Source organism: Oncorhynchus kisutch, linkage group LG28 (assembly GCF_002021735.2).
Source record: "Oncorhynchus kisutch isolate 150728-3 linkage group LG28, Okis_V2, whole genome shotgun sequence".
In the NCBI taxonomy this organism is placed as follows: Eukaryota; Metazoa; Chordata; class Actinopteri; order Salmoniformes; family Salmonidae; genus Oncorhynchus; species Oncorhynchus kisutch.
This window is the reverse complement of record NC_034201.2, coordinates 18,044,037-18,163,994: the sequence shown is the minus strand read 5'-3', so window position 1 is coordinate 18,163,994 and position 119,958 is coordinate 18,044,037. Positions and strand designations below refer to the sequence as shown.

General features: G+C 43.2%; 5 protein-coding genes across 7 annotated transcripts; 2 read left to right on the top strand and 3 right to left on the bottom strand.

Annotated features, from left to right (window-relative positions):
* The first annotated feature begins 42,776 nt into the window (after positions 1–42,776).
* Positions 42,777–45,507, top strand: LOC109875663 (uncharacterized). 2 transcript variants are annotated; one of them, XR_002252845.2, is made up of 6 exons: positions 42,777–43,106; positions 43,260–43,358; positions 43,646–43,684; positions 44,001–44,186; positions 44,363–44,452; positions 44,561–45,507. XR_002252845.2 is itself a non-coding variant. In XM_020468076.2 (6 exons), the coding sequence occupies exons 1-6, from the start codon at positions 42,968–42,970 to the stop codon at positions 44,699–44,701; spliced, it is 651 nt and encodes a 216-aa protein (XP_020323665.1). In that variant the 5' UTR covers positions 42,785–42,967; the 3' UTR covers positions 44,702–45,507. The 2 variants fall into 2 exon arrangements, 1 of the variants encoding a protein (XP_020323665.1); XM_020468076.2 differs by having other exon boundaries at positions 42,785–43,106; positions 44,044–44,186.
* A 2,893-nt stretch (positions 45,508–48,400) lies between these two features.
* On the bottom strand, positions 48,401–62,256 carry LOC109875632 (insulin receptor substrate 1-B-like). Its single transcript, XM_020468020.2, has 3 exons — positions 61,688–62,256; positions 56,748–60,029; positions 48,401–50,619 (listed from the first exon to the last, which is right to left on the bottom strand). Exons 1-3 carry the CDS (start codon positions 62,046–62,048, stop codon positions 50,612–50,614), a joined length of 3,651 nt encoding a protein of 1,216 aa, XP_020323609.1. The 5' UTR covers positions 62,049–62,256; the 3' UTR covers positions 48,401–50,611.
* A 4,543-nt stretch (positions 62,257–66,799) lies between these two features.
* On the top strand, positions 66,800–70,401 carry LOC109875671 (zinc finger protein 354C). Of its 2 annotated transcripts, XM_020468089.2 has the most exons (4): positions 66,801–67,071; positions 67,861–67,873; positions 67,984–68,343; positions 68,575–70,401. In XM_020468089.2, the coding sequence occupies exons 3-4, from the start codon at positions 68,010–68,012 to the stop codon at positions 69,153–69,155; spliced, it is 915 nt and encodes a 304-aa protein (XP_020323678.1). In that variant the 5' UTR covers positions 66,801–67,071; positions 67,861–67,873; positions 67,984–68,009; the 3' UTR covers positions 69,156–70,401. The 2 variants fall into 2 exon arrangements, with proteins under 2 accessions (XP_020323676.1, XP_020323678.1); XM_020468087.2 differs by having other exon boundaries at positions 66,800–67,873.
* An 8,341-nt stretch (positions 70,402–78,742) lies between these two features.
* Positions 78,743–87,154, bottom strand: LOC109875664 (uncharacterized). The gene is made up of 4 exons (XM_020468078.2): positions 87,019–87,154; positions 86,846–86,914; positions 79,687–80,664; positions 78,743–79,571 (listed from the first exon to the last, which is right to left on the bottom strand). Exons 3-4 carry the CDS (start codon positions 80,653–80,655, stop codon positions 79,560–79,562), a joined length of 981 nt encoding a protein of 326 aa, XP_020323667.1. The 5' UTR covers positions 80,656–80,664; positions 86,846–86,914; positions 87,019–87,154; the 3' UTR covers positions 78,743–79,559.
* A 2,073-nt stretch (positions 87,155–89,227) lies between these two features.
* On the bottom strand, positions 89,228–119,421 carry LOC109875631 (retinal guanylyl cyclase 2-like). The gene is made up of 19 exons (XM_020468019.2): positions 118,499–119,421; positions 117,222–117,520; positions 116,447–116,816; positions 116,250–116,328; positions 116,007–116,121; positions 115,486–115,605; positions 115,163–115,246; positions 114,864–115,040; positions 114,614–114,770; positions 114,009–114,158; positions 113,714–113,862; positions 96,147–96,310; positions 95,741–95,933; positions 95,375–95,549; positions 94,395–94,493; positions 93,535–93,629; positions 93,283–93,368; positions 92,492–92,584; positions 89,228–92,188 (listed from the first exon to the last, which is right to left on the bottom strand). The coding sequence occupies exons 1-18, from the start codon at positions 119,307–119,309 to the stop codon at positions 92,500–92,502; spliced, it is 3,408 nt and encodes a 1,135-aa protein (XP_020323608.1). The 5' UTR covers positions 119,310–119,421; the 3' UTR covers positions 89,228–92,188; positions 92,492–92,499.
* Positions 119,422–119,958: the final 537 nt, after the last annotated feature.

The window sequence follows — 119,958 nt, the reverse complement described above, 5'->3', positions numbered from 1 at the left end:
ACAACCACACACATACAGTATACACTCAACCCTAACAACCCACACACATACAGTATACACCTCAACCCTAACAACCACACACATACAGTATACACCTCAACCCTAACAACCACACACATACAGTATACACCTCAACCTAACAACACACATACATATACACCTCAACCCTAACAACCACCACATAGAGTATACACCTCAAACCCTAACAACCACACACATACAGTATACACCTCAACCCTAACAACCACACACATACAGTATACACCTCAACCCTAACAACCACACACATACAGTATACACCTCAACCCTGACAACCACACACATACAGTATACACCTCAACCCTAACAACCACACACATACAGTATACACCTCAACCCTGACAACCACACACATACAGTATACACCTCAACCCTAACAACCACACACATACAGTATACACCTCAACCCTGACAACCACACACATACAGTATACACCTCAACCCTGACAACCACACACATACAGTATACACCTCAACCCTGACAACCACACACATACAGTATACACCTCAACCCTGACAACCACACACATATACACCTCAACCCTAACAACCACACACATACAGTATACACCTCAACCCTAACAACCACACACATACAGTATACACCTCAACCCTAACAACCACACACATACAGTATACACCTCAACCCTGACAACCACACACATACAGTATACACCTCAACCCTGACAACCACACACATATACACCTCAACCCTAACAACCACACACATACAGTATACACCTCAACCCTAACAACCACACACATACAGTATACACCTCAACCCTGAAAACCACACACATATACACCTCAACCCTAACAACCACACACATACAGTATACACCTCAACCCTAACAACCACACACATACAGTATACACCTCAACCCTGACAACCACACACATATACACCTCAACCCTAGCAACCACACACATATACACCTCAACCCTGACAACACACATATACACCTCAACCTCAACTCAAATTGGATGCAGTCTATCACAGTGCAATCCGTTTTATCACCAAAGCCCCATATACTACCCAACATTGCGACCTGTACGCTCTCGTTGGCTGGCCCTCGCTTCATACTCGTCGCCAAACCCACTGGCTCCATGTCATCTACAAGACCCTGCTAGGTAAAGTCCCCCCTTATCTCAGCTCGCTGGTCACCATAGCATCTCCCACCTGTAGCACACGCTCCAGCAGGTATATCTCTCTAGTCACCCCCAAAACCAATTCTTTCTTTGGCCGCCTCTCCTTCCAGTTCTCTGCTGCCAATGACTGGAACGAACTACAAAAATCTCTGAAACTGGAAACACTTATCTACCTCACTAGCTTTAAGCACCAACTGTCAGAGCAGCTCACAGATTACTGCACCTGTACATAGCCCACCTATAATTTAGCCCAAACAACTACCTCTTTCCCAACTGTATTTAATTTTTATTTATTTATTTATTTTGCTCCTTTGCACCCCATTATTTTTATTTCTACTTTGCACATTCTTCCATTGCAAAACTACCATTCCAGTATTTTACTTGCTATATTGTATTTACTTTGCCATCATGGCCTTTTTTGCCTTTACCTCCCTTCTCACCTCATTTGCTCACATTGTATATAGACTTGTTTATACTGCATTATTGACTGTATGTTTGTTTTTACTCCATGTGTAACTCTGTGTCGTTTTATCTGTCGAACTGCTTTGCTTTATCTTGGCCAGGTCGCAATTGTAAATGAGAACTTGTTCTCAACTTGCCTACCTGGTTAAATAAAGGTGAAATAAAATAAAATAAAGAAATAAAACCCTGACAACCACACAGATTACACCTCAACCCTAACAACCACACACATATACACCTCAACCTTGACAACCACACACATATACACCTCAACCCTAACAACCACACACATATACACCTCAACCCTGACAACCACACACATATACACCTCAACCTTGACAACCACACACATATACACCTCAACCCTAACAACCACACACATATACACCTCAACCCTGACAACCACACACATATACACCTCAACTCTGACAACCACACACATATACACCTCAACCCTGACAACACACATATACACCTCAACCCTGACAACCACACACATATACACCTCAACCCTAGCAACCACACACATATACACCTCAACCCTGACAACACGCATATACACCTCAACCCTAACAACCACACACATATACACCTCAACCCTGACAACCACACACATATACACCTCAACTCTGACAACCACACACATATACACCTCAACCCTGACAACACACATATACACCTCAACCCTGACAACCACACACATATACACCTCAACCCTAGCAACCACACACATATACACCTCAACCCTGACAACACGCATATACACCTCAACCCTGACAACCCACACATATACACCTCAACCCTAACAACCACACACATATACACCTCAACCCTGACAACCACACACATATACACCTCAACTCTGACAACCACACACATATACACCTCAACCCTGACAACACACATATACACCTCAACCCTGACAACCACACACATATACACCTCAACCCTAGCAACCACACACATATACACCTCAACCCTGACAACACGCATATACACCTCAACCCTAACAACCACACACATATACACCTCAACCCTGACAACCACACACATATACACCTCAACTCTGACAACCACACACATATACACCTCAACCCTGACAACACACATATACACCTCAACCCTGACAACCACACACATATACACCTCAACCCTAGCAACCACACACATATACACCTCAACCCTGACAACACGCATATACACCTCAACCCTGACAACCACACAGATTACACCTCAACCCTAACAACCACACACATATACACCTCAACCTTGACAACCACAGACATATACACCTCGACCCTAACAACCACACACGTATACACCTCAACCCTGACAACCACACACATATACACCTCAACTCTGACAACCACACACATATACACCTCAACCCTGACAACCAAACATAGATTCACCTCAACCTTAACAACCACACACACACACAGATATATGTTTATCTACTTATATTAGCTGACAGTGAACCTCAATGTTACCACATGGCTGCACTGTTGTATATGTGCATTCCTGAATTGGAGTGCTGTTGTGCATGTGTCTAATATTAATTGTGTGTTACTGTCAATGAGGGGTCTACCCCTCTAGAACCCTCTCCCCGCCAGGGCTATAGGCCCGCCATAAGACCTGCTCAGTCTCAGCCCACTGCGGTCAGTTCGCGGGCCCACAGATCCGTAGGCCAAGGTGCGCCCTATCCCTTAAACATTAATAACTTCCCACCTTCCCTGATTGTTCATATGAATTATTAAACATCAGATCATTATCAATAATTCAAAAACCTTTTCTTCTCTTTTGGGTTCATTTATTGGAACAATGGCTGTTTTTCTCTTGTGTGGAAGTGTGTTGGGCCTCTCTCACCCTCTCTCTCTCTCTCTCTCCCTCTCTCTCTCTCTCTCTCTCTCTCTCTCTCTCTCTCTCTCTCTCTTCTCTCTCTCTCTCTCTGTCCCACTGTCTGTCTTTCTCTCTATCTAGTGGTGTATGTGGGTGCCTCTCCCCCCCTCTCTCTCTCCCTCCCTCTTTCTCTCTCTTGCTCTCTATCTATCTCTCTCCCTCCCTCTCTCTCTCTCTCTCTCCCCCTCCCTCTTTCTCTTTCTTGCTCTCTATCTATCTATCTATCTATCTATCTATCTATCTATCTATCTATCTATCTATCTATCTATCTATCTATCTATCTATCTATCTATCTATCTATCTATCTATCTATCTATCTATCTATCTATCTATCTCTCTCTCTCTCTCTCTCTCTCTCTCTCTCTCTCTCTCTCTCTCTCCCTCTCTCTCTCTCTCTCTCTCTCTCTCTCTCTCTCTCTCTCTCTCTCTCTCTCTCTCTCTCTCTCTCTCTCTCTCTCTCTCTATCTATCTCTACCTCTCTCTCACTGTCTCTGTCTCGGTCTCTCTCTCTCTCTCTCTCTCTCTCTCTCTCTCTCTATCTATCTCTACCTCTCTCTCACTGTCTCTGTCTCTCTCTCTCTCTCTCTCTCTCTCTCTCTCTATCTCTACCTCTCTCTCACTGTCTCTGTCTCAGTCTCTCTCTCTCTCATCTTCCTAAAACATGATTAATACTTGATGGTGCTACGATAGCAATCCCTTGTAACACTGGCACTTCTGAGAGATTCCCCTGTGTGTGTGTGTGTGTGTGTGTGTGTGTGTGTGTGTGTGTGTGTGTGTGTGTGTGTGTGTGTGTGTGTGTGTGTGTGTGTGTGTGTGTGTGAGCATGTGTGTGTGTGAGCATGTGTGTGTGTGAGCATGTGTGTGTGTGGCTCTATGTTACTTTCTTTATCTGTTGCTCAGGTATGTGATCAATGACAGACACCGCTTGTGCTGCTACATCAACTCCTCCGAGTTCTTGAACCAACAATTCCCTTTTAACTTTCATGTCCTGTAGATCAATCAAGATGTAGGCAATCAAACTCAGTCGAATAGGATATTGTTCCCAAAAAACGTACATATAGTAACTTACAGAAAGTGTCATCTTCATTTCAGTCGCATAGAGATGACCCCACACCTTCAGAACCAGAATCAGAACCTACATAAAGTAAACATCTGACCTGCAATTATTGTAATGAGATGTTGTGGTTCTATCTGTTGTTTTAGTGTTCACTCTTTCTCTTGAATATAGTAATGTAGTGACACAGGCACACACACACACACACACACACACACACACACACACACACACACACACACACACACACACACACACACACACACACACACACACACACACACACACACACACACACGCAGTCTTCCTTTTTGATCATGAAATATGAACACACACAGAGCGAGAACAGCTAAAACGGTTGACTATGTGAAGTCACCCTTTTCTTAGCGAGTCCCCTGCCAGTTTGAAGCCTTTGAGGAGACTCATCCATATTACATTACCTTTACTATAGACTGTGATCTATCTTCATAGAGATATAAATGAAGGAGAGAAGGAGAGAAGGAAAGAGAGCGAGGAAGGTAGCTGTGTACTGTAAAAACATACAGTATCTATGGTAAAAGGGCAAGGGAGATAAAAACTACAACTACATTTAGACATTTAGTGACACACCCCTCTCTTTCTGACTCATCCGACCTCTCTCCCTCTATTTTTCTCTGCCCCCTCTCTCTCTCTCCATCTCTCTGCTCTCCTCCTCCTCTTCCCCTGTCCCTTTGCATTAAGAGCAGCCTGGGGGCATGCAAGGCAGAGAGGGGTTTGTGTGTGTGTGCCTGTGTGTGTGTGTGCGCCTGTATGTGTGTGTGAGACAGCGTAGAAGGAGGGGGGTCCAATAAGAGTTGTCATTTAAATAAGTGTTTGCGGATTGAGCGAGGGGGGGGGGGGGGTTCGAAAAAAAAGAGAGAGGGAGGAGAGAGGGGCTCTTTAGTGGCTCTGTGATCCGAGGCACCAGTCCACAGCTGGTGCAGCAGCAGGCTGCCCTGCTCAGCCATATGTTGCCTGGGCTGCTCCAATTATCCTCCCTGGAGCAGGGCCCCCTCTCCCACTTTCTCCCCCAGCCCTCCCAGCCCTCCCTCCCCTAGCCTAGCCCCTGTCCCTGATCTGCCATGCAGCCTGTGTGGGTCCACCACCGGGGTCGGCTACTGTTTCACTGCCCAGGCTCTCACTGCTGTCACTTACTTAGCAAGCTACCAGCCTCCCATGACCTGGCTCCCTTTTTCTCACTGTACTTTTCTGTTTCTGTCCTCTCTCATTCTCACACAGACACACACACACACACACACACACACACACACACACACACACACACACACACACACACACACACACACACACACACACACACACACACACACACACACACACACACACACACACACACACACACTCTCTCTATCTCTCCATACACCCTCTTTACTAATCCAACAGTATTTTTGATTTCTGCCCCCTTTTTCTTTGTCTTTCTTTTCTGACTCACAAAATCCTTCTCTGTCTTTCTCTCCTTCCCCTCTCTCTCTCTCCCCTAACCCCACTCCCCCCCATCCCCTTCAGTGGCCTGCCTGACCCCCTAACTGCCACCTATTGATTGTCTTTGTCTGTATTTGTATAATGCCATAAGTTAAGTCCTTCAGTCAGCATTCTACATAGTCTGAACACCAAATGAATACACTGGATGACAATGATTGTCACCCCAGAGCCCTGGCCACAGGGAATAGGATAAATGACTACCAGTTAGTCCTCATCATCTATTAATAGAAGAAATGTATAATACAGAGTAACGGGAACCCTTCCTTTTCACCCAATTCAAAGCTGGTATTTTAAATCAGTTTTAACACATTTTATTTACTGTAGAAATCACTGCTATGATACATAACTTCTTCCTGGGGGTGAAAGGATGGTTTCTGTGCCACAGTAGGGTTATAGGGTGACAGTATGTTACACACACTCATACTGTAGGTCCCGTATGAAGTCAGACAGACAAAAGGGGGGAGTAGCTGATGCTCAGTTTCTGGGTCCAGTGTCTCACGTTTCCTCCTCGGATGAGCTCAGGATACAGTGGCCACTGTTTGTTTGTTTTGGATCCAATAGTGATGGATAGGTCTAATTACAGATGTGAGAGGAGAGGAAGACTAGAGTAGAATAAAGGAGAAGAGAGAAGAAGAGAACGTAGAAAGAGAAGAGAGGAGAGGTGAATCTGACACTAAATGCACACATACACACACATCACCTGTTCCTCTTATGACATGTCTCTCAGGCAACAGCACCCCCCAACAGCAACTCTGTTTACTAAACTTTAACCCAGGAAGGGAGGTGTGTTGTTTTGTGTGTGTGTGTGTGTGTGTGTGTGTGTGTGAGAGTGAGAAATTGAGTATTGAATATTGAAAACTGAAATTGAATATTTACACATGTGTCAGGGAAGGCAGGATTGCTGGGCAAGTGCATAAATTGTGCAGTATTTATAAGTCATAATAAGAGTCTGGTAGCAGCAGCAGTTGTATGTGTGTGTGTGTGTGTGTGTGTGTGTGTGTGTGTGTGTGTGTGTGTGTGTGTGTGTGTGTGTGTGTGTAATAATAGAAAGTGTAAACAACAACATGCATGCAGATACGTTCAGAGCGAGAGACACAGAGATACAAAGAAACATAAAACGTAGAGAACAAGTGACGGAAAGAGGGGGGAAAAGAAAAGTGAGGAGAGATGATGTACTGCTGTAGTCCCTAGTGTGTCTGACCTTAGGATCTCCCTGCTCCTCCATCTTGAGTTACAGCCATGTGGAGCCTTATGAACTCTGACCCTGTGATGAACTTGGGCTCTCAAGGACACAGCAATACCAAGGTCACATCCACAGTGTGTACAATACCAATAACTTACTCAGTACTTATGGATAGTTTATCTGAGTGTTGTTTTTGTATGGTCTTTCTTTTGAAGCCACTGCTGTCTCTACGCTTGTAATGAAATGCTCAATTTAATCCAAATACAGTATGTCACTCCTGGATATATTATAATCACTTTAGTATTATAGACTTTTCCGTTTCTTATACAACTGTCAACACACATTGTTCTCTAATCATCTGTAACAGAACACATCCCTCCACTGCCTGCAGCCTACAGTGTCAGCCACCCTTTCCTTCACCAGACCAAACCACCTGCTTCAAACTCACACTCCCCAGTAACCTTCCACCCCTTTACTGTTCTCCAGTGTACTCCACTGTCCTAACACACACACACACACACACACACACACACACACACACACACACACACACACACACACACACACACACACACACACACACACACACACACACACACACACACACACACACACAAAGATAAACACACACAGATAACCGTATGTGTACAGGCTGTGTTTGTTGTTGTTATTTACCACTTCTCCTAATTCCTCTCCTGAATCTCATTGGACAGTGAAATAGGAAGTGAACTGAGTCTAAAGCTCATAAATCATTAAGCAGGGTTTGTTTTGCCACATGAATGTAAATAATGAATAATTAATATATAAAGATTGCCTCGCATATCAAATAAATGTAATTTCCCCACCACAATGAAAATGAACTAACAGAATGGGGAGAAAATTAGACCAGAGGTGTATAAATGACACTGACAGGGAAAAGAGAGTGAGAGAGAAGAAGATAAAAGAAAGAAAAGAGAGCAGAGAGAAGAGGGTTAATTACAGTTTTTTCCAACTGCTTACACACAAAATCTTTTCATGTCACACGATTTTTGAAACCTCTCACTCAAAGTGCAAAACTACACACCAAATATCCAAAACCATAAGCTATTTCTCAGCATTTGAGTCAGTTGTCAATTGCATAAAACACTTTTTTCAAAACACTACACACAATTATCTACCTAAAACACAAAATTCGAACAGGAAGTGACTTGCTTTCCTTTTCCAAACACAGCCAATCAAAATGCTACACTTATTCACCAGGTCACACACACAATCCTCACATGTGCAAACACTAATAGCTTAACTGATCACTAACCAATCACTGCTTTACTGTAGTATAGGCCTATAAATAGGTCAAAGGTCAGATTACCTGTTTTGAACAATGGATGCCAACAATGGACAGAGAGCAAGAGGAGTAGGAGGGAGAGGAAGAGGACGAGTGCAAAGAAGAGAAGGAAGGAGAGCCATCTCTGATGAGATTAGGGCAAAACTTGCTGATCATGTGATCAACCACGGTTTGACCATGAGAGACTGAGAGTCCAGCCCAACTTGAGTCGATTTACAGTGGCGTCCATAATTCGAACCTTCAGAAATGAGACTGAAATGAAACTATCTAATTACTATTTTAGCATTACAGCAATGTACTGTAAAATACGTACGACTGCATAGTATTGCATAAACATTTGTAACTCTAAGCCATCCATTTACTGCACTGCATTGAATGAATGAGGTTGGTTATCATGCTGTACTACATTTTTTTGTACATTGTTTACAGTTCCTATGCTGAACACATACTGTGTTTGAATTCTGTACAGAGTGGAAAGGCAAAGACATCATGGAGGACGAGGACGCTTGTTTACAGATGTACAAGAGACTGCAATTATAAATATGGTCTATGTGGGGACATAGAGGTTGCCTCTGTCCAAGGTTGGATACGCCATGCTAGGGGATACTTCCCTCAATGTTTGGCAAGAGAAAATGTATCCTGTGATGTAGACGAAGAAGTATTGTGGCCAGACTCAGGCCGGAGAAGAGATGAAGCGTAGCTTAGAACTGGTGATTCCCCCCACCCCCCCTTACCAGTTCCTGGACTGACCCCCCGGGACCCCACACACACAAATTGTGTTCTTTACTGTATTCTAAAGAATATAATTTTGGTTTGCATATGTTTATGGTTTTGTTGTATGCTACTGTATACAACAGTAATGTTTGGCCTAATAAATATTTTCTGTTTCTACATTGCATTGGTGTTGACAGTGTACTTGTTACCCCGCTCAGCAGATTACTTTCACTGTAGAACATTGTATTGAAATATAGATATAAGCCTATGAAAGACCAAAGAGCTTTAGATTTAGAACAACAGTGTTTACATGGTATATCCAAAAATGTACTATTATGAAAGCAGTGTTTGCCATTTGATGTAAATGCTTCATTCTGACATGTGTTCATGGCATTTTGAATGCAGTGTTACATTTTGAAGGAGATGTGAGGCATTTTGCATTTTGTGTGTGCAGTTTTGGGAATTGTGTGTATAGTTTTGAAAAAAAGGAGACAGTTTTGAAAACTTGTGTAAGCAGTTGGAAAAAACTGTAAGTTCTAACGAGGTGTTCATTAGCATCAGGTAGCAGTGATGAGGTGAGGATGTGTATTCTCTCTCTCTCTCTCTCTCTCTCTCTCTTTCTCTCTCTCTCTCTCTCTCTCTCTCATCACACCCACACACACTCTCTCTAGCTAAGTCTCCCTTTTTCATTGCCTTAAAAAAAAGTACCCATCAAATCAACATTTGTTCTGTAAAAGTTCCCAGAACATTGGTTAGGTTGCGGCAAATGTTCTAGTAATGCAAAAACTGTCCAGTCCTGCTGTCCAGTCATGCTGTCCAGTCATGCTGTCCAGTCATGCTGTCCAGTCAAGCTGTCCAGTCATGCTGTCCAGTCATGCTGTCCAGTCCTGCTGTCCAGTCCTGCTGTCCAGTCATGCTGTCCAGTCATGCTGTCCAGTCAAGCAAATAACTGTCGGTCTCAAATTGGCCGTTAATTAACATAAACACATTTAGCATCTCCTGGCTTCCACACAGAGCCTTCAAGCCACTGATGCAGATCTTTGGAATATCTACAATTTAAAAAGTTTAATAAATCCATGTAATAAAGCCTACACCTTCACAATAAATCCTTTATTTATTTATTTTCAAAACTGTTAAACTATTGTCTTTCTCTCTCTTTGAGTGAAATACTCATTCTCTGCAGTGCTAGCTAGCTGTAGCATATGCTTTCAGTACTAGATTAAATCTCTGATCCTTGGATTGGGTGGACATGTCAGTTCTGCAAGAGCTCTGATAGGTTGGAGGACGTCCTCCGGAAGTTGTCATAATTACTCTCTATGGAAGGGGGTGAGAACCATAAGCCTCCTAGAGTGCTGTTGAGGGTACTGTAGACCTTCATTGAAAAACAGTGTTTTTTGGTGGTGTGAATATATTCTGTATAGTTTTATCTAAAAATGATAACTTTTTCTGAAATTCACTGAGTAGGATGGTCCCCCTACTCTGAGAAGCCTCCACTGGCTAATAAAAGCCTCTCTCTGGGCAAGAAGAGTAAAGAACTGCTGTTGCCTCCTCGCTGTAGAATCCTACCGCATGGTCAACCTCACAGGTTCCCAGAACGTTTCATTAGATTGTGGGAACAGTCTGGTGAGAACATTGTGTTGACTTCACACAATCTATTTTTCCAAAACATGTCCCGTTACATTTTAGTCATTTTCCAGACGCTCTTATCCAGAGCGACTTACAGATCTGTGCAACAAGAATATTATTGCAACATCCCAGATAACTCCCATAACCAAATGAAATGTTCTGGGTACCTTTAAAGACCAGGTGTTCTGTCAGCATTCTTACAACATTAAGGGGATGTTTTGTGCTCCCTGATATGAACCATATCTGAATGTCAGCACAACTGGACAGTTTTCTTTGTTATGAGACCATTTGACACAACGCAACAAATGTTCTGAGAACTTGCACAGAACCAATTTTGGTTTGTGGGGAAAACATTACTGCTACATTGTGCTATTACATGACCTAAAAACCTGAGAACTTTGGGGGAATGTTATGTGGTGGCTGTTACAGATGTTCGTGCACATGTTTTAGTGAATGTTAGGAGAAAATTACAAGGATATTTAATGGAAAAAAATATGTTATTAAAAACATTCTTTGAATGTTTTGGGGATGTTGTCATCCTAATGTTAAATAAAACCCTATCAAGAACTTGGTCATCTTAGCTAATGTTCGGAGAATATTCCTGTTTTGCTGGGTGTATTGATAATAATACATTCAAAATCTATTTCTAGCTATTCTTTACCTTTTCTATTAAACTGATCCTTGCTTTTGTTGAACCAGTGAGACCCCACCAGTCTCTCTCACTTTCCACCTCTGGAAGCAGATCAGTAGTATATAGTAGGCCTACCCAGCCAGGTCACCTGTGATACAAGTCCATATTCGACTTCCCCATCCATGTCTGAGGACTTCAGGAGATGACGTGGAAACCGGCCACTAGGGGCAACAGTGAGCGTTGTTCCCTTCAAGTAGGTTTCGGTTTCCCCAGGGCGTTGTGGACAGGGATGGAGGGTGGGCATAAGCATCTGCCTCTGATTTCAAAGTTGCAATTTCGAATCCAGAAATAGAAAGTTGTTTTGATATTTCTGTTTTAAGCCTATCCCAAACCTTTACCCTAACCTTAACCATTTGGAGTTAATACCTAACAATAAGACTTTGGAGTTAATGCCTGAACTGAACCCTTAATGACTAAATTTAACTTTAAACACTTAAATAAACTTTAACCTTAACTTAAGGATCGAACCCTTTAAAAAAAAAAAATCACCTAAAATGACATACTCAAATCTAACTGCCTGTAGCTCAGGCCCTGAAGCAAGGATATGCATTGTCTTGCATAGGAAACACTTTGAAGTTTGTGTAAATATGAAAGGAATGTAGAAGAATAACACATTAGATCTGGTAAAAGATAATACAAAGAAAAAAACATCTGTTTTTTTGTATTTTTTTTGTACCATTATCTTTGAAATGCAAGAGAAAGGCCTTAATGTATTATTCCAGCCCAGGTGCAATTTAGATATTGGCAACTAGATGGCATCAGTGTATGTGCAAAGTTTTAGTGTGATCCAATGAACCATTGCATTTCTGTTCAAAATGTTGTATCAAGACTGCCCAAATGTGTCTAATTTGTTTATTCATAACTTTTCATGTTCAAAACTGTGAACTCTCCTCAAACAATTGCATGGTATTATTTCACTGAAATAGCTGCTGTAAATTGGACAGTGCAGTTAGATAAACAAGAATTTAAGCTTTCTGCCAATATCAGATATGTCTATGTCCTGGGAGATGTTCTTGTTACTTACAACCTCATGCTAAACGCATTAGCCTACGCTAGCTCAACCATCCCGTAGGGGACCCACCAACCCTGAAGAAGTTTTAAACCCAGAAACATGGATTTTGACGTGAGACTGTGAGAGCTGGTTGCAGCACCAGGGGCTGGTTATGCCATTCAGCCCCACTCTGGAGCAGTAAAACACTGGGTGTCCCCTGGTCCTGTACATGGTCCCCTGGGTCTCAGATGGCCACACAACACTAACACATTTACTGTCCTCGTTTGTTCACAAATTGGCCAAGAGATAGGGTGATATGGAACATGAGCCACCACCACATGCTGCTACAAACATTGCTGTTATTTAGAAAATAATTATTCCATGGCTGTTTTTTTAATACATGAGATGGATATGTTCAGTGGTGTAGTAAAAATACTTGAAAGTACTAGTTGTCATTTTTGGGGTATCTGTAACTTACTTTAATATTTATATTTTTGACAGCTTTTGGTTTTACTTCACTACATTCCTAAAGAAAATGATGTACTTTTTACTGTATACATTTTCCCTGACACCCAAAAGTACTTGTTAGATTATGAATGCTTAGCAGGGCAGGAAAATTGTCTCATTCACACACTTATCAAGACAATATCCCTGGTCATCCCTACTGCCTCTGATCTGGAGGACTCACTAAACACATGCTAAATTTGCACATTTGTAAATGATGTCTGAGTGTTGGAGTGTGCCCCTGGCTATCCGTAAATTAAATAAAAACAAGAAAATTATGCCGTCTGGTTTGCATCACATAAGAAATGTGAAAATATTTATACTTTTACCTTCACTTTTGTATAGTTTAGTAATTACATTTACTTTTTATACTTAAATATATTTCAAATGAAATACTTTTAGACTTTTACTCAAGTAGTATTTCACTGGATGACTTCAATTTGACTTGAGTCATCTTCTATTAAGGTATGAACTGTATACTTTTACTCAAGTACGGAAATTGGGTACTTTTTCCACCACTGGATGTGGTAGACCATTATTGAATTGTATATTACTTTGTGTTTTACTTTCATTTTCTTGTGGGAATGTCATAGCAAACAGGGTTAGAGTCAAAGTCAAATGTGGCCAGCATGTCTTTCTCCCACATTGTACACATATTCTGCCTATTTCTAAAAACAACATACCAACAAAAAACTAGAAGTGATCCCTAGAAGTATTGAACAATGCTTCTACACCTGCATTGCTTGCTGTTTGAGGTTTTAGGCTGGGTTTCTGTACAGCACTTTGAGATATCAGCTGATGTACGAAGGGCTATATAAATACATTTGATTTGATTTGATTTTGATTGATTTGATTTGAACAGTAGTTAACTATTTCCCCCAATATGTTGTCACACTGAGCAGTCCACTGATACCCTTTCTAATCTTTCTAATCTAATCCCTCTCTCTCTCTCTCTCCATTTTCCTCTCCATGATCCCTCCATCTCTGTCTCCTGAGACTAATATGAGAGTGTGGCACGGACCGTCTTAAATAGGGACTAAGAGGATGCTTCAGGCTGTCAACACACCACTATTGACCTCTGCTGTGCTGAGGGGATGACTCTGTGTGTAGGGCTGCATGGGGATGTGGAGGGGTTTAAGCTAAATGAGGATTTCCTCATCGTTTATTAGGAAAGTAGGCAGGCACTCCCCTTGATACCTTGAAGGCCGTCTTCATCACCCGCTGGAGGGCCTTGCGGTTGCTTCCTGAAGTCAACAATCAACTCCTTTGTTTTGCTGACGTTGAGGGAGAGGTTTTTGTCCTGTCACCACAATGCCAGTTCACTTACTTCCCCTCTATAGACTGACTCCTCGTTGTTTATCCGGCCTCCAAATCGTGGTGTCGTTAGCAAAGTTGATGATGGAGTTGCAAAGCCACACGTTCATGGGTGAAGAGGAAGTACAGCAGAGGGCTGAGGACACACCCCCTGGGAAGCCCCTGTGTTAAGAGTCAGTGTGGAGGAGGTGTGGTTGCCAGTCCTCACAGCCTGTGGTCTGCCCATCAGGAGGTCCAGGACCCAGTTGCAGAGGGTGGTGTCCAGACCCAGGGCTCTGAGCTTGGTGTCGAGCTTGGATGGAACAATAGTGTTGAATGCTAAACTAGCCAATGAACAGCATTCTCACATAGGTGTTCCTCTTTTCCAGATGTGTTACGGCCGTGTGAATAGCGATGGAAATGGTATCTTCCGTGTATCTACTGGAGCGGTAAGGAAATTGGAGTGGGTCCAGTGTGCCTGGTATGCTGACCTTGATGTGGGCCATGACCTGCCTCTGGAAGCATTTCATGATGACCGAGGTGAGTGCGATGCGGCATGTCACCTTGTTTTTCTTGGGCTCTGGGACGATGGTGGTCTCCTTGAAGCAGGTGGGGACTATGGCCTGGGAGAGCGAAAGCACCTGGTCATCCAGAGTAGCATGAGTCTCCCTGGATGACTCAGTATTGTCTGCCTCGAAGCGAACATAGAATGTGTTAAGTTCAGCTAGGAGGGAGGCTTTGGTGGTCACCACAGAGACGGATTTGCCTTTGTAGTCTTGATGGTTTGTTGTCCTTGCCACATGCGTCATGAGTCTGAGTTGTGAAATATCAATTCAAGTTGAAGCCTGTACTGTCTTTTTTCTTTCATAATAGATTTGCGGAGCTCGTACCTGCTTGCCTTGTATGGGTCACCCACCACCGAGTCAACGGGCTTCATTCTGCTGACATTGAATGCTGCATTACAGGCTCTCAGCATGCTACGGATATCTCCGTTCGTCCAGGGTTTTTGGTTGGGGTATGTCAGGATTGTTATTGTGGGTGGGTGTGTGTACCTGTGTAAATGTTCAGTATTTGTGCTTTATAGTTTTTTTTTGTTGTTGTTGTTTTTTACAGTGTAGCACCTGGCAGCACTCATTTTTATTGACTGTACCTGGGCTCTCTTGGGTATGTGAGACAGTTGGTAGAGAGTGTGTGCGTTTGCGTGTGCATGCGTGTGCGTGTGTAACTCAGGGGAAAGAAAGCTACTTACTCACACACACACACATGCACACACGCGCGCACACACACACAAGCATACACACACTTCCTGGGTTGGCTGCTCTGACGGAGACAGCCGCTAATGGGTTAATTTAATTCCAGCAGGCAGGGCACTCCGTCTTGTTGGGAACAATTAGCGGGGAATGGAGTGGTGAATATTTCATGAAGAGCAAGGTAGAAAAAGAAAACAGAGGATGAAAGAAAAAAAGCTTATTCCACTTAGCAGAGCGCAATGAGGGAGCAACCTCACCCACCCTGCTGTCTTCCCCTGCCTCACTCACTCTCTCCACAGCTCTCTCTGCCTTTCTATAGTCCCTTACCAAACCTGCCCCTTGCCTCTGTCGTTCAGAACAAGCAATGTACTGCATATTTTTATTTACTTTTACCTTTATTTAACTAGGCAACAAATTCTTATTTTCAGTAATGGCCTAGGAACAGTGGGTTAACTGCCTTGTTCAGGGGCAGAACGACAGGTTTTTACCTTGTCAGCTCAGGGATTCAATCTTGCAACCTTTCAGTTACTAGTCCAACACTCTAACCTCTAGGCTACCTGCCGCCATATGTGTACTCTACACGCTTGTGTCTTTGTGGTGTCTACGTACTTGTGTGTGCTATGCACATACGTTGTGTGTTAACCTTACATCCCTCACCCACTGAGACTCACTCAGAGCTCACACAGAGAGACTATATAATAGATAGACTATACAGTGCTTGTTGATTGACAGGTGCTGTTGGTCAGTAGAGGCTCAGTATAGCCTGTGGCCTGAGGTGACTGACTATAATACAATACACTACAGTTACTAGCTTCTATCTGTCAGTCAAACTGTCCTCCCAGACCCCAGAGAGGAGAAAAACAAACACAACTCGTTAATTGATTTATTGATCATTACCAGCCAATCAAATGGTTGAATTATTAATAAAATAATGAAGGATACTGTATGTAGATAAACCAAAACAGTTATGTAGTGTAATGGCTTTGATTGGGGACACCCAACACTTATATGTTGTCATGGCAATAATGGGAGCGTTAGTCATACTATTGAGGAGGATATTGATTGGCTGTCTGACAGCTTTAGTGTTCAGCCCATAATCTTCTCCTGCTGGTCTGGACTAGTCAGGGAAGGGCTTTGCAGGGGTTAACTCATGAATGTCACTGTGTAGCAGATTGTTTTGGGGCAGTTGTTATGCTTGGTTGTCCATACACAGCAAGAAGCAATGACCTTAGTGTAGCACCTTGGATGAATTTGGTATTTGAGGTCAGTGTTGTCTGAGGTCGGTAGGAAGTGTGATGTCTGTAACATCTTTAAATCCATAACACAGGGTTAGTAATCTAGTGCTCTCTAAGAACGCTCCTTTACCCTATTCTCCTGTGTATTCTCCCTCAAATGAAGTGCAGGGATATAATGCACCATATTGATATTTGACAGACAGTACTTCAATAATGAAAAACAACAACAGTAGAAAATGACCCAGTGTGTCTATCCCTTTTGCAGACTCTATATGATCCATACATCAACAGACCATCTCACAGCCAGGTGCATTAATGCCTTTTGTTCATATCAGCAGTTCAGAGACCATTAAGAAGAGAGAAGAGCATTGATAGAACTGTGAAGCCTGTTGGATCAGACAGTAACTGATGACAAGCTGCTCCTATAGCAGAAGTCTCTACAGAACTACAACACATCCAATAACGTACAGATGTAATTTAAGCCAGTTTGCTACAACAGGAACAGAATCCTGCAGCAACTGGAAATGTGAATTATTATGTGTATTATAATTCATGTAAATTTTTTTGCAGGGGTTGATACACTCTTTGTTGGGGCAAATCAAATTAAGATCATACATTTTTATTGATTCAACAAATCCTAACAATGAAATTAGTTATTCGAGTAGCGGTAAAACTCAGATTATTGTGATATGATTTCACAAGAGCAAATCATTTGAAACAAAAAAGTGTTGAAAGTGTTATTATACTCACAGTGCAGGTTAACAATGTTATTTGATAAATATTTTAAACTGACACACACACACACACACACACACACACACACACACACACACACACACACACTGACACGCACGCACACACACACACGCATGCACGCACACACACACACACACACACACACACACACACACACACACACACACACACACACACACACACACACACACACACACACACACACACACACACACACACACTCTCTATCTCTCCATACACCCTCTTTACTAATCCAACAGTATTTTTGATTTCTGCCCCCTTTTTCTTTGTCTTTCTTTTCTGACTCACAAAATCCTTCTCTGTCTTTCTTTCCTTCCCCTCTCTTTCTCTCCTTCCCCTCTCTTTCTCTCTCTCTCTGAAAGTGTTATTATACTCACAGTGCAGGTTAACAATGTTATTTGATAAATATTTTAAACTGACACACACACACACACACACACACACACACACACACACACACACACACACACACACACACACACACACACACACACACACACACACACACACACACACACACACACACACACACACACACACACACACACACACACACACAGAGTGGCTGTATGTTTACAGACAGACAGGGGAGCAGGATGAATAAGTGATAGCACTGATGTATAATGGATGCTCTTTGTTCCTTACACATTCTCACAATCAAGAGGCCATTCCACAGGCCAAGAGGCCTGGATGCTGCCTCGGTCCTGGGTGGGTTCATTGTAGACCTGCTGTGTGTCTCTCTGTCCAGGCCTTTCAGAGTTGATAAAGGTATAATTGCCACAGTATGTGGGATTGAAAACACCTGTACAATTGTCAGACAAAGGTACAGTCGAAACCAGCGTTGTTTGGCAATATGTTTAGCCTAACAGCATGGAGTCATTCACCCCAGCAATACCAGCAAGATGCAGATTATCAGTGATTTTTATGTTCCCAGACACACAGAGGGAAAAAGATATCATGAATGAAAGAGGGATCCAGTGAAAGAGAGACGGGAATAAAACATCCCCTTAGGGATGAAACAAGGGAGAAAGGGGGAGGTGATGATGACTATCTCTGGTTTTATAGGTGTGCTCATATAACTCCTCCTCTCCTCTTCCTCCCGCCCCCACCCCCCACCCCTCCAAGCATGCCATATGATGGGCGATGGGGTGTCTCTCCCAGGCCTTTAGTGGTGTGGAGCTGCTGCGTCAGCTGGGAGGCCTGGCTGGGAGGCCTGGCTGTGGGCTGTGCGTGGTCATGCTGTAGCCCAGCTCAGGGTTTTGTCGGCTGGGCAGAGAGGCTGAGAGGGCTGGGCCCTGCCCTACCAATTACCAGCTTAGCCTATATTCATTACAGCTCACCCCCACTGACGGGACACAATGGGCCTAGGGTCAGCTGCTACTCTGTGTGGTACTCCGTGTTTGTGCTGCTGTGCTTTTAGCTTGATCAACAAAGTCTGTATAGTCAGGTTTCATTCACTATTTCCCTTTGTGTCTGTTTCTCTCTCTCATTGATCCTCTGTCTTGTCTGTCTTTCTGTCTTGTCTGTCTGTCTTGTCTGTCTGTTTTTTTTTAAGAATGTGAAATGTCAGAATAATAGTAGAGAGAATTATTTATTTCAACTTTTCTTTCTTTCATCACATTCCCAGTGGGTCAGAAGTTTACACACACTCAATTAGTATTTGGTAGAATTGCCTTTAAATTGTTTAACTTGGGTCAAACGTTTCGGGTAGCCTTCCATAAGTTTCCCACAATAAGTGGGTGAATTTTGGCCCATTCCTCCTGACAGAGCTGGTAACTGAGCCAGGTTTGTAGGCCTCCTTGCTCGCACACGCTTTTTCAGTTCTGCCCACACATTTTCTATGGGATTGAGGTCAGGGCTTTGTGATGGCCACTCCAATACCTTGACTTTGTTGTCCTTAAGCCATTTTACCACAACTTTGGAAGTATGCTTGGGGTCATTGTCCATTTGGAAGACACATTTGCGACCAAGCTTTAACTTCCTGACTGACGTCTTGAGATGTTGCTTCAATATATCCACATAATTTTCCTTGCTCATGATGCCATCTATTTTGTGAAGTGCACCAATCCCTCCTGCAGCAAAGCACCCCCACAACATGATGCTGCCACCCCCGTGCTTCACGGTAGGGATGGTGTTCTTCGTCTTGCAAGCGTCCCCCTTTTTCCTCCAAACATAACGATGGTCATTATGGCTAAACAGTTCTATTTTTGTTTCATCAAACCAGAGGACGTTTCTCCAAAAAGTACAATCTTTGTCCCCATGCGCAGTTGCAAACCGTAGTCTGTCTTTTTTATGGCGGTTTTGGAGCAGTGGCTTCTTCCTTGCCGAGCGGCCTTTCAGATAATGTCGATATCGGAATCGTTTTACTGTGGATATAGATACTTTTGTAACTGTTTCCTCCAGCATCTTCACAAGGTCCTTTGCTGTTGTTCTGGGATTGATTTGCACTTTTTGCACCAAAGTACGTGGTGTTTATACTTGCATACTATTTTTTGTACAGATGAACATGGTACCTTCAGGCGTTTGGAAATTTCTACCAAGGATGAACCAGACTTGTGGAGGTCCACAATTTTTTTCTGAGGTCTTGGCTGTGTCACGTTCTGACCTTAGTTCTTTTGTTATGTCTTTGTTTTAGTATGGTCAGGGCTTGAGTTGGGTGGGTTGTCTATGTTAGTTTTTCTATGATTTGCTATTTCTGTGTTTGGCCTGGTATGGTTCTCAATCAGAGGCAGCTGTCAATCGTTGTCCCTGATTGAGAACCATACTTAGGTAGCCTGTTTTCTATTGTGTTTCGTAGGTGATTATTTTCTGTTTAGTGTGTGTTGCACCTGACGGAGCTGTTTCGTTTGTTCTCTTTTGTTACTTTGTATTTAGTGTTCAGTTTATTAAAAGGATGAACACTTACCACGCTGCGCATTGGTCTGACATTTCTTACTCCTCATCAGAGGAAGACGACGAACGTTACAGGCTGATTTCTTTTGATTTCCCCATGATGTCAAGCAAAGAGGCACTGAGTTTGAATGTAGGCCTTGAAATACATCCACAGATGCACCTCGAATTGACTGACTCAAATGAAGTCAATTAGCCTATGAAAAGCTTCTAAAGCCATGTCATCATTTTCCAGAATTTTCCAAGCTGTTTAAAGGCACAGTCAACTTAGTGTATGTAAACTTCTGACCCACTGGAATTGTGAGACAGTGAATTATAAGTGAAATAATCTGTCTGTAAACAATTGTTGGAAAAATGATTTGTGTCATGCACAAAGTAGATGTCCTAACCAACTTGCCAAAACTATAGCTTGTTAACAAGACATTTGTGGAGTGGTTGAAAAATGAGTTTTAATGACTCCAACCTAAGTGTATGTAATCTTCCGACTTCAACTGTATATATTTCTCATTCCCTCTCATCAACATTTTTCCTCCTCTCTCTATGTCTGGTAATTAACTCCAATGCCTGTATGTTTGTAAATGGGAGGTGACGGGAGTTCAAGTGGGAAGACGGGGTGGAGGGAGTGTTCAAGGGGTGTGTCGGCTGGAGAACAAGGCTTGTCTATGAATCTCTGTGGTGACCCCTAACCCTGGGGCCCCTCTCCCAATGTGCCTGATTGGAGCAGAACAATAGAACCTGCAGGTCAGCCGAGTGTTCTACAAGTGATCCACAGCAAGACATTTGTTATTGGGCCATACGGAAGTGTCTGTACGCCTTAGAGCCAGCCTCACTACACAAACACACACACACACTGCTACACGTGATTACAAATTCCGCCCATTGTTATGGGTAATGCTCCATAGTGCTCTATACTGTTGCTTAGAGTCAATAGACTGTAATTTATCTATATTTCATTGTTCTCTCTTTCGTATTGCTCATTCTCTCTTTCTATCACTCCCTCTCCTTATTTATGTCATATCACTCTCTTTATCTTTCTTTCTTTCACTCCTCAATCTGCCTCTCTCTAATGTAACTTCAGTTTGAGACTCCAACAGGTTGTTTTGGTGTGGAGTGGTGTAGCACGGTGGATTGTGTAAATCCTTTATTTCCCAGTGTGTCTTTGTCTTGGGGCCAGAGGGATCATGTCAGTCCAAACCGTTCAACTCCTCTCTTATCTCCTCTGCATTGTGTGGTGTGTCTGTACCCATTGTTTCCAGCATTCATTTTGTGTGTGTGTGTGTGTGTGTCCTGTCAGGTGTGTGTGTATCATATGACCAACCTTGAGTGTTGGCGGGGGATTTCAAAAGGTGTGTGTGTCCAGCCTGGCGTGTGTGTATCACATGACATGCCTGAGCATTGGCGGGGGAATTGAAAAGGTGTGCGTGTCCTGTGTAACGGCTTTCCTCTTCTGAGGAGGAGTAGCAAGGATCGGACCAATACGCAGCGTGGTAAGTGTCCATGATACTTTAATAATCACTGAACACGACAAAATATAAAAATAACAAATTGAATGAAAACGAAACAGTCCTGAATGGACACAAACAACAAAACAGGAAACAATCACCCACCAAACACAGGTGGGAAAAGGCTACCTAAGTCTGATTCTCAATCAGAGACAACTAACGACACCTGCCTCTGATTGAGAACCATACCAGGCTTAACACAACATAGAAAAACGAACATAGACAACCCACCCAACTCACGCCCTGACCATACTAAAACAAAGACATAACGAAAGAACTAAGGTCAGAACGTGACATCCTGCCTACTTTGTCTTGCATGAGCAGCCTGCAAGTGTGGCGGGGGATTTGAAAAGGTGTGTGTGGGCACTAGGTGATTCCATTGTGATTTGTTAGGTCCCTAAGGGTCCCTAAAGGTGTTGAGTAGGTTCCCCTGTGAGTGAGATAATGCACCATGAATCTACAAAATCTTGACACATCTGTCTCTGACCTGACTCAACACTATTAACAGTATTAATGACCTTACCGTCTCTGACCTGACTCAACACTATTAACAGTATTAATGACACCGTCTCTGACCTGACTCAACACTATTAACAGTATTAATGACCTTACCGTCTCTGACCTGACTCAACAGTATTAATGACCTTACTGTCTCTGACCTGACTCAACACTATTAACAGTATTAATGACACCGTCTCTGACCTGACTCAACACTATTAACAGTATTAATGACCTTACCGTCTCTGACCTGACTCAACACTATTAACAGTATTAATGACACCGTCTCTGACCTGACTCAACACTATTAACAGTATTAATGACCTTACCGTCTCTGACCTGACTCAACAGTATTAATGACCTTACTGTCTCTGACTTGACTCAACACTATTAACAGTATTAATGACCTTACTGTCTCTGACCTGACTCAACACTATTAACAGTATTAATGACACCGTCTCTGACCTGACTCAACACTATTAACAGTATTAATGACCTTACCGTCTCTGACCTGACTCAACACTATTAACAGTATTAATGACACCGTCTCTGACCTGACTCAACACTATTAACAGTATTAATGACCTTACCGTCTCTGACCTGACTCAACAGTATTAATGACCTTACTGTCTCTGACCTGACTCAACACTATTAACAGTATTAATGACCTTACTGTCTCTGACCTGACTCAACACTATTAACAGTATTAATGACACCGTCTCTGACCTGACTCAACACTATTAACAGTATTAATGACCTTACTGTCTCTGACCTGACTCAACACTTTTAACAGTATTAATGACCTTACTGTCTCTGACCTGACTCAACACTATTAACAGTATTAATGACCTTACTGTCTCTGACCTGACTCAACACTATTAACAGTATTAATGACCTTACCGTCTCTGACCTGACTCAACACTATTAACAGTATTAATGACCTTACTGTCTCTGACCTGACTTGAACCTATTAACAGTATTAATGACCTTACTGTCTCTGACCTGACTCAACACTATTAACAGTATTAATGACACCGTCTCTGACCTGACTCAACACTATTAACAGTATTAATGACCTTACCGTCTCTGACCTGACTCAACAGTATTAATGACCTTACTGTCTCTGACTTGACTCAACACTATTAACAGTATTAATGACCTTACTGTCTCTGACCTGACTCAACACTATTAACAGTATTAATGACACCGTCTCTGACCTGACTCAACACTATTAACAGTATTAATGACCTTACTGTCTCTGACCTGACTCAACAGTATTAATGACCTTACTGTCTCTGACCTGACTCAACACTATTAACAGTATTAATGACCTTACTGTCTCTGACCTGACTCAACACTATTAACAGTATTAATGACCTTACTGTCTCTGACCTGACTCAACACTATTAACAGTATTAATGACCTTACCGTCTCTGACCTGACTCAACACTATTAACAGTATTAATGACCTTACCGTCTCTGACCTGACTCAACACTATTAACAGTATTAATGACACCGTCTCTGACCTGACTCAACACTATTAACAGTATTAATGACCTTACCGTCTCTGACCTGACTCAACAGTATTAATGACCTTACTGTCTCTGACCTGACTCAACACTATTAACAGTATTAATGACCTTACTGTCTCTGACCTGACTCAACACTATTAACAGTATTAATGACACCGTCTCTGACCTGACTCAACACTATTAACAGTATTAATGACCTTACCGTCTCTGACCTGACTCAACACTATTAACAGTATTAATGACCTTACCGTCTCTGACCTGACTCAACACTATTAACAGTATTAATGACCTTACTGTCTATGACCTGACTTGAACCTATTAACAGTATTAATGACCTTACTGTCTCTGACCTAACTCAACACTATTAACAGTATTAATGACCTTACCGTCTCTGACCTGACTCAACACTATTAACAGTATTAATGACCTTACTGTCTATGACCTGACTTGAACCTATTAAGAGTATTAATGACCTTACTGTCTCTGCATGTTGTCTGTACTGTCTGTCCATGTCTGTGGAACATCTCCAGTAGACCAACTGACTTTTTCATATTGTTATTTCGTCTACAGTACCCATTCATGAACACACCATATCGTTATTAAATAACATTATTAATATTATAACATTATTAAATAACAGTACTATTTAGTCTACAATACCCATTAGTGAACACACCATATTGTTATTTAGTCTACAATACCCATTAGTGAACACACCATATTGTTATTTAGTCTACAATACCCATTAGTGAACACACCATATTGTTATTTAGTCTACAATACCATTTAGTGAACACACCATATTGTTATTTAGTCTACAATACCATTTAGTGAACACACCATATTGTTATTTAGTCTACAATACCCATTAGTGAACACACCATATTGTTATTTAGTCTACAATACCCATTAGTGAACACACCATATTGTTATTTAGTCTACAATACCCATTAGTGAACACACCATATTGTTATTTAGTCTACAATACCCATTAGTGAACACACCATATTGTTATTTAGTCTACAATACCCATTAGTGAACACACCATATTGTTATTTAGTCTACAATACCATTTAGTGAACACACCATATTGTTATTTAGTCTACAATACCCATTAGTGAACACACCATATTGTTATTTAGTCTACAATACCCATTAGTGAACACACCATATTGTCTATACTAATATCTGCTGCTGCTGTTGTAAATAGATGTAGGATTTTTTTCCATGTTTTGAGCTGGGTCATCTCTAGCACCATAATAACATATTCCATGGAGTATCATGGTGAACCACAAACATTTGCATCAGAATGGTAATTCTGATTATAGTGAAGATGAATAATAGTAGCTGTTCTTTGCTTGTCAATAGCTCTAATTATATGCTGGTTTTAAAGTGAATGCCAATAAAGGAAGCCATTCTAAAGTGTTAGGTGCAGATCATATGTGACCACTATTGACTGACCTGGTAGGGAAATGTCTCTAATGATTCATGCAAAAACCAGTGAAACCTATCTGAAGTGCAACCAAACTGGATGAATAATGGGGCATGAGTCCAACAAACCAAATCAAGGAACACATTTAAAAAAGGACTCTAAAGTTCTGGTATTACACGCCTCCTTGTCTCCTTTCCTTCATCTGTATTGATGTCAACAAATAGTACAGATGAAAGCAGACACGTGGCGTAGCATGCATCCATTTTATTGGCGTCACTTATTCTGGCTAAATCAGATCAGTACACGCAAAACAAAGGAGAAGAAACAAGGAGAGGAAGTCACTTTAGAGTATTGAGATGCACCCAAAGTCTTTCATTGGGAACGATACTTATTGTTCCCATTCCTAAATCCTAGGCGTACCCAGGACAGGGAGTGTGTCTGGGGAGCCTTGTCACCAGGCTATTGGAGTCAGGGATCAGTCGGAAAACAGCTTTGTGTGATTCCCTCCCGATCAATAGCCTGGCTGGGAAAGATGGATGGAGCTCCCCTCTCGTTAGCCTAGCACTGTCGTCTCTGCCCGTCCCTGTCACCACATCACCTGGATCACAGAGCAGGCAATCCCCTGGGACAATCACACACAGACACACATTTGCACCACTTAGATGGTCGTTTGGAGTTCAACACTGGGTTTTATTTGAATTTCACATTGATGGAAAACAAGAAGACGCCAAGCTTTGTTGAGTTGATTTGTGACAGCAATAGCTGTGTCTAAATAACTTGACTGAGCATGTTTACATTTGTTTATATAGTATCTAAAGGACAAACAAACTTGTTCCCGTATTAATTTAAGTACCACATTAAATCACTCTTCCCCAGTTTATGTAAATATATAGTGGCATGTAATATGTACATGTATCAAAAACGCTGGAAAACTCCAATGTAAAACAGTCACTTTTGTGCTCCTAAGAGGATGTGGATGTGCCAATAATAACAAATACAAAAATACAATAAAAAAATAAACAATATATATCATGTTATTTTTGTTTAATAGTTTGTTTAATTAAGTACCTCTTATGTGAAATGATCAGTTGTTGTATCTCTATACTCTGGAATTTAGTCAAATGAGAGAGTTGATAAGATCAGGGATGGCCCTCAACACAGTAACCACAGTCTGCTTTAAAGCTGTCATGGCCACTGCTCCCTGAACAGCCAGACCAGATCTGCATCATTTAGTCACCTACCTGCCTGCCCTTTACCATTTCCTTCCAACACCCCACAGACGCTGATAAAAGACTCAAGCTGACATTCTTTGAAAAGGGCATGAGGGGGGAGGACAGGGGACTAGTATATTGTTTTGCTACAGTCCTTACTGTGACAATAGCACAATCTGTTTCCATTGTGTACCCCTCTTCCTTTCCCCCCTACACACTCTTTCCACCATGCCAACAGCAGGTGTGTGATCATAGGACTTGGAGGGGAGTTTGGGCCCTGGAGCAGAGAGCATAGAGTGGAGGGATGTCCTCTCTGGATGAGCAGCAGAGGGGTCACACACACACACACACTCTCTCTCTCTCTTTCTTTCTTTCTTTCTCTCTATTTCTTTCTTTCTTTCTCTCTCTCTCTCTCTCTCTCTCTTTCTTTCTCTCTTTCTCTCTCTCTTTCTTTCTCTCTTTCTCTCTCTCTCTTTCTTTCTTTCTTTCTCTCTTTCTCTCTCTCTCTCTTTCTTTCTTTCTTTCTCTCTTTCTTTCTTTCTTTCTCTCTTTCTTTCTCTCTTTCTCTCTCTCTCTCTCTTTCTTTCTCTCTTTCTCTCTCTCTCTTTCTTTCTCTCTTTCTCTCTCTCTCTTTCTTTCTTTCTTTCTCTCTTTCTCTCTTTCTCTCTTTCTTTCTCTCTTTCTCTCTTTCTTTCTCTCTTTCTTTCTCTTTCTCTTTCTCTCTTATTTATTTATTTCTGAGTGTTATTGAAGTTGGGTTGATATCAGGGCATGTTCTTCTGTCAGGGGAGGAGTGTTGAGTGTGTAAACCAGTAGGTGGGTTATTACACAACCCATCCCTTCCAGGGGGAACAGTAGTCAATAAAACATCTGCCACCTTCAGAAATCTCCTCTCTCAGCTCCAGCCCAGTTAGTTCTGATATGACCCTGCTCTCTGGTTTCCTAGAAGGCCAACAGTCCCAGACCCAAGCTCATAGCTATCTACCAACAAAGACATGTTCACCACTCCCTTCTTCAGGCTTAAAGGGCCTATGCAGACGTTTTTATCTCAATATCAAATCATTTATGGGTAACAATTAAGCTTGCTGTGATTGTTCTCAATTAAAATGGTCAAAAAGAAACCAAAATAGCTTCTTAGCTTTGCTAGGACTGTCTGGGAGTGGTCTGAGAGAGGGGCCATATTGGAGGAGCCAAACAGGAGCGATGTGTAACCTGAAAACAAGCTGTTATTGGCAGAGAGGAGGGCAAACTCTCTTTGTTATTGATCTATTAACTTATAGTGCCTGGTGATGTCATTTAGTGTAAGAGCTGTTTGAAAAAGTGCATTATCATAACTTACACAATTTCACACTATATTTATAAAACACAGGAAAATATGGGAAAATTATGTTTTTGACTGCACTGCCCATTTAAGGTTTCTTTAAACAATGTCTTAGGGTTTCTGCTAAATCTGTGCCTGGGCTCAAGGTTGGGAGTCTCCGGATAAAGCCATCAGATACTGGCTGACTGACTTGTGTTACCCTCAGACACACACAGACATCATGGTCTCACATCCTGGTTCCTACCTTAACCCTAACCCTACCTTCATGTCGTCATCACTGTTCAACCCCAACCATAGCAATAACCTCTCTTACTCTCACTCCCAGCACCTTAGCACACATGCACTAAACATGCACACAAACACACGTCAACACAAAGGCTCAAACACACACAAACACTCCCATTCACACACATCAATGCTACACGGCCACTTCATGACGGCTGCTACTGGACTGCTATTTATTATTACTTCACAAGCTGTTGCACAATATACATATGTAAATGTCCTACTTGAATTTGTTTGAGTTCCTTCTTGCATTATATTTTTGCTAAATGTTTATCCTATTTCTATTCATTGAACATTTTATTGTTATTACTCTTTTATACACTTAGCCTACTTACTTTCCTATTGTTGTTGTAATGTCGAGTGGTGAACCTGCAAGTAAGCATGTCGTTGCACTGTGTACTCCATTAGCATGTACAGTATATCACAAAATAAACTAACTTGAACCCTAACCCTACACTCTATCTAGGTGCTATCTAGAACCTAAAAGGTTTTTTCGTCTGTCCTCATAAGAGAACCCTTTTGGTTCCAGGTAGAACCCTTTTGGGTTCCATTTAGAACCCTGTGTGGATCTAAAAAGGGTTCTCCTTTGGGGACAGCAAAATAACCCTTTTTGGAGTGTCCACATCATGGTTCATCCCTAACCATAACCCTAACCTTAATTTTTCCTGATTGGCTCCATCTGGGGTGACTCTGGACGGATCCAAAATCAAATCAAATGTATTTATATAGCCCTTCATACATCAGCTGATATCTCAAAGTGCTGTACAGAAACCCAGCCTAAAACCCCAAACCGCAAGCAATGCAGGTGTAGAAGCACGGTGGCTAGGAAAAACTCCCTAGAAAGGCCAAAACCTAGGAAGAAACCTAGAGAGGAACCAGCCTATGTGGGGTGGCCAGTCCTCTTCTGGCTGTGCCGGTGGAGATTATAACAGAACATGGCCAAGATGTTCAAATGTTCATAAATGACCAGCATAGTCGAATAATAATAAGGCAGAACAGTTGAAACTGAAGCAGCAGCACGGTCAGGTGGACTGGGGACAGCAAGGAGTCATCATGTCAGGTAGTCCTGGGGCATAGTCCTAGGGCTCAGGTCCTCCGAGAGAGAGAAAGAAAGAGAGAAGGAGGGAATTAGAGAACGCACACTTAGATTCACACAGGACACCGAATAGGACAAGAGAAGTACTCCAGATATAACAAACTGACCCTAGCCCCCCGACACATAAACTACTGCAACATAAATACTGTAGGCTTAGACAGGAGGGGTCAGGAGACACTGTGGCCCCATCCGAGGACACCCCCAGACAGGGCCAAACAGGAAGGATATAACCCCACCCACTTTGCCAAAGCACAGCCCCCACACCACTAGAGGGATATCTTCAACCACCAACTTACCATCCTGAGACAAGGCTGAGTATGGCCCACAAAGATCTCTGCCATGGCACAACCCAAGGGGGGGCGCCAACCCAGACAGGATGACCACATCAGTGAATCAACCCACTCAGGTGACGCACCCCTACCAGGGACGGCATCCATGATCTCTTGACTGCCCCTGTTCCCAGTATTTATGCTGCAATAGTTTATGTGCTGGGGTTCTACCTGCTTTATCTTATGTGTGGTCTTCGGCATGTTGCCACTAACTCTGTCTTTCTCTCTCTTTGTTCCTACTGCAGCTGCTGAAGACACGACACCCTGATGTGCCTGTCCTAAGTCCACCTGGTCATGCCGCTGATCCCTCCTCACCTGTGACCTCTACCTCCATTGGATCTACACACAGCCTATCCTGTCCATCTTATCCGTTTGAGTCTGATTGCTCTCAATATTTATTTTTCTTTCTAGGGAGTTTTCTTTGCTTCAGCCTGCTCCTTGAGGTTTAGGCCGGGTAACTCTAATGTTGGTGACGTAAAAAGGGCTTTATAAGTAACATTAGATTGACTGATTGATTCATTTTTAGCTGCTGTGTTATTATGACAGTCAATCACCCCTCTCCTTCCCTGATACGTGATCTTCCTGTCTGGGTTGGCGCCTCCCCTTGGGTTGTCCCGGTCGGAGATCTTTGTGGGCTAAACTCAAATCAAATCAAATTTTATTTGTCACATACACATGGTTAGCAGATGTTAATGCGAGTGTAGCGAAATGCTTGTGCTTCAGGTTCCGACAATGCAGTAATAACCAACGAGTAATCTAACCTAACAATTCCACAACTACTACCTTATACACACAAGTGTAAAGGGATAAAGTACATAATATGTACATAAAGATATATGAATGAGTGATGGTACAGAACGGCATAGGCAAGATGCAGTAGATGGTATAGAGTACAGTATGTACATATGAGATGAGTAATGTAGGGTATATAAACATAAAGTGGCATAGTTTAAAATGGCTAGTGATACATGTATTACATAAAGATGGCAAGATGCAGTAGATGATATAGAGTACAGTATATATTCAGTATATATTCGGCCTTGGTGGTTGAAGATATCCCTCTAGTGGTGTGGGGGCTGTGCTTTGGCAAAGTGGGAGGGGTTATATCCTTCCTGTTTGGCCCTGTCCGGGGGTATCATCGGATGGGCCCACAGTGTCTCCTGACCCCTCCTGTCTCAGCCTCCAGTATTTATGCTGCAGTAGTTTGTGTCGGGGGGCTAGGGTCAGTTTGTTAGATCTTACTTCGCCTGTCTATACTATACTACTTCTCCTGTCTTATCCGGTGTCCTGTGGGAATTTAAGTATGCTCTCTCTCATCTAATTCTCTCTTTCTCTCTTTGCTGCTGCTCCAGTTTCAACTGTTCCGCCTGCGTCCATGGAATCCTGACCCGTTCACCGGACGTGCTACCTGTCCCAGACCTGCTGTTTTCAACTCTCTAGAGACAGCAGGAGTGGTAGAGATACTCTTAATGATCGGCTATGAAAAGCCAACTGACATTTACTCCTGAGGTGCTGACTTGTTGCACCCTCGACAACTACTGTGATTATTATTATTTGACCATGCTGGTCATTTATGAACATTTGAACATCTTGGCCATGTTCTGTTATAATCTCTACCCGGCACAGCCAGAAGAGGACTGGCCACCCCTCATAGCCTGGTTCCCCTCTAGGTTTCTTCCTAGGTTTTGGCCTTTCTAGGGAGTTTTTCCTAGCCACCGTGCTTCTATACCTGCATTGCTTGCTGTTTGGGGTTTTAGGCTGGGTTTCTGTACAGCACTTTGAGATATCAGCTGATGTACAAAGGGCTATATAAATACATTTGATTTGATACTCTTTCATTCTCTCTTCTCACTCTCTCTCGCTCTTTCTCTCTTGTTAGTTCTCCCACTGTTCAAGCCCCATCTTGTGTCAACTCTCAGCGGTAGGCGGTTTCTGTATCATATGGCTATAGCGATTTGTGTGTGTGTGTGTGTGTGTTCTGCTTTCCCACCGGAAGCAGAATTTGAATTCAAATAAATTAAACTGAAACAGGAAGCATGAATGTCTCATTCCTTTGACTAATCCTTTACCAAAAGCATCTGCCACTTATTACTGCATAGAATAAACTTACTATTTAAAATATTAGCTTGATTGCAACTCAAACAGTTTTTTCTTCATGAGATTCGTTGGTCCTTCCATTCTGTAGTGTTTGATGCATTCAGGGAAATGTTTTTAATGTTATATTTAATAACATTTAAGTGAGTTGTGAATTAGTATAAACCTACAAAAGGATCATAGAATATTTACAGACTACTGTAATTAAAAAATGCATTCAAGGGGAATGAGCCTCAAATCGAATGTTTCATCCATATTTTTTTACACAGTATTGGTCACCATATGTAAAAAATAAGCATATGTGTAGTGATTTGTAGAATTCATTAGCAATTTGTGTGTGTGTGCGTGTGTTTAACAGTACAATATATCATTTAAATTTCATATTTTTTTTATGCCAGAGGGGGTTATGTCGGGTTATGCTTGTGTCATCAGTTTGATGGCCTGTCATTGGTGGATCACTGAGAGTCCCTCAGCATCTGTGATCTCCTGTGATTGACGGCTATATGGTATAGCGCTGTGTACCTGCTCTGATCCTACCGCAGTGTATTGACAGTGACAGACAGACTGACAGTGTGCTTGCTCTCTTCACTACACACACACACACACACACACACACACACACACACACACACACACACCTGTATATTCTTAAGGCACCAGTAATATCCCAGATAGACAGATCGTTATGTTAATGCTGTGAAAGGAGACTGGTCTCATACAGGCTAATTTGTCATATGGACATGTCCCGGGTGTGTTTTTATCTTCTGCACACACCCCATCCACTGACCCCTGATTTATGTCCTCTGAACTCTACCCCTGATCCCCATAGCCAAAGGAAGTCCTTTGGGGGTGGGGGTGCTGCAGCACCCTCAGCACCCCTACTTCCCGTGGCTCTGCTGATCCCCCTCTTTCTTTCTTTCTCTCTTCTCTATACTCTTCTTTATTTTGGGACCATGATACAAGTGGCTCCTAGTGTTCTCCGCTCGAAGGAGTGAGACTTTAATATTTCATATTTTTCTTCATATAATACGCCTTTCCAATGCCCCGCAGCTAGGAGTGACACAGCGGCACATGGCGCCCTATGAAAAATGTATCCCATCAAGCCGACACTGTGTGGGAATTCCACCGCAGGGAAGGAAGAGGCCAAGAGTTTGATCTCACTCCTCCCGATGAAAAAGTGATGTCTTGTCTTCATATCTCGCTCTACGGCGGAACAGGGTTGTGGTGGAGGGGTTGGAGGAGGGATGTGTTGAAGGGTAGAGGGGTGGAGAAAAGGGCTGTTCAGGTGTAGAGGGTTTCATGTAAAACATGCTGGCTGTACAGTAACAAGGCACTGTTACAGCAAATAAAGGCCCTGCACTGCAGCATTGGGCTGGGTCCCATTCACTGACATGCAGTGCAGGAACACTTCATGAATTGGACCCTGGGTTTTTGTCAGACCATGTGACCTAAACAGGAAAAACTCAAGGCCATATTTATAGCTGGAGAATTGGTACTGAAGTGGTGGTGCTGAACTTTGGAATTCCGATCATGCCGCTGTCCGCTTCAGTGGTGCTGAACCGCCACTTACACTGCATATTTGTTTAACATCAGACCTTTCATTTCTTTGACAAAGCTACCACAGGTACTGATCTAAAGGAACAGGGAAAGTTTGACGAGAGAGAGAGAGAGAGAGAGACTGTGTGTCTCTGAGGTGTACTGAAGAGGGAGTGGTTTGTTGAGGGGATAGAAAGCAGACTAATGGACACTTCCTAATGGCAGCAGGGTGATTAGTACAGGAAAGCCCCAGGACCGATGAACCTATACTCTACTCTGAGCCTAATGAACACTGCCTGACATAGAGCACAAACACACACACACCCGCATAACAACTCTTGCTCATACTGTATATACTCTAATATTGAAAAGAACAGTTCCATTCAATATTCTACTGTTCCATTCAATATTCTACTGTTCCCTTCAAGATTCTACTGTTCCATTCAATATTCTACTGTTCCATTCAATATTCTACTGTTCCATTCAATATTCTACTGTTAAGTTCAATGGTCTACTGTTAAGTTCAATGGTCTACTGTTAAGTTCAATGGTCTACTGTTCCATTCAATATTCTACTGTTAAGTTCAGTGGTCTACTGTTTCGTTCAATAGTCTACAGTTTTGTTCAATATTCTACTTAGATTGATTCATGCAAAAAGATAATCATATCACCCTCAATTGAAAATAACACCTTAAAATATGATATTGAGTCATAGAGATGGACAATCTGACAATGCACAACATACATAAATACATTAGAGTTGACCGATGCATTTATTATCACACTTGATTTGTTTTCCAAATCAGGGCTGAGGAAAGGGCTTTGTTCATTTTATCCTCTCACAACTCAATGTATGTGTGTGTGTGTGTGTGTGTGTGTGTGTGTGTGTGTGTGTGTGTGTGTGTGTGTGTCGTGTGTACATACTGATGTCTTAATTACTGCTTATTATTATGACATTCTGTCCTGAGACTTGGCTCTAGCACAGCTCTCTACGGGGCTTTTCCTCTGTCTTCATTAAGGAGAACATCAGGTGCAAATTTAGCAGAATAACTTGTCCCTAATATAAACATGGCCCTTTGCCAAACACAGTATCTGTGTGTCTATCAATGATGTGTATATAGCTTGGATGACTGACAGGGGGCGCTGTATTGAAGCCACCGTGCAGCCATTTTGGTACTCCTCCAAATAAATGTTTAAAAAAATTGACAAGCTTGCGAGATCTTATATGTGTTGTTCCATGAGATAATATCAATCAGTTAACAAGATATTTATGAAATATGAATATGAATATGAAGATATTTATGAAGTACGTGCTTTATGTACTTTTTTGGTTACATAAATTATTCAAAATTCACAAAAGTGACGTTAGCTGATGAACATTATCTTACAGAACTAAACGTATAAGATCTCCTAAGCCTGTTTACCACAGACCTTATTTTCAGCGTTTATCCAAAAACCCATACAAAAATGACATTCATTTCCCCATAGACTTGTGCTTACAAAAATGCACCATTACTATTGCTCTGTATCGTTGCTTCAATCCAGGGTTTCTGTACATCATCGATCTCTGTCTGCCATCTGGTGGGGAAGGGGAACTGGTGCAGGGAGGACTGTATGGGGAGAGGATATCTTGAACCAGGTCAATGGGAGCAGGTAGGTGTGCACAGGTCCAGTCCTCAAGGGCTGCATTCTACCTATTTTTATCTGCCTTCTAATTAGGGACTGATTTCTGATATGGCTGATGGGAAATCAAGTGTCTTCCTTATTAAAACCCTATGCACCTCCAAACCCCTTCAAACTACCTCTTGAAATAGCTTCTTCGACTGCCACCTTCTGGTGAGAGGTGACTGGTGCATGGAGGACTGCTCATCTAAATAATCTCTTCAAAGTATCCAGACCCCTTCTACAGGATATAGCTACAGTGCCTTCAGAAAGTATTCAGACCCCTTCTACAGGATATAGCTACAGTGCCTTCAGAAAGTATTCAGACCCCTTCTACAGGATATAGCTACAGTGCCTTCAGAAAGTATTCAGACCCCTTCTACAGGATATAGCTACAGTGCCTTCAGAAAGTATTCAGACCCCTTCTACAGGATATAGCTACAGTGCCTTCAGAAAGTATTCAGACCCCTTCTACAGGATATAGCTACAGTGCCTTCAGAAAGTATTCAGACCCCTTCTACAGGATATAGCTACAGTGCCTTCAGAAAGTATTCAGACCCCTTCTACAGGATATAGCTACAGTGCCTTCAGAAAGTATTCAGACCCCTTCTACAGGATATAGCTACAGTGCCTTCAGAAAGTATTCAGACCCCTTCTACAGGATATAGCTACAGTGCCTTCAGAAAGTATTCAGACCCCTTCTACAGGATATAGCTACAGTGCCTTCAGAAAGTATTCAGACCCCTTCTACAGGATATAGCTACAGTGCCTTCAGAAAGTATTCAGACCCCTTCTACAGGATATAGCTACAGTGCCTTCAGAAAGTATTCAGACCCCTTCTACAGGATATAGCTACAGTGCCTTCAGAAAGTATTCAGACCCCTTCTACAGGATATAGCTACAGTGCCTTCAGAAAGTATTCAGACCCCTTCTACAGGATATAGCTACAGTGCCTTCAGAAAGTATTCAGACCCCTTCTACAGGATATAGCTACAGTGCCTTCAGAAAGTATTCAGACCCCTTCTACAGGATATAGCTACAGTGCCTTCAGAAAGTATTCAGACCCCTTCTACAGGATATAGCTACAGTGCCTTCAGAAAGTATTCAGACCCCTTCTACAGGATATAGCTACAGTGCCTTCAGAAAGTATTCAGACCCCTTCTACAGGATATAGCTACAGTGCCTTCAGAAAGTATTCAGACCCCTTCTACAGGATATAGCTACAGTGCCTTCAGAAAGTATTCAGACCCCTTGGCCTTTTCCACATTTTGTTAGGTTACAGCCTTATTCAAAAATGGATTAAATAATCACCCCCCATCAATCCACACACATTACCCCATAAATATAAAGCAAAAACTGTTTTATAGAAGTGTTTGCTCATTTATATTTAAAAAAAAAGTGAAATATCACATTTACATAAGTATCCAGACACTTAAATACTCAGTACTTTGTTAAAGTACCTTTGGCAGCAATTACAGCCTCAAGCTTTCTTCGGTATGACGCTACAAGCTTGACACACCTGTATTTGGGGAGTTTCTCCCATTCTTCTCTGCAGATCTTCTCATGCTCTGTCAGGTTCGATGGGGAGCATTGCTGCACAGCTATTTTCAGGTCTCTCCAGAGATGTTCGATCAGGTTCAAGTCCGGGCTCTGACTGGGCCACTCAATGACTTTGAGACTTGTCCCAAAGCCTTGTCTTGGCTGTATTTCCTAGGGTTGTTGTCCTGCTGGAAGATTAACCTTCGCCCCAGTCTGAGGTCCTGAGCGCTCTAGAGCAGGTTTTCATCAAGGATCTCTCTGTACTTTTCTCCATTCATCTTTGCCCCGATCCTGACTAGTCTCCCAGTCCCTGCCGCTGAAAAACATCCCCACATCATGATGCTGCCACCACCATGCTTCACCGTAAGGATGGCAACAGGTTTCCTCCAGACTTCCTCAACTAGCCTACCTGGTTAAATAAAGGTGAAATAAAAAATAAATTTAAAAAAAGACATGACGCTTGGCATTCAGGTCAAAGAGTTCAATCTTGGTTCCAAACTTCTTCCATTTAAGAATGATGGAGACCACTGTGTTCTTGGGGACCTTCAATGCTGCAGAAATGTTTTGGTATCCTTCCCCAGATCTGTGCCTCGACACAATCCTGTCTCTGAGCTCTACGGACAATTCCTTCGAACTCATGGCTTGGTTTTTGCTGTGGGACCTTATATAGACTGGTGTGTGCCTTTCCAAATCATGTCCAATCAATTGAATTTACAACCGGTGGACTCCAATCAAGTTTAAGAAACATTTCAAGGATGATCAATGGCAACAGGATGCACCTGCACTCAATTGTGTGTCTCATAGCAAAGGGTCTGAATACTTATGTAAATAAGGTATTTCAGTTTTTGTGCTAGTTTTTGGGCTTGTGGGAGGGTTTTGAGGGGTCGTTGTTCTAAAAACTTCTGCTTAACCTGGCAACCCTGGACAAAAGGCAAAAATACCTCATGACAACATATAAAACAGCAACATCAAAATTGAAAACTTAAGGAGGATATGTGCTTTTTGTTACTTGCTTTGTTTGGTTCTCAAGCATTTTATGGAATTTCTTGTAAAACATTGCTTGTAAACAGGGTTGAGATCCTTTAAAATGTCCATTAAATAAGAGAGCGGGTGAAGTCTTCCTCATTAGGTCCTCTTTAGTACTCATCAGGTCCTCTTTAGTACTTAGTACTCTTTAGTCTTCATATTACAACAGTACTCAAGCTGATTCAAATCTATACTGTCGCAAAAGCAAGCAGTGATTTCCTGCTTTCCTGTTATGGGCAGGACCTAACCCTTGTTTATTTCATGCAAAATGGACCCCATAGCCTAACATACACTTAACTAGATATGCGTCTGTACTGTGTGTGTGTGTGTGTGTGGCTCTTAGATTACCAATTAGCTTACCCCTTGGAAGGAGCCCATTCAAACCCATAGCCTCAGAGAAATCTCTCTGGGGACAGACAGTCACAATGTCACCACCACAGCCTAGCCCTCCATCCCTCCACCCCCTATACCTCTCCGCCTCTACTCATCCACCCCTCCACCCCCTCCATTCCTCCAACTCTACTCCTCCACCCCTCCGTCCACCCCACCCCTTCTAGCCCTCCAACTCTACTCCCTTGTCTCTCTTCAGCCACACCACCCTCCCTCTATCCCCTATTGTCTTGTCTCTCTTCAGCCACACTACCCTCCCTCTATCCCCTATTGTCTTGTCTCTCTTCAGCCACACTACCCTCCCTCTATCCCCTATTGTCTTGTCTCTCTTCAGCCACACTACTCTCCCTCTATCCCCTATTGTTTGGGGGCTCATGAGTGGTGCAGTGGTCTAAGGCACTGCATCTCAGTGCTAGGCACATCACTACAGACACCCTGATTCAAATCCAGGCTGTATCACAACTGGCTGTGATCGGGAGTCCCATAGGGCGGTGCACAATTGGCCCAGGGTCTTCTGGGTTTGGCCGGTGTAGGCTGTCATTGTAAATAAGAATTTGTTAACTGACTTACCTAGTTTAAAAAAATGATAAGTCTTGTCTCTCTTCAGCCATACTACCTTCCCTACTCTTGTCCCTCAGAACACTTTTTCCTATTATTCTGTAGCCTCATTCCCTATCACAACCCCTCTCACAACCACTGGGCTACTATGTTTATCACATTATGATACGGTGGGGCAGTGTTCACACCCACATGCCTGTGTTGCCTTATGTTTGTCTTTGAAAATGCATGTGTGTGGTGTTGGAAGTGTTGGTCTGATGTGTGAACAGACCCAGCAAAATGATAATCACACACATGAGTTGAGGTGATTAGGCGGCAGCTTGGCCCCATACTGCACAGATGTGTGTGGGGACGAGGCGCTGTGTATCTGTGTGTGTGTGTGTGTGTGTGTGTGTGTGTGTGTGTGTGTGTGTGTGTGTGTGTGTGTGTGTGTGTGTGTGTGTGTGTGTGTGTGTGTGTGTGTGTGTGTGTGTGCGTGTGAGTGTGTGTGGCAACCCCTTTAGCTCTCTAGGGTGTAGGGGATTAGAAGCAGTCTCTCTGGAGGGGTCATTAGACACCACTGATTATCTAAGAACCCCTGACCCCCTCCATCACCCCCAAAGCCCCCCACGCTAACCCAACACCACCCCCACAGTACCTCATGCTACCCCCCACATCCCCTCATCTCCTTGGGGCCCATGTGGGGGTGGGGTGGGGGCTGCAGAGGTGTGTCATCTGATATGATGAGTACAGGAGTGACCCTATAGACTGCCCTCGGGAGAGTATTCAGATGTTTCTTATTTCATCCATTTTAGAATAAGGCTGTAAAGTAACAACATGTGGAAAACATCAAAGGGTCTGAATACTTTCTGAATGCATTGTATACATAAATCCGACAGGTGAGTTTGAGTGATGAAAGTTGGATGGAAGATCTCAAAATGTCTGTGCGAGAAACACTAGACAAACTTTTTAAAAGAATGTTAGCCTATTTTCTGGCAACTGGGCCTTTATTATGTGTTATTATGTGTTGTTATTAGTTATTATGTGTTATTATTAGTTATTATGTGTTATTATGTGTTGTTATTCGTTATTATGTGTTATTATTAGTTATTATGTGTTATTATTAGTTATTATGTGTTATTATTAGTTATTATGTGTTATTATTAGTTATTATGTGTTATTATTAGTTATTATGTGTTATTATTAGTTATTATGTGTTATTATTAGTTATTATGTGCCAGATGTTAAGACTACAAACTGTTAGAAATGGCCTATTTGCGAGATTGACTTTTTAATTTCAATAGACACTGCTACTGACTAAAATGTGGGTTTATAATTGTAATTAAACTTTGCCATGGTTTGCTGAGCTAGATGCAGGTAGCCTATAGCCACTGATAGGCCAACATCTAGTTTCAGGGAAATGTCCACGATGAAACTGACATTAAATGCAGAGGATGATACATTTGCAATAGAGCTGTGACCATGATCTCAATTGATAATTTTAATTGATAATTGGCGCAGTACATCACTTGGGCCAAGCTTCCTGCCATCCAGGACCTCTATACCAGGCGGTGTCAGAGGAAGGCCCTGAAAATTGTGACACCAGCCATCCCTCGTAGAAGGTTCTCTCTGCTACCGCACGGCAAGCGATACCGGACCGCCAAGTCTAGGTCCAAAAGGCTTCTTAACAGCTTCTACCCCCAAGTCATAAGACTCCTGAACAGCTAATCAAAGGGCTACCCAGACCCCTCTTTTACACTGCTGCTACTCTCTGTTTATTATCTATGCATGGTCACTTCTACTCTACCTACACGCACATATTACCTCAATTACCTCGACTAGCCGGTGGCCCCGCACATTGACTCTGTACCGGTACCCCCTGTGTATAGACTCTGTACCGGTACCCCCTGTGTATAGACTCTGTACCGGTACCCCCTGTGTATAGACTCTGTACCGGTACCCCCTGTGTATAGACTCTGTACCGGTACCCCCTGTGTATAGCCTCCACATTGACTCTGTACCGGTACCCCCTGTGTATAGCCTCCACATTGACTCTGTACAGGTACCCCCTGTATATAGACTCTGTACAGGTACCCCCTGTGTATAGCCTCTGTACCGGTACCCCCTGTGTATAGCCTCTGTACCGGTACCCCCTGTGTATTGACTCTGTACCGGTACCCCCTGTGTATAGACTCTGTACAGGTACCCCCTGTGTATAGACTCTGTACAGGTACCCCCTGTGTATAGACTCTGTACCGGTACCCCCTGTGTATAGACTCTGTACCGGTACCCCCTGTGTATAGACTCTGTACCGGTACCCCCTGTGTATAGACTCTGTACCGGTACCCCCTGTGTATAGACTCTGTACCGGTACCCCCTGTGTATAGACTCTGTACCGGTACCCCCTGTGTATAGCCTCTGTACAGGTACCCCCTGTATATAGACTCTGTACAGGTACCCCCTGTGTATAGCCTCCACATTGACTCTGTACCGGTACCCCCTGTGTATAGCCTCTGTACAGGTACCCCCTGTATATAGACTCTGTACAGGTACCCCCTGTGTATAGCCTCCACATTGACTCTGTACCGGTACCCCCTGTGTATAGCCTCTGTACAGGTACCCCCTGTATATAGACTCTGTACAGGTACCCCCTGTGTATAGACTCTGTACTGGTACCCCCTGTGTATAGACTCTGTACCGGTACCCCCTGTGTATAGACTCTGTACAGGTACCCCCTGTGTATAGCCTCCACATTGACTCTGTACAGGTACCCCCTGTGTATAGACTCTGTACTGGTACCCCCTGTGTATAGACTCTGTACTGGTACCCCCTGTGTATAGACTCTGTACAGGTACCCCCTGTGTATAGACTCTGTACCGGTACCCCCTGTGTATAGCCTCCACATTGACTCTGTACAGGTACCCCCTGTGTATAGCCTCCACATTGACTCTGTACAGGTACCCCCTGTGTATAGCCTCCACATTGACTCTGTACCGGTACCCCCTGTATATAGACTCTGTACCGGTACCCCCTGTATATAGACTCTGTACCGGTACCCCCTGTATATAGACTCTGTACAGGTACCCCCTGTGTATAGCCTCCACATTGACTCTGTACCGGTACCCCCTGTGTATAGCCTCCACATTGACTCTGTACAGGTACCCCCTGTGTATAGCCTCCACATTGACTCTGTACCGGTACCCCCTGTGTATAGCCTCCACATTGACTCTGTACAGGTACCCCCTGTGTATAGCCTCCACATTGACTCTGTACTGGTACCCCCTGTGTATAGACTCTGTACCGGTACCCCCTGTATATAGCCTTGCTTGTTATTTTACTGCTGCTGTTTAATTATTTGTTACTTTAATTTTCTATTTTTTACTTAACACATTTTTTTTATTTTTTATTAAAACTTCTTAAAGCATTGTTGGTTAAGGGCTTGTAAGTAAGTATTTCAATGTAAGGTCTACTACACCTGTTGTATTCAGGGATATGTGACGAATACAATTTGATTTGAATTGAATTAACTAAACTTGGCCATTAATAATTGCATAATAACACAAGGCTACAACAATAGAGTAATATGCTGTTTATTAAATATGTTTGCCAGCTTCAGGTACGCTACACAACTGGCACAAACTGATTTGCGATGAATCCAGTGATATCTTGATTTCAACATATTTATTGTATCAAATAGGAGGTTACAGTAGCCTACAATGGCATATAAATGAATAGTCTATTTGATGGCCAACTGAGGAAAATGTAGCCTATCATTCTCCACATTTAATGTAATTTTCATTGTGGACTTTTTCCCATAACAGAAGCATGCTAGGGAGTTCCATAACTTCCATTTCCAATTTCCACACGCGCAGCGCTCCAGACCCTAGAACTGTGCATGAGTAAAACATTTGACTTTAAACCACTTCTGAGCGAATGTACCTAAAGAGCTCTTGTGCGCCTAATGTCCTTTTGAAATCATTTTGTCGCTGTTATATCAGTTATTGGGCATTAATATGTTTTATGAACATATTAATAAACACACCCCTCCCCCACCATTCACTCACTCACTCACCCAATAACAGCATGCTCACTGCCTGATATATATATAGCATATACGAGAAATGGCATATCGGCTGCGGTGAAATTGAGAAGTATGCCAAAACACGCCACAAATAAATTTTCATCTGCGACATCTTTTTCAAAGTAGACCAATTCGCAGAAGAATCGCGGACATGGCAACTTTGCTTTCGTCACAAGATAGCAAGTGCAAAGAGGAAAAAATTACTCAGTTTTGTGGTTGTGGTCCCGAATGTTGAAAGTAAATTCATGCTTCTGCTTTCTGTGTCAGTTAGGTATTTGACTTAGATTGGGACTCAATGGAGCTGTCTGAAAGGTGCAGCATTCCAATGAATGATTATGAGGATGCTACAGGTTTACAGACCCCAGGTGCAGGGACACCCGGAACAGAAAACATCTACCAGTCTCTTCGGTCTCCAAACATACAGAGACAGGCAAGTGAGTATTTTGTTCATATTTTCTAGTACACTCAAATGAAATCGGTCAGTTGTGACTTTAAATGACTAAATGACTAAGTAGGCCTGCATTACTGATAATCAAGTATTATTGACAAGACAGTATTCATCTAATTGTGTCACTTCTGCATTTCAGAGCCACATAACAGGATGCAATGGAAAACGCCTGTGTTCCGTCTACTCCTCTTCAATGCACTTTTACTGATTAGCATTCTGGTAATTGTTGGAGTTCACTGTAAGTAATTGAATCAACAATATGCACAAACTGAATATTTGATTGATGTGATGATTATTGTGTGAGGTTCTAAAAATGAAGTATAGCTGGGGTTTGGGTGTAAAAGACACGTCTGTCACCAACCACTGTTCCTAACCAAGTGTTCTACTCTTGTAGTTCATACTCTGAAACCTGAATATTATTGGTCGGTTCAAACTATACAGGACCCAAACCTGTTCAACCTATTAGTCGTCTCAGGATTAAATACATCTTTTTAAAAGAGCAGCTTTCTTATTATTTTTTGCTAGATTCCCATTTCACCGGGGCATTGTCATCTAAAAATGGAGGTGGGTGACTTCATATGGCTACTGTGCTGTATAACTTCAATACATCACACAAATGACCTCTATTTAGGAGATCAAGATGAAACACAACATGTGGAATGTTTTGCTGTAGTTTTAGTTGTTTAATTAGAAAGTACTGTGTTCTATTTCATTACCGGCGAATCCTAACTTCCAAGTCACATTTTTACTTAGTCTCTCATTGACATTAATGCATGATGTAAAAAAAAAATTGATTTAACTGGAAGTTAGGATTCACCACGAACATTATATATTCACCACATTTGACGTGGTTACCTTTCACACTGGAATATTTCAACAGCATGAAGGAGCCCTAACTGCCAATACGAGTATGCTTATGTCAGATTTCAGACAGAATGAAGAAGTGTGGCATCTCCATCACAATGGGTTCTATCTATTCTGGCGGAGTGTGGGGGATTGCTTAGCTGCTGATAGCTTCTGTCAGCAGAACAACGCTACTCTGACCACATTGCAGCCACATAACACGGTATGTCAACATGTATACTCTGTCTGTGAAATTGTATATGCTTGCAGTGTAACTATATATATACAGAATACAATTAACTTTCAGTGTCCGGTCATACATTTTCAGTTCAAAAATATTTATACTGAGCTAAAGTTGTAAAATGCATAAAGATTAAACGCATGAGTTTGAATACATAGGTTTGGTTGTTGGCCAGGGCCAGAGGACAGCACCTTTGGGTCCTTGAGCTGAGGGATACGACCGAGGGTTCTGCAGATGGTGCCACAGAGGTTCAGAATAATCCAATCTCTCATAATCCTTTTTGTATTATGTACAGTAATTCATTAAGAAAATGTTTTGTAATAAGTTCATTTGAACCTTTGTTTGATCCTCCTCAGGATGATTCTGAAAATGATGCTGATTGTGCCCTCTTGACTGGTGATCTCACCCAGCCCTCAATGAGCCCAGCCCACATGAAGAGCCAGGGGTGGGTGTGTGAGAGGAAGGCCTCTCCACCACACGTCTCTGGAAATCATTAAGATCGAATGTATTCCATTCAGGAAGGAACCCAGCTTTTTGTCACAATATGAATAGTTTTTTAATTCCTTGAACAATGTCCTTGTTTTAATGACCAAAATGTCTTGCTTAATTTTGGTAGTTAATATGCTTTGATTCTATCCTGCATTTCAGGGCAACCGCTTGTGTCAGTGAACACAAGAGGGTGCTATGTAATTGTAGAGATTCAATAAGGTCTGCAAAGAACATTTTGTTCACAGGAGAACATTAATGAAACATGCACACGTTTTCTTTACATGCAGAAGAAGTCACTGACCTGTAGATAAAACCATAAGCTTGCTAGGCTTCTCATCATCATTCAAATGATGACTGAAGCACTACAAAATGTAGCTGAAACATCTGTTAAAAAAAATAATAGTAATTTAGCTAGGCAAGTCAGTTAAGAACAAATTCTTATTTACAATGACGTCAGCCTACCCCAGCCAATCCCGGATGACGTTAGGCTAATTGTGCGCAGCCCCATGGGACTCCCAATCACGGCTGGATGTGATGCAGCCTGGTTATAAACCACGGACTACAGTGACACCTCTTGCACTGCCTGTGCCTTAGACCGCTGCGCCACTCGGGAGCCCAACACTTCAGATATATTCTCATCTAAAAATGTACTTTTATTTTAGTCCAAACCACAGTAGACTGTATGAAGAAATAACTGTAAATGTTGAGACGTTTACTATAATTAGTTTAGCGAAACACACTTTCCATAAAAATGTATCTTCGTGAAATGTCTTCAGATAGACCTGAGCTGAAACATTAAACAGTCTCAATTATATCTCCTCTTCTTGTTTTTCCTATTGTACAACTTCATCCATAATCACGGTTTTATATTGTATGCTAAATCACATTAAGTTCCACTCAAATAGTGATAGAAGGTTTGGGAAGAAATAGCTGTGTATCTGTGTGTTACAACCACCCTTACATAGTCTTTACCAACACTGTGTATGTTGTGTGGATTCAGAAGCCTCTGATGCCATGAGGTGACATACTGTATGTGTATAAGGTGGAGGAAGGACTGGGACTGTCTGTGTTTAGGGAGACTGGGATTATACACACATACAGCCAAGCAGCACCCCCTTTGTCCCCCAGGCTTAAAGCTCATTTATGCATGATCTGCAAATGTGGTCGGAGGCGCAGTACGGATGGCGTGAGGCAATTGCGGAGGCTCGGGAGGCATGCAGAGGCCAAATTGAGCTCTGTACCGCATCGCTGTGTGCCTCTCACATTTTGTAACAATACGGAGGGCTCCGTGTAGCTCCGCATTGGCATGATTGGTTGATGGTAGGTGGAGGCGGAAGGTCCTGTATGAACACAAACTCACTTTGGTGACAACTTCCTTCACAACAGTTCTGCGCTGCTCGGCAAAGCGCAAGAATAATGAATGCCCTGACCTCTGCAGAGGCCATATCACTGTAAATGCTGCACGGCCAATGCAGACATCGGATTGATCGTGCCTTTTATCCTTCCTTCACGGTGTACTCACTGATGGCTTATTAGAGTCTAGGCCACTTGTCAAACTCATTCCATGGAGGGCTGAGTGTCTGCAGGTTCACTCCTCCCTTACTTGATTGATGAATTAAGGTCACTAATTAGTAAGGAACTCCCCTCGCCTGGTTGTTTAGGTCTTAATTGAAAGGAAAAACCAAACACCGGCAGACACTAGGCCCTCCATGGGAGGAGTTTGACACCCCTGGGCTAGACTGACTGAATGCTTTGTTTGTTTAGGGAATTATATCATCAATTAGATCTGAATAACACTGTCATATATCTAGGAAACAGACATGTGAAACAAAGTTTGTTCATTCCATTTCATTTCTTAGCTTTTCAAAGAAACAAAGTGACATTGTTTACATCACAGGCAATAATCATCAACATTATTCTGTTTTGAACAGAAATCTTTTCCATAACATTTCCAAGAACCTCATGCCCATATCCCTCCCCTGAAGCCTACCCCCTTATACACAGAATTCTGTGCATACTCATAGATCCTTGTCCTTCTCCTCTTTACAATAGAATACATCAGTCAGTCATAGTATTATTAATAGCATTAAAATAAGTACACAGCTCTCTCCAAACAGGAAACATTACCCTGATTGTACTTTAAATACCTTTTTCCCACAACAACAGGTATAACCTTTGATACGGTGAGGGGTCTCAGTATATAAAGTACCAGTCGAAAGTTTGGACACGCCTACTCATTCAAGGGTTTTTCTATATTTGATTTACTATTTTCTACATTGTAGAACAATAGTGAAGACATAAAAACTATGAAATAACACCTATTGAATCATGTAGTAACCATTAAAAAATAAAAAATAAAAATATTACATTTGAGATTCTTCAAAGTAGCCACCCTTTGCCATGATGACAGCTTTGCACACTCTTGGCATTCTCTCAACCAGCTTCATGAGGTTGTCACCTGCAATGCATTTCAATTAAAAGATGTGCCTTGATAAAAGTTAATTTCTTTCCTTCTTAATGCATTTGAGCCAATCAGTTGTGTTGTGACAAGGTAGGGTTGGTATATATTGGTATATATATATTTGGTAAAAGACCAAGTCCATATTATGGCAAGAACAGCTCAGATAAACAAAAAGAAACGACAGTCCATCATTACTTTAAGACATGATGATTAGTCAACACGGAACATTTTAAGAATTTTTAACGTTTCTTCAGGTGCTGTCGCAAAAACCATCAAGCGCTATGATGAAACTGGCTCTCATGAGGACCGCCACAGGAAAGGGAGACCCAGAGTTACCTCTGCTGCAGAGGATAAGTTCATTAGAGTTACCAACCTCAGGAATCTGCAATTAACTGCACCTCAGATTGCAGTCCAAGTAACAGACACATCTCAACATCAACTGTTCAGAGTAGACTGAGTGAATGAGTCCTTCATGGTCTAATTGCTGCAAAGAAACCACTACTAAAAGGACACCAATAATAAGAGGAGACTTGCTTGGGTCAAAAAATACAAGCAATGAACATTAGACTGGTGGAAATCTGTCCACCAGTCCAAATGTGAGATTTTGGTTCCAACCGCCTTGTCTTTGTGAGATGCAGAGTAGGTGAACGGATGATCTCCGCATGTGTGGTTCCCACGGTGAAGCATGGAGGAAGTGGTGTGGGCGTGCTTCACTGGTGACACCATCTGTGATTTATTTAGAATTCAAGGCACACTTAACCAGCATGGCTACCACAGCATTCTGCAGCAATATGCCATCCCATCTGGTTTGTGCTTAGTGGGACTATCATTTGTTTTCAACAGGACAATGATCCAAAACACACCTACAGGCTGTGTAAGGGCTATTTGACCAAGGAGAGTGATGGAGCTGCATCAGATGACCTGGCCTCCACAGTCACACGACCTCAACCCAATTGAGATGGTTTGGGATGAGTTGGACCCGCAGAGGGAAGGACAAGCAGCCAACAAGTGCTCAGAATATGTGGCAACTCCTTCAAGACTGTTGGAAAAGCAATCCAGGTGACTACCTCATGAAGCTGGTTGAGAGAATGCCAAGATTGTGCAAAGCGTTCATCAAGGCAAAGGGTGGCTACTTTGAAGAATCTCAAATTTAAGATATTTTGATTTGTTTAACACTTTTTTGGTTACTACATGATTTCCTATAAGTTATTTCATAGTTTTGATGTCTTCACTATTATTCTACAATGTACAAAATGGTAAAAAATGAATGAGTAGGTGTGTCCAAACTTTTGACAGGTACTGTATGTCTCATTTCTACATCACTTTGTACACGTCTCTGCAGATCACCAAACTAAGAATCTTCAGACTTGTCAGAATTCTGGTTATTCTAGAATGCAAAGCGCCTTTATACAGCTGCTGTGTGGTATTATGTGAGAGTTAATATTGAAAATAATAAGGCATTAAAAGATGGTCTATCGATACCCAGTCCAACAGAAATACTCTTAACTGGACTTGGCCTTGGCCACGGTAGTTAAGTGAACCAAAATGTAGGGGACCTTCTCAGACAACCTTGGGGATTTAAGACCAACTGTCACGTCTGTTCAAATTCTTTAGACATGATTATGAGGTAAGAGAAGCTCATTAATGGAAATCCCCAATTAATAATAATCATTTTAAGAGAATAAAAAAGAAAGGTATATTATAAAAGTCACATCAAGCAATGCCATTGGCCTGTATGGTGAGACAAACTTAAGATCAAAAACAGAGTAAGTCTACCATAGTGAAGTATGAGTAATCCATTGATCTATGGCTGTGTTTACACAGGTAGCCCAATTCTGATGTTTTTTACACTAATTGGTCTTTCGACCGATTACATAAGATCTTTTCACATCAGATTTTTTCATAGTTGATCTGATTGGTCTAAATACCAATTACTGAAAAATAGATTAGAATTGGGCTTCCTGTGTGAACACAGCCTATGTAATACAGGATTTTGGCACTAAAGTTCTCTGCATTAAAGCACAAGATACTGGCAGTAATGGGCTATGTTCAAATGGTTAAAGGGATTTCATAAAACTGAATCACCACATCAAAAATACCACTTGTTTTTTTCTGCAAGAATATCTAACTGGTACGGAAAGGGAAGTGGGATATAAGGGAAGTGGGGACTTAGTGAGAATGAGTGAGGGTAACCGTTAGTGTGTGGACACCAAATAACACAGGCAGCCAGGCACTTGAGTGTCTTTTTCGGATGCACAGAGGACGTAACCTGGTGCCTGATCTGTTTGTGCTGTCTTAAGTTGGCAAGAAAGAACAAACAGATCTCGGACCAGGCTACTGGGGATGTGTGTGTGATATGATTTTCAGTCAATGTGGTTATAAAGCATGTGGGAAAGACATTAATATTATTATTCCATAAATAACAATGACCCTGTTGATCATTGTGGGAGGCCATAACGTGGTCTGGAAATATCTTCAATAACTGATATCCAGCACCACTGTTATCATGCTCTTTCTCTCGCACCTGCACGCACAGCATTCTTTAATCACATTGATCACACATTCAATACCGTTCTCAGCCTGTTAGTGTCATAATATTCTGGCAAACACAAGTAGTAAATGTCACAGCAGTAAATGTGAAGACTATCAACCTCACCTACTCAGCTGAACCACACGGATGACTATTCAAATGTGTGTGTGTGGTTGGCATTATACAGCGCTGGTTTTTGGCTTAGCTCCAGCTGGTACTGGTAGGGTTCAGGCAGGAGAGGAAGCGAGAGCCTTCATTGTGGCTGAAGAGTGAGGCACAGCATAAAGTAAAGAGGCTATTCTTTTAGCACAGTTCAAACACAGTAAGGCAGTTTGATTATGCTTACTATATAACTAAAACTCTGTATCCTGTCATTTTCAACATATTTACAATAATCTTAACACAAAATGACATTTGAGACATAAACATAGTTTTCCCTCTCACAGACCAGTTCCAGATTCCCTGTGTAAAAATGTCTACAAACAAAACATTAGGCACTTTTTTAAAAAGTATAATATATATATAGGTGTATTTTTTTTATGTAGCTTTCATCAACATATGTATACTATATACTTTTTAGTATGTACCTTTCTACTATTTCACATTTGTATAACAATTTCCATAAGATTATGTTAAGGAAAAAAAAAAAAAATGTAATCTTGATTGGCTATATTCTTCTACCTCAGCGAACCCTGTTGTGTTGGTTTGGACCAGTAGTCTTTTGGCACACATTAGTATTGGATAGCAACAACTGGACAGGATGACAAAGAGTTAATGATGATTTGATGGGTTTGCCTTCACCTCTCTTACTCCTCTTCCAGTGAGAAAGGTCAGAAGGTAAACAGACTGTTGCCAACCAATCCCACCATGGTTAGTTAGGACAGTGCTGCTCAACGCCAGGAGCCATGTCCAGACGAAGATGGATCATTAACATTCTGAAAGAAAAGAGGAAATGTAGATGTTAACAAACAAATCCTAACCAAACCGAAAAGGAGAGGTCTGGATCTAGGATTTACACCTTCGTAGCCTAATGGGAAAATCTTTCTCCATCTCGCTCACATATGGCTGTAACTGTAATGTCAATCAATAGAATGTTTTTCTTGTCTTCCTCGCTGTCTGTACACAGGTCATTTAACAATGCCACTAGAATATTGTTCGGTCTGAGAGTGAGCTATACGGAATCCCCCACCCATTTCATTATGTGACATTTTTGAAAGCCGCAACAAATAAATTACATTTCTGTCTTGGATTTAGCATTACAAAAGCATGGGTTTTGAAAGATACACTCACAGATGTAATGTTAATTAATCACTGAAGTAAAGCAGGTTTAGTTAACACACAAATTGCACACAGTACAATAGAACATTCAGGAAGAAAAGAGAATCGTCACAGGGCCACTGTGACGAATGATCTCTTGTGGAAGTGTTGAGGTGGATGTTTGTGGGCATCACTATAGAGTAAGTAGAACGACACAGAAGGATATCAGGGTTCTGCTTGGGAGCAACCAGCTTGGGGATGAGGATTGGAGCCAAACAGGGCAAAGGGGACTAAACACTAAACCCAAACACAAAACAAGGGGCGCTTGGCATGCTGGGGAAGTGTTTCAGTGGTGGCAACAACACAACACATTCCACTCCTGCTACACTAGATATGAGTCAACAAAATAACAACAGCAGACCCGTTATAATGTGATCAAATCAAATAATTATACATTTTGAAAATAACAAAATATTTGTAGAGTCTGAAGAAACCGTTTTTAAACAGGGTAGCCTACGGTCACTCACTACTCATCTACAGCACAAGAAGCACAGACAAAAATACTTCATGAATCCACCTCAGATCAGAGTGATTCTGGTCTGTTCTGCCCACCAGCCACATCTGTCTCCTCCAGCGCTGGAAACTCTCAACACAAGCACTTGTGTAAAGAGCTGAAATAAGGACTTCTCTTTCCTTCTTACCACACTCCTCAAGAGTTCTCAGCACTCTTCTCCCTCTAATTCCTTTTGATTACAAAGTGCAACACGTGGGATATGAACCCAGGTCTCCAACAGGAGCAACCAACATCTTAGACCATTAGACCAAGAGGAAATTCCCTGTTGGCTCGAGGGCAGACACTGATTTTGAAGTTTGCAGGCATAGCTACCTAAACAAGTGACCATGTCCAACTCATGTCCACTACAAAATCATCTGCATTCTGTTAACATAATTCAATATTTCAACATCCACAACTAAATACAAATCATTGAGCCCCAACTATTCATATCTCAATTTGACGGCAGTAAAGAAAATGTCAATGACAATCCATAACCCTCTCTCATTTCCTGCATCATCCTCTATTCCAATGCAGGCTTTGTTCCCTTTAAAAAAACACCTCCAGTCAATGGATCATGTACTCTGGAATCCATCTTTATAAAACATACAAACACAACATCTTACGGTATTTGCCATGTGAAAGCCAAAAGACAACAAGACACCCACACATTAACACAAACACCTGGTGACAGTCCTGGCCCCTCCACCTCCACCCATGTGAAATGGCTCATTACCAGCAGACAAATCAATTAGCTTCGCTCTCAGAACGCCCACTTGTGAAAATGAGAGACTCTCTTTATACAACCCTCAGCCTGGCAGGCAGCTATACAACCCTCAGCCTGGCAGACAGCTATACAACCCTCAGCCTGGAAGACAGCTATACAACCCTCAGCCTAGCAGACAGCTCAACACTTCTTCTCACAGACCGGAATCCAAGCTGCACATCAGACATGGCTGAAAGCTTTAGGGTGAAAACAAGGATCCATAGATCAAGTGTATTTGGCTGGCTGAGTGTTGAATGTTGCACTGAGAGGAGTAACCACTTTATGTTTGGTGATTGTTGTTACCACTCAAGAGCTCTGTGGGCTGTTTAATCACACACTAAAGGATAAGCACCTTGGGGTTGATGAAATGGCTTCATAACAAGGAGGAGATGAAGAAGAGAGTGTGAAAATAGGTTGTGAAGGTGAAAACAGCCTGGGTGGAACAGGGCAATTTGGCAAGGGTGGGTGGCGGCAGAAGGATCAGTATAAAAACAACAACACTTTCAGTGGCATTACTAAGGAAATGAAGCGAATAGGACTTCCTTTGACGTAATCAAAGAACCAAAAATACCTGTCTCCTTTCTCCAGGCTCTGTGACATACTGCACATGCTGCTGACACAGGGCTCAGGAGTCATTATTTGACACACAGTGGGGCAAAAAAAGTATTTAGTCAACCACCAATTGTGCAAGTTCTCCCTCTTAAAAAGATAAGAGAGGCCTGTAATTTTCATCATAGGTACACTTCAATTATGACAGACGAAATGAGAAAAAAAATCCAGAAAATCACATTGTAGGATTTTTAATGAATTTATTTGCAAATTATGGTGGAAAATAAGTATTTGGTCACCTACAAACAAGCAAGATTTCTGGCTCTCACAGACCTGTAACTTCTTCTTTAAGAGGCTCCTCTGTCCTCTACTCGTTCACCTGTTTGAACTTGTTATCAGTATAAAAGACACCTGTCCACAACCTCAAACAGTCACACTCCAAACTCCACTATGGCCAAGACCAAAGAGCTGTCAAAGGACACCAGAAACAACATTGTAGATCTGCACCAGGCTGGGAAGACTGAATCTGCAATAGGTAAGCAGCTTGGTTTGAAGAAATCAACTGTGGGAGCAATTATTAGGAAATGGAAGACATACAAGACCACTGATAATCCCCCTCGATCTGGGGCTCCACGCAAGATCTCACCCCGTGGGGTCAAAATGATCACAAGAATGGTGAGCAAAAATCCCAGAACCACACGGGGACCTAGTGAATGACCTGCAGAGAGCTGTGACCAAAGTAACAAAGCCTACCATCAGTAACACACTATGCTGCCAGGGACTCAAATCCTGCAGTGCCAGACGTGTCCCCCTGCTTAAGCCAGTACATGTCCAGGCCCGTCTGAAGTTTGCTAGAGAGCATTTGGATGATCCAGAAGAAGATTGCGAGAATGTCATGTGGTCAGATGAAACCAAAATATAACTTTTGGGTAAAAACTCAACTCATCGTGTTTGGAGGTCAAAGAATGCTGAGTTGCATCCAAAGAACACCATAACTACTGTGAAGCATGGGGGTGGAAACATCATGCTTTGGGGCTGCTTTTCTGCAAAGGGACCAGGACGACTGATCCGTGTAAAAGAAAGAATGAATGGGGCCATGTATCGTGAGATTTTGAGTGAAAACCTCCTTCCATCAGCAAGGGCATTGAAGATGAAACATGGCTGGGTCTTTCAGCATGACAATGATCCCAAACACACCGCCCGGGCAACAAAGGAGTGGCTTCGTAAGAAGCATTTCAAGGTCCTGGAGTGGCCTAGCCAGTCTCCAGATCTCAACCTCATAGAAAATCTTTGGAGGGAGTTGAAAGTCCGTGTTGCCCAGCAACAGCCCCAAAACATCACTGCTCTAGAGGAGATCTGCATGGAGGAATGGGCCCAAATACCAGCAACAGTATGTGAAAACCTTGTGAAACGTTTTCTGTAAGTCTTCACCTCTGTCATTGCCAACAAAGATTATATAGCAAAGATTATATAGCAAAGATTATATAGCAAAGATTATATAGCAAAGATTATATAGCAAAGATTATATAGCAAAGATTATTATTAAAGTTTATTGAGATAAACTTTTGTTTTTGACCAAATACTAATTTTCCACCATAATTTGCAAATAAATTCATAAAAAATCCTACAATGTGATTTTCTGGATTTTTTTTCCTAATTTTGTCTGTCATAGTTGAAGTGTACCTATGATGAAAATTACAGGCATCTCTCATCTTTTTAAGTGGGAATACTTGCACAATTGGTGGCTGACTAAATACTTTTTTGCCCCACTGTACGCTGACAGCAAACAATCTCTACCACAGGTAATGAAGACCACTGACACTGGTCAGGGCCCAGGGGATGACATGGTTCTACACACAGCCTGCTGACCACCAGACATGTCATAGTTTATGGTTCAACTTCAGTCATCCAGTTCTAAAGGAGGATATCATGTAACCTAACCTGTATTCCACAGTTCTTTAAACACAGCTTACGGTACCTCACCCTAAAGGGTCTCCTTGACCTGAGAAGTAGTCATTAATTAGACCAGCAGTAAACACTCTAGAAAAGGGTGTCCTTGCAACAGTAACAATAGCATTTATAAAGGCAATCACCATGTAAAACAGCTAAGAGGGTAAAGGTTACAACAAAACAAACAGGCAAACTTTTTTTCTGTGTGTACTCCAGAATTAAGAATTCATTAACTGTATTTGGGTAGAATTAAGGGGGAGGTAAATATTGTGTGCATTTCTCTCTCTACCCAATTAAATACCAGTGTAATCCAGAGGTGGTGGGGCCAGGGTAGGCCTTTATCAGGTTGTATAAACTAAAACAGTGCTAGTTTACCACACACAGCATCTGCTGTGTTCTTAGGCTATTAATGCTAATAATTTTACATAATAGTTGGGTGCCAGTGCCACTCCGATCTACTGCAACCCCTATACAATGGAAGCCATGATTTATCCAGCCATCATCGGGCTACATTTTAGCTTTCATAAGCCAGCACAATCCATTGTCTAGAACATCCTGATCTCATAGCATTTCATATTATTATGTACGTAAATCCGTGACTCTCCATTTAATATGCTATGTTACAATTCGTATGATATGTGTTACTTTGTGAATGTCCATCACCCATTTCATATGAGATGTTATGAATTACAATTCGTATTATATGTTACGAATATGCAAAATGTATCATATGTTACAAATTCTAGCTAGCAGGCTAATGTTACCTAGGCTATGGGTTAGGGGTTAGGGTTAAGTTTAGTAGTTAGATTAAAGGGGTTAAAGTTAGGGTTAGGGGAAGGGTTAGTTAAAAGGGTTAAGGTTGGGGGAAGGGTTAGCTAACATGCTAATTAGTTGCAAAGTTGCTAATTAGCTAAAATGATAAAGTTATCCACAATGAGATTTGAACACAACCTTTGGGTTGGTAGACATTTACGTTATTCGCCCACCTATCCACTCCACTTTAGATTTTTCCCTTAAGTAACCATCTGTTTTATGTGACCATATCAAATGTAACATATCATACTAATTTGAGTGTCACGGATTTAAGTTTACTATGTTACGTGTATTCTAGGAGACCAGGCTGCTCAGAGAAGGACAAAAAGGTGACAGGGTTTATTTGAGAAAGGAGTATTTGTGTTACATGCTTCCCTCTGTATAAAAATGACTTTACCCTTGCAAACTCTGATGGTGATATAAGATGCTTTTTCAACTCAAGGGAGGCAGAAGTCATTTTAAGTAAGGATGCCAGCCAACACCTCAACTCTGAGTCTCAACCCTGCAATTTTTTGTATACATTTCTTTACTTCAATTTATTGAGTAAATATTTTCTTAACTCTTATTTTTCTTTCTCATTGTTGGTTAAGGGCTTGTAAGGAAGTAAAGAAGCATTTCACAGTGCAAGTGTAAAATTTGATTTGAAGAAATTGTGTGCAAGAAATTTACTCCATAACAAAGATTTCGGGAACACTTTATCTGACACCCAGCGTCATAACAGAATGCCAAGAGTGTGTAAAGCTGTCTTCAAGGCAAAGGGTGGCTACTTTGAAGAATCTAATATAAATATTTTTGCATTTGTTCAACACTTTTTTGGTTACTACATGATTCCATATGTTATTTCATAGTTTTGATGTCTTCACTATTATTCTACAATGTAGAAAATAGTAAAAATAAAGAAAAATCCTAGAATGAGTAGGTGTGTCTAAACTTTTGACTGGTACTGTATATATATTTTTTTTATTGACCATATTAAATTATCATTGTATTTACGCACACATTGATGTCAGACAATGTACCACAATGCTCTGTTGCTGATGACTGGGATGAATGCAGGAGCAGATTTAAGGAGCAGGACAAGACACCCTCTTTTTGGTCAAATAAATGACTAACATACCAATTAGTGTGTGTTTGAGTGATAACACAGAGAGAGAACAGGTGTTGAGTACCTTTACCTTTTCCATCTTTCCTGCTGCTCTGGTGAAGTGCCCTCAGCTCCTCTGATTTGAAGAAATCAATACTGGCGTAGCCAGGGTTGTTCCCCAAACCAGTAATGTCTCCCATCATGACTCCCCCACCAGCCCCATTGTGGACTGGAGCGAAGATGTTATGGGGGGAAGTGGCTCCCCCCTCCAGTTCATTCTGAGAGCTGTCATTAAAGGTCAGGTCCAGATCAATGTAGTTAAGGCCTTGTTTAGCAGACCCAGAGGACGAAGCATGGGATGCGACTGCATCTGACTGGGCATTCTCCCATGGTGAACCCCTCTCTTTTCCTCCTTGTCGATGAGGTGCTGCTGCTTGGGCACTATCCAAGAACAAGGAGCCTGAGGAGGACAGCTGGAGGGGGAGAGGGGGAGGAGTAATGATGAATGTCTCAGAGCGGTGGCGTCTCCGTCCCAGTTGGTCGCCCCTGCCAACCCTGTCTCTGGCCAGCCTGCTGCTCTGGTTCTGGTCAGGAGATGAGTAGGACCTTGCTGAGGGGAAGTTCAAGCCTGATTCCTGCTCCATTGATGAAGCTTGGGCAGCATGCATGGCGGGCGCTGCAGGGTTAGGCTCTGAAACTATGCTGAAGGCCATCTCTGTATAGTTTGTATATGAAGTGGGTAAGTCTGTTGGCACTGCAGCCCTATGCCCACCTACATTGCCCTCTGCTGCCCTAGGAGAGGGCCTATTACGGGCCACAACTGGGGGCTTGGGGGCAATAGCTGGGGGCGGGCAAAAAGGTGATTTAACAGGGGTCCCAGTGGAGGGGCAAGGGGAGTTTCCCAACCCCAAATCCATGTTGACGTACTCAGTAGAGGCAGCGGAGGTGGCCAGCGGTGCAGAGAAGCTGCGGGGGAGGTTGGTGGAGCCACCGTGGCAAAGGGCTGGACGGTGCCGGGGCCTCTGGGTTCCATGGGTCACTGACAGTCCGTGCTCTGGCCCCCACTGGCCCCCTCTCCTACCCCCCACGTCACCACCCCTGAACACTATGCTGACATACTCCCCAGGGCTCTGAGGCTCTGTGGGGAAGAGGTTCTCCTTAACCCTGGGCAAGGTGTTAGCTTTAGACATGTCCACAGACACACTGAGGGGACGAGGCTTCCTCTGCTGGCCCCCTGGGCCATGCGATACACGTTTCTGCTGATAGGATCCATCCTTAGAGCGTGCTCCCCCGTTCCTGAACCCTGGCCCTGTTCTTGTTAGTCGTAGCCCTCCCCCAGCTGCCACTGACATGGGTCGATCCTCCAGGCTCTCACTGCTAGCTGAGCTGGAAGAGAAGGAGGAAGAGGAGAGGGAGAGTTGACAGCCTCCTGCAGGGCCAACTGTGGCTGTGTCCCTCTTGCTGTAGCCCACTTGTCCACCCCGATTTCCAGCCCTGTCTTGGTCACTATGACCCCCCTCCTTCCTTTTCCCTTGATCCAAGTCATCCTCAAAGCGTGTGGAGAGCGTGTGTTTGTAGGATCGTGGCAGAGAGAAGTAGGAGTAGACCATCTTGTGTTGTAGCGGGTTCTGTTCAGGTTGCGAGGGGGGTGTGCTGCAAGCCGAGCGGATGCTGATAGGAGACATGTTCATGTAGTCACTGCCAGCCCGGCTCTCCATGCTGCCCCGGCTCCCCCATATGGCCATTCCATGCATGTCTGGGGAGCAGCTGCTGTTGGGGGACATGACCATGTAGCCCTCGGAGACAGGCAGACTGATGTGTTGGGGGGGGGACACGCTGCTGTTGGGGGTCATGGCCATGTACTCATCATCAGCCCCAGGCTTGGCGCTGACGTCAGACACGGCCACAGACAGGGAGAGGGAAAAAGGAGGAGCCGTCACTCCAGGTAACATGGACATGTAGCCACTGTCCACTGGTCCCCCTCCTCCTCCTCCCGCCTCTCCTCGGACCACATCAACCCTCACCTGGGTCTCCCCAATGACGGCCCCTGCTTCCAAGTCCCCTGCTGCGAAGCCTCCTGATCCGCGCCGCCGTGACACAAAGGCATCCCTGCTAACACTCCGTGACATGACGGCGTACTCTTGGTCCGTATCCTCCTCTTCCTCCTTCCTACGAGGGGCCAGGCATTCGTGGGCAGTCAGGGGCAGGGAGGCCCTCTTGCTGAGGAGTCTGCGCTCTGCCTCACACACCCTGCTGGAGGAGCGCCGCAGCATCCTGCGGCCCTGAGGACGCTGATGGGACCCAGGGAGGCTCTCTCTCTGGCCCATCACTATGTAGCTGGAAGAGCCCTCTCCATGAGCATTGTGTCCCATTCCACCATTGGACCCTCCAGGTAGACTGGGGACTAGTAGGGAGTGCTCTCCAGGGCTGGAGCCATACTCGTCTGAGGAGCCGTAGTCACTAGGGGAACCCGACACAGATACTCTCTGAGGGACGCGGGTGTAAGAACAGATCGCTACACTTCCCATTGCCCCTCCGACTAGTCCACATTCTGAGCCATGACCAGAGCTGGAGGAGAGGCTTGGGGCTGGGGAGGTGGCTGGGTTGGGGGTGTAGCGGGCCAGGCTGAGAGTGATCTTAGCTGGGGTTGGAGCTCTGGTGGGCTTAGGTCTCAGGGTGGGTGTAGTGGAACAAGATCCGTTCAGGCTGGGACTGGAGCTTGCCCATGCCCCTCTGGCTCCACCTCCACCCTCCTCTGTCCTTCCCCCGATGCTGGCTGTGCGTGCCCTGGGTAACCCGTGGCGTGGCGTTGGTGAAGTGCTGGTGCAGTTGGCCCCACCTGCTCCAGGGGTCTCAGTCCGGGCTCGTCTGCCGAAGCCCACCTGGCTGGGGGGCAGATTGGGGTGGTGGCGGCGGGTGGGGACACTGATGGGGTTGGAGGCGGTGCCCCCGCCGCTTGTAGCACCCACAGACTGAGACTTACTGCGCTGGCGGAACTCCTCACTCAGTGCCTTCATGGCCTCCAGCAGAGTCTCATGCATGTTCTGGGCCACCACCGAGTCCTCCACCTGCATCCAGAACTCCCCAGGCCCCGTCATGGCCGAGCGGCCCACCTCGATGAAGAAGAAGTTCTCCGAGTGGCCGCAGCGACGCACGTTCATCAGTTGTAGGACCACGGCGGCCACGTCAGAGTTGAGCTTGACAAAGTTGACCGTCTTGTCGGTCAGGCACAGACGGTGGATGCCCACTAGGTTTCGGGCCTGGCCAAGCCCTTTAGGCCACACCTTGACCTGCCACACCTCCTTGAAGGTGGGGCCTGGAGGAGAGGGGAGTCCACACTCTCCACCACTACCACAGTCCTCTGGGTTTTTACCTGCAGAAAATCAGGAATGAAGACACATCTCAATAAACAACCAGACAGAAAACTATGCAAATAGATATAGAGACAGAGAAAGCCAGACAAATGTTGGAAATAGAATTGACAATATTCGGAGGAATCATGGGGTAGCACAAGACGAGAGTTGACAGTCAGGAGACAAAAATATTGTATACAATATTCATATATTATCAAGGTTAGAGTGACCGTCAGTTGTAGCACATTCAGCACATTTAGACACTGAACTCTGACTGGTTAAATATGTGACGAGCCTCATCATTCATCCATGCAGGTTCTGTTTCATGAATGCATTCATAATAAACACTCATGTAACAAAAAAACATCCTGCTGCATGATGGTTTAGAGTGTGTGGTGGATTGACATTTGATATTGTGTGAATAAGGCCGTTCTTCAACACTATTTCTATAAAAAAAAAGTATTATAGGGTTGGTACAATAAAGACTGTTAATAATCATGAAAATGATCCATCTTTATAACCTACAACATGTAAATACTCTGTAACTACAGATTATTACAAAAGGTAGCCTAGCGGTTAAGAGCCTTGGGCCAGTAGCCGAAAGGTTGCTGGTTTGAATCCCTGAGCCCACTAGCTGAAAAATATTTCGATGTGCCCTTGAGCAAGGTACTTAACCCAAATGGCTCGAGTAAGAAGAGACAGCTAAATTACTAAAATGTCAAATGTAAATATAAAATACTGACCATTGCATTGTAACTCCAGATGTGTTTCATTTAGCAACATTATTGCTCCCCTGAAGAAACCCACATCTATTCCTAGGTCTACTGTTTCATTTGTGTAAAAGCTTTAGTCTATAGACGTTAATGACATTGGCCTATTTAAAATGTTAAAAAATACCATAACCAGAGATGTAAAATAAAGAAGAAATAATACAAATCATATGCAATAAAATATAGCCACATTATTAATTCCACATTACTACTGAAACGATAGCAGGGTTGGGGTTAGTGTTACAGCATAACAACCTAAACACGAGGGAAACCGATAGAAACCAGTTTTCCAATGAAAGCACGCAGACGCTGCGGATTTCCTCCCTACCAGGCAACGCCATAGCACAGAAATGTAGGTTATGCGCACGACATGCAGAGGGACGTGTAGAAAAACAAAAACAGAGAGCACTCGGGTGCATGGCTGCGTCCTCTGCAGTAAACGCTTTGAACGATGTTGTGCTGCAGCCTATTTGGTCGCGAATACGAAGAAAACATCCTATTGGTTCATGCACGTTGCAATAATTGTGTAGGCTAACATGCAGCAAAATGAAAATGGTAAAAAATATTGGTTAATATTCCAATAAATGATTGAGATAAGCTACTGCTCAGACACACCGCATGCAGTGGTCCACCACCTCTCTTGAACTGATATGCAACTGTTCATTGGCTAGGCCTGTATGTAATATTTATAATAGCAATATCCTGCATTTAAGGTAATATACGCCAAATTTCTACAAAGAGCATCGCACGTGTGATGGGCAATAAAAAAATAAAAAACATGTTATCGCGTTACAGATCTGAATGTGAAATTGATGTCAATCCAGAATGGCTAGCTGGACCAACACTGGCCAATGCAGCCTAAATGTGCAAGGAGAATATTGGGCATAGTAAACCCTTGTATGGCTTACATTTCCACTGAAGGTCCAGCATGGCCTGGTACCATTCATTCTGGACATCCTCACTGTCTGCTGCAATGGCAAAGCTCTCCCCGCGGGTATACATCACTATCATGTGCTTGTTCTTGGAATCCGCCCGCTTGTTGATGTTGAAGCAAGTCTCCAGATTCAGCGCTTTTTTTGGGACAGGTGACTTGCTTCGGAATTTCTTCTCGTTCTCATAATATTCTAGACGGGCAGGGCCCTCTTCCGAGGCTTCCCTCAAAACGAAAAATCGCCGGTGCATAGATTTCTGCTTACGGAGATACCCGCTTTTCCGAACGTCCTCGTAGCTCTGCTGCTGTTGTAGCAGCTCTGCTGCATGGTTCTCCATTACTAGAAAGGTCTCTTGTTTTGCTTGCTTAAAATCTCCCCACTAAAACGAGCAGACTATTCATTAATTATAGCCACATTCCTCTTCTCCTTCTCATATTATCCATAGAGTGAAGCATCCAACGTGCGTGCCCGGAATAAGCGAGCTAATTTGAACATGTGCTATTTATATCAAATCAGCTTTTCCCCCTCGTCTGCGTGCACACACAGGCGTGCACATGCGGCGAGCGACGTCTGCACACTGCTCCCTATAGCCAACCTATGCTGCTTGCTGGAGTACTAGGACTACTCCTACTCAGTCTATTTACTGTAGCCTGACCTACTACTGGACTGGACTCTCACATTGATGCGCCTCTATGCATGTTCATCTACTGCACAGTGATAGCCTGTTATCGCATGTTTCACCATCGATGGACTGATCAATAAATATCCATATGTTAGCCAATAGGTTAAGTCCTATAATTAGCCTATTTATGTGCTTACAGAAGTGCACCTCTTAACTAGCCAGAAGGAGAAAATAAGAGCAGTCAACTACGGAATATATTTTTGCTAGCCATATCACTCAATTTCTATCCCAACATTTTTTATTAAATTATTCAATGCGGAATCCCTTCTCCTGAGCATTGACATATTTATCAAATCATGATTTCTTCAGAGCGTTTGCGACACCCGTTGGTCACTCCCTGTATGGGTTTATATTTTTGCACATTTTGTGGGCTATACATCAAGCAGACTGCATTGATCTGCCCGGGAGAAGCTAAAGGCAATACCAACAGTATCCCTTTTTGGGCGCATAAGTAAACATTCAGCACCGTGGACAGCACCGCGGTCAGCGTTGAAAGCAAAAAGATGAATGCTGATTCAGCAACCACATCCGTGAACAGCGCCACAGTCAGCTTTTCAACACCACCACCGTTAACAGCGCTGCAGTCAACTCTTCAGCACCATGACTGTGAACAGCGCCGTGGTCAGCGCTTCAGCACCACATCTGCGGACAGGGCCACAGTCAATTACTTAGCACCTTGCCACAGAGTTTTCAAACCACATACACAGTTTACAGCAGGTGCAGCGAAATGCTTATGTGCTATCTTCCTCAACAAAACATTACATTAATCATCAATAACAATCAAAAGAGTCAAGTAAAAAGTAACAAGTAGATGAAGTAATAGAAGAGGTAGTTTGCATAGTAATAATGCTTTATTTACACTATTTACAAATAAACTAAAAGTATGAGGACAGCCCTTCAAGTTAATGGATTCAGCCATTTCAGACACAGGTGTTGCTGACAGGTGTATAAAATCGAGCACACAGCAATTCAATCTCCATAGACAAACATTGGCAGTAGAATGGCCCGTTCTGAAGAGCTCAGTGACTTTCAGTGTGGCATTGTCATAGGATGCCACCTTTCCAACAAGTCAGTTCGTCAAATTTCTTCCCTACTAGAGCTGCCCTGTTAAGTGCTGTTATTATGAAGTGGAAATGTCTAGGAGAAACAACGGCTCAGCCGCGAAGCGGTAGGCCACATAAGCTCACAGAGTGGGACCGCAGAGTGCTGAATCACGTAGCACGTATAAATTGCCTGTCCTCGGTTGCAACACTCACTACCAAGTTCCAAACTGCCTCTGGAATCAACATCAACACAATAGCTGTTTGTCGGGAGCTCCATGAAATGGATTTCCATGGCCGAGTAGCACACAAGCCTAAGATCACCATGCGCAATGCCAAGCGTCGGCTGGAATGGTGTAAAGCACATTGCCATTGGACTCTGGAGCAGTGGAAATGCGTTCTCTGGAGGGATGAATCACACTTCACCATCTGGCAGTCCTACGGACGAATCTGGGTTTGGCGGCTGCCAGGAGAACGCTACCTGCCCCAATGAATTTGGAGGAGGAATGGTCTGGGGCTGCTTTTTAATGGCTCGAGCTAGGCCCTTTAGTTCCAGTGAGGGGAAACCTTAATGCAACTTTGTGGCAACAGTTTGGGGAAGGCACTTTCCTGTTTCATCATGACAATGCACCTTGCACAAAGCGAGGTCCATACAGAAGTGGTTTGTTGAGATCGGTGTGGAAGAACTTGAATGGCCTGCACATATCCCTGACCTCAACCCAATCAAACACCTTGGGGATGAATTAGAACGCCGACTGCATACCAGGTCTAATCGCCCAACATCAGTGCCCGACCTCACTAATGCTCTTGTGGCTGAATGGAAACAAGTCCCTGCAGCATTTTTCCAACATTTATTGGCCAGCCTTCCCCTTAAGCTGTTATAGCATCAAAGGGGGGACAAACTCCATATTAATACCCATGATTTTGGAATGAGATGTTCGGGAAAAAAACGTCTACACACTTTATGTAATGTAGTATATTAAGTGTGTTGTGGAATCAATATTATAGAATAGAATAGCAGCATTGACTGTGTGTGTGTGTGTTTATGGGTGTTTGTGTGTAAGGTTGTGTGTAAGGGTTGTGTGTGTGTGTGTAGTCAGTGCAAATAATTTATAAGGTGCTGATAGTCTCTTCGATGCAAATAGTCTGTGCAGGTCAAAGGTGCAGATAATCTGTGCAGAGAGACAGCTAGGTTTAGTCTGATGGCCTCCTACCAGCAGTCTGATGGCCTGGTGGTAGGAGCTGTCTCTGAGCCTTTTTGTCTGTGACCCGATACTCTGATACCTCTTGCCAGATGGTAACCGAGTGAACTGTCCGCGGCTCGGGTGACTATCTTTTGGGCCTTCCTCAGACACCGGCTGGTGTAGATGTCCTGGAGGGCAGGTCGCTCGCCCCCAGTGATGTATTGTGCCGTCTGCACCATCCTCCGTAGGACCTTCTGGTTGAAGACAGAAGGTTGCAAGTTCAAACCCCCGAGCTGACAAGGTACAAATCTGTCGTTCTGCCCCTGAACAGGCAGTTAACCCACTGTTCCTAGGCCGTCATTGAAAATAAGAATTTGTTCTTAACTGACTTGCCTAGTTAAATAAAGTTTTAAAAAAGGGCTGGATTACATGACAGAGAGAACTTGTTGCGAAGGGGAGAGCCTCGTGATACATCAGAGAGTGTATTCTGTTACAAAATACAGCACTGAAGCAGAGAACATTAAAATAATCAATGACGGCCTGGGAACAGTGGGTTAACTGCCTGTTCAGGGGCAGAACGACAGATTGGTACCAAGGTGTCTGGCTCGACTGTAAACTCTCCTTCCAGGCTCATATCAAACATCTCCAATCTAAAATCAAATCTAGAGTCGGCTGGTTTAAATTAAGATATGGATTTACAAACTACAGGCCACTAAGTACCCTGGTTTAAATGAAGATATGTAGTCTCACCCTTCCTGTAGGGTCGTGATAGGTCCATTTGCTGTCATCTAGTGTATCGTTTTCTCAATTGCCCTCAGCAATGTTTAGACTGTTGTTGTTCATGTTTGCTGTGTTCTAGTGTAGTATGGAATATATTGCTTTCTTTTTCTTGACACTTCTCCCAGCCATATTTAAGGCTAGAACTACCTTTCTAGGCATTCTGATACTTCTAGCTTGGAGTTAAATTTTTTGATAACATAGCTACAGTATTTCACTTTTTAATGTTTATAGTATTGCTTACCAGGTGTGTCCAATCAATTTTGTAACCACTCCCTCTTCACAATTAGAGCTAATTGGAAAAGCTGTTCAAAAGAGGACATTGTATTATTTCTTTGTACTTCCTGACGAAGGCCATGCGCCTGAAACGCGGCGGATTTTGAAAACTTTGTTTCTATACAAATAAAGGCATTTTAATTAATTATATGAAGAGGGCCTTGGTCCTCCTTTCATTTTGATGACCAATTCACCCCTTTTACCAAAGAGCACCTTCTGTCTACCAAAATGTACTATTGGGAACCTTAGTAGTACTTCCCTTCCTTTTCTTTCTACTAGACCAGACTGGGGTTTGTATCCTAAAAAATGTATCCTAAATTGTACATTTTCTCGAAATCTAAGACACAATCTAGATTTGAGTCAATGTCTTATCAAAGGAAAATTCCATCCCAAAAACTATCTTTTGGTATTTGTTTCATTAGTCCATTGTTAATATTGTCCCAAAATGTTTTGCATGTCAGCAATCAAGTTTAAGAGATCTCACTTTCTAAAACAGAAATAGAGTCGGCTGTATTTCATACTGGTTGTATTTCTGTATTTAGAAAGTTATATATGTTGAAAACTTAGTTACAAACCCACACGTTTGAATTTCCATCAAAAACAACTTTTTAGTGAAGTAATGCCTTTGATTTGATGGCCTGCACATGCACAGTTCAGTAAAACATAACCATTAGGCCCAATGACGTCTTTCTGTGCATGAGTTTAGCTAGCATGTTGCCATGACATCGCTTACAAGCATGTTCAGGGATAACTATTGGAAAAACTGTTTCTGTATAGGCTCTTTGACCAGCACCGTGGTCAGCTCTAAATGACTGGTGTTGTTGTGTGGCTAACAAAGGCATAAGACATTATGTATATATATTTTTTTTTAAATCATACGCCCTTTAAAAGGGCATTACTTCTTCATTTGTGTAACTCTTTCCCCACAATGATCAAAACAATAATGGTTTACTCACTAATTTCCCAGTAGTCATCATTTCAAGCAGGGAAGGAAGGAAGGATGCATTTGGCGAACACGTATTCGAACAGGGCCATTTGATGTGAAATAGACGGCCAAGTAAGACTCAGCCCAGAGTTTAACATTTGCGTTTGTTTTTCACATGACTTGATAAACACATAACATTAATCGTGTATATTCTAAATTCGGAGTTTCTATTAAACGAATTATAGTTACATGATCTATTATTTATCCTCTTGAAAGATATTGCTGTTGTAGTCTACAATTTGAAGGTACAGACACCGGTTGGCCCTAACCGAAAACAGGAAGAAACTTCCGCTTAGAGTCGAGGAAAGATACGAAATGGAAAGCGTGCAATAATTATTTAAACGTAACTTGAAATGATAGTCACAAAAGAATGTGAAACTAAGTGTTAGGTACAGTCTAAACGCTTTACTCGCTAGGTAAGTAAAGTGAACAAGCGAAGGGACAGCGTTTAGGCAAGGAGTGATTATAGTGAGTACACTCCCTGCCAGATAGAGCTGTTTATTATGCAGGCCTATGTAACTAGCCAAGCTAACACACTTAGGTACTAGTTAGCTTGTTTACCTGGTTTGAAAACATCTATGGACATCAGTATTTTTCATAAGTAATGACTTCGGAGGTCAGAATTTGACGAGGGTAACACAAAAATGTCGGCAAACGTGAGTCCTCCAAACACTGCTTTAGTAGCGGAATTATCTTTCTCGTTTCAGGATGAATTGACTGCTACTATTCAAAATGCACTAGGAGTAGCAGTGGAGATCGCGGTGGTTGAGATTACAAAACTAGTCGGCCAAGTGTTGAGGGACGTGCGGGATCAAATGCACGAGACGCTGCGGGACAATAAGTCCTTAAAGTTTCGCTTGCAAGCAGCCGAACTTGAAATATGTGCAGCGCGAGGAGAGGAGCGTCAAGTACAATCAATAATAGGGGATAAAAACAGCACCAATAGTAGAATCCAACAGGTTCATCAGCAGCTGAATTCTCTAAACGTCTCACAAAATAAAATACAATCAGGAAGCGAAGGAGAGCACAGAGTTATTGAATCCAATCAGTCTCTTGGTACAACAAATGTTGGGGATAGGTATGAAGAATTTGAATCAGAAGTGGTTGATAACCCTGCATTTCTTAACGAGTCGTTTTGTGAGATCCGTGAGGATGGTAGGGTGTGCACTCAAGATATTAAACCGGATTTTTTTACTTTAAATCAGGAAGATGAAGCTGGTAAGTTGGGACTGTCACTCACTACTATTGATTTACATTTAAAATGTTCTGTAACTTATTATTTCAGCAATGCTATGATGCATGTTATCTACGTCAATATTTATTCACAGGGACTAAAGAAGAGGTTGTCTCAAACATGTACTCAGACAACCATGAAGATTTTAACCGAGCGTGCACAGAGCCAACCACGGGACATGATACATCAAGAGCCCATGCTGACGGCCATCCCTTCCCTGACGGTACCATGAAGGATGCAGATGTGAAGTGTCTGGTTGAGGTGAAGGTGGAGTCTATAGACCTGGGAAGCAGTAGGAACTGTGGTCCCAATACTGGAGGGGGAGACGAGGACTACTGTCCAGACGGTCTCTCCTTGGCTCAAACCAGGCTGCTGGAGGATTGGAGGCCAGCGGCACTGCAGCTCCCACTCAGTGACCCAGACTCATTCACCCCCTCCACCAGCCACTCTCTATGTAAGTCCTGCACTAAGAACCATTTTCCTGCATACAAATTAAGCCTAGGCCTGGACTGAAAAAGCTATTTCAATAGAGAATGTTTAGTCCCGGGACTAGCCTTAAGTTGTGTCTGGGACCCCAGCCCAAGTAGTTCTGTAGTAAATTGGTTTTGATCTCATGTCAGTGATGATGATGATAGAATTTCAAGTGGTTAATGGTTGATTCATTTTCTCTTCTTTGACTTTGAAGCGGACTCCCCCATCTTCACCCCAAACATACCAGACTTGGACATCCTATCGTCTTCTTCAGCTACAGGTCTCCATGCAGGCTTTGGTAAACAACAGCAGTACCCACCCAGAGAGACTGCTGGGGCTTCCACCTCTCACTCACACCAGATGTACAGCCCTCAGACAGGTGACGTGAACAACATGGTTGCAGCACAGCACATCTGCAAGATCTGTGGAGAGAAGTTCCATCTGTCTGAGGAGCTGCGGCGACATCGTAGTCTTATTCACCCAAAGGATATGAACAAGCTCCCCAAGCGCAACCTCTACCCCCCTGGGCGGAGCCCGTACCACTGCTCCCTGTGTGGTCGAGACTTCAACCGCATGGAGCACCTGAAGATCCATCAGCGTATTCATACTGGAGAGAGGCCTTATGCCTGCACCGTGTGCAATGCACGCTTCCGTCACTCTTGGGCTCTCACAAGACACTTCCGTATTCACACAGGAGAGAAGCCCTACACTTGCAGCCAGTGTGGCAAGACTTTCCGAAACTGTGGGGGGCTGCGCTTTCACCAACGTACTCACTCAATGGGAGGGCTCGGCTGATAAGGCCTTCATGATGGACTGTAAAGGATGGAAAGACAGGGAGCAAGAAATGCACTGGGGATATACGCAAAGGGGGAAACATTTACTGTTATCAAATTTGTACATGCACTGAATACAACAGGTGAAATGCTTACTTGTGAGCCCTTATTAACCAACAATGCCGTTAAGAAAAATGTGTTAAGTAAAAAATGGTTAAAAATACAAAATAATTAAAGAGCAGCCGTAAAATAACAGTAGCGAGGCTATATACAGGGGGTACCGGTACAGAGTCAATGTGCGGGGGCACAGGTTAGTCGAGGTAAAATGTATATATGTAGGTAGAGTGACTATGCATAGATAATAAGCAGAGAGTAGCAGCAGTGGAGGAGGGGGGTAGACCTTTGATTAGCTATTCTGGAGTCTTATGGTTTGGGGGTAGAATCTGTTAAGCCTTTTTGACCTAGACTTGGCTCTCCGGTACCGCTTGCCATGCGGTAGCAGAGAGAACAGTCTATGACTAGGGTGGTTGGAGTCTGACCATTTTTAGGGCCTTTCTCTGACACCGCCTGGTATAGAGGTCCTGGATGGCAGGAAGCTTGGCCCCAGTGATGTACTGGGTCGTATGCACTACCCTCTGTAGTGCCTTGTGGTCAGAGGCTGAGCAGTTGCCATACCAGGCAGTGATGCAAACCAGTCAGGATGCTCTCGATGGTGTAGCTCTTATGTATTAAAGCTTACTGTAAATGTTAATACATTTATCCTGTGTTTTACTGGAAGGAACAGAAATAATTGGAGTCAAAGGAGGCTGAACTTTGTGTGGAGCACAGTTGTTAGTCCGGTTCATTCAAGGTGAGATGAGATGTTCTGTTATAATCTCCACCCGGCACAGCCAGAAGAGGACTGGCCACCCCACATAGCCTGGTTCCTCTCTAGGTTTCTTCCTAGGTATTGGCCTTTCTAGGGAGTTTTTCCTAGCCACTGTGCTTCTCCACCTGCATTGCTTGCTGTTTGGGGTTTTAGGCTGGGTTTCTGTACAGCACTTTGAGATATCAGCTGATGTACGAAGGGCTATATAAATAAATTTGATTTGATTTGATTTGATCATTGTTGTAGACTAATGTAGGGCTTGAAATATCCTGTTAAATGACAGTCTATTCCCAGACACATGAAATCAACTGGTTTTGTACTATGGCCTTGCTTATTTTACTGTAATGAAGGAGTCCCATGGAGATTGACATGTTTATGTATTAATACATCACAAAACAGATGTTGTATCCTTTGTCTTTATTATCTCATAGATGTATTCTGTCAAAACAAATCAGATTACAATACAGAAACATTTCCCAAACTCTGTCCTCTATCCAGCTATACCACCACCAGTGGAGACTCCTCAGAGGAGGACAAATGGCAAAACGTTTAAAGTTATTTTCTTTAGACATAACTATACTAAATATATTAATGTCACCAAATAATTGATAAAAGCCCTTTTTTTGCAATGAAGGTAGCCTCAACAGCACTCTTTAGGGTAGCACAATGGTGTTGGCAGAGGACAGATAGGTTCCGTCCTCTGGGTACAGTGACTTCAATACAAACCTAGGAGGCTCATAGATCTCACCCCCTTCCATAGACTTACACAGTAATTATGACAAGTTCCAGAGGATGTCCTCCAACATGTTGTCCACCCAATCAAAGGATCAGATAATGAATCTAGTAGTGAAAGCATAAGCTACAACTAGCTAGCACTTGCAGTGCAAAAAGTGTGGTGAGTAGGTGACTTGAGAGAGAACGACAATAGTTTTAACAGTTTTTAACTAATTATAACAAGTTATTATTATTCTCAAAGAAACTGCCGGTAGTTCGAAAACTTGGCATCGTATTTCTGTCATGCTGATTTGTTGACAACTCCAACTACCTCATGGCCCGGGTATTCAGCCAGTCAGCGGCCACCACTGATCCACCTTGGAATATCGCCATTCTTTCTGTGATGGAAAAAGTACCCAACTGTCATACTTAAGTAAAAGTAAAGATACTGTGGCTTAATAGAATATGACTCAAGTAAAAGTGGAAGTCACACAGTAAAATACTACTTAAGTATACTTAAAACCAAATACTTTTACTAAAGTATCAAAAGTAAATATAATTGCTGAAATATACTTAAGTACCCACAGTAAAAGTATAAATCATTTCAAATTCCTTATATTAAGCAAACCAGACGGGACACAGGCCCCCTCAGATTTGTCCTGTACATTGTTTATTTACATTTGTTTTTCTGTAATACTTCTTGTCCTCTGTAATACTACTAGGCAATTTTATGAAGTTGGCTTTAGCTAGCCCAGATAGGTTACCAATCACCTTACCTCATAACTAGCTAGCAAGAAGCCAATTCAGGCTATTAATCAAGTTGGAGTAGCTATTTTGTCGAACTATCTTAGCTTGCATGCCTGTTGGCAAGGTGGTACAGTGCATTCGGAAAGTATTCAGACCCCTTGACTTTTCCCACATTTTGTTAGGTTACTTATTCTAAAATTGATTAAATAAATACAAAATTCCTCATCAATCTACACACAATACCCCATGATGACAAAGCGAAAACAGTTTTTTTGTAATTTTGGCAAATGTATTAAATATAAAAACTGAAATACCTTATTTACATAAGTATTCAGAACTTTTGCTATGAGACTCGAAATTGAGCTCCGGTGCATCCTGTTTCCATTGATCATTCTTGAGCTGTCCACTTGTGGTAAATTAAATTGTTTGGAGATGATTTGGAAAGGCACACACCTGTCTATATAAATTCCCACTGTTGACAGTGCATGTCAGAGCAAAAACAAGCCATGAGGCCGAAGGAATTGTCTGTATAGCTCCTAGACAGGATTGTGTTGAGACAGATCTGGGGAAGGGTACCAAAACATTTCTGCAGCATTGAAAGTCCCCAAGAATACAGTGGCCTCCATTCTTAAATGGGAGGAATTTGGAACCACCAAGACTCTTCCTAGAGCTGGCTGCCCGGCCAAACTGAGCAATCGGGGGAGAAGGGCCTTGGTCAGGGAGGTTACCAAGAACCTGATGGTCACTCTGACAGACCTCCATAGTTCCTCTGTGGAGATGGGAGAACCTTCCAGAAGGACAACAATCACTGCAGCACTCCATCAATCAGGCCTTCATGGTAGAGTGGCCAGATGGAGACCACTCTTCAGTAAAAGGCACATAACAGCCCTTATGGTGTTTGCCAAAAGGCAACAAAAGACTCTCGGACCATGAGAAACAAGATTCTCTGGTCTGATGAAACCAAGATTGAACTCTTTGGCTTGAATGCCAAGCATCACGTCTGGAGGAAACCTGGCACCAACCCAACTGTGAAGCATGGTGGTGGCAGCATCAGGATCGAGGGAAAGATGAACGGAACAAAATACAGAGAGATCCTTGATGAAAACCTGCTCCAGAGCACTCAGGACCTCAGACTGGAGTGAAGGTTCACCTTCCAACATGACAATAACCCTAAGAACACAGCCAACACAATGCACGAGTGGCTTCGGGACAAGTCCCTGAATGTCCTTGAGGGGCCCAGCCAGAGCCCGGACTTGAACTCTATCGAACATCTCTGGAGACCTGAAAATAGCTGTGCAGTGACACTCCCCATCCAACCTGACAGAGCTTGAGAGGATCTGCAGAGAAGAATGGGAGAAACTCTCCAAATACAGGTGTGCCAAGGTTGTAGTCTCATACCCAAGAAGACTCGAGACTGTAATTGCTGCCAAATGTACTTTGTGATTCAACAAAGTCCTGAGAAAAGGATATTTCAGTTTGTTTGTTTTTTTTACTTCCAAAAACGTCAAACTTTTGCTTTGTCATTATTGGGTATTGTATGTAGATTGATGAGGTTAAAAAACAAAACAATTGAATGCATTTTAGAATAAGGCTGTAATGTAAACAAAATGTGGGGGAAAGTCGAGGAGTCTTAATAACAGATATATATATTTTTTTACATAGAATTAAACATAATGATTATGACTCTAGATTGCAGGATAAAGCTTTTTCATGTGTTTGAAATATTCAAAATTCTCCAACTTAAGTACGGGGTCTAACTTCCTCCCAGACCACCCCACCAGCCATCCTCCTGTAGTTTGTGGCTTCCGATTTTGGGTGCATGACGTCCCTGGGCACCTTTCTTGTATTTTAAATTTACGGATAGCCAGGGGCACACTCCAACACTCAGACATCATTTACAAACTAAGCATTTGCGTTTAGTGAGTCCCCAAAATCAGAGGCAGTAGGGATGACCATGGATGTTCTCTTGATAAATGTGTGAATTTGGACTTTTTTCTTGTCCTCCTAAGCATTCAAAATGTAATGAAACTTTTGGGTGTCAGGTAAAGTGTATGGAGTAAAAAGTACATTATTTTCTTTAGGAATGTAGTGGAGTAAAACTTGTGAAAAATTATAAATAGTAGAGTACAGATACCCCCCCCCCTCCCCAAATGACTTAAGTAGTTATTCAAAGTATTTTTTACTTAAGTACTTTATACCACTGCATTATTTAAATGGAAAGTGCCATCCCATATGGAAAAAATACTGTAGTATATTATGATATAAATACTATAGTATTCACTGTCGTGGTTTTGGAGACTTTACTGTAGTATTTACAGTTAACTATAGTATAAATCCTGTATTAAAATAATTGTAGTGCATACTATAGTAATTTTGCAGTTTGTTGTATACTGTAGTATTTACTGTAATGTTTTACATACAGCAGTATACTGAAGTATTTACTGTAGTGTTTTTTGTTTTATCTTTGACATAGCAGTGGAAGCGATCTCCTTGAGGAAGCCTACTGGATAAATACTAAAAGAGCACATGTTCTATAACCTGTACGGTGCCTTGCAAAAGTATTCATACCCCTTGGGTTTCTTTAGTATTTTACCAGCATTTACTTTAGTTTAAAAAGTTTTGTTTTTGCAGACTAGTGTTTTTGGAAACATTACTGTACTATTTACTATAGTATTCTACAGTATACTACACTATTTACTATAGTATTCTACAGTATACTACACTATTTACTATAGTATTCTACAGTATACTACACTATTTACTATAGTATTCTACAGTATGCTACAACATTCTATATGTACTACACATGCTCGAGGGATACTACAGTTTGTAGGATAGTATTCTACAGTTTACTACAGAATGCTATAGTAAGTACTGTAGTATTCCAGTAAACGTAAGTATTTTTTAATGTGGGATGACAGTGATGCCACATTGTTTACATAAAAAAACATTTAGTTATGGTCTGGACTGGTTTACTTTACAACTTTTAATGTTATAGGCCTAGATCTTAATCATAGCCATACATCATTATAAATCATTTTGTTATGGGCCTCTCAAGTGGAGTGCTAGCTGTGCAACTAGAGATTCTGGGTTCGAGTCCAGGCTCTGTCGTAGCCGGCCGCAACCGGGAGACCCATGGGGCGGCGCACAATTGGCCCAACGTCGTCTGGGTTAGGGGAGGGTTTGTCCGGCAGGGACGGCGCACTAGCGACTCCTGTGGCGGGCAGGGCGCAGTGGACACTGATGCGGTCGCCAGGTGTACGGTGTTTCCTCTGACACATTGGTGCGGCTGGCTTCAGGGTTAAGTGGGCACTGATGCGGTCGCCAGGTGTACGGTGTTTCCTCTGACACATTGGTGCGGCTGGCTTCAGGGTTAAGTGGGCACTGATGCGGTCGCCAGGTGTACGGTGTTTCCTCTGACACATTGGTGCGGCTGGCTTCAGGGTTAAGTGGGCATTGATGCGGTCGCCAGGTGTACGGTGTTTCCTCTGACACATTGGTGCGGCTGGCTTCAGGGTTAAGTGGGCACTGATGCGGTCGCCAGGTGGACGGTGTTTCCTCTGACACATTGGTGCGGCTGGCTTCAGGGTTAAGTGGACACTGATGCGGTCGCCAGGTGGACGGTGTTTCCTCTGACACATTGGTGCGGCTGGCTTCAGGGTTAAGTGGGCACTGATGCGGTCGCCAGGTGTACGGTGTTTCCTCTGACACATTGGTGCGGCTGGCTTCAGGGTTAAGTGGGCATTGATGCGGTCGCCAGGTGTACGGTGTTTCCTCTGACACATTGGTGCGGCTGGCTTCAGGGTTAAGTGGGCACTGATGCGGTCGCCAGGTGTACGGTGTTTCCTCTGACACATTGGTGCGGCTGGCTTCAGGGTTAAGTGGGCACTGATGCGGTCGCCAGGTGGACGGTGTTTCCTCTGACACATTGGTGCGGCTGGCTTCAGGGTTAAGTGGGCACTGATGCGGTCGCCAGGTGTACGGTGTTTCCTCTGACACATTGGTGCGGCTGGCTTCAGGGTTAAGTGGGCACTGATGCGGTCGCCAGGTGTACGGTGTTTCCTCTGACACATTGGTGCGGCTGGCTTCAGGGTTAAGTGGGCACTGATGCGGTCGCCAGGTGTACGGTGTTTCCTCTGACACATTGGTGCGGCTGGCTTCAGGGTTAAGTGGGCACTGATGCGGTCGCCAGGTGTACGGTGTTTCCTCTGACACATTGGTGCGGCTGGCTTCAGGGTTAAGTGGGCATTGATGCGGTCGCCAGGTGTACGGTGTTTCCTCTGACACATTGGTGCGGCTGGCTTCAGGGTTAAGTGGGCACTGATGCGGTCGCCAGGTGGACGGTGTTTCCTCTGACACATTGGTGCGGCTGGCTTCAGGGTTAAGTGGGCACTGATGCGGTCGCCAGGTGTACGGTGTTTCCTCTGACACATTGGTGCGGCTGGCTTCAGGGTTAAGTGGGCACTGATGCGGTCGCCAGGTGGACGGTGTTTCCTCTGACACATTGGTGCGGCTGGCTTCAGGGTTAAGTGGGCATTGATGCGGTCGCCAGGTGTACGGTGTTTCCTCTGACACATTGGTGCGGCTGGCTTCAGGGTTAAGTGGGCATTGATGCGGTCGCCAGGTGTACGGTGTTTCCTCTGACACATTGGTGCGGCTGGCTTCAGGGTTAAGTGGGCACTGATGCGGTCGCCAGGTGGACGGTGTTTCCTCTGACACATTGGTGCGGCTGGCTTCAGGGTTAAGTGGACACTGATGCGGTCGCCAGGTGTACGGTGTTTCCTCTGACACATTGGTGCGGCTGGCTTCAGGGTTAAGTGGGCACTGATGCGGTCGCCAGGTGTACGGTGTTTCCTCTGACACATTGGTGCGGCTGGCTTCAGGGTTAAGTGGGCACTGATGCGGTCGCCAGGTGTACGGTGTTTCCTCTGACACATTGGTGCGGCTGGCTTCAGGGTTAAGTGGGCACTGATGCGGTCGCCAGGTGTACGGTGTTTCCTCTGACACATTGGTGCGGCTGGCTTCAGGGTTAAGTGGGCACTGATGCGGTCGCCAGGTGGACGGTGTTTCCTCTGACACATTGGTGCGGCTGGCTTCAGGGTTAAGTGGGCACTGATGCGGTCGCCAGGTGGACGGTGTTTCCTCTGACACATTGGTGCGGCTGGCTTCAGGGTTAAGTGGGCACTGATGCGGTCGCCAGGTGTACGGTGTTTCCTCTGACACATTGGTGCGGCTGGCTTCAGGGTTAAGTGGGCACTGATGCGGTCGCCAGGTGGACGGTGTTTCCTCTGACACATTGGTGCGGCTGGCTTCAGGGTTAAGTGGGCACTGATGCGGTCGCCAGGTGGACGGTGTTTCCTCTGACACATTGGTGCGGCTGGCTTCAGGGTTAAGTGGGCACTGATGCGGTCGCCAGGTGGACGGTGTTTCCTCTGACACATTGGTGCGGCTGGCTTCAGGGTTAAGTGGGCACTGATGCGGTCGCCAGGTGGACGGTGTTTCCTCTGACACATTGGTGCGGCTGGCTTCAGGGTTAAGTGGGCACTGATGCGGTCGCCAGGTGTACGGTGTTTCCTCTGACACATTGGTGCGGCTGGCTTCAGGGTTAAGTGGGCACTGATGCGGTCGCCAGGTGGACGGTGTTTCCTCTGACACATTGGTGCGGCTGGCTTCAGGGTTAAGTGGGCACTGATGCGGTCGCCAGGTGGACGGTGTTTCCTCTGACACATTGGTGCGGCTGGCTTCAGGGTTAAGTGGGCACTGATGCGGTCGCCAGGTGGACGGTGTTTCCTCTGACACATTGGTGCGGCTGGCTTCAGGGTTAAGTGGGCACTGATGCGGTCGCCAGGTGTACGGTGTTTCCTCTGACACATTGGTGCGGCTGGCTTCAGGGTTAAGTGGGCACTGATGCGGTCGCCAGGTGGACGGTGTTTCCTCTGACACATTGGTGCGGCTGGCTTCAGGGTTAAGTGGGCACTGATGCGGTCGCCAGGTGTACAGTGTTTCCTCTGACACATTGGTGCGGCTGGCTTCAGGGTTAAGTGGGCACTGATGCGGTCGCCAGGTGTACGGTGTTTCCTCTGACACATTGGTGCGGCTGGCTTCAGGGTTAAGTGGGCACTGATGCGGTCGCCAGGTGGACGGTGTTTCCTCTGACACATTGGTGCGGCTGGCTTCAGGGTTAAGTGGGCACTGATGCGGTCGCCAGGTGTACGGTGTTTCCTCTGACACATTGGTGCGGCTGGCTTCAGGGTTAAGTGGGCACTGATGCGGTCGCCAGGTGGACGGTGTTTCCTCTGACACATTGGTGCGGCTGGCTTCAGGGTTAAGTGGGCACTGATGCGGTCGCCAGGTGGACGGTGTTTCCTCTGACACATTGGTGCGGCTGGCTTCAGGGTTAAGTGGGCACTGATGCGGTCGCCAGGTGGACGGTGTTTCCTCTGACACATTGGTGCGGCTGGCTTCAGGGTTAAGTGGACACTGATGCGGTCGCCAGGTGTACGGTGTTTCCTCTGACACATTGGTGCGGCTGGCTTCAGGGTTAAGTGGGCACTGATGCGGTCGCCAGGTGTACGGTGTTTCCTCTGACACATTGGTGCGGCTGGCTTCAGGGTTAAGTGGGCACTGATGCGGTCGCCAGGTGGACGGTGTTTCCTCTGACACATTGGTGCGGCTGGCTTCAGGGTTAAGTGGACACTGATGCGGTCGCCAGGTGTACGGTGTTTCCTCTGACACATTGGTGCGGCTGGCTTCAGGGTTAAGTGGACACTGATGCGGTCGCCAGGTGTACGGTGTTTCCTCTGACACATTGGTGCGGCTGGCTTCAGGGTTAAGTGGGCACTGATGCGGTCGCCAGGTGTACGGTGTTTCCTCTGACACATTGGTGCGGCTGGCTTCAGGGTTAAGTGGACACTGATGCGGTCGCCAGGTGTACGGTGTTTCCTCTGACACATTGGTGCGGCTGGCTTCAGGGTTAAGTGGACACTGATGCGGTCGCCAGGTGGACGGTGTTTCCTCTGACACATTGGTGCGGCTGGCTTCAGGGTTAAGTGGACACTGATGCGGTCGCCAGGTGTACGGTGTTTCCTCTGACACATTGGTGCGGCTGGCTTCAGGGTTAAGTGGGCATTGTGTCAAGAAGCAGTGATAATAATAAAGGATGAGCTCTAAATAATCATGGTTTGTTTTCTTGGACATTTCTAGATGACGCTGTAGTGTATGGTATGTACTGAAAAGAATGTGACACTTGTAAGTGTAAAGCATTTGTTGGAGATGTAAAGTAGAGTAATCTTTACTAGAAAATCTTTAATGCACACAGAATTGAAAACAAAGTTTAAAGTTATTTCTAGACAATACAATCAATAATATATATATATAATTGTCATTGTAAAAAAGAAACATTAAAATACAAAGCATAAAAACATTAGATAAGAAATTATAAAGAAGCATGTGTTGTTTCACAGCATAAGCCAAAAGTTAAAGGTTTTATAGGCACCCAAATCTAGATAATTATGTTGAAATATTGGAACAGGCAGCCATCTCCAGTGAACAAGGTGCTGATACCCCCACTTATTCATGTTTCTGCCAAAAACAGCTTGTAAACAGGAAACATTGGCATCCCTTTTAAGGAATATAAATGAAAGCCTAATTATCAACTACAGTAATACGAAAATGTATGCACTACAATGCATTCCAATCTAATTCCTGACATTTTAATTTAAACAACATCAAATGGCTAATTTCCTTGTTATATCTCATCTAATGTGTACAACTTCCTGGCAAATTAACCCATTGGTAAATAAGGAGTTATAAGACCACCATGAGCCACTGCAGGTCAGTCTTTCACATTGAGAGCTTAATTCCTAGACTGAATTATGAATGAAGCCCTTAGCTAAAGTGGTTTGTTTGTAGTCAGTCACTTAGGTCATTAAGATAAACACTGAACACTCAAAACAACCTCAGTGGAACTCTTATCAGGTGACCAATAATTTGTGGAGAAGCCTGCCCTAGTCCACGCCTGTGTAGCAACTACTGAAGTAGATGCACAGTTTTTAAGATGTTCATTGTTGTCAGCTGTACATTTCCTTGGTCAAGACATCAATGAGGCTTCTGAAATTATATGACAAACATGAGACAAGATTCATCATTTTTTTATACACAATTTGATCAGTTAAAGAAGGATTTGTCACATATCCAGAAAATGTTCAGGGTACTACAGACTCACCTTTTCTCTGTGACTCTTCTGGTGGATCTGCAATTCCTCTGGATCTGAAAACATATTTTGGCAAAAGGGGCAGACAGACTCTGGGATGGTTCTCCAAAAGCCTTGTCCTAGGTCAGGAGAGTCACTTAGCTTTACTTGATGACTTTGTGTAGATTTTTTAAAGTCTGCATGCCATTCATCATCACCAGCTGACTTCCTATTGCTCTGATGGAGTGGTCCCGCTCCTCTGACACGCTTCATTCCAGCAACCCAAGATTTGGGATTAGAGAACTTTTGAGACAGCTGATCTGAACACACCACGTTATGGCGAACCTCTTCCCCCAGTGAGCTTAATGCAGGCCTGGATCCGGGTGGACTGCTCAAGAGCAGCTGAAGCCGCTGAGGCTTATGGGATGCCTTGTTTGAGGCGGTCACACACTGGATGGAGCCGTTGTCAGGACCAGGAAAGGGGAAAGCAGTATACTCGTCCTGCTTGTAAGCCGATGCTGAACCATCTCCCTGTATTGTCTGGTTCCCCATCACAGAGCTGGGCTGAGAGTTGGTGGATCCAGGTCCCCCTGTCACCCCACACCCTGACCTGGCTAACCCCGAGCTCCAGCTCTCCAGAGGCGGCACAGACAGCTGCTGGATGCAGTGGTGCAGAGAGGGATAATCTACATACCGAAACTTGGGAGCTCTCTCCTTGGAAGTGACAGGGGTGTGTCCTCCAGAGGGTCTTCCCAGAGCCAGGGGAAAGCCCTCCAGCCAGCTGTCCAGGGGTGGCACGGTGAGCTGCTGGATGCACTGGTGTAGCGAAGGGAAGTCCACGTACTTGAATCTGGGCAATTTGAGGGGCACTTCAGAGAGGTCCTCTTTTTTAACCCTGATGGGAATGGTAGGCTGTTCCTCCTCTCTCACCCTACGGGTCTCTGTGTCTGGCTCAGTTTTGACCACTAAAGGCACTGTAGGGGGAAGTCTCCTGTCCTCCATGGCTGGCCTCTGAAAACACACCAAACACAGTTAAATATAACATTTTGGTTAACCCCCAATTGGTAAAACCAGGCTTTAAATATCGGAAACCATTTCCAAATATATCCAGTAATGTTAGTGTGGCAATAATGGAGGTTGTTCTACTTTGTACGTCCTGCTTTTCTGCCTAAGATGTGTCAATCAAATACATGTAAATTCACAGCTGTTTGTCTTTTTCCTCACTTAGAATCGCATGTCCTGTCCAGATCCTCTCTGCTAAGCAACATATTATTAAGTATGCTGTCCTGACCTGACCACAATAATTAGTTTAGGGGTTTTCTCTTCTCAGAAATAGCCATAAGCACCTGTATAGTACAGACATACACTGAGCGCACAAAACATTAAGGACACCTGCTTTTTCCATGACATAGACTTACCAGGTGAATCCAGGTGAAAGCTATGATCCCTTATTGAACAGACATCATCACAGCACGCAACAGTACAGTGTATTGCCTACACTCGGTTTGTTGTTTTTATGAAATAATTTAAATGAAATAGTTTTCAATAATAGCTCAAGTTTTTGTATTGCTACTGATTCGTGACGCGGTTGGGACCACAAGTTTGTGTCCCGGATTCCTGTTAAGTAGCAGTTAGCTGCTAGCCATCATGAAAATGGAGCAGTGCTAGCCATCATGAAAATGGAGCAGTGCTAGCCATCATGAAAATGGAGCAGTGCTAGCCATCATGAAAATGGAGCAGTGCTAGCCCACAGGTGTTTTTATCCACCGCTGGGCATAAAGACTGAAGGTATGAGATGAGATTTCCACACAATCACAAGATGAAGATACGGTGGATTTGTCTCCCCTAAATTCACCACCATCAAGCATCTTAGGGAAGAGATTCTCTGGCTGTTAGCTCAGCTCGAGAAAAGGAAAACCTGCTTTCTAAGTACACCGACCTTGCTGTAACCCAGGCAAACCAAATCTCAGTTTTAAATTCTTCCTATAGCAAAGCTGTTGATGAGTCGGCGGCGTTGATCTGTCCCAATCCAACAGACAGATGTTAGGTTCAACTCCATGGCCCATGGGAGACAGGACACTCGCAAGGCGTAGGAGATCGGGGAGGCAGTCTGGCCACCCGTCTGTCCAAGAAGATCCGATCCAGCTATCAAACAGCTTTGCCCCACTTCAGATGGACCTACGAGCCCCGGGAGTCAGCAGGTAATCCATCGGATTCTATCACTACCCCCATCATTGTGGGCAACCCGATGGTGAGAGATTTTGGCCTGCCTATGGTCTGTGGACCGACCGAGGTCCACTGTTACCCAGGAGCCCATGTCCATGACATCAGATCTCTCCTGCCCACGGTTCTGGCCAACTACTCCAATATTGACACCATCGTCACTCACATAGGTTTTAAGAACCTTCGCTTTAGGCGATTTGAGGAACTGAGGGAGGACCACAATTTTTTTTAAAGACCCTCGTTAGCGCAGGGAAGATAATAGTTATCTCTGGCCCCCTCCTGTTCTCCCGGACGTTTCAACTGACTCTTTGCCCTAAACGAGTACCTGAAGAAACTTGGCAACGACAGGAATGTCTCTTTTTGTGACCACTTTGATTTGTTGTGGGAGCAACCAGCACTTTTCAAAAGAGACGGGATTCACCCTAACCACAGGGGTTCCATGGATTATTTCCAACAACATCGCAAACTGTTTTAAAGACTGACAGACAGGGTCTGGTAGTGCTCCAGTTCTTCCTGTCAGAATAAGCAACAGAGGACTTGGAAACCATATCAACTCCTATAGAAATTGCACTATGGTTTTTGTAAATAACCTAATTTATATTCCCTTAACTCTACCTTCTAGTGAGTTTATACAAACTCCTACACCCCCCCCCCCCCCCATCAGGAAAGGGGAAAAGGGTGGGGGGATAGCTCTCAGTTGTAAGGACATTTCATTTCCACTTTGGGTCTTTTGAGCATCATGCTATACTGTTTCAATGTGCTGCTCATAACTCTGTATAGGTCACCAAAGCACTGCCCCACGTTCTTTACTGATTTTTATTTATTGTCTATTTATTGTCTATTGTCCTTGAGAACTATGACAAAATCATTGTGTTGGGTGATTTTAATATTCATGTTGACAAAGAGACTGACTCCAAGGCCATTGCATTTCTGAATCTTTTGAGCTCTACTGGGCCCAACCATAACCACACCAATACTCTGGACCTGGTTATTACCAAGGAGCTTTCTATTGACATTCTCTATTGTTGATGATGCTTTATCTGATCACCACTGTGTATTTTGTACTACCTTGTTAACCATAGCACAGGGTAATACTGAACGCATTATTAGCTTCTTGACACACCCATCCCTTTAGCGGGATCATTTTCATCAACACCCACTGAATTGCAGCGCGCCAAATTCAAATTAAATGACTAAAAATATTAAATTTTCATGAAATCACAAGTGCAATATAGCAAAACACAGGTTAGCTTGTTGTTAATCCACCTGGCGTGTCAGATTTCAATACAGCTTTTCGGCGAAAGCATAACAAGCGTTTATGTAAGAACATCTCTCTCAGTAGACAAAATATTACAAACACTAGCAGCCAAGTAGATTGGTCACGAAAGTCAGAAAAGCAATAGATTAAATCGCTTACCTTTGATGATCTTCGGATGTTTGCACTCACAAGACTCCCAGTTACACAATAAATGTTCCTTTTGTTCCATATAGATTATTTTTATATCAAAAATACCTCCATTTGTTTGGCGCGTTATGTTCAGAAATCCACAGCTCAAGCAGGGCGGCAGGGTAGCCTAGTGGTTAGAGCATTGGACTAGTAAACGGAAGGTTGCAAGTTCAAATCCCCAAGCTGGCAAGGTACAAATCTGTCGTTCTGCCCCTGAACAGGCAGTTAACCCACTGTTCCTAGGTTGTCATTGAAAATAAGAATTTCTTCTTAACTGACTTGCCTAGTAAAATAAAAATATATATATATCTTTTTTTTTAAGTCACGACATCACAGACGAAAATTCCAAATACTATCCGTAATGTCCACAGAAACATGTCAAACATTTTTTATAATCAACCCTCAGGTTGTTTTTAAAATATATAATCGATAATATATCAACCGGGACTGTTGCTTTTTCAATAGGAGAGGGAGAGACAATGGCTGCCCCACTCTGTTGCGCAAGCAAAACTCTGCGAACACCCAGCTTGCTATCCACTGATGCGATGTTATCTTTCTCGCTCATTTTTCAAAATAAAAGCCTGAAACTATGTCTAAAGACTGTTGACACCTTGAGTAAGCCATAGGAAAAGGAATCTGGTTGATATCCCTTTAAATGGAGGCAAGGCATCCAATGGAACAGAGAGCTTTCAGGAAAAACAGCACTTTCTGGTTTGACTTTCCTCAGGTTTTTGCCTGCAATATCAGTTTTGTTATACTAACAGACTATATTTTGACAGTTTTGGAAACTTTAGAGTGTTTTCTATCCTAATCTGAAAATTATATGCATATTCTAGTTTCTGGGCCTGAGAAATAGGCAGTTTCAAATGGTACGTTTTTTTTTGCCAAAAACGAAAAATCATGCCCCCTACACTATCATACATTTAGTATGAAATGCTATCTTACCACTGAAGATCTTACCTCCACAGATTTCATTGAGTGTATGTATGAGCAATACTCCATCATCTATTCTGCCTTCCTCTTTTGATAATTTAGTAGATCACATTAATAGAAAATTAAGGGCAACCATTGATGCTACAACTCCAGTAAAGTTGAAAAAGACCACATTCAAACGGAGAGCCCCTGGGATGAGTGAGGAAACTAATAGATTAAAGGGAAATTGCAGAATAGCATAAGTGAAGGAAATCAAAGTTGCAGGTCTATTATGATATTCTGAGAGAGTAATAAAGCAATTAGAAATACCAATAACCCTTTTCTAACTTGATCCCTAATAATCAGAATCATTTGAGTGTGCTCTTCTCGAACATTGATGGCCTGATAAATCCTACCCCTGCAAACTTATGTGAACTTTCTTCCATATGGAAATGTGATGAGTTTGCGGCATATTTCAGAGATAAGATACCAAACATTAGGCTGGGTATCAGTCAAGCAAGACCTAATGAGAAGTTTGACCTGTGCCCTAGCCTACCACGCAAAGGCTCTATGGATTTATTTTCCCTGGTTGAAATAGACATGCTCAGAAAAGTGATATCACAACTTAAACCTTCTACCTGCCTGCTCGATCCTATCCCCACCACCTTCTTTAAAACAGTTTTCAATTGCATATTTGAAGAAATGCAAGCTATTATTAATCACTCCCTGTTCACAGGCACTTTCCCCACTGCACTAAAAACTTCTATGGTGAAACCCCTTCTGAAGAAAAGTGCAGAACGACAGATTTTTACCTTGTCGGCTCGGGGATTTGATCTTGCAACCTTTCAGTTACTCGTACAATGCTCTAACCACTAGGCTACCTGCCGCTGTGTTCCATGTCTGAGATGAGCTGTATAAATAAAGCTTACTTTGATATCACTTGTTAAATCCACATCAATCAGTGTAGATGAAGGGGAAGAGACAGGTTAAAGAATGATTTCTAGGCCTTGAGACAATTGAGACAAGGATTGTGTATGTGTGCCATTCAGAGGGTGAATATCAATATTAGGAAGGTGTCCTTAATGTTTTGTACAATCAGTGTACAGTAAGTTGACCAGTGTGACCAATATAGGTTAATTTATGTTCCTTTAACTCTACCTTCTAGTGAGTTCATACAAACTGTCATCTCCTACCATTCTGATAGATTGGAGACTGTCAGAAAACGTGGTTGTAACATTAAAAATGTGATTGTTATTCCGTTGGTTACCTCTAGGCAGATCACTAGAGAAATCACTAGTAAAGCCATTCTCGTGAATGACCTCATTACTGAGCGCAATGTTGATTGCAATGTCACTGAAACATGGCTGTCTTCAGACTGTGGTGCCACTGTTGTGCCACTTTTATGTGTGTGCCATTCAGAGGGTGAATATCAATATTAGGAAGGTGTCCTTAATTAATGTTTTGTACAATCAGTGTACAGTAAGTTGACCAGTGTGACCAATATAGGTTGACCAGATGCTGATAACAAGGGTAAAACTGGGTCCAGTTGAAGATGGTGTGTGCTGCTCCTTCAACCCCAGGGAGATAAATGGCTTTGCAGGTATGAAGTTAGGAGGAAAGTAGGTCAGAGGCAGACTGATCACACTGCCAGGGGGCCAAAACAAAAGATCTGTCACACAGCAGCACAATCTATTGGCCTTGCAACAAATGCCAAGCTTGAGCCACGATACTTTTATACAAACCTCACCCTGCTCACTGCAATAAGTATGGCTAGATTCAAGGGAAGACATGGAAGGTTAGACGGAGAAGCTAAACTTGACTGCTACATCAAATGTATGCACGCATGACTTTCTAAATGTCATACATATTTAGCATTTTGATTCACAATATATTTTTTCTTTTGTTTCTTTAAATACTTTTGTGTGTTTGTTGCCATCGTCATTAGAGACAGTGAAATAACAGCAATAGGAGGAATCCCAATATAATCTTATATATGCGTGATAACCTACTTATTTTTTTTATTTTTTTACTGTACCATCCTGGCTCAGTGAAACACAGAAAGATTTGCTCTGGAACGGTGACGAGGGGCGGGGGGAACGCCGTGTTCCATATACACTCGCAAGAGGATTTGGGTCATGCACGGTGGCCTACATTTGGAGGATTTGTTGTCTTCGTTTTTCCCTCCCCACATATATTTGGGCTGGCCCCGCCCTCGTGGGCTCAACAGCACAAAAGTAACTGGACTACAGCAATATCCATATTTGAAACAAAAAGGACCCTTACATTTGGATAATTTCCATATCGATTTTATGACATTTATCCTAGATTCGTAGTATAAATACAATGACATGTCGCAATAACTGTGGAGGCAAACGGTTGCATTATTTCCATATGGATCACAGTGTTTCACTTGTAAATTCATAAATATGCATTTAAAAGCGGGGTCAGGACTGTGTAATTCATACCGACTATGTCCAATGAGCTATAACGCGAGTTCTAGAGGGCGACTGGCGCATATACACATCAAAACATAGTAAATTGACAAATGTATAATCATTAGCAGTACAATAAAATGTGTCTATGCCATGCGTTTCTTTATCCAAGTTTTACCTTTCGTTATAGGTCTTCCTGGAAATCCGTGAAACGCGTAATGAATCTGATTCTTGGTGATGCTGTGTCCTGCATTGTGTGCAATGAAATAGTGTTGTTACAAGATGCAAATCAACCAGTAGCCTAATTGCTCAGACGTTTCGGTTTTGCCGCAAATCGAATAGAAAAATTACCAAGGCTGGATGGCTGACTCTTTGAGCGTGGTTGAAGACACCTGCTACTGGTTAGTTTCAGATTTTAAAAAAATTGCTTGATCGTTCGATGTCAATGACAGCTCACCAGTAACAGTTATTAAATGATGTATCTCTAAAAGCCTGTAGCGCTACTGCTACCTTGACTGATAGACTCTCAAACCAATCAGATTTAGTACAGTCAAACCACGCCCACAGAATCCTTATCTAAATAAAACAATGCAGACCAATGTTCAAATTAGTTATAGTTTAATAGGCGGAGCCTTCGCGCTCAAAATACAGTTCAGATAGTGTCCTCTCCATTAGGATGGGCAATAACACGCATTCACTCATATATAATCCTACATGGCAGATTATATATTACAGGCGGCAGATAAAACACCTAAAAGCAATTTTGGTTATTTATTAGTAATTATTTATGTGCATAGAATTTGCCTTATACTCACACCAATGTAATTACTCATGTATTACCTTGAAGACACATTTTGAATAATGATATACCCATTTATTCTTTAAGAATATACACTTAATAGGTTTGGACTACAACTGCCTAATTACCCTATAATAAGCCAAGGAAAATAGGTGATATTGTCTTTTTTTTTTTGTCAGTTGAGTCAATGTATAGCTTCAAAATATGTAAATATGCTTAATGTTCATAATCTCATGGATTGTCACTCCTTGCATCCATTGGCCCAGTCTTTGATTTTGAGAGTGGTTACATTTCTCCAGCCCCATCCCTCTGCTTTCTACTAAATCAAGTGGTGGGGCTGCTGTTTGGCTGAAATACAAACTCAGGATTGTAGCCTTAATAAGCATACTCCAATTTCACTGGATGGTATAGTTCCTAGCTCTTAGTGTTTGGTAGCTCTATCCCACTGTGCCGTCATGACATAGGGCTCTATCCCACTGTTCCGTCATGACATAGGGCTCTATCCCACTGTGCAGTCATGACATAGGGCTCTATCCCACTGTGCCGTCATGACATAGGGCTCTATCCCACTGTGCCGTCATGACATAGGGCTCTATCCCACTGTGCAGTCATGTCATAGGGCTCTATCCCACTGTGCCGTCATGACATAGGGCTCTATCCCACTGTGCAGTCATGACATAGGGCTCTATCCCACTGTGCCGTCATGACATAGGGCTCTATCCCACTGTGCCGTCATGACATAGGGCTCTATCCCACTGTGCAGTCATGTCATAGGGCTCTATCCCACTGTGCCGTCATGACATAGGGCTCTATCCCACTGTGCAGTCATGTCATAGGGCACTATCCCACTGTGCAGTCATGACATAGGGCTCTATCCCACCGTGCAGTCATGTCATAGGGCTCTATCCCACTGTGCAGTCATGTCATAGGGCTCTATCCCACTGTGCAGTCATGACATAGGGCTCTATCCCACTGTGCAGTCATGACATAGGGCTCTATCCCACTGTGCAGTCATGACATAGGGCTCTATCCCACCATGCAGTCATGACATAGGGCTCTATCCCACTGTGCAGTCATGACATAGGGCTCTATCCCACCGTGCAGTCATGTCATAGGGCTCTATCCCACTGTGCAGTCATGACATAGGGCTCTATCCCACTGTGCAGTCATGACATAGGGCTCTATCCCACTGTGCAGTCATGTCATAGGGCTCTATCCCACCGTGCAGTCATGTCATAGGGCTCTATCCCACTGTGCAGTCATGACATAGGGCTCTATCCCACTGTGCAGTCATGACATAGGGCTCTATCCCACTGTGCAGTCATGTCATAGGGCTCTATCCCACTGTGCAGTCATGTCATAGGGCTCTATCCCACCGTGCAGTCATGTCATAGGGCTCTATCCCACCGTGCAGTCATGTCATAGGGCTCTATCCCACTGTGCAGTCATGACATAGGGCTCTATCACACTGTGCAGTCATGACATAGGGCTCTATCACACTGTGCAGTCATGACATAGGGCTCTATCCCACTGTGCAGTCATGACATAGGGCTCTATCCCACCGTGCAGTCATGTCATAGGGCTCTACCCCACTGTGCAGTCATGACATAGGGCTCTATCCCAGGACCATCATTTCAACCTCTACTCCTTTTGATAAAACTATATGTACTCCTTGGAGTTGTATATTGTTTGTGCTTTCATAATGTTTCTTTATATGACTTTTTTCTTAAACCAGCCAGGAATTGGAAATGCAGCAAAAATGATGGATGTTTATTGCAGAGAATACAGAATGAGATCATCGCTGATCATGACAACATATTATACCTTTACTATGTGTAGTCATTCACAATACTATGAACATTCAATTAAACGTTGAGATTTTCTCTCAATCCTGAAACCATCAACCAAGGGGATCAAGGTCAAGGATTTCTGTCCATGTTCATATGTGCAGTTGGTAATGAGGTCATGTTATGTGTTGTGTGTAAAAGTGTTGTATGTAAAAACCGAAGTACATTTAGACATAAAACATCGCTAAAACCATGATTTATTTACACAAGCACACATAAGACCACACATCAAGATGTACAATTCAGTCATCATAATGCCAAACTAAACATTGCTTTTTGGGTTTAATAGACAAAGTCTGTATATGTTAGACCAAACACATGTAGCTCACTGTTTGAATACGTTCATTCCTAATAGGAAACATGTACAGGACCAGCTGGTGTTTACTTTTTGCCTGACGACCCATCTTGAATTGAATTCCACTGCTCTATTGAACGCTACATACATGTAGTATGAATCTGCCATCATAGAAGTTGCTTGTGTTACGTCAAAACGAGGGGCGTCGTAACAACACAAATTCATCAGCGATTGGATTGTCTCTAACAAATCTAACCAGTCAGAGTATCAAAGTCGATATCGTCATCATGTAGGCCGGCTCTGGCCCAACCCATCGTTTAATCACAAACCCATCGGGTTTTTGAGATCAATCAGAACAGTCAGAATGTTGTTTGCATTCCAGAAGTTGTCGAGGAGGGAGGCAAGTCCTGACTCATCATGGAGAAGAAACGTTAGTGGGCATAACATGTGGCCGGAGCGATGTAGATGGGTAGCCATATACCGTGGTTTATGCACATTGTAAGCAGTCCCCTATCACTCAAAGGTGTAGAATATGTAGAAATCAAAAAGAGTGCTGGCATTATTTTCCCCCAACATTTTACGTTACTTAAATGTAATATTTGAACCAATTCATAGAGCAGAAAAGAGCTTGAGTGAAAGGCAACATGCTGTTGACCAGACCCTATAAGAATTGAGTTTGTAGTTGATTGGCTTTATATAGCACTTATCTAGCAACTGAGGTACTCAAAGCAAGGGAGAAACTCACATCATCCACCACCAACCCACCTGGGTGAAGCACTAGAACCATTTTGTGCACTACTAGAACACTCACCACACATCAGCTGGAAAGGTGAGGTTTGATTTGTGCCAATTAGGGTAATGATTAGGTGGCCATGATGGAATGGGGCCTACTCGTACAATAAGTACCATGGGATTCTTTAATGACCAATGAGTCAGGATACCCATTTAACATCCCATCTGAAAGACAGCACCCTACACAGGGCAATGTCCCCTTCACTGGCCTGGGGCATTGGGATTTCTGTTAGACCAGAGTGCCCCCTATTGGCCCTCCAACACCACTACCAGCAGCATCTAATCACCCATCCAAGGACCAACCAAAACAGACCCTGTTTAGCATCAGAGGTAAGCCAGCAGTGGAATGCAGGGTGGTATGCTGCTGGTATGCGTTTGTAACCTGAAAAGTTTACAATTTGGTCAAATTTTTTTTATCTAAATGTTTACCATTGGAACATTTATTCAACCCATTTATTTCTTTGTTGTAAGAAAATGCATATTGTTAAAACAAATTTACAGTTAAAAAAGTGTGATATACTGCCTATACATGTGAATTTTATTGAATAAGAAAATAAATACAGTAATAACATGAATGAAGCATGATTTTAAAGAGAGGGGCATAGAAATAGTTGTATCTCTATTGAGATAAATGTATGAGTGAACGTTTTTACTAATAATCTGTTTACGTGAAGCTTCATTTTGGGAACAGTGATTTTGCAATACATTTATTTGATTTGAAAATGATTCAATTAATGTTCCAGCTGGCAAATGTTTGAAAAAATATAAATGAATATTTTCTAATGGGTTGATAATTCTCAAATATCATTCAAACAATCAGAAGGCGTTAATTATTGAAGCATGACAATAAGGAAATGTAAAAAACACATTGGAGCAGATTCTTCCACAGCCTACCTTATACCTTCAAGGAAAAACATTACTTCTAAGATTAATGTATCATTGAGAGAGATTACAGTACCACATTTGAAATAGAGCATGTGCTACATTTTATTATAAACTGGGTGGGTCGAACCCTGAATGCTGATTGGTTGACAGCCGTGGTATATCAGACCGTATACCACAGGTATGACAAAACTTTTATTTTTATTCCTCTAATTACATTGGTAACCAGTTTATGATAGCAATAAGGCACCTCTGGGGTTTGTGGTATATGGCCAAAATACCATGGCTAAGGGTTGTATCCAGCCACTCTGTGTTGCGTCGTGCTGAAGAACAGCCCTTAGCAGTGGTTTATTGGTCATATACCACACCCTCTCATGCCTTATTGCTTAAATATACCCTTGTTATATAGTGGAGTATGAACACTTTTCTATACTCTGTCAAATATTTCTCCAAAGCAAAAGAGACCGTAGAGATACATACAATATATTACACACAATATCATGGTCATTTATAGTTTATTTCAAGCAAAGAGCCAATCTCTTCCCATGTTTGTGTTGTGATGTTTTCATTCTACAGTAACTCCTAAATCAATATATTTGGTATTTTGTGCATGATTGTAATACACCTTTATTTATCCCTCCTATTTCCCACATTTGCTAAATTTAAGAAATACTCTTATTTTAACTCATCTTTGCTCTGTGCAAACAAATGTATTGTGTTAAAGACAGACAGTGTCTCTCCGACTTTGGCTTATTTGTGCAATGTGGATCAGCACTCGACAGGACACATGGGGTGATGCGACAGACTGTCTGTCAGACACACCCCTAACCCATCCTCTCAACCAACCTGGTCAATTCACCTATCTGGTCTTTCACTCCAACAGGTAGGAGGACTGGGCAACACAATCTGTGGAAAAAAATCTGATATATTATCTCTTAAAGGGATATCATAAATGCAGCATTCATTGGTATGTACCTGAATTGAGACAAACAAAAAGGTGTAATGGGTTTGTCGCATAACGCTTACTTCTTTATTACATTTTTGTAATTATTTTCACTGCATCAGGGATAGCGTACATATGTACCTGAATTGGGATATCATAAAGGGATATCGTAAATGCCGTGACATCAGTGACATCACTTACATTACAAATCATTTTGGAAATAAAGTCATTGTAAATCTAGAATAGGATGGCTAAACCAGGCGTACCTTACAGGCTACTTATTCCTCGCCTGCCGGTCAAGGAATTTCTGTTTCCTATCTGGAGGAATCTCTTCCAAACTGATGCCATGGTTACTTGCCCTGAGGAAAGTCAAAGACAGAAGGCTTAATGTCTTGTTTGATTGGCAGTGCACACTGAGCACTAAGACTCTTGGAATAGGCATTAAACATGTCAATCCCAGCATATGAAGCAACAAAAGCAATGTCCACTCTGACTGGTGTTGACAACCGGGTCTCAGAATGTTCATTACAACTGAGTTTGAACTCTTCACACAGATATAAAATGTTCATCTGGACAGGTCTAAATGAGGCAACCACCAGGGTAGTGTGTTAAAACATTACAGTGATGTTTCCTGAATGCCAGGGAGAGTGTTCATCACACATGTAGTGGTAGTTGGAGGTAAGGATTAATTAAGTTCAACAGACAGGTAGTAGATGAAGAATTTGGGTCAACATGTGAACTGAACTATGACACAAGGGTCAGGTCAGCAGCACATATACATTATGATTTATAAAACGTTTAGTTCCAGTTACACAATCTGACAAATGGTCAATGGGTCAGCACATTGTCAGATTTGTAACAATTCTTTTCGGACATCTTATTCTCTATATCCACAATGACCTAGATGAAAATCAGCTTTGATGTGAACGGGTTTCATGAGTACTACTGATGAGGGGCCTGGGACAAGCAGCTGGCAGGACTGAGAGTCACTACGAGTATAGTTAGGAGAAGCATAAAGTACAACATCAATAGAGCAGGCAGGCTTGTTAAATCTTACCCTGGAGTAAGGTCAGGCGGTCTTGGGAGAATCTTGTCGAACCCAGCTCTCCCAACCAACCAGAATGTGTTTTCAATTCCCTTCCCCTGAAAGAGAAGAAGGAAATAACAGAATGAAGTAAGTAAACATTTCACTATTAGTCTACACCTGTTGTTTACAAAGCATGTGACAAATAAAAATGAGATATTTCCGTGGTAAGTTAAGTGAATTCACTATTTGGGTCCGTGTGTGTGTGTGCGCGCGCGTGTCTACCTTCAGCTCTGTCATGCCCCTGGTGTCTATTTTGTAGCCCATTTTCAGTTCATGTAGGATATCGACTGTGCTCTGGTTGACATGGATTCTGTAAGCTGGGATATCAAACAACAACAGCAACCACAAAGGCTGCATTAGTCTTCATATATTCGGACAGTTTTTTCAGTGTAAACAATTACCATTAGTTATTCATGTCTATAGAGTATCAACACTTGTGACATCATACAGTACTCGCATATCCTACATATATTTCGATTTTCATTCACTGGTTGATCATAAATGTATTTATTATAGAGTAACAAAATGTCATTTATTGTGAGCCCATTGACAATACTCACAAGAGCAGTTTTTTTTGTGCAGCAATTCATATGTATGGCCACTTGATGGGAGTAGATGTGAGATTTCCTGTACTCATGTCACTGACTAGTACATACAGTTTATACTCTATGAAATACCCTATGTGTTGCTAGCAATCAGCAGTTAAATAAGCATATATATTGTCTTGAAAAATGAAAAGATTATGAGGTTGTTTATTCATATCATCACGCCAATGGTTTTTATAGTTGTTACATTAACTCATAACACATAGAAATCTCAACACATTATGAAGTTTACCATTGCTGTACCAGCAGAATTGGTGGTGAAAGGATATCTGAGGGAAGCCCGTACACAGAGGATATTTTTATTGAACCCTAAATTTGCCCACTAATTCTACTGATAGTCTTAAAGGATTAGTCAGGACTGCTCATCGTAACCCTCCTTAGCCTCTTGTTGCATGCACACAAACGGCAATACACCTGTCCCTATCCTTAGTGACCTCACATGGTTTGATGGGCCAACAACGAGAGTGAGGTACTCACGCAACCCTGTTGACTCCATTCGAGAAGCCGTGTTGACAGTGTCTCCGAACAGACAGTACCGAGGCATCGTCAGACCTACCACTCCTGCCACCACAGGGCCTGGTGGACACAGACACACACAGACATACTGATAAGATAAGAAGTAGCATATGTTCTGATTTATGACTTGTGATTCATGACATTCAAAAAGCCTCCAATCACTCACAAAAGTCTCTGGAGACAAAATGGCAAATTTAGTTTAATTGCAGAATATCCTTTCATTATTTAGCAGAGATGTTAGAATATTTTTATTGTTTGTCAATTATGTTTTTTTTTCTGAGCTGTCCTTTACCATACCTAAAAGTAGTCACTTCTGTGTTACTAGAAACACGCAAAACCTTCTATATTAATTGGTAGGGTAGAGTAACGAGAAGAAAGCATTAGGCAGTGAAGACTAATAGGATGACAGGGCTTAGTGGATGACATTGCACCCTTCCAGGAATATGTTCCAGACGGGGATCAGGTAAAAATACACTTTTGCTCCAATAGTCTAACGTTAATGCCATGTTCTATAGAATTCCAATACTCGTTCTCAAATGTCATTAAATATAACATGTCAAAAGTATAGTTTGCTTATGTATTGAATTGTACTATTCACCTAATGACTTTGTTGCATATGCATGAACTGCAATGTATAGCAGTTGATCTCATGGACTGCCAGTCTATAGCTCCATTTATGTGACAGTAACATTTCTCCAGACCCATTTATGCACGCATGAGTGTAAGTCGCTTTGGATAAAAGTATCTAGTAAATGGAATATGTTGTTATTAGTATATTATCCCCCAGCTTAATAGCCAACCAAGTGGCAGGGCTACCGTTTAGCTAAAAAACGAATGAAGAATTGTGGTTTTCAAGAGAAAAGGCCAGTCAATTAGTCTACATTATGAACGATGAGGCAGAGGATAAAAATATGACAAAGAATTTTAGATGGTCCACGCACCAGAGTGAAGGCCGATACGAATCTTGACCTTGACATCAGGCATGTGCCTCATCTTGAAGGTTCCAATACAGTGGAGGATGTCCAGGGACATGTTGGACATCTCAGCTGCGTGGCGTCTACCGTTCCGGTTTGGAACTCCAGAGGCTACCATGTAGGCATCTCCGATGGTCTCCACCTGAAGGCCACACAATCAATATCTTTATTGTCCCAATTGGGAAATTTGTCAAAATTAGGAGGAGGTGACATAAACTCATGCACACTAAGGAATGCAGCCATTTACTTCCAGGATTTGTATTGAAAGTAGAACAAGCTTCCATTGCATCACTAATAGGACACAACTATTTTGCAGCAGGACAGGATTCTCACCTTGTAGACATCATGCTGCCCGATGATGGCATCAAAGAGTGTGTAGAGATCATTGAGTAAATCTACCACTTCAATGGGCTCGCTGAGTGCAGAGATGGTAGTGAAGCCCACAATGTCACTGAAGTACAGAGTGACCTCAGAGAAGTGCTCTGGTTTCACAGGCTTGCCCGTCTTCAGGGCCAGGCACACAGACCTATGGTGTAAGATAAGACAAGGGAGTTGATAGAGGGATGTGGATAGAGGTTAGGAGAATAAATTACCAGCGGCCAATGAATAAAATTGTTTTTTGCCTTGCGCAGTAATACAATTCAATATTCTCAATACAGAGACATTTTTTATTTTTGATGTTGCAAATAGAAGTTCAGCTTTTAATGTAAAGTGGGAGGAGTGGGGGGGGGGGACTGACCTGGGCAACATCTGGGCCAGCAACTGATCAGTCTTTTTCCTCTCCACCTCCAGCTCCTCTGTCCTCTCCCTAATCAAGTCCTCAAGGTTAGTAGAGTACTGCTCCAACATACGCAGCATTGAGTCTATGATGTTGGTCTTCTTCCCCTTGGTTATACACTTGAACTAAAGTATGAAAGGGAAACATACAGCAGGAGGTGAAGTATGTTACATATTACTGTAATATAGTTAACAAAAAGCATGTTGTTTTGAGTTCTTGTTAGCTTGAGACTGAGTTCATTGTGTTCAGATGTGTGCTCATGCATGTCTATGAAAAAACTGTAGTGTCAATTCAACCCCTCTGTACATCTGGCTGACTGAATACCAGGCCGATCCAAGGTGCCTGGAACCAGCAGAGCTGCTCACCAACAGCAGAGATGAAAGACAGGACAGGACCTAATCACTCTCTCCCCCTTCCCCACCACATTCAGGATTAAAGGTCCAATGCAGCCATTTTTATCTAAATATGAAATCATTTCTGGGTAACAATTAAGTACATTTTCTGCAGTTGTTTTCAATAAAAAGTGTCAAATATAAACAAAAATAGCTTCTTGGCAAAGAGCAAGCAAGAATGTTGCTAGTATTGTCTGGGAGTGTTCTGAGTGGGAAGAGGAAACTGTTATTGGCAGAGAGGGTTGGAACTGTTTGATGTTGATGTTACCTGGCAGGCCAAAACTCCAACCCTACAAAACAGGCTGAAATTACAGGCGGCCTTTTGAAACAGCTCTTGCGCTAAAAGTGTATTATCTAAATTTTCAGAATTTCACAGTATTATTCCAACCTCATAGTGAGGAAATATAGTATAAAGTGATGTAGTGGTATTTTTTTAGGTGACGGAGCAATAAAAATGTAATTTCCTCAATCAAAGTTTTTACAAACAGATGTAGCCAATTGAATAACCTATCATTATAGAATATGCATGATATGAATCCTCCAATTGCCAATGTCTGCCTCTCAAGAAAACGTTATATTTCTAATACACTCAAACAGCAAGTTAGGCATAGGCTACCTTAGAGTCCAAACTGCATCTCCATGCCAAACATTTGATTGATATCCATCAGATTCATGGGAATATGCATTTAGATCTTCATGAGTTACTGTTTCATGAGCGAATTAGAGCAGATGATGTTAACAAAACTATTAGCCTTTCTTATATTTTGTTTCAATCAAAGCATACACAGTCAGAGGTTTACATACACCTTAGTCAAACACATTTAAACTCAGTTTTTCACAATTCCTGACATTTAATCCTTGTAAAAATTCCCTGTCTTAGGTCAGTTAGGATCACCACTTTATTTTAAGAATGTGAAATGTCAGAATAAGAGTAGAGAGAATTATTTACTTCAGCTTTGATTTATTTCATCACATTCCCAGTGGGTCAGAAGATTACATACAGTACACTCAATTCGTTTTTGGTAGAATTGCCTTTCAATTGTTTAACTTGGGTCAAACTTTTCGGGTAGCCTTCCACAAGCTTCCCACAATAAGTTGGGTGAATTTTGGCCCATTCCCCCTGACAGAGCTGGTGTAACTGAGTCAGGTTTGTAGGCCTCCTTGCAAGCACACACTTTTTCAGTTCTGCCAACAAATGTTCTATAGGATTGAGGTTAGGGCTTTGTGATGGCCACTCCAACACCTTGATTTTGTTGTCCTTAAGCCATTTTGCCACAACTTTGGAAGTATCTTGGGGTCATTGTCCATTTGGAAGACCCATTTGCGACCAAGCTTTAACTTCCTGACTGATGTCTTGAGATGTTGCTTTGTATTCACGTAATTTTCCACCTCATGATGCCATCTATTTTGTGAAGTACACCAGTCCCACCTGCAGCAAAGCACCCCCACAACATGATTATGCCACCCACGTGCTTCACGGTTGGGATGGTGTTCTTCGGCTTGCAAGCCGACCCCTTTTTTCACCAACCATGACGATGGTCATTATGGCTAAACAGTTCTATTTTTGTTTCATCAGACCAGAGGACATTTCTCCAAAAAGTACAATCTTTGTCCCCATGTGCAGTTGCAAACTGTAGTCTGGCTTTTGTAATGGCGGTTTTGGTGCAGAGGCTGCTTCCTTGCTGAGCGGCCTTTCAGGTTATGTCGATATAGAACTCGTTTTACTGTGGATATAGATACTTTTGTAGCTGTTTCCTCCAGCATCTTCACAAGGTCCTTTGCTGTTGTTCTGGGATCGATTTGCACTTTTCACGCCAAAGTACGCTCACCTCTAGGAGACAGAACGCATCTCCTTCCTGAGCGGTATGACGGCTGCGTGGTCCCATGGTGTTTTTACTTGCGTACTATTGTTTGTACAGATGAACGTGGTACCTTCAGGCGTTTGGAAATTGCTCCCAAGGATGAACCAGACTTAAGGTCTTTGTTGATTTCTTTTGATTTTCCCATGATGTCAAGCGAAGATGCACTGAGTTTGAAGGTAGGCCTTGAAATACATCCACAGCTACTCCTCCAATTGACTCAAATAATGTAAATTAGCCTATCAGAAGCTTTTAAAACCATGACATCATTGTCTGGAATTTTCCAAGCTGTTTAAAGGCACAGTCAATTTAGTGTATGTTAACTTCTGACCCACTGGAATTGTGATACAGTGAATTATAAGTGAAATAATCTGTCTGTAAACAATTGTTGGAAAAATTACTTGTGTCATACACAAAGTAGATGTCCTAACCGACTTACTAAAACTATAGTTTGTTAACTTCTTATGGCTGGGGGGCAGTATTGAGTAGCTTGGATGAATAATTTGCCCAAAGTAAACGGCCTGCTACTCAGTCTCAGTTGCTAATATATGCATATTATTATTAGTGTTAGGTAGAAAACACTCTAAAGCTTCTAAAACTGTTTGAATGATGTCTGGGAGTATAACAGAACTCATATGGCAGGCAAAATCCTGAGCAGAAATCAAAACAGGAAGTGAGAAATCTGAGCTTTGTATGTATTCACCAGAGTCCCCAATGAAATCCCCTTGAGATATTAATGATGTTGCACTGCCTAGGTGTTCCACTAGATGTCAACCATCTATAGAAATAGAACGAGACATCTACGGTATTGTGGGAGTGAATGAGAGCAGAATCTATCAGGTGTCTGGCAGTCAGCCATTTTCTGATCACGCTTATTCCTCATGGTATCCACTTGCGTTCCATTGCTCATGAAGACACAAAGGAATACTTCAGTTGGAACTTTATTGAAGCTATATGTTAAAAACATCCTAATGATTGATTCTGTACTTAGTTTGAAATGTTTCTTCGACCTGTAATATAACTTTTTGAAGTTTTTGTCCGATGTAACGCTGACCAGAATGAGCGTTTGGATATGTATACCAAACGCGCTAACAAAAGAAGGTATTTGGACATAAATAACGGACATTATCGAACAAAACAAACATTTATTGTGGACCTGGGATTCCTGGAGTGCTTTCTGGTGTAGATCATCAAAGGTAAGGGAATATTTATCATGTAAGTTCTTGTTAATGTTGACGCCATCATTGCGGCTATTGTGACATTTTCTTCTGAGCGCCGTCTTAGATTATTGCATGGGTTTCTTTTTCCGTAAAGTTTTAAAAAAAATCTGACACAGCGGTTGATTTAAGGAGACGCATATCTATAATTCCATGTGTATAACTGTATTATCATCTACATTTATGATGAGTATTTCTGTTGAATGATGTGGCTATGCAAAATCACTGGATGTTTTTGGAACTAGTGAATGTAACGCGCCAATGTAAACTCATATTTTGATAAATATGAACTTTATCAAACAAAAAATACATGTATTGTGTAACATGAAGTCCTATGAGTGTCATCTGATGAAGATGATCAAAGGTTAGTGATTAATTTTATCTCTTTGTGGTTTTTGTGACTCTGGTTGGAAAATCTTTTGCTGGAAAAATGGCTGTGTTTTTCTGTGGCTATGTGGTGACCTAACATAATCGTTTGTGGTGCTTTTGCTGTAAAGCATATTTGAAATCAGACACTGTGGTGGGATTAACAACAAGATTAGCTTTAAAATGGTATGAAATACATGTATGTTTGAGGAATTTAAATTAGGAGATTTTTTATGTTTTGAAATTGGCACCCTGCACTTTCACTGGCTGTTGTCATATTGCTCCCGTTAACGGGATTGCAGCCATAAGAAGTTTTAACAAGAAATGTGTGGAGTGGTTGAAAAACAAGCTTTAATGACTCCAACCTAAGTATATGTAAACTTCAGACTTCAACTGTATCCTGCCTAGTGGTACGCTCTGCATGCACGGACCAACTGGCAAGTGTTTTCACTGACATTTTCAACTTCTCCCTGACTGAATCTGTAATACCTACATGTTTCAAGCAGACCACCATAGTCCCTGTGCCCAAGAAAGCAAAGGTAACCTGCCTAAATGACTTCCGCCCCTTAGCACTCACATCGGCAGCCATGATGTACTTTGATTGAAAGGCTGGTCATGTCTCACATCAACACCATCATCCTGGAAACCCCAGACCCACTCCAATTCGCATACCACTCCAACAGTTTCACAGATGACGCAATCTCAATCGCACTCCACACTGCCCTTACCCACCTGGACAAAAGGAACACCTTTTATAGGGCCTCCCGAGTGGCGCAGGGGTCTAATGTGCTGCATCGCAGTGCTTGAGGCGTCAAAACAAATCCAGGTTCAATCCTGGGCTGTGTTGCAGCCAGCCGTGACCGAACGCACACGACGAAAGCACACCAAACGATTATGTTAGGTCTGCACCTAGTCACAGAAAACTCAGCCATTTTTCCAGCCAAGGAGAGGAGTCACAAATAGCAGAAATAGAGATAAAATTTATCACTAACCTTTGATGACCTTCATCAGATGACACTCATAGGACTTCATGTTACACAAGACATGTATGTTTTGTTCAATAAAGTTCATATTTATATCCAAAACCTCAGTTTACATTGGCGCGTTACGTTCAGTAATGTTTTGCTTCCAAAACATCCGGTGATTTTGCAGAGAGCCACATCAATTTACAGAAATACTCATCATAAATGTTGAGGAGAATACAAGTGTTATGCATGGAACTTTAGATCAACTTCTCCTGAAAGCAACCGCTGTGTCAGATTTAAAAAAAGACACAATGCAATAATCTGAGTACAGCGCAAAACAAGCCATACAGATATCCACCATGTTGTGGAGTCAACAGAAGTCAGAAATAGCATTATAAATATTCACTTACCTTTGATGATCTTCATCAGAATGCACTCCCAGGAATCCCAGTTCCACAATAAATGTTTGATTTGTTCGATAAAGTCCATCATTTATGTCCAAATACCTCCTTTTTGTTCACGCGTTTAGGACACAATCCAAACTCACGAGGCGCAGGCACGTCCAGGTGACAGTTCAGACAAAAAGTCATATTACAGTTCGTAGAAACATGTCAAACGAAGTATAGAACCCATCTTTAGGATGTTTTTAATATAAATCTTCAATAATGTTCCAACCGGAGAATTCCTTTGTCTGTAGAAATGCAATGGAATGTAAGCTAACTTTCACGTGTGTGTGTGTAATCAGCTCATGGCCTTCTGGCAGACCCCTAACTCAATCAGCACTTATTCTCTCCTCCTTCCCAGTAGAAGCCTCAAACAAGGTTCTAAAGAATGTTGACATCTAGTGGAAGCCTTAGGAAGTGCAATATGACCCCATAGACACTGTATATTCGATAGGCAATGACTTGAAAAACTACAAACCTCAGATTTCCGACTTTCTGGTTGGATTTTTCGCAGGTTTTTGCCTGCCATATGAGTTCTGTTATACTCATCCAAGCTACTCAATACTGCCCCCAGCCATAAGAAGTTAAAAGATTTGGCATGGGTCCCTAGGTCCTCAAAAAGTTCTACAGCTGCACCATAGAGATCATCCTGACATCATCGCCTGATATTGCAACTGCTCGGCATCCGATCATAAGGCGCTACAGAGGAAAGTGCGCTCAACCCAGTACATCACTGGGCCAAGCTTCCTGCCATCCAGGACCTATATACTAGGCAGTGTCAGAGAAAAGCCCCAAAAAATGTCAAAGACTCCAGTCACCCAAGTCATAGACTGTACTCTCTGCCACCCCACTACAAGCATTACTGGAGCGTCAAATCCAGGTTGAAAAGGCTCCTCAACAGCTTCTACCCCCAAGCCATAAGACTGCTGAACAATTAATAAAATGGCCACCCAGACTATTTACATTGACCCCCCTCATGTTTGTTATCTATGCATAGTCACTTTACTCCTGTGTACAAATGACCTTGACTAACCTGTACCCCAGCACATTGACTAGGTACAAGTACCCCCTGTATATAGACTCATTCTTGTTATTTATTGTGTTACTTTTGATTTTATTTTTTTCTTTATTTAATTTAGTTAAAATGTATTTTAACTCTATTTCTTGAACTGCATTGTTGGTTAAGGGCTTGTAAGTAAGCATTTCACTGTAAGGTCTGCTACACCTGTTGTATTCATTGCATGTGACAAATAAAATATGATTTGATTTTAACAAGTTGAACCAACTTGTGGTGCTGAAGGATATCTCTGCGCATTTGGCCAGTTCAGGAACAAACAATAATTTGCAGTAGGCTATAGACTAATGTAAATACAAATACATATAGTTTCATATAATTGCACTGTTTGCAAGGAGAACTTTATTGTGAGTCGGCATTTCATTGTGTTGCGTAGCTTTTACACGCTGTATCATAAATACACGTTGATTAGCTTGAACATATGGTTACAATCTACCCTTTTAATTAAAGACAAAAAAACACACAGTTGAACTATCAATTCATATAATTTATTTACATAGATTAAACATGCTATCAAATCAATTGACCAAAGTGAACCTAAATCATTACTACATAGAAATGCAGGAAATTCATTTTAAAACAGCCATAAAATCAAACTGTTGGTGTGGTGTATTCATGCATCTCAATAAACCAGTGGGGATTTTAGCATTTAAATATCGGTGGGGCAAACTCAACAATTTTTTGTTGTCGATGCATGCCTGACTCCACCCTTGCTCTCCATTCAAACTGGACTACATAAGCATTTCACGAAAACAGCGCACAAAGAGCACTAGTAATAGTGTATTGTTGTAGGCACTAACTCCACAATGGCTGTTTGGCCAAAGCTTATTGGGAAATTGGGGCGGCAGGTGGTTTGAGCGTTGGGCCAGTAACCGAAAGGCTGCTAGACCGAATTCCTGAGCTGACAAGGTAAAAATCTGTTGTTCTGCCGCTGAACAAGTATCTCGACTTCCCCCGAAGTTGGTTCCACTCCTTGTTCGTTCGGCTGTCGGCATCTCCGGGCTTCTAACCATCATCGATCCACTTTTAATTTTCCATCTGTTTTGTTTTGTCTTCCCACACACCTGGTTTCAATTCCATCATTACATGTTGTGTATTTAACCCTCTGTTCCCCCCATGTCCTTGTCCGGAATAGTTTCTTGTAAGTGCATGTGCACGGTTATCTGGTGTGCGACGGGTTTTGTACCCATTGATTGTTTGTTCTGTTTCCGGTGGTTTTTGTTATTAAACTGTTCCGTTGTAAACACAGTTTTTGCTCTCCTGCGCCTGGCTTCTCTGCTGCCAGTACGCACCCCTTACAACAAGGCAACCTGCTGTTCCTAGGCCGTCATTGAAAATAAGAATTTGTTCTTAACTGACTTGCCTAGTTAAATAAAAATAAATACAACTTTTATGTTTTTTTGTAGTTTTGGGGGGGATAAACACCGAAAATAGGGTCTTATACATTTTGTTCTATGAGATAATTTTGTGAATTTTGAAGCATTTATATAATCAAAATGAGCACATAAAGGCTACAGAATTCATTATGGTCATGTTTAACTGACTGATATTATCTCATAGAACAAAACATACACAATCTCCTAAACCTGTTAACCTCAGACCTTATTGTCGGCGTTTATTCCAAAACCCCATTATTTCCACATCAATTTCCCTCATTTAGGACTACAAGCTGGCGAGCTCTATTGCGGCCTAACGTCTGTTTCAAATCAAATTTTATTAGTCACATGCTGTCACGTCCTGACCTTAGTTCCTTTATTATGTCTTTGTGTTAGTTGGGGTGGGTAGTCTATGTTCTTTTTTCTATGTTGTATTTCTGTGTTTGACCTGGTATGGTTCTCAATCAGAGGCAGCTGTCGATCGTTGTCTCTGATTGAGAATCATACTTAGGTAGCCTGTTTTCCCCATTTTGGTTGTGGGTGATTGTTTTCTGTCTCTCTACCAGACAGGACGGTTTCGGTTTCGGTTGTGGTTTCCGTGTTCAGTTATTGAATAAATTTAACATGGACACTTACCACGCTGCGCTTTGGTCTGATCCTTCCTACTCCTCAAAAGAGGAGGATGAAAACCGTTACAGATGCACCGAATACAACAGGTGTAGACCTTACAGTGAAATGCTTACTGACAAGCCCCTAACTGACAGTGCAGTTTAAAAAAATACAGATAAGAATAAGAGATAAAAGTAATTAAAGAGGAGCATTAAAAAAATAACAATATATACAGGGGGGTGCCGGTACAGAGTTAATGTGCGGGGCACTGGTTAGTTGAGGTAGTATGTACATGTAGGTAGAATTAATTAAAGTGACAATGCATAGGTGACAACAGAGAGTGGCAGTGGTGTGGAGGGGGGCAATGTGAATAGTTTGGGTAGCCATTTGAATAGATGTTCAGGAGTCTTATGGCCTGGGGATAGAAGCTGTTTAGATGCCTCTAGACTTGGTGCTACACTTGCCGTGTGGTAGCAGAGAGAACAGTCTAAGACTAGGGTGGCTGGAGTCTTTGACCATTTTCAGGGCCTTCCGCTGACACCGCTTGGTATAGAGGTCCTAGTTGTCAGGAAGCTTGGCCCCAGTGATGTACTGGGCCTTTCGCACTACCCTCTGTAGTGCCTTGCGGTCGGAGGCCGAGCAGTTACCATACCATGCAGTGATGCAACCAGTCAGGATGCTCTCGATGGTGCAGCTGTAGAACCTGTTGAGTATCTGAGGACCCATACCAAATCTTTTCAGTCTCCTGAGGGGGAATAGGTTTTGTCTTGCCAACTTCACGACTATCATGGTGTGCTTCGACCATGTTAGTTTGTTGGTGATGTGGACACCGGTCCTCTTTTTCCTGTAGTCCACAATAATCTCCTTTGTCTTGATCAAGTTGAGGGAGAGGTTGTTGTCCTGGCACCACATGGCCAGTCCTCTTGTGTCATCGGCAAATTTAATGATGGTGTTGGAGTCATGCCTGGCCTGTGCAGTCATGCGTGAACAGGGAGTACAGGAGGGTGCTGAGCACACACACCTGAGGGGCACCTGTGTTGAGGATGAGCGTGGCAGATGTGTTGTTACCTACCCTTACCACCTGGGGGCGGCCCGTCAGGAAGTCCAGGATCCAGTTGCAGAGGGAGGTCTTTAGTCCCAGGGTCCTTATCTTATTGATGAGCTTTGAGGGCACTATGGTGTTGAACACTGAGCTATAGTCAATTAATAGCATTCTCACATAGGTGTTCCTTTTGTCCAGGTGGGAAAGGGCAGTGTGGAGTGCAATATAGACTGCATCATCTGTGGATCTGTTGGGGCGGAATGCAAATTGGAGTGGGTCTAGGGTTTCTAGGATGATGGTGTTGATGTGAGACATGACCAGCCTTTCAAAGCACTTCATCGCTACAGATGTGAGTGCTACAGGTCGGTAGTCATTTAGGCAGGTTACCTTAGTGTTCTTGGGCACAAGCACTATGGTGGTCTGTTTAAAACATGTTGGTAATACAGACTCGGACAGGGATAAGTTGAAAATGTCAGTGAAGACACTTGCTAGTTGGTCAGTGCATGCTCGCAGTACACGTCCTGATAATCCGTCTGGCCCTGCGGCCTTGTGACTGTTGACCTGTCTAAAGGTCTTACTCATATCAGCTGTGGAGAGCGTGATCACACAGTCTTCCGGTAATGCTGGTGCTCTCATGCATGTTTCAGTGTTATTGGCCTCGAAGCGAGCATAGAAGTAGTTTTGCTCATTCGGTAGGCTTGTGTCACTGGGCAGCTCTTGGCTGTGTTTCCCTTTGTAGTCTGTAATGGTTTGCAGGCCCTGCCACATCCAACGAGCGTCAGAGCTGTGTAGTACGATTCGATCTTAGTCCTGTATTGAAGCTTTGCCTGTTTGATGGTGCGTCGGAGGGCATAGCGGGATTTCTTATAAGCTTCCGGGTTAGAGTCCCGCTCCTTGAAAGCGGCAGCTCTAGCCTTTGGTTCAGTGCGGATGCTGCCTGTAATCCATGGTTTCTGGTTGGGGTATGTACGTACGGTCACTGTGGGGACGACGTCATCGAAGCACTTATTGATGAAGAGAATGACTGATCTGGTGTACTCCTCAATGCCATTGGAGGAATCCTGGAACATATTCCAGTCTGTGCTAGCAAAACAGTCCAGTAGCTTAGCATCTGCTTCATCTGACTACTTTTTTTTATTGGTCTAGTCACTGGTGCTTCCTGCTTTAATTTTTGCTTGTAAGCAGGAGTCAGGAGGATAGAATTATGGTCAGATTTGCCAAATGGAGGGCAAGGGAGAGCTTTGTATGCATCTCTGTGTGTGAAGTAAAGGTGGTCCAGAGTTATTTTCCCTCTGGTTGCAGATTTAACATGTTGATAGAAATGAGGTAAAACTGATTTGAGTTTCCCTGCATTAAAGTCCCCGGCTACTAGGAGCATCGCCTCTGGGTAGGCGTTTTTTTGTTTGCTTATGGCGGAATACAGCTCATTCAATGCTATCTTAGTGCCAGCCTCTGACTGTGGTTGTATGTAAACAGCTACAAAGAATATAGATGAAAACTCTCTCGGAAGGTAATGTGGTCTGCAACTTATCATGAGAAACTCTTCCTCAGGCGAGCAATGGCTTGAGACTTCCTTAGATATCATGCACCAGCTGTTGTTTACTAAAATACATAGACCGTCGCCCCTTGTCTTACCAGACACTGCTTCTCTATCCTGCCGGTACATCGTATAACTAGCCAGCTGTATGTTGATATTGTTGTCGTTCAGCCATGACTCCATGAAGCATAAGATGTTATTTTTTTTTGTCCCATTGGTACTTTAATCTTCCCAATAACTCGTCCATTTTATTGTCCAAAAATTGTATGTTTGCGAGCAGAATTGAGGGGAGTGGGGGTTTATTCGATCGCCTCCTACTCCTCAGAAGGCAGCCCGCCCTCCGGCCGCTCTTTCTCAGCCTCCTCTTCACACAGATCACGGGGATCTGGGCCTGCTCCCGTGGGAGCTGTATATCCTCCGCCTCGGGCTCGTCAGAGTTGTGAAAGAAGAAAAAGGATTCTGCTAGTCCGTGGTGAGTAATCGCAGTCCTGATGTCTAGAAGTTATTTTCGGTCATAAGACACGGTAGTGGCAACATTATGTACAAAAATAAGTTACAAACAACGCAGATAAACAAACATAAAACACAATCAGTTGGGGGCACGTAAAATGTCTGCCTTCTGCTCCGGCGCCATTCACTAGATGTAGTGAAAATAGATAACTGGAACGCACCTTTTGTCTATTGATCTCGCCTCAATCTCAGTGGACTAAGAGCTGATATCAATCTTGGACTATTGAACATGGATATTTAAACAATAAGGCACGCGAGGGTGTGGTATATGGCCAATATACCATGGCTAAGGGCTGTTCTAAAGCATGACACAACGCAGAGTGCCTAGATATAGCCCTTAGCCGTGGTATATTGGCCATATATCACAAACCCCCGAGGTGCCTTATTTGTCACGCTGGTGTGAAGGATCGGGAGACAGGCGCAGGAATGCGTAATAGGGGTTTTTATTTCCCAAATTACAGCGTGCCGTGTAAAAGGCATGGAGACGAAGACCAAACAAACACTTATACAAAACACAGGGTAGAAACCCATTCGGACTCATTCACACTTTGACACAGAGCCACTACAGAGTTTACTTTAATGCATTCAATGTTGTCTTCTCATCCCTTAAATCCCTGATTGGTTTGAGCATGTAAATCTGTGTGTACACAGATTTTTTTTTTTCTCCTAGAAATTCCTTGTTGTTTCATTTTAGAGTTATTAGAACAACTGCTTGCCTGACCCTTTTGGGCTATCTAATTCCCCTTTTCCCTGTTGATCTGTAACCCTATTGTATAATTCTGATCCAAATCCTTCATTAATCATTAATCCTGTAAAATGAATGGCTTTATCTTGATGCGCTTAAAATAAGTCTTATTCGTTTATAAAGCATTCACTGCCTCTGAGAGATGAATTTGTCTTGTCATTCAATAACTCAACTGCTTTCAGAATTATAATAATTGTAGTTAGGTATAATTGCAAGATCGGCCCACACATTAGGCAGGATTAGGTGGCTGCCAATGGCGACAGATTGACAAGGGTGGCATTTTCTGAGTTAAACGGACCAAATCGCACCTCCAACAACACATAAAACCTCACATAATTCTGTACAAAAACAATGACATACTCTCTACTACCAGTGGCATATGGGTTTTTCAGTTGAGCGCTGATGGCGCCTTGTGATAAACAGTGCCCATTTTGTCAAAGGTCGGGGCAGGGTGCTGTGGGAGAGACGCAGCGCTGAGGCGCTCCACCAACGTTCCATCAAAGAAACTATCTAACATAAATCATGTAGCAGATATGGTAGAAAGAGTATGTGGCCTTTTCTGTAGCCTACAGGCTGGAGATAAAATGTGTGACTGTAATGTGATGATAATATATATACTTTTTTCAAATAGCCAAAATGGCACCCAATCGATAAAGAAATGCGCTGTCATGTTAAACAACATATCAGAAAAACAGAACAGGTCAATGTAAAATGGACAATATGGAATGGACAATCACAACTGTTGTCCAGGAGTTTCACCCCATTGTCATGAACAGTGGGTTCACGTTTTTATCCGTCCATTTCTAACAAGCTGATCATAGCGAAAAAGAAAATACTGCTGCATTTCCCGCCATATAAACACATTGCAAATAGCGACACGATACCTCCTGATGAAGTTGGGTAGCTGATATTCAGAGTTTAAATAGCCAAACGGATTATTCACAGGATTCAGGACTAATAATGCCAATGCAACGGCCTGTTTTACAAATGGTGGGCCTACCACATTGATGGGCATTCATCAAATTTCTTTGCGGTTGACATGGTAGGCTACACCCCAGTAAGCACGAGCCAACGTCTTTTGTATGTCTTTTTTTGTGTTTTACAAACAGTAGGCTTACCATATAGATGGACATTCATAAAATTATATTTCAGGCACCACTAGGCTACACCTCAGTAAGGACGGTCCGACACCATGCCTTTTGGACATCTTTTTTTGGTACAGTCTGGACCAGCCTTGGTTTCCACATCCATGGACATTGGTTTTTGGTCTGGTCCATACAAAATCTGAACCAATCATAGGATGTCTATGTTTGGTTCAGATTTGGTGCGGTCCAGATAGGACTTGATTTCAACGTCCACGGACATACATTTTTGGTTCAGATTTTGTCCGTTTTGGATTTGGCACAATATAGACGTCTATAAATGACATATTTTCAACTTTCATTCAGAACTGAAAATGAACCTGATTTCAAAATATGTATTTTTCAACAGCGAGAAAATATGCCTTTTGAACATCCTGGAAAATATGTATTTTTAAGGTCTGGCCCAGGGCAACAGGCAAGGACCTACCCTGTATAACTGTAGCTATTTATAGTTTCCTACCAACTACAAAAGAGTAGGTGGTGCTTCGACCTTCACAGGCAATATTGTCAATTAATAACCGAATGAATTAGACATGTATCATACTGTAGCACATGGGGATGTGTGAAACTTATTCCTCAGCCTTATGTGTCCGGCTTGGGTTGCCTCATGAGCTAGATTTTGAGGTGGAGCAATCGGCTAAGCGAGGACAGTCACGTGTGCTAGTAAGGAAGAGGTCCCGAGTTCGCGCCAGGTATGGTCCGAATCGGGAGGAAGTGGCATGGTGCCCTTAACAATAGCATATTACACCATTCTTCTACAAAATGTTGTTACGAAAACGATTAACTAGCAAACTAATATTGTTGCTCTCTCTAAGTGTAGGGGTCTAAGGCCTAGTTAACTGGTCTGTAACCTCATTTAAGATGTGCATCTATGTGAAAAATCTGTGTATGAATCTAGGTGTACATGTTCCCAGGGAGGCAGCAATCTTATCTTGGTCCAGGACCAGCTCTGTCCCTCTTGACCTCTTGGTCAGCCAGTCCAAATAGATTATTGATTGGTACAGATGGTGACAAAAATAAATATACACAAAAAGGAAAACTACAAACGGCCCAAAGTAAAGAATTAAAACCAAACTAAAGGCATTATCTCCACCAAACCAACCAGCAGCCTCACTACACCAAGATGGCACTCTGACTGACGATCACCTTAAGTGATGGAACCTGATGTGCATATACATACACTTGGACAAGTTGGACAGGTTGCTGCTGCCCCCTGGGGGAATGGAGTCTGGAAGTGATAGTGAGCTGGAGTGTGCTGTCTAAACTACCTGACATATTCCATAACAATGTACTGTATGTACAGTGGGGCAAAAAAGTATTCAGTCAGCCACCAATTGTGGCTGACTCTCACAGACCTGTAACTTCTTCTTTAAGAGGCTCCTCTGTCCTCCACTCATTACCTGTATTAATGGCACCTGTTTGAACTTGTTATCAGTATAAAAGACACCTGTCCACAACCTCAAACAGTCACACTCCAAACTCCACTATGGCCAAGACCAAAAGAGCTGTCAAAGGACACCAGAAACACAATTGTAGACCTGCACCAGGCTGGGAAGACTGAATCTGCAATAGGTAAGCAGCTTGGCTTGAAGAAATCAACTGTTGGAGCAATTATTAGGAAATGGAAGACATATAATAATCTCCCTCGATCTGGGTCTCCACGCAAGATCTCACCCCGTGGCGTCAAAATGATCACAAGAACAGTGAGAAAAAATCCCAGAACCACACGGGGGGGGGGGGGGGGGGGATCTAGTGAATGACCTGCAGAGAGCTGGGACCAAAGTAACAAAGCCTACCATCAGTAACACACTACGCCGCCAGGGACTCAAATCCTGCAGTGCCAGACGTGTCCCCCTGCTTAAGCCAGTACATGTCCAGGCCCGTCTGAAGTTTGCTAGAGAGCATTTGGATGATCCAGAAGAAGATTGGGACAATGTCATATGGGCAGATGAAACCAAAATATAACTTTTGGGTAAAAACTCAACTCGTCGTGTTTGGAGGACAAAGAATGCTGAGTTGCATCCAAAGAACACCATAACTACTGTGAAGCATGGGGGTGGAAACATCATGCTTTGGGGCTGTTTTTCTGCAAAGGGACCAGGATGACTGATCCGTGTAAAGGAATGAATGAATGGGGCCATGTATCGTGAGATTTTGAGTGAAAACCTCCTTCCATCAGCAAGGGCATTGAAGATGAAACGTGGCTGGGTCTTTCAGCATGACAATGATCCCAAACACACCGCCCGGGCAACAAAGGAGTGGCTTCGTAAGAAGCATTTCAAGGTCCTGGAGTGGCCTAGCCAGTCTCCAGATCTCAACCCCATAGAAAATCTTCAGATAGAGTTGAAAGTCTGTGTTGCCCAGCAACAGCCCCAAAACATCACTGCTCTAGAGGAGATCTGCATGGAGGAATGGGCCAAAATACCAGCAACAGTGTGTGAAAACCTTGTGAAGACTTACAGAAAACGTTTGACCTCTGTCATTGCCAACAAAGGGTATATAACAAGTATTGAGTTAAACCTTTGTTATTGACCAAATACTTATTTTCCACCATAATTTGCAAAGAAATTCATAAAAATCCTACAATGTGATTTTCGGGATTTTTTAGTTTCTTCTCATTTTGTCTGTCATAGTTGAAGTGTACCTATGATGAAAATGACAGGCCTCTCTCATATTTTTAAGTGGGAGAACTTGCACAATTGGTGGCTGACTAAATACTTGTTTGCCCCACTGCATGTGTATGTGTATACAGGGCCTTTCAGAAAGTATTCAGACCCCTTGATCTTTTCCACATTTTGTTACGTTGCAGCAATATTCTACAATGTATTAAATTGTTCCCCCCCCTCACCAATCTACACACAATACTCCATAATGACAAAGCAAAAAACCGTTTTTTTAGAAATTTTATCAAATGTATAAAAAATAAATAAACTGAAATATCACTTTTACATAAGTATTCAGACCCTTTACTCTGTACTTTTTTAAATACTTTTGGTAGCGATTACAGCATTGAGTCTTCTTGGGTATGACGTTACAAGCTTGGCACACCTGTATTTGGGGAGTTTCTCCCATTCTTCACTGCAGATCCTCTCAAGCTCTGTCAGGTTGGATGGGAGCGTTGCTGCGTATCTATTTTCAGGTCTCTCCAGAAATGTTTGATTGGGTTCAAGTCCGGGCTCTGACTGGGCCACTCAAGGACATTCAGAGACTTGTCCCAAAGCCATTCCTGTGTTGTCTTGACTGTGTGCTTAGGGTAGATGTCCTGTTCAAATGTAAACCTTCGCCCCAGTCTTAGGTCCTGAGCACTCTGGAGCAGGTTTTCATCAAGGATCTCTCTGTACTTTGCTCTGTTCATCTTTCCCTCGACCCTGACTAGTCTCCCAGTCCCTGTTGGTGAAAAACATCCCTATAGGCTGATGCTGCCACCACAATGCTTCACCGTAGGGATTGTGCCAAGTTTCCTCCAGACGTAACACTTGGCATTCAGGCCAAATAGTTCAATCTTGGTTTCATCAGACCAGAGAATCTTGTTTCTCATGGTCTGAGAGTCTTTAGTTGCCTTTTGGCAAACTCCATGTGCCTTTTACTGAGGAGTGGTTCCATCTGGCCACTCTACCATTAAGACCTGATTGGTTATCCTTCCGGAAGGTTCTCCCCTCTCCACAGAGGAAGTCTAGAGCTCTGTCAGAGTGACCATCGGGTTCTTGGTCACCTCGCTGACAAAGGCCCTTCTCGCCGGATTGCTCAGATCTGTGACTCGACACAATCCTGTCTCAGAGCTCTACAGACAATTATTTCGACCTCATGGCTTGGTTTTGCTCTGACATGCACTGTCAACTGTGGGACCTTATATAGACAGGTGTGTGCCTTTCCAAATCATGTCCAATCAATCAAATTTACCACAGGTGGACCCCAATCAAGTTGTAGAAACATCTCAATGATGATCATTGGAAACAGATGCACCTGAGCTCAACTTTGAGTCTCATAGCAACGGGTCTGAATACTGATGTAAATAAAGTATTTCTGTTTTTTTATATTTATAACAAATTTACAAAAAATTATAACAACCTGTTTTCACCTTGTCATTATGGGGTATTGTGTGTAGATTGCTGAGGAAAACGTTTTATTTAATCCATTTAAGAATAAGGCTGTAACGAAACTAAATGTGGAAAAAGTCAAGGGGTCTGAATTCTTTCCGAAAGGTACTGTATGTAGCTTTGTGTATGTTTGTGTACAGTAAAGTAGGCTACCTGTTTGAATATCTCCTCGAAGGTGGGTCTCTTGTCTGGCTCCTCACTCCAGGCCTGTTTCATCACCTGGATCACCTCTAGTGGAGCCTCATCCGCTGACACAGTGGGCCGACACAGTGGTGGGGGGGATTTCAACTTACTGAGGATCTCTGTCAAACACACACACACACACACACCTATACTCTCCAATAATTGTACTGTTCACATTGACATGGAGGCCATTCCTGCTGTATTTGTTTTACATCTGACACAACTAGCCCCATGTATGGTGGTAATATTTGATAGGAGGTCTAACCCTTGGGAGGCATGTCCAGCATGCAGAAGGGAGCACAGCGGGCGATGACCTCCTGCATAATGATGGCGAAGCTGTAGACGTCCCCTTGGAACGTTCCTCTCTTCATCAGCTTAGAGTTCCTTAGCAGCTCTGGAGCCACCCACAGCTGATCTGTTAGGTGGACCAGGGTGTTAGGGCACAAGAGTGGAGGGTTGGATTAAGTGATCTGAAGGGGGACCATGGAGTTAGGGGAAAATAGTGGAGGGTTGGATTAAGTGATCTGTTAGGTGGACCATGGAGTTAGGGGGAAATAGTGGAGGGTTGGATTAAGTGATCTGTTAGGTGGACCAGGGAGTTAGGGGGAAATAGTGGAGGGTTGGATTAAGTGATCTGTTAGGTGGACCAGGGAGTTAGGGGGAAATAGTGGAGGGTTGGATTAAGTGATCTGTTAGGTGGACCAGGGAGTTAGGGCACAAAAGTAGCGGTTTAGATTAAATGTTTTTCACACACAACCTGACTAGAGGGATAAACGAACAAGTGTCTTTGGTTCTTGTAATTACTTGGTAAATGATGAGGATGATTTGCTGTCTCTGATATGTTGAGTACTCATGTCCCCATGGACTTACCCTCAGGCCTGCCTTTGTCAAAGTTGATGCTCTGGGTGGATAAGATCTCGTTGAAGCCGTACTCAGTCACCTTTAGCACAAAGCGTCCGTCCACCAAACAGTTTCGGGACTTCAGGCGCCCATGGATGACATCCCGGTTGTGCAGGTACTTCATTCCCTGGGAGGGAGGGTCAGAAAAGATTGAGGACAGTGTAAACAACGAGGAGAGAGATATGGTCAGAAATGTCTATGAAGTTGTTTTCCTCCTCACCCTGACCAGATCCATCAACAGGGAGGACTTGAACATCCAGTCGAGACGCATTTCCTCGTTGTTGAGAAGGTCCTCCAAGCTGCCCCTGGTACAGTGCTCTGTCACAATACCAAATATCCCTGAGTCTAGGAACAGGCCAAGGAACAGGTTGAGATTCTCATGCCGCATGTCCCTGAGCTGAGACAGGGGGAGAGGATAGAGAGGAGAAGTAGGTTATGACAGAGGAACAGTGCAGAATTCAGACAGCGCTTCAATGTCTTGCTGTTTTGACTAACTCACTCAGTCAGTCACTCACTCACCTTGGTGAAAATAGTTTTTGTGCTATTACTGACACTAGACACAGTGTTTCCATTGGGACATCTCTTCAACCACACCCAGTCACCCTAGTGAATACATAATACAAAGGTATTAGCAAATGTTTATCTGGAAAACCCCAAAAGCTAGGGACAGGGACACTAAACAGAGATGGATTTGTTTATAACTGTTTGTCACCAAGACAGGCAAAATTAGCAACATTGGGTGTTATTTCTTACATGCAGCACATCACACATTGGAATATTGGATTGCTGTTTCTGTTTGAAAGTAGTTTTAAGTAGATTCACCACATTAACATGTGACCCACCTCAAAGACGGCGACGTTGGAGCTGTCAGGGGTGGAGGCAAAGTAGCTGCGTCCTGACACTGAGTGGCGAGGCGTCTTCACATCCAGCTGACTCTTCATCATACTGTCCTCATTCAGCGTCTACTCAGAGAGAGGAGAGGAGAGGAGAGGAGAGGAGAGGAGAGGAGAGGAGAGGAGAGGAGAGGAGAGGAGAGGAGAGGAGAGGAGAGGAGAGGAGAGGAGAGGAGAGGAGAGGAGAGAGAGGAGAGGAGAGAGAGAGAGAGAGAGAGAGAGAGAGAGAGAGAGAGAGAGAGAGAGAGAGAGAGAGAGAGAGAGAGAGAGAGAGAGAGAGAGAGAGAGAGAGAGAGAGAGAGAGAGAGAGAGAGAGAGAGAGAGAGAGAGAGAGAACAATGGCTTCAGAATAGACAGTCCATCAAAGATAAGGGACTTTAAACAGAAAAACTCACACACACATACAAATATACAAAAAATACAGTATTTAGGCTATAATCCTTTTATGGTATGATAGGCATCAAGCTGACCCTTGTGCTGGTCTGGGTATTGATGAAAATCAGGTCATTCAGATTCAAGACTACTTTTAAGGACCCTTCTCCTTCCCCTGATCCTCCAAAGCTGATTCCAATCTGGCCACCTCTCCTGGTCAGACACAAAGGGAAGACCCCAAAACATCAGCAACCTCATTTACAATCAAAAGTTTGTTCAATGCAGAAGACAAAATTGGCCACTGATTGGCACACTCCTCTCTGTGTTTAAGCTTAACTTACTTCATATAGAAGGCAGCTCCACCTCCAACCAACCCACAGAACAGGACAAACAGAAAGAGAATAGTACCCGCATCCATTCCTAAAGGCAGAGAGGGGGATCGAGAAAGAGTTATGAAGAGAAATAGCTTGAGGGAACACAGACCTCATTTTACCATAGGCTACTGGTACATCACTGACCCCAACGCTAGACTACCTACCTCCACCACAGGTGATGTATGGACTGAACCAGCAACGGGAGTCTGTGCTGGGGCTACTGCCTGCAAAGTGGATGGAGCGCCCATTGTACTTGACCGCCCCAAATTTGCCAAGGGTGTGGGGGGCCTCCAGAGTGTGTGTCATGTAGAGTTTGTCTCCCCCGTCTGAGTCCAGGACCACGTAGCGAGCCAGCATCCCCAACCCATCTTTGTCGGATGAGATGTGCTGGTTGAAGCCCTCAAATTTGACCCCTCCATCGCTCTCGAGCATGGTTTCCCCATCCACCCACCGCCCCGCTGCCATCCGACTCTTCTCTACTGCATAGGCCATGTAATATATCATGTTGTAGATGGTGCCGAAAAATGGAGACACCTACGTCAGGGGAGAAGAGTGGGGACAATGTATAAGTCATTTATCTGACCGACTGTTATTGAAGACTCTGTCTGTAGACTCTTTAGACTGGCACTAAGGGTTGTGATGATGTTAGGCAAGGAGTACAGAAATAGAGGAGCATACCATTACTAAGACAGTGGTACAGCACTGACAAACCACTGGTTATTATCATCAATAATGAAACAATCCAACAACATTCATATGTATTTGGTTTTAAGGCTGGAGAGGTCCAAAGACCTATAGGTAACCTGTTTGTGAAGAACTAAAACTCAAGAGGACTGTTGTTCATCCAAAGGTGCTTGCTACAGTACTGCATGTCCATGGCATGTGTGACTAATGATGACTAGATGAATATCCCAGGAGCTGTGTTCTGGGATGTCTCACCTGCTCTGGTGGAGTGCTGGTGCGGATCTCAAATTTCTCCTGAGCATCTTTGAAGCGCTGATAGAAAGTATTCTCGCCAGAATCCATGGTGATTGTGAGAACTGCGTCGTAGGCTTTTCTCAACAAGCTGTCATTGGTCAGGGCATTAAAGTTTGTGCCCTTGGGCAGTGAGTATGTGAGGGTGTCGTAGGGGATAAAAACGTAGCCGCGATCTATCATGCGTATATTCAAGGCAGAGGTTAGGAGCTGATACTGGGCCACACCACCGATCAAAGCTGAGTGCATACACATGATGACCACTGCAGAGGCAGAGGCAGGGGAGGGGGAGTTGGAGAGGAGAAGAGAAGAGGAGGAGGAGGAGGAAGAGGAGGAGGAGGAAGAGGAGGAGGAGGAGGAGGAGGAGGAGGAGGAGGAGGAGGAGGAGGAGGAGGAGGAGGAGGAGGAGGAGGAGGAGGAGGAGAAGAAGGAGAAGAGGAGGAGGAGGAGGAGGAGGAGGAGGAGGAGGAGGAGGAGGAGGAGGAGGAGGAGGAGGAGGAGGAGGAGGAGGAGAAGAGGAGGAGGAGGAGGAGGAGGAGGAGGAGGAGGAGGAGGAAAAGAGGAGGAAAAGAGGAGGAGGAGGAGGAGGAGGAGGAGGAAAAGAGGAGGAAAAGAGGAGGAGGAGGAAAAGAGGAGGAAAAGAGGAGGAAAAGAGGAGGAGGAGGAGGAGGAAAAGAGGAGGAAAAGAGGAGGAGGAGGAGGAGGAGGAGGAAAAGAGGAGGAAAGAGGAGGAGGAGGAGGAGGAAAAGAGGAGGAAAAGAGGAGGAGGAGGAGGAGGAGGAGGAGGAGGAGAAGAGGAGGAGAAGAGGAGGAGGAGGAAAAGAGGAGGAGGAGGAGGAGGAGGAGGAGGAGGAGGAGGAGGAGGAAAAGAGGAGGAGGAGGAGGAAAAGAGGAGGAGGAGGAGGAGGAAAAGAGGAGGAAAAGTGGAGGAGGAGGAGGAGGAGGAGGAGGAGAAGAGGAGGAGGAGGAGGAAAAGAGGAGGAGGAGGAGAGTAAAAAGTTAGTAAAGTCAGAGATAGGGGACAGAATAAGGAAATAGTAGAGACAATTATTAGTCATTGCAGTGTGGCAGTGTCATACAATGGAATAGATGACAGTTAGTCAGTGATGTTGTGTATCTTTCCTCTCACCTTTTACCACACACATAAGAATGCACACATGCACAAACACACACACACTTAAACAAATACACAAATACACACACACATAAACAAACAAACAAACACAAATGCGCATACACACCTCTGACACGGTCTAACTCTCGTATCCTTTTCAAGGCTTTTGTGGGCCCATCTTTGTCAGGCTCCATGGTGACCACAGTGCTGACCGGCAGGCCCAGGGCCCTCAGAGAGGCCGCCAGCTCGTGTCCCGTAGCCTCCCACAGGTCATCCTCTGACGTCACGATGACTACATGGGCCCAGCGGAAGTACCGCAGCATAGAAAACAGAACCCGGGAGGACAGAGGCAGTGGCCGATGAAAGGTGGGATACTGTCCATCCTCCATGTTGAGTTTCAGGCAGCCCCAGGAAAGAAGGGGCTTATTCCAGTTTTTCGCAAACAGGGCAGCCGAAGAGCAGTAGCCTGGGTTAGTAGGGCCGAGAAAAGCTGAGCCATAGCCTTCCAGAGAGGTGAAGCGGGCCAGAGCGCGGGATGTTTTACAGTCCTCATTGACCAGAGTATAGTCGTACCAGTAGCCTTTCTTAGTGTAGGGGTCCTTGTTGAGGCGGGCGGTGGCCAGGCGGGCAGCCAGGTCAGGGAGGGCTTTAGAGTACATAGGGTCACATGTCCAGGGCCCAACTACGGCCACAGTGAAAGTGGCGCCCCAGGCCTCACACGGTAGATAGGTGGCCATCAGCAGGGGCAACATAAGCCAGTTGCCCCACCAGCTTCTGGAGCGTAGCACTGCAGATTTAGATGTGGGGGTTGTACTGTTCATTGGGTCTGTATCCTCTGTCCTTCTTTGTCTCCTTCTCTCCCTCATTGAGGGATCTTGTGTCCATCGTGGGTGGTGGGAAAGGTTGATGAGGAAACTAGAGTTTCTGTGAGTTGCCATTGTCCTACAGGGCTTCTATCTAGTCAGACAGCACAGATGAGGAGTGGAGGATTGGAAGTGAGGGAGTTTGTGTGTGTGGAAGAGTGTGAGGGAGGGAAGTGTGTGTGTGTGTGTGTGTGTGTGTGTGTGTGTGTGTGTGTGTGTGTGTGTGTGTGTGTGTGTGTGTGTGTGTGTGTGTGTGTGTGTGTGTGTGTGTGTGTTCTGACCCCTAGCGCTCTGTAGGGCACTAGCCCAGAGCTGGGAAGGTCACCACTGGACTCCCAGCCATTACTGCTTCCATGGAATATATGAGAAAGAGGGAGGGAGAGAGAGAACAAAATTTGAATATTGACACATGTATTATTTACAGTCTCAATTTTCTAGGACAAAACTCTGTTTTTGTTGGTGAGCTACAGTGTCACCAGAGGCTCAGAAATGCACTGTTTCTATAATAATAACTATATTACCATTAATATAGGTTTACTACATAACAAATTAAAATATAGCTTCCAATGAAGAGGGTTCACAGGATAACAGAAAGTACGCAAGATAACAAAGCAAGTTGAATAACAAAGCAGGCACCCTATCATGTAGAAACTACCTTCCTTTATGTGCAATCACTAGTCTAAATACAACATCTGGAGGGAATTTGACGTATGGTTCATGAGGA

Coding starts and splice junctions, on each gene's coding strand:
- LOC109875664 (XM_020468078.2), bottom strand. CDS start 80,655: ATGGAGGACAGGAGACTTCCCCCTACAGTGCCTTTAGTGGTCAAAACT.
- LOC109875663 (XM_020468076.2), top strand. CDS start 42,968: ATGGAGCTGTCTGAAAGGTGCAGCATTCCAATGAATGATTATGAGGAT. Junction 43,107..43,259: donor AAACATACAGAGACAGGCAA/GTGAGTATTTTG, acceptor TCTGCATTTCAG/AGCCACATAACAGGATGCAA. Junction 43,359..43,645: donor GGTAATTGTTGGAGTTCACT/GTAAGTAATTGA, acceptor ATTTTTTGCTAG/ATTCCCATTTCACCGGGGCA.
- LOC109875632 (XM_020468020.2), bottom strand. CDS start 62,048: ATGGAGAACCATGCAGCAGAGCTGCTACAACAGCAGCAGAGCTACGAG. Junction 60,030..61,687: donor GCTGGACCTTCAGTGGAAAT/GTAAGCCATACA, acceptor GATTTTCTGCAG/GTAAAAACCCAGAGGACTGT.
- LOC109875631 (XM_020468019.2), bottom strand. CDS start 119,309: ATGGCAACTCACAGAAACTCTAGTTTCCTCATCAACCTTTCCCACCAC. Junction 95,934..96,146: donor CTGGCCCAGATGTTGCCCAG/GTCAGTCCCCCC, acceptor CTTACACCATAG/GTCTGTGTGCCTGGCCCTGA. Junction 93,369..93,534: donor GGGGCATGACAGAGCTGAAG/GTAGACACGCGC, acceptor CTTCTCTTTCAG/GGGAAGGGAATTGAAAACAC.
- LOC109875671 (XM_020468087.2), top strand. CDS start 67,300: ATGTCGGCAAACGTGAGTCCTCCAAACACTGCTTTAGTAGCGGAATTA. Junction 67,874..67,983: donor AAATCAGGAAGATGAAGCTG/GTAAGTTGGGAC, acceptor ATTTATTCACAG/GGACTAAAGAAGAGGTTGTC. Junction 68,344..68,574: donor CTCCACCAGCCACTCTCTAT/GTAAGTCCTGCA, acceptor TTGACTTTGAAG/CGGACTCCCCCATCTTCACC.